The sequence below is a fragment of the Magnolia sinica genome, chromosome 11 (assembly GCF_029962835.1).
Source record: "Magnolia sinica isolate HGM2019 chromosome 11, MsV1, whole genome shotgun sequence".
NCBI lineage: Eukaryota > Viridiplantae > Streptophyta > Magnoliopsida > Magnoliales > Magnoliaceae > Magnolia > Magnolia sinica.
The window spans coordinates 3,029,671-3,173,849 of record NC_080583.1 but is presented as its reverse complement, the minus strand read 5'-3'; the positions used below and the strand labels follow the sequence as shown (position 1 = coordinate 3,173,849).

The window sequence follows — 144,179 nt, the reverse complement described above, 5'->3', positions numbered from 1 at the left end:
ATCCAAGTGGGACACACATAGCTAGATTTGTAAACCACAACTCAATGGGCCCAATAAATGATTATAGATGTTTTAGTGGGAGGGTAACCCCTCTCAAATGTTGTATGTGGTGTGGCCCACCCAAGTCATTTACTGACTTGATTTTTAAGTCCGTGCCCCACCATGGAATGGTGCATCTGACTGATGGGGTAGATATTCGAGACACATCACGGTGGGGCCCACATAGCTCGACCTCATGGAAAGTTCTTGGGAGGACGACCTCATGGTACCATTTCCCATACATATCTATTTCATTTTTGAGCCCATGTCTTTAAAAACATATGGACGGCTGGATATCTCACAATTGTCGCTGTGGGCTTCACCTAAATTTCTATCTCATGAAGTTATTGTGAAAGGCTTTCCGAAGACGTGACATGAAATGACATGGTAACCAATAAAAAGGTACATTGTGGAAAATTGTGAGGCATTTCGATAAAATCACGACTCTTACTATACATGGGCCAAAACCTCGAGCTTGTATTACTTGCCAGACTTTACCATTAACCCCAGAAATCATTAATTCGACAGCGATGTGGAGATTTTTAGCAAGGCATGATTTGACCTGGATCCAACGGCTTCATGTGTGAGATCAACACCATCGATCAGGTCCATCACGCATCTTCATTTGGGAGAAGTTGAGATGGGTCACCACCATTAAAAACGTCCAAATCATGTGAAAGTCGCAGTCATGCATGTATATGTCCCATCCAATTACCTAGTCTTTTGATGTGGCCCATTAGAACGAAAGGACACCATTAAAATTAAGACACTCTAACACCTACGTTTAGCCACACCATGTGAATCAAAATTAAGATTTTCCAGTTAGATAATGGATCCCCAGTGGAAGGATTTCTTGTATGCTCTAATTCTCTCTTCTCACAAATAACTCAGATTGGGTACTTATTATGATGGACAGTTCTGTTAGGGCTGGCTAGAGATGGACAGTTCTGCCAGGGCTAGCTTATTATGTCTGTCCATTTTGGCATATCATTTTAGAAGATGAGCCCCAAAGGAAAGTAGACTGAAGGTTCAAGTGAACCACACCACAAGTAGTAGAGGGGAATGAAAGCTTACCGTTCAAAACTTCTTGATGAGCGCAGGAATTTTAGATCAAGTTGATATTTATCTCTTCCCTTCAAACAGGTCTGACCTTATGAGTAGGTTAGATGGGCAATAAACATTATGATAAGCCTTAGAAAGTTTTCAACGATAGGAATTCAATCCCCACTGCTTCCTGTGGTGTGGTCCATTTAAGCATTAAATTTGCTTCCTTTTTCGTTTTATGACCTAAAATGATCTGTCAAAATGGATGGACTGTGTGGATAAAATGAATATATCACGGTTGGCCCCACAAATCTGCTGATAAACTTTCCATCTCCAGCTAAGTCCTAATGCCGGTAGTATCCAATCAGCACCACTCACAAACCTATCCAACCATCAATTCCAACATCCACATAATTTTATTAGCAAGGTGGCCCACCAAATGACCCATTGGTCATGTGTCGCACATGCAAAAGAAACTCGTACTGATGATTGACTTCAACAAAACTAGTTTCACTTTATCACCTTTTCACACCCTGGACGGCAAGTCAAGAGAGTTCCCAGCTCTTTCTAGAGCAACATTATAAATAGCCTCATTTGAGATAAAGTGTCCATCTACCTATCCTCTATTTCCTAAGAAGTTTCCATCTACCTATCCTCGATGTCCACTCCAATTAGTTGTAATAGTAGGGTTTTGATTTTAGTTTTGTTGGCAATTTCTCTTGTTTATGGAAATGCAAGAAGTCTATCCAAAGAAGAATACATGGAATTGAAGGCACAGCTCAAGGTTCTTAATAAGCCTGCTGTCAAGAGCATTCAGGTGAGTTTTCTAACAATCACTACCATGTGATTCATTGCACCAGTGTTTATTATTATTATTATTATTATTATTATTATTATTATTATTATTTAAATCATCTGAAGCTTAGAGGAGTTTAGTTTTTAGTGATCCAAATCCTTTGTTTGGTGTCCCACTGGTGGAAGGGCTGAAAATTTCATGCATCAAAAGCACTCCCAGTCCTCTGATTCTACAAACAGATAAAAGCTTAAAATCCATCATCATCATCATCATCATCAGCATTGTAATCACAATCAACGGCATCCATGCCATCATTAGGATGTTTTTGAATATTGATGGAGGTTTGATGGTTCTTGTAGACTGAACATGGCGACATCTTCGATTGTGTGGACATGTATAAGCAACCTGCTTTCGATCATCCTTTGTTGAAGAATCACACAATCCAGGTATGTTTCTCTTTTATTATTATTATTATTATTATTATCTCTGCGCTGATTTCCATTTATTAAAAACCATCATCAATGATGAATGGGCCATCCTATCCTAATCATTTAGAAATTAGTACACAAAATCTGTCTATTGATTTTTGCATAACTTCATTTTTTTACTTGGTTGAGTGAAGTTTGACCATTGTGATTTTCAGTCCATGGCCCATTCATGAAAGTTTGACCATTGTGATCACCCATGTGGATTAGATCTCCTTGGATAACATGATGTCACACAAAGTTTGGCCACTATAAAATATGAATGTTTGGTTTAAATGTTCAAAAATTATCATCACCATTAACATTAATATAATAAGAGGCCCATGCTTTAGTGATCCAGACCATTGAACTTATGGCTTCCATCATGGATGGACCATGCTCAAAGAAACTTGCCAATTGACGAATCTAACCTCTCATTTGTTGGCATGCAAATGCATTGTTAAGAACAATGATACTTATGGTCACATAATATTCGGTTATATGGGCTATCTGAAACATTGATCTGGACCATCCATCTGATCGAACCGACTCCCCAGCAGCCACTGCAGGGTAATCACGTTGATAGAATGATCACATACATTCTGATTTACTGTACTACTTCATGTTCAAGTTTTGTGTGGCATACATGCAGTGATATGTCATTGGCATCCAACCTGTCCATTAGATGTGCACCCCCATGTTACGCTTACATGATAGGATCCTGCATGATCCATAACACACATGGGCCACACCAAATGAAACAATGAGGTACTTGGGGAGGAGTGTGAGCATCATCGAAACCTCCAAGTGGAATATAGGGTCCACTGTATTGTGTATACATCATCGAACGAGCAATCAGCCAATAAGCCACACTATGATGAAGGAACATACTAAAACAGATCCCATTCCAAAACTCAAGTGGGCCACAACAAGTGAATGTATAAGCTTTAGGTGTAATTGCACATTGCTGCATGTGGTGTGTCCCACCTGACTTTTTTAATTGTGATTATTCTGGGATGTATGGTGAACAAAAGGTCTAGCGCCAGATGCACGGTTTAGATTCAGCATACGTTTCTTGCCTTGTAATCATCATACGATTTGAACTTATGGGATCGTTTCCCTTTTCAATTTCAATGATGACATGTTAGCCATTGTATTTCCATATGCATTTTTTTAATCCCTTTTCAATATTAATGATTATGTTTATTTACATATGAATTTTTTTTAACGTCTGAGATTGTAACTCACTATGCAGATGAGGCCCACTTCCTATCCAGAAGGGATGGAAAATCAAGACCCTTTAAATGCCAATCTACATATTGGGCTTAAGGATAGTGGATGCCCACTTGGAACTGTACCCATTCGACGGACTAAAATGCAAGATTTAATGAGAACAAAATCTCTCTCTGATTATGGTCGAAAAAATGTAGAAAATGGGTCCCAACTCAACTCCCCATCTGGTCATCACGTAAGTAATTTTTGTCGTTTTGGTATATTTATGCCGAAACGTGCAGGATCTGAGCCATTCATCAGGATCCAAGAGGCAGCATTTTACTTAAATTATATTGCTCTATAGGGACACCTGGACAGCCTAGCCAACCAATCTGTGCCGTACGTTACGTCTAACCATCTAAATAACAGCCCTAAAAAGGATGGTCAAAACCATTTAATAAAAATAAGCCCAATCAACTACTTGTGCCGTGTATTTGTTATGGTCCATCAAGAATTTCCTATGGCTCTACACAATCACTTCCATCAGAAGATCCCCACCATCCGAGCTATGGCTTGGAAAATGGATGGCTAGGACAGCTGTGATTTTCAGATTGAAGAAAATAAAATGTGTGCTCAACCTAGTGGACGGTACCGATTGGTTTGCTGGAGTGTCCAAATGTCACAATGCTAATAGGACAGCTATAAGTTACAGTGATAGCGCTGGCTCGCTGGCCAATTTTTCTGTTGGAGCAAAAAATAATCAAGTTCTCCTCTAATTAAGGTGATGTATTTAACACTAATCTACTTGTTTTCTTTGATCAAGTATGCTATTGCAAACTTGTTGGATCAGGTGCTTGGAACCCAAGTGACTGAATGTGTGGGACCCAATACTTCAAGATCAAAGTCAATTCAGTTTGGCCCAGTTATGGATTGTCAATGGCCAATCAGATCAACTCAATACGATAGAGGCTGGATGGATCGTAAGTTTGCTGTATATGTTATGAAAGAATATTATTATTATTATTATTATTATTATTATTAATGATTTTTACTGGAATCTATATTTTACCAACCATTGATTTTTTAGGGATGAAATTACAAAAATGCCCTCTATTAATTTATTTATTTATTTTTCCTGTAAAAAATAGTGAAACTCAAGACTTATTGGACACATATGGTATGTTTATAATATTTAATCCATTAAATATACGTACCATACCATGGTGAGGAGCAAAACATCCGGTGAATCAGATAAGATGAGCTATACTTGAATTGAATTGGGATCCTTACTCTTGCTCGGGTGGTAGACTCTCACGAGTTTCAACACCCGGTCAAGGGTTCGAGTATCCATAGGTAGTGAAATCCCATGGTGTGGGGGTGTGTGTGCGTGTGTATAAAAAAAAATAATAAAAAAAATTGAGATATCTTGAACAGTCTACATTCGTTTTAGACTTGTCCATGAAGGTAGCAATGTAATTTCTCTTTTTTAAATAGTACGACCCAGCAACCTGTGGAAACGGATTGGCTACTCCCCCAGTGGCTGGTGGTCGGTGCTTTGTGGGCCTCATCTTGATGTATGTGTTTCATCCATGCCGTCCATCTATTTTTTCAGATCATTTTATAGTGTGAGACGAAAAATGAGATATGTTTGAATCTCAAGTGGACCACATTATAGGAAAAAGTGTTGAATGAGTGTCGACCATTAAAAACCTTTTTGGGGCCATAAAAGTTTTCGATCAAGCTGATTTTTGTTTTTTCCCTTCATCTGGGCCTTTATGACCTAATAAACAGATTGGATGTCAAATAAACAGTACAGTGGGCCTTAGGAGAATTTTAATGGTGGATATCCAATCACTACTGTTTTCCTGTGGTGTGGTCCACCTGAGATTTGTATCCCTCTCATTTTTCGCATAAAGCCATAAAATGATCTGTAAAAATGGATGAACAGAATGGATGAAACACATACATCATGTTGGGGCCCACAGTGCACCGACCACCTGCCCCACTTGGCTGGTGGCAGGGAGAGTAGCCAATCCGTTTCTCAACCTGCCGGCATTATTTGGTCAAATGAAGAAATTTTGGGTAAAAGTCTAATTTTATTTATTTATTATTTTTTAATTTGTTAAAAATCCCATCTTATTATTATTATTATTATTCAAAACACATCATGTGAGTTTACTTCTCACCAATAAGGCAATAAGGCCAAGATTCGTGCCGTTAACAGCCCCATTTAATTAGAGTTTGGGGCTGATTTTAAATCCAAACATGTTTCAAACATACTTTTAACAGATGCAATGGGATACCCGATTGGATCGTGGGCCCGTTTATTAATTGGGAATCGGATTGCTCGGGTCCAGACATGGGCAGGCGCGTATGGGATGAAAATCTGACCAATAACATAACGAGTAATATGCAAAATAGTTATCAAGCTCTCCATCTCCATTCATAAGACAGTAACAAAGATGTATAAGATCGAGACCCTTCATCTGCTAGGCCCCTTTATGGATGGGCTGCACCTATAAACTTAGACTGGTAGATGAATTTATCCTCTGATTTGGTGATTTTTGTTGATTAGAAACCGATGGTTAGAAAACAGTCTGACGATTGTAGGTTCAAGTGGACCACACCACAAGCAACAGTGGGGATTGAGAGCTTACCGTTGAAAACTTGTTGAGGGGCACAAAAGTTATAGATGAAGTTGATATTTATGTTATCCCTTCATATAGGTCTATGTGTCTTTATGAGCAGGTTGGATGGCTAATAAACATCCCAATAGGCCCTAGAAAGTTTTCAATGGTAGGAATTCAATCCCCACTGCTTCTAAGGTGTGGTGCCCTTGAGGCTTCAATCTGTCTCCTTTTTCTGTTCATGACCTAAAATGATATGTCAAAATGGATGGACGGCATGGATAAAACAATACATCGCGGTTGGTCTCACGAATCCCCTGATAAAGTGTCCATCTCCAGTTAGGTCCTGGTGCGGGTAGTACTCAAACAGCGCCCCTCACAAACCCATCCAACCCTCAATTCCAACATCCACATGAGCCACACGATGGTGTTATGCATAATTTTATACTATTCCTTATTCCTTATGGTGTGGCCCACCTAATCTTAACGCATTTAGCAGAGCACATGATGGATGGGGTGGATCTGATGCGTGTTCTCCCCACCTATCAATCTGTTTGCGCAAGTCACGCGTAGTCCAATCAGGGTAGAGCAGTCCATGGGAGAAAACGTGTTTTTCACGTAGATGCTTTGATAGATTACATCCTATGAATTGGTACATGTAATGTTTCATTACTTTAGCCTTTAGCCTTTAGATATAGGGTTCTATTTCAATGATCCGAACCAGATATATGATGGGCCTCACCTTGGTTGGATGATAGTGAAATAATGAAAACTTTTAAATTGAAATATCCTGACCTCTTAATCATTTCATCTAATTATGCTTTTCACATGGACGGTCTACTTAATCTTTTAATCATCAGGGGTGGACATAATAAGAGATTTTTCTATTATAGTACCCCATCTAAATTAGTGTCTATTGCGTAAATTAATTGGGGTTAAATTGTCTAAATTGTGGCTGAATCCTTCTCGTGAACTCCAAATCCATGAGTTCCGTCCCCTCGTGGGCCCTAAATTCATGGGTTCTGCCTCACATGGCCCTCAAATTCAAGGGTTTTAAGGGCCACCCACGCTGAATGTGCCCCTGCATCCCACATGCCAGCCCGCTCAGCCCGGTGTGAAAATGCCCTCACATTAATGATACTCATTCGGTGAAATAGAATTTAATATTTGTCATTTCAAGCGTCCGTTAGCAATGTGGCCCTCCAAATGGCATAGTCCGCACGCAAAACAAACTGGGTCAATGGCACGCAAGCAAAAGAAACTCCTAGTGATCATGGACTATTAATAAAACTAATTTCATTTTGTCACCTTTACACATGAATGGTAAGGTAAGAGAGTTCTCATCCTCATAATTAAAGAGCGGCATGCATTATAAATAGCCTCATTTGAGATAGAATGCCCAATAAAGAGGAATCCCAAGGGATAACACGTCTTGCTTTGTAGTGTTCGGAAGTGTCCATCTAGCTACTTTTCATGGCAAGTGAAATTACTTGTAGTAGTAGTAGTAGGATGCTGATATTAGTTTTGGTAGTAATTTCTCTTGTTTTCAGTAATGCAAGAAGTCTGTCTAGAAAAGAATACTTGGAATTGAAAAGACAGCTCAAGTTTCTCAACAAGCCTGCTGTCAAGAGCATTCAGGTAAGGCTTGTAATAGCACTAACATCTGATAAAATGCAATAATGTTTTCTCATTTGAGCCCACATGCCAATAGTTTTCATTGATCCAGATCCTTCATTTGCTGTCTAATTGATGGATGTGCTGAAAATTTCCTGAATCAAATATGTTTGAACTTTGTAAGGATGTGTATCTGGAATAATCCAGACCGCGAGTCCCGATCCAAAACTCAGGTCGAACACACCACAGGGAGCAATGTACAATCATAGCTAAAACTTATATATTTGCATGATGTGGTCCGCAAGAGTTTTGGAAGGGTCTTCGATGTGTTTCTTCTGCGTTGTGGGGGGGCGAACCTGATGACTGAGCTGGATGGCATAAACACAACATCCACAAGAGTTTTGGAAGGGTCTTCAATGTGTTTCTTTGGCGTTGTGGGGGCGAACCTGATGACTGAGCTGGATGGTATAAATACAACATGGTTGATCCCACATTCAATAGAATGGATGGATTGGATGGCACCCACATATAACTTACTGTGGGTCCCTCAAAGCTTGATGATATGGTAATAATCATTCAATCAAACATATATATGTGATAATTGCCCTATGTAAAATTTAGTTTTTTGGCTGATAATCTAAAATAATCTGTCAAAGTGGATGTACAATGTGGATTAAACAATACATCACGGATGGCCCCAAAAATCAAGAAAATCCTAACCTTCTAATATTTGTCATTTTCAACCGTCCATTAAATGTCTACCAATCTTGACTAAATGTCCACCACTTTTAGTAGAAACGTGGCCCACCAAATGACCCATTAGTCGTCTTGTACTGATGATTGACTTTAATAAAAACTAATTTCGCTTTATCACCTTTCCAGACCGTGGACGGTAAGTCACGAGAGTTCCCAGCTGTATCTAGAGCAACATTATGAACAGCCTCTCATTTGATAGTGTCCATCTACCTATCCTCTGTTTCCTAACAAGTGTCCATCTACCTATCCTCTGTTTCCTAACAAGTGTATCCTCGATGTCCACTCCAATTAGTTGTAATAGTAGGATTTTGATTTTAGTTTTGTTAGCAATTTCTCTTGTTTATGGAAATGCAAGAAGTCTATCCAAAGAAGAATACATGGAATTGAAGGCACAGCTCAAGGTTCTTAATAAGCCTGCTGTCAAGAGCATTCAGGTGAGTTTTCTAACAGTCACTACCATGTGATTCATTGCACCTGTAGTTTTGTTTTTGTTTTTGTTTTTTTTTTTTTCCTTTAAATAATAATCTGAGGCTTACGTCTTGAGGGGCTTAGTTTTTAGTGATCCAAATCCTTTGTTTGGTGTCCCACTGATGGATGGGCTGAAAATTTCCTGTATCAAAAGCATTCCCAGTCCTCTGATTGGCGGAAGTTCTTGTGATGATCACATACATTTCAAACAAGTAAACACTATATGTTTGAACTGTGTGCGGCCCACCTGTGATGTGTCTGTGGAATCCAAACTGCAGATCCATTGTGCTGTGATGTTTGGGAGGACGTGAGTTCGAGCAAACTCTTCGAATCCATGAGGAAAAGAGCAAGGAAAATAGAAAATAAATTCTATAAAATTCGAAATTGATTGATGAATGAATTAAATGAATTCACAACCCTTTAAATAGGGATATTAAGTAATGAGAGAGAAATGAGAATCAAACTATTACTAAAACTCATGGAATTCGCAACTTACAACTTACTATGTATAATAAAAATGGAATTAAAATAGGAAAACGACTGTCGATCCGGTGGTATTTCGCAAATCCGGCTTGCACAACCCGGCTTAGTGGGGTTGGGTGGCTAAAGTACCTCGTTCTAAATCATCTATTTTACGCCTGATAACTTGTTCTAGATTGCGAGATATGCCTTATTTAAAGTCTGACGGTCCGGATTACTTCTGATGTCGACCGATCCTTTTCTGATCCATCTTGGCTATGAAACTGTCCATGACCGGCTCTACGTCATGCTGATCCAAAACTCAGGTGGAAGACGCACACAACAACCGAACAATCATGCTTAAAAGTTTATAGATGTATATATATTGCACATCACTTACTATGGAGTGTCCTGGTTCAAACTCTGCAACCAATCCAAGCGGTCTCTACGCTTCTATGTCTACGTGGGCCTGTTTCTTTGATTCAAAAAACAAAAATAAAAAATAAAAAATAAAGCTTAATACACCCCCACCATCATCATCCTAATCAACGGCTACGCTATCATTAGAATGTTTTTGAATATTGATGGAGGTTTGACGGTTATTACAGACTCAACATGGTGATATCGACTGTGTGGACATGTATAAGCAGCCTGCTTTCGATCATCCTTTACTGAAGAATCACACAATCCAGGTCTGTCTTTCTTTATTTACTTTTTTCTTTATTCCTCTTATTTCCATCCATCCGGATCCATCATGAATGGGCCATCCACCAAAGTCACAACAATATCTGTTATGATTTTTGGTCAATGGCTCATTAATTCATGGAAGCTTGTGATAAATGAACGGTTCAGATCACCCCATGTGGACTTGATCTCTTCAGATAACATTGCACACAAAAGTTTGGCTACTAAAAAATATGAATGTTTGGTTTAATTGGTCAGAGGCCCATGTTTTAATGATCCAAACCATTGAACTTGTGGGTCCCATCATGGATGAACCATGCTCAAAGAAACTTGCCAATCTCACAAATTTAATCTTTTATTAATTTGTTGGCATGCAATGCATTGTTAAGAAGAAAGACACTCGTAGTCACATCAAATTCAGTTATGTGGTCTACCTGAGACATTGATCCGGACCATCCATCTGATCAAACTGTTGAAATCACGTTGATAGAATGGTCCTAACAATCTGATCCGACCAGATGCACTAGGATTGCCTTGTAAACTTGGTTGCCACAAGACATGGATCAGCCAAGTTCAGGCCCATCGGATGGAGATTCCAGACTGTCCATTTTGTGGGCCGTGGATCAGATGATCGCCTGATCTGAGTATGAACAGGATTCTGAACATCTATATCATGAAATTAAACATATATACTAATTATACAAACCGTCCATTAGGTGTGCATCCTGATGTTATGATTACATCTTAGAATCCGGCATGATCCATAGCACAGGTGGGGACACCAAATGGAACAATGGGGTAATTGGGGAGGGAGGGCCCCTTTCGTAGAAACTTCCAAATGGAATCTGGGGCCCACAGTTTTGTGCATACATCATCGAATGCATTCATCTGATAGGATGAAGGGACATACCAAAACACAACCCATTCCAAAACTCAGCTGGGCCACAACAAGTGATTATACAATCTTTAGGTGTGATTGAACGTTACTGCATGTGGTGTGTCTCACCTGACGTTTTGAATCGGGATGATTCTTGGGATATAAGGTGACCAAAAGGACTAGCACCAGATGCACGATTTAGATTCAGCATGCATATCTTGCATGGTAATTATCATACATTAGAACTCGTATGTGACTGTTTCCCTTTACAATATCAATGATTAAGTGTTTGGCATTCTATTTCTATATGCATTTTTAACATCTAGACTGTAATTCACTATGCAGATGAGGCCCACTTCCTATCCAGAGGGGATGGGAAATCAAGACCCTTCAAATGCCAATCTAGAGATTGGGCTTAAAGATGGTGGGTGTCCACTTGGGACCGTACCCATTCCACGGACTAAAATACAAGAGTTAATGAGTGCAAAGTCTCTCTCTCATTTTGGCAGAAAAAATCTGGAAAATAGACGACTATACTCCACAGCTGGTCATCATGTAAGTACTTTTTTTTTGGGTGGATTTATGCAGACACGTGCAGGATCCAAAAGGTATCATTTTCATTTAGTGCTCTATTGGGAAACATGCACAGCCCAGCCAAGTCATCTGTGTCGTACATTAGGTCTAACAATCTGAACAATAACCCTACAAAATGTATATTCAAAACCATTTTAGAAAAATAGGCCTAATCTACAAATTCTGCTGCGTACTTTTTGCGGTCCATCATGAATTTTCTATGGCTCTAAGCAATCACTTTTATTGAAAAATCTTAATTATCAGCTATATGGCTTGTAAAATGGATGGCTATAAGAAATAATCCTAATTCATGGATCACTGATGTTCAAACGGAAGCAAATTTGCAAATGTCACAATTTACTTGGATTGCTATAAGTAACAGTAATAGTATCGGCTCATTTTTCTTCTGGAAGAAAAGAAAAAGGAGCATACTCTTATTAGATGATGTATGTAATACTAATCCACTTGTCTTCTTTTTATCAAGCATGCTATTGCAAGTTTGTCTAGTCAGGTGTATGGAACCCAAGTGACTATGAATGTGTGGAGCCCACAACTACAAGATCAAAGGCAATTCAGCCTGGCCCAGTTATGGCTTCTCAATGGCCTAAATGATCAGCTCAATAGCATAGAGGCTGGATGGCATGTAAGTTGCTGCATCTACTAATGAAAAGTAAGAAAGAAGTAATTGATCTTTATATCTTCTTCTTCTTCTTTTTATTATTATTATTTTTTTCAAAACATATTATGGAAGTAAAAGAGGTAAATGGAAAGATTTTGGAGTAAATGAAGGTAAATACTATCTCAGGTGTGTTAAGGGCCTGTTTGATTTTTCAAAGCAGGTGTAAATACCATAATAATTACCCTTTCACCCCGTTTGAAAATTCATTGTAATTTCTACCTTGGAAACCGCTTGGGAAGAGCTAATTTAATTGTTTAGACCCCAAGGTGAGGTATATGATATATCCGTTCCGTCCATCCGTTTTACCGCAATATTTTGGGACATGACTTGAAAAATGAAGCAGATCCAACACTCAAGTGGCCCACACCAAAAGAAACAGTGGCCCTAAGAAGTTTTTAATGATAAGTGTTAGATACCCTTTTTCATATGGCGTGGTCCACTTGAGTTTTGGATATTCCTCTATTTTTGGTTCATGTATAAATTCATCTCGCATAATAGATGAACGGTGTGGATAAGTGAAAAACATCACTGTGGGACCCACAAATATTTTGCAATGTTCTCAATTTTTGTGTCCAAAATGTTGGTAGTCAAATGAAGCACGGGAAAAAATGTCGTAAATGCCTGAATTGAAAAATCATTCAAGCACAGGGGAAAAATGTTGTAAATGCAAGTAAATATATGAAAGAGAAATGAAATGGGAGTAAATAGACATGTAAATGAATTCCTTTCCATCAAAGAGGATTTGGAAGTAAACGGTTGAAATGCCTTTTTGAGCTCCCCTAGAGTGTCACACAAGTAATTGAAGGTGGCATTATGCACATGTCTGCCATACATGGCATGCTATTGATTCTATGAAATAATTCAATTACTGGCTACATCACTAAAATCACACCAATGGAATGATTCAAACCATCCCAAGGTTGGCCATCAAAATGGATTGTTAAAAAAGCATTCACAAGTGCTTGTTTGTGATCTTTACGTTTGTGACCCATGGGCTTAAAGGTTTTCATTTTTTGCTAAAGTATATATATTTCAATGGGCTTATTACAACTATTTTGTAAAATATCATGTATGTACACTTTGTTAAAACTAATTTTGAATATCACAAATTTTCTTAAGAATATATTAAAATTTTCAAATGCAATCTTATTCCTCCCATTTACTCCTATCCTAACAAAATATTTGAATTTCAAATGCATTTTATTTACTCTTATCCAAACGCAACTGAGTAAGTCATTTATTCCTAATCCATTTACCTCTTATTCCATATCCCATTTACCTCCGTTTACAAGCTCCTAATCAAGCTCTAAAATAAGGCCCATGTATGTATTGTTAATGACCCTATTTAGTAGTCTGTAGGTGAATTTAGATCCAAACTCATTCCACCTACACATGTTTCAAACTAACTTTGACCAGATGTAATTAGAGCTGGGCATCGAGTCGAGTCGGACTGAGTTAGGGCTGACCCAACTCGATCTAGTTTTGAAATAGGCTTGACCCGAACTCAACCCGACTAAATACCGTGAATCCATTATGCCTAACCCGATTCGAGTCTGGGTCTAGCCTGGACTAATCTGAACAGAGTCCGACCAGGTCAAAAGTACCATTTCAAGTCGAGTTGACACCGAATCATATCGAGAGATGAGGGAGGGAAGAAGTGTAGACGAGAGAGAGAGAGAGAGAGAGAGGAGGAGGAGGAGGAGGAGGAGCGTGGTGGGTGGATGCCGGCCTTGGAAGAGAGAGAGAGAGAGAGAGAGAGAGAGAGAGAGAGAGAGGGGTAATGGTGGTGGGTGGCTATCGGGCTTTGAAGAGGAGGAGGATGAAGGATGTAGAGTGAGAGTTTGGGATCGAGTTGAGTCGAGTGCGGCAGATAAGGTTAGAGATACTAATAAATTAGGATTTTTTATGCTATATATACTCAAATCCTAATCAGGTAAGGTTTTGAATCGAGTCGAGTTTGACCTGATCGAGTAACCCAGTAACTCAGACTCGACTCTTTTTGAGTTCGGATTGGGCGAATCCTATTCGATTCAGACCGACTCACCCATTCGGTTCAGATCGAGTTGTGTCTGAACGAGTTGGACGAATCGAGTTTGGGGAGTCGAGTCTTCCCATGCCCAGCTCTGATATCGCCGGATTGGATCCCGGGCTTGTTTGTTCAAACCTGATTTAGGAAATGGGATTCCCTTAGTCGGGTCCAGTCACAGGCACGGCAGAATGGGACGAAAGTCTGACCAATAACCAAATGACTAATATGCAAAATAGTTATTGACCCTACATCTCCATTTATATTACAGTGGCAAAAATGAATCGAATCAAGACCGTTCATCTGCTAGGCCCTGTTATGGATGGGCGGCTCCTGTAAACTTAAGCCAGTCAGACGAATTTATTCACTGATTTGATGATTTTTGTTGATTAGAAACATATGGTTATAAAAAAGTTTTACCAATGGTTTACATACAATGGACACAAATTCTCCCATAAAGGGCTACTGTCGTCCCGACTGTTGGCTTGAGGCCCAGCAGATGAGCTGTCACGATCTCACACACGTGTGGCACGGGTGTAAATAGATAGAATTTCTCGATAACTGATTTACATGATTGTTCCCATGTACCTTACCCTCTACCATGTGCATACATACCAACGTGCCCTATATTAGGACATCCAAGCCGTCCAAAAGGTGGTCCTCACGATTTCAATTTACTGTCACAAAAATCAGTTTGATTCATCAAACGGCCCACATTTTACAAAAATGGAAGACTGACGGTGATAACTGTCTCTTGATCATTGTACTTTAATTCATGACGACTCTGACATCGGAGCTTCTAATTTCCTTAGGTATATCCTGGACTGTATGGCGACTCGGTTCCACGGCTGTTTGTATATTGGACAGTAAGCTTCACAACCGTCAATCCCTTCTTACCTAAAAACCGTTCATGGGTTGATCAATACCATCCAATTAATGCGCCACCTCTTCAAGTGGTCACGATCAGAAGTTCTTCGCTAGAATCTCAATTGATACTACCGATTATTTGGTCTGTTAGAATGGTACTCTAATAGAGTAAGGCCATCAATATACACGCAATCAGCTACCAAACCCTGTCACGCATCTACACAACGCAGAACTGTCCAAATCATGGAGGCTGTTTGGATCAGCTCATGACCCGAGAAAGAAGAGGGAAAAAAGAACTATTCCAACCGTTAGATTGGTGTGGCTATCAAATGGAGCGTAAAAAAAGAAACTAAAGGTCAAGATTCAACCAATTAGACTTGAGCTATTGGAGGTTGAAACCGTCCAGTCAATCTGATTTTGACACCATGGTCCATCTACACTATGCCCCATGATTTGGACGGTTTGGATGGTCATTCTCTTGTAGGAGAAAATACTTACGCTAATATGGATGTATATATGAAACATCAGGCAGATGGTTACACAAGCACCGGCTGCTACAATCTGAAGTGCCCTGGTTTTGTACAAGTTAGCGGAGATATAGCCGTTGGCTCTATCATACAACCATCTTCTACCTACAACGGAGATCAAGAGGAAACCACCTTCCAAGTATTCAAGGTACCTCATATCTCTCATTCTCATCAGGGAATGGGCCTTCCTGATCCTTCAGGCTTCTGGCCTAACCCGCCTACCACCCAATGGCCTCTTTCTTTCCAGTTAGCCCAGCTTGGTCAAGGACATTCTCAAAGTGGGCCCACTTGATGAATGGTGCCTGTGTCCAGTCCACCTATTTGAACTCACTTCATCTCATCTGACTGCTACTTTTACAGGATTCAAGTACTGGTAATTGGTGGCTGATATACGGAAACACTCAAGTGGGATACTGGCCTAAGTCACTTTTCACAAGCTTGGCTGACAGTGCCTCTGTAGTTGAATGGGGTGGTGAGGTGTATACTGAAAGCACCCAAAGCCCCCAAATGGGTAGTGGCCATTTTCCTGATGAAGGGTTCAAAAAGGCCTCTTATATGAGAAAGCTGATGTTTGTGGACAACACCAACACTTTAAACGACATCCCCGGTAACAGCCCTCTCTATCAAGATTTGCCTCAGTGCTACCAGGTGATTGATGGTGGCAACTTAGCTGGAGATTGGGGTAGGAATATCTATTTTGGTGGGCCAGGCGGATGCTAGAGTTGTGATGGACGGTGGATTTTCAATGGTTTTATGCACTGTAAGCTTGACTCACATATGGGTTTTCTAACTAAGTGATAAATAAATGGAGGATTTATCAAAAATTCCCTACACTGGTTTTCTTATTTGATTGAGTACCTTCTTCGATTCTTTTGATTATAACATATGATGTCTATCATATTTTTAAGGCACAAGAATCCCACATGACTCATCTGAGTCGACCCGGACTTAGTCGGATGAGGTCTGGTTTAAAAGTGAGTTGTGGCTCGACTCTCCAGACCTGATGAGTCAGCCGTGTCTTAAATGAATGGTCCCACCTCTCATTAGAGGTGACAGTGGGCTGGACCATTCTAAGCCCGGGCTCAGCCCTACAATGTAATGCCCAAGGCTTAGTTCAGGCCTAGATCAGCATGCGCAGGCCCAAATAAAAAATGATTGGGCCAGGCCTGACCCAGCCCTGATCTGGCCTAAAATTCAGGGAATCCTTATTTTGACCGTCCATATAAAAGAATCATGCTGATCCAAAACTCAGGATTTCATATGTTTGAGATCCACACCGTCCATTGGGTGTGCCACCCATTTTGGGTCTTAATCCCCAATACACCGATTCAAAATTCATGTCCCTCACTGTAGGAAAAACTGTAAAATCTGCCTTAAACCCATAAAATCTATGTTTTGTGGTTCATCTAAGTTTCAGAAAACATAATTTTTGGTGAGTACCTTCGTCTTGATGAGAAGCATCATATGGATGCATTGGATGGTATATACAAACCAAGGTGGGTCCCATTGAAAATTAACGGTGGGTGAGCATCCCATCCCAGCTCTTCCTGATGCTGTGGCTTACCTTTAGTTTTCAACCGAACCAGCTTTTTATTACTGGGAGTGTTGTACCTTATTCATGACCATTTGTGGGAAATCAAATTGCAAAAGGACATGTGTCCTGTCATGGTATGGGAAATAAATAGCATGGAGCATGGCTGAAAGAAACAGGGTTGAACGGAAAGCGGTTGAGCCGAAAGAAGCCGAAATCAGTTAAGCGAAAAAGAATGGTTAGAGGAATTGAAGGGACGGAAAGATTTGAAAAGCCTGCATGACAATGATTTAATTATCATAAAAGACAAAATCATACATGTGGTATATGTTAATTAATTCAAATTAAACCTACTAAATACTGTAACCCACTGGTTTTAAATTACACCCGAGAATCAGATTTGCTTGAACAATTCAAGCCTCTGATTTGTGGACACTTAAAGGCCATTGGATGCTTTTCATTTTTAACCATCCAATAAATGTCCACTAATCCAGTAGTAAGCTAACCAAGTAAGCTCGTTATTGTTGTATTTGATGTCTTAAATCAAGTCAGATACAAAGCCTATCGATGCCATTGACAGACTGTTCGATGTCACCATCGATGGCATCGAACAATGTTTGATCCCATTGAGATTTTTTCGATTTTTCTTTAGTTGGTCACTAGACTATCAGGGTGTCTTTTCGTTGACATCAGAATGCGTTCGATGACATCGAAGTAAATGTTTAATCCCATCGAACATAGCACGATGCAATCAAGAATTTTCGAAAAATCATGTTTTGTCTCTGGACAAGTTGAGGTGTTTATTCAATGTCATTGATGTGGCTTCGGTGCCATCAAAAGATTAGTTTTGATGACATCGAAGTATGTTCAATTCCATCGAAGGATTCCGCGCAGATTTGCGATTTTGCGGGATTTGTTTCTGATTTTGTTTAGGATTCTTCCATAGTTTATAAATATGAGTGTAAACGGGATTAGGAGGCATTCCAAGGGTTTTTAATTCGTCCAAAGGGTTTAAAGGGTGTAGCAAGGGTTTGATTCGAGATTGTTCGAATCGGCTAAGTTCTTTTCTCTGGTAATTTTTGCTTTCATAGTGCTATTTGTCGCTTTATGCCGTGGTTTGTGGTTTTTTCCCACAAGGGTTTTTCCATGTTAGAATCAATGTATTCTTTTTGTGCTTGCTTGGTGCGAGTAAGCTAACCAAGTAAGCTCATTATTGTTGTATTTGATGTCTTAAATCAAGTCAGATACAGAGCCTATCGATGCCATTGACAGATTGTTCGATGTCACCTTTGATGGCATCAAACAGTGTTTGATCCCATTGAGATTTTTTCAATTTTTCGCCAGTTGGTCACTAGATTATCAGGGTATCTTTTTGATGACATCAGAATGTGTTCGATGACATCGAAGTAAATGTTCAATGCCATCGAACATAGCACGATGCAATCAAGAATTTTCGAAAAATCATGTTTTGTCTCTGGACAAGTTGAGGTGTTTATTCAATGTCATCGATTTGGCTTCGGTGCCATCGTAAGATTAATTTTGATGACATCGAAGTATGTTCAATTCCATCAAAGGATTCCTCGCAGATTTGCGATTTTGCAGGATTTGTTTTCGATTTTGTTTGGAATTCTTCCAGAGTTTATAATACAAGTGTAAACGGGATTATGAGGTATTCTAAGGGTTTTTAATTCGTCCAAAGGGTTTAAAGGGTGTAGCAAGGGTTTGATTCGAGATTGTTCGAACCGGCTAAGCTCTCTTCTCTGGTAATTTTTGCTTTCATAGTGCTATTTGTCGCTTTGTGCTGTGGTTTGTGGTTTTTTCCCGCAAGGGTTTTTCCATGTTAGAATCGATGTATTCTTTTTGTGCTTGCTTGGTGCAAGTGGATTTTATCACTTGATTCACCTCTATGTGCTTCCGCAGTCCCCCAATATGCCGTGCCACGAACTTGCAACAGTGGGGATGATCATGGCCCCTTAATGGATACCTTATGCCAATTGAATACAAACCATTGGTTGGACTTTTTTGTCCATTTCTAATATATATATATATATAAAAAATATATCAAATCAGTGGCTAAGATCATCTGAACAGCTAAGTTAAAAGGTGTAGCCCATACATGGTGGGGTTCCAACAGATGATTGGTCTTGGAACCATACATATATAGGAGCGGATTAGGTGTAGCCCTTACCTTGGGCCCTACCTTGATGTATGTATTGTATATCTAAGCTGTCCATCAGTTTTTCCAAATCATTATAGTGCATGACCACAAAAACGAAGGTGATTTAAATCTCAGGTGGACCACACGATAGGAAATAGTGGTGACTGACCATTAAAACTTTTTTTGTGAGCCACAAAAGTTGTGGATCAAGCTAATATTTCCTGTGGTCCCTTCATCCACATATTTGTGACCTTATCAATAGTTTGGATGGCAAATAAACATTTCAGTATGTTCTAGAATTTATTTATTTATGGTGGAGAGTTCAACCACCACAGTTTCTTATATTATGGTTCACCTTGGATTTGGATCCACTTCATTTTTGGGCTCATGCACTAAAATGATGCAGAAAAACAGATGGATAGTGTAGATATACAATACGTACATCAAAGTGGACCCCATAATAAGGGCCACACCATTATTTCAAAAGTATGTCCAATCCATTGGACATACTTTTGATATATATATATGGGAAAAGGTTCTATGCTGTCGAGCTCATGGGAACTTCCCATGAGGTCGAGCTATGTGGGCCCCACTGGGATTTTGGTAGACACAGGGAAGAAAATGGGAACCAACTCAACTCCGCATCCATTCATCACGGAAGTAATTTTGTTGTTTTGATATATTTATGCCGAAACGTGCAGGATCTGAGCCATTCATCAGCATCCAAGAGGCAGCATTTTTATTAAATTATAATGCTCTATGGGGACACCTGGACAGCCTAGCCAACCGATCTGTGCCATATGTTACGTCTAACCATCTAAATAACAGCCCAAAAAATGGATGGTCAAAACCATTTAATAAAAATAAGCCCAATCAACAACTTGTGCGTGTATTTGTTATGACCCATCATGAATTTCCTATGGCTCTACACAATCACTTCCATCAGAAGATCCCCATCATCCGAGCTATGGCTTGGAAAATGGATGGCTACGATAGCTGTGATTTTTAGATTGAAGCAAATAAAATGTGTTCTCAACGTAGTGGACGGTACCGATTGGTTTGCTGGAGTGTCCAAATGTCACAATGCTACTAGGACAGTTATAAGCATTCATTCTGATGGAGCAATAAATAAATAAATTCTCCTCTAATTAAGGTGATGTATTTAACATTAATCTACTTGTTTTATTTTATCAAGTATGCAATTGCAAACTTGTCAGCTCAGGTGCATGGAACCCGAGTGACTATGAATGTGTGGGACCCAATACTTCAAGATCAAAGTCAATTCAGTCTGGCCCAGTTATGGATTGTCAATGGCCCATCAGATCAAATCAATATCGATAGAAGCTGGATGGATCGTAAGTTGCAGTTTATGTTATGAAAGAATTTTTTTATTTTATTTTTATTTTTATTTTTATTTTTAATCATTTTTACTGGAATTATATTTTACGAATGGTATTGGTTTTTTAGGGATGAAATTACAAAAATGCACTCTATTGAATTATGTCGTTTTTTCCTCAGGTATATCATGGAATTTTTGGCGACTCCCTTCCACGGCTGTTTGTGTACTGGACAGCTTCACAACCATCAATCTCTGCTTACCTACATACAAACAGTTGATGGGTTGATCGGTACCGTCCAATTAATGGGTCACATCTTGAAGTGGCCAGAACAGAAGTTAATCGCATGTATCTCAATTGGTGATACCGATTATCCAGTCTGTTATCATGGTACTCTATCTGAGTAAGGCCATCAATATGCATGCAGTCAGCCACCTATTCGTGGCATGCATGTACGCTGTGCAAAACTGTCCGAATCATGGGCCTATTTGGATCCGATCATGACCCAAGAAATAAGAGGGTAAAAGGATGATATCAACCGTCAGATTGTCGGCTATCAAGATTCAACAAATTAAACTGTTAGAACTGTCTAGTCAATCTGATTTTGGGGTCCCCACCCATCTACACTATGCCCCATGATTTGGACGGTTTGGATGGTTATACTTTTGTAGAAGAAAATACTTTACTTATATGGATGTATATTTGTAATATCAGGCGGATGCTTATAGGGCTGACAGTCGGGTGCGTTGGGTTGGGTTGGGTCAGGTTGGTGTTCAACCGTAGCCCAACCCAAGTTCCTGTACCTCAACCCTAACGTAACCCAACCCAACATCAGGTTGAAAATTCTCAACCCAAGCCCAACCCATGCCGGCTTGATCGGGTTGGGTGGGTTGGTCCGGCGGATACATGCTAATATTTTCGTTATTACATTAGTTATTTATATGTCAATACACTTCTTATTTTTTATACCTATGATTTTATTCACTATATATGTAGCTATTTATGATAAAGAACTTTATTTTTTCTAAACAAACAAGCTAAAATATAGAACTACTCCTTTAAAGGCCATGTTAGGTAGTATGCAATCTATTTGAGAGAAAAATCTGGCATATCTTGTTAGCTTGAGTTATTGAAAATGGTGTGGACCAATGAGACCTGACGGCACTAGAATTTCCTATGCCTTCAACAGAGATGATCCACACTCAATTATAATTTATAACTTACATATTGATTAGGTTCGGGTTGGGTCAGGCAAACCGAGACCTCAACCCAAGCCCGACCCAACCTTTATCGGGTTGGTGTTTATATAGCCCAAGATCGAGACCAAACCTGGTACATATTGCCTGAACCTAACCCAATGTCGGGTCGGTCACGGGTTGATCGGGTTGAACCCACCCGACTTTCAGCCCTAGATGATTACAAGAGTACAGGCTGCTACAATCTAGTGTGCGCTGGTTTTGTACAAGTTAGTAGAGATATATCCGTTGGCTCTATCATACAACCAACTTCCACCGAGCGATGGATATTAAAAGGGAACCAGCCTCCAAGCATTCAAGGTACCTTACATCTCTCATTCTTATCAAGCCAGGCCCATTGGTCGCATGGCCGGATTCTGTTTGATTACTGTACGTTTGAGACGTATGGGGCCTATGCACGATGCTTATGTGGAATCCAAACCATGAATCTGGTGCAGCTCCCAATGTTCACCATACATACCAGGAACCATCTTGATCCAAACTTGAGTTGGAACACACTGCAGGGAGCAATGTACAACTATGCTTAAAAACTAAGTTATGGCGTGTCCGTTCATCATGGTGGGACACATCTGTTAAATGGGTTAGATGATACATAATCTGGAAGTTTCTATAGTGGACCGACTTGATGAATGGTTCCTGTGTTCAGTCGAACTAGTGGGCCTCAACTGATCTGGTTGCTACTTTTACAGGATCCAAATAGTGGTGATTGGTGGCTGACATTAGGAGACAACAACATACAAGTGGGCTATTGGCCCAAGTCCCTATTCACAAGCTTAGCTGATTCAATGGGGGTGGTGAAGTAGTAACATTTGAAAGCACCCAAAGCGCCCTCAGATGGGCAGTGGCCATTTTCCTGATGAAGGGTTTAGAAAGTCCTGTTATATGAAAAAACTGATGTTTGTGGACAACACCAACACTTTTAAAGAAATCCCCAACAACACTGATGTAGAGCAGGTCGCGGACGGTTTCATGGCCAAGATGGATCAGAAAAGGCCCGGTCGACGACAAAAGTGATCCGGACCGTCGAACCTTAGATCGGGCATATCTCGCAATCCGGAATGAGTTATCTGACGTAAAATATATGATTTTGGGGTAGAACGAGCTACTTTAGCTAACCAACCCCACTATGCCGGGTTGCGCAGCCCGAAATTGCACGAAAAACCCCTAGATTGACGGTCGTTTCCCTGTTTTAATTTCGTTTTTACTATAAATAGTAAGTTTTAGTTTGATTATAACTTTTCATCCGTCGGGCTTTAGGAGTTGTGCCCAATGTGAAAAGAGCTTAGAATAATTAGGAGAACAGTTTGGTGAAGCCAAATAGGACACTTACTATTTTTGGCCAAAAACCTTGCGCACTAGTAGACATCGCGACCGTCTATAAATAGTAAGTTTACTATTTATAGTAAGTCGCGGATTCTAGGAGTTTAAGTTGTAGTTTGATTCTGATTTCTTTCTCATTGCTTGGTACCCCTATTTAAAGGGTTGTGAACTTGTTTTTATTCATCAATTAATCAATTTTGAATTTATTAGAAATTTATTCTATTTTCTGCTTTCTTTCCTTGTGGATTCGAGAAGTCTCTGTGAGGAGTCTAGAGAAGCTCCGTGGATTCGGAGTAGTTATCCTCATCACGTTCATCCCTGCATCAATTGGTATCAGAGCGAGGATTCCCCTTGGGCCGATGATAAACAATGAATGTATGAATCAAAATCCTGTGGACGGTGATCTAGGGATTCATTATCTTTCGGAAAGAACGGAAACTTTTCACCGGGAGAGTCAATTGACCATGCAAGGGCTGTAGGCAACTCTCGACCGTCTTATGGATGCGCTACTTCCGCCCTGAGCCCTAAGCGGTGCTCTACCACCTTTGGTTGCTCCCTCACCCATGGTGGCTCCACCACCTATGGTTGCTGTACGACGCAACCCCGATTTTCGTACAGCACTATCAGTGGCAAACCGTAGGGCTACACCAGATGATTCAAGTTCTAGCGACGAGGACCTTAATGAGGGTTTTGTCCGATGACCAATCCATGGAGGTGATCATTTAGATCGTGCTGAAAGAGACTATCGAGGTAAGGTTGAACTTCCTAGTTTTAACAGTTTATTATGTATAGAAGATTTTCTCGATTGGCTAGCCAAAGTAGAGAGATATTTTGATTACATGGATGTGCCAGATTATAAAAGGGTAAAATTAGTAGCATTTAAATTAAAATCTAGTGCTTCTACATGGTGAGAACAATTACAACTCTCACGAGCCTGCCAGAACAAGGCGCTCATCTCATCATGGCCACGGATGAGACATCTTCTTCGATCACGATTTCTCCTCAGTGATTATGATCAGATATTATTCCAGCAATATCAAAATTGTAGACAAGGAAATCGAACCATCACAGATTACACTGAAGAATTCCAACGGTTGGCTACACGAAACGGTCTGTCAAAATCTGAGTCACAGAAGGTGACATGATTTATAGGTGGGTTGCGACTGACAATTCGGGACCGAGTTCAGATGTACCCAGTCGGGGCCATGGATAAAGCAGTTCAATTAGCGGGTAGGGCAGAAACACAACTTGCAAGAGCTCCTACTCGTCCATATCCTTCAACTCGACCTCCCATGACGGGTCCCACACATGATCTAGTGCTGCCACGAGGAAAAGACCTAGTACCTCAACTTCCTACAATTGCAAACCGTGATACGGGGAGCGGCTCATCCAGACCTCAACGTACAACACCCACAACAATGGGTCCGAATAGGATTCAAAATCCTTATGCTCGGTGAAGGTCGAACAATTGTTACCGCTGTGGCCAACCAGGCCACTTATCAAACACTTGTCCTCAATGTCCCGCAGTACACTTGACTATAAACGAAGGGACACTGAAGATGAGGCCGCAGAAGAAGACCATCGCTTTGATGAACATGAACAAACCACTGAAGAAATATCAGGTGGCGATGAAGTGACGGACGAGGATCGTGGCGAATTTCTAGTTGTGAGGTGATTACTATATGCCCCACGAAAGGAATTACATCCACAACGACACAATATATTTTGTACTCGATGCACCGTCAACGGAAATGTCTGTGATGTGATCATAGACAGTGGTAGTAGCGAGAACATAGTCTCGAGGGTGATGGTAGACAAGTTGCGGCTACCAATGATGAAACATCCTTCCCCGTACTCAATTGGCTGGATAAAAAAGGTGAATGAGACCAAGGTAACTAAACAATGTACTATCTCGTTTTCAATTGACAAAATTTATAAGGATCAAATACTTTGTGACATGGTTGCTATGGAAGCTTATCATATGTTACTCAGTTGACCCTGACAGTCGGACCGTGATGCGACCCATCGGGGACGAGATAATGTCTACGTATTCGTCAAGGATAGTTGAAAAATTATCCTTGCCCTTATAGCACCAGAGAACCACCTTGAAGCCTCTAAAGTAGAGAGGAGTTCCCTCTTGACCATTCGGGATTTCTTGGAGGAATTTAAGGAAACCAGCGAGGTATAAGCTGTAGTGGTGAAGGGCGAGGAAGAGGAACCCTCAAACATTCTTCCAAGTTTAAGACTGTTGCTAAACGAATTCAAAGAAGTCTGGCCTGAGGATTTACCTAATGGATTGCCCCCCATGAGGGACATCCAACATCACATAGACCTCGTCCCTGGGGCTAACCTACCTAATCGCCCTCATTATCGGATGAGTCCGAAAGAGTATGAGATACTTCAGGGGCAAGTGGAGGAATTGATCCGTAAGGGTCTCTTGAGAGAGAGCATGAGCCCATGTGCCGTACCAGCATTATTAACGCCAAAAAAGGTGGAAGCTGATGCATGTGTGTCGACAGCCGGGCAATCAACAAAATTACCATCAAATATCAGTTCTCAATACCACGGTTAGACGACATGCTCGATATGTTAGAAGGGGCTAAGGTGTTCTCTAAACTAGATCTAAGAAGCGGGTACCATCAGATTCGTATTTGACCCGGTGATGAGTGGAAAACAGCATTCATGACCAAGGAAGGATTGTATGAGTGGCTGGTTATGCCCTTCGGCCTATCGAACGCACCAAGTACTTTTATGCGTTTGATGAATCAAGTTATAAAACCTTTCACTGGCCAATTTATGGTACTATATTTTAATGACATATTGATATATAGCTAGGATGAGGTGAAGCATAGGAAATATCTCAGGCAAGTGCTGCAGGTCCTACAAATTAACAAGTTGTACCTCAATTTGAAGAAGTGTAGTTTTTTAACTGATAACCTGTTGTTTTTAGGATTTGTTGTAACGTCTACAGGCATTCGTGTGGATGATGAAAATGTGTGAGTTATTAGGGAATAGCCGATCCCGACAAACATTCATGAGGTGAGGAGTTTTCACCGGTTGACGACTTTCTATCGTCGATTTGTGCGAGATTTTAGCACCATAGTCGCACCTATAACAAATTGCATGAAAAAAGGACCGTTTCAGTGGACCGATAAAGCTGACAAGAGCTTTCATGAGATCAAGCATCATTTGTCTACAACACCAGTCTTGGTGCTTCCTAATTTCAATAAATTATTTGAGGTTAAGTGTGATGCTTCATACGTTAGAATTGGAGGAGTATTATCACAGGAAGGCAGGCCGGTAGCCTTCTACAGCGAGAAGCTTAGTGAAGCCCGAAAGAAGTGGTCGACTTATGAGCTTGAGTTATACGCAGTTGTTTAGGCGCTGCGACATTGACGACATTATCTGATTCAAAGAGAGTTTGTTTTGTACACTGACCATCAAGCATTAAAGTTTATTAATAATCAGACTAACGTTGCATTTTTACAGGAATTCACGTTCGTTCTGAAGCACAAGTCAGGGCAACAGAACAAGGTGGCTAATTCACTTAGCTGTCGTGCATCACTACTTGTTACGATGAGTAACAAGGTGGTCTGTTTCGACTGTCTCAAGGAGCTGTATGCCGAGGATGAGGACTTCAAAGATTCTTGGATGAAGTGCCAAGAAGGTCACCTCAGTGACCTCCATATACAGGACGATTTTCTCTTCCAAAGAAATCGATTGTGCATCCTCCAAAGTTCTTTGAGGGAGTAGATTATTCAGGAGCTACATGGAAGTGGCCTTGCTGGACACCTGGGGCGAGACAAGAAGCGAGCTCTTGTGGAAGAGTGGTATTACTGGCTGCAATCAGTACGTGATGTGGAAAAAGCCGTACAACGTTGTCATGTTTGTCAAACTTCCAAGGGGCAATCTCAGAATACGGGCCTCTACACCTCGTTACCTGTGCCTGACGGTCCTTGGGAGGATTTATCAATGGACTTCGTGCTTGGTCTCCCACAAACACAACGCGACATGGATTAGGTGTTCGTGGTGGTAGATCGTTTCTCCAAGATAGCACACTTTATCCCATGTAAGAAGACTCTCGATGCAACACATATGGCGAATCATTTTTTAGGAAGGTTGTACGGCTACACGGGGTCCCCAAGACCATTACTTTCAATCGTGACACGAAGTTCATTAGCCACTTTTGGCGGACTTTATGGAATTGATTCGATACACGACTTCAAATTAGCAGTGCTTACCACCCACGGATTGATGGGCAGATTGAAGTTATGAATCGCATGTTGGGAAACCTCATTCGCTGTATTTCAGGAGAAAAACTGAAGCAGTGAGATTTGGCCTTGTCTCAAGCAGAGTTTGCATTTAACAACATGGTAAACCGCTCGACAGGGAGATCACCGTTTCAGATTATCTACGGACGAGTGCCTCGCCATACACTTGACTTGGTCCCTCTACCCAAGCACCCAGGCACGAGCATTGCAGCTGAACATATGGCAGATAAGATCGTGGGCATCAATGCAGAAGTGCAGACCAAGCTACATGCCTCGAACGAGAAGTACAAGGAATAAGTGGACAAGCATCGGTGACAAAAATTGTTCAAGGTGGGCGACCGCGTTATGGTTCATCTGTGCAAAGAGAGATTTCTAATCGAGACATACAACAAGTTGAAAAATAAGAAGATTGGACCCGTTCCAATCATTCGAATGATCAATGATAACGCTTAGGTTGTTGATCTTCCAGATGACATGGCAATCTCACGGACTTTCAACTTCGCGGACCTAACCGAGTAATCATGAACCAGAGCAGGATGAGAACTCGAGGACGAGTTCTTTTGAAGTAGAGGGGACTTATGTAAAGCGGGTCGCAGACGGTTTCATCGCCAAGATGGATCAGAAAAGGCCCGGTCGACGACAGAAGTGATCCCGACCGTCGGACCTTAGATCGGGCGTATCTCACAATCCGGAATGAGTTATCTGACGTAAAATATTTGATTTTTGGGTAGAACAAGCTACTTTAGCAAACCAACCCTACTATGCCTGGTTATGCAGCTCGAAATTACACAAAAAACCCCTGGATCAACGGTCGTTTCCTTATTTTAATTTCGTTTTTACTATAAATAGTAAGTTTTAGTTTGATTATAACTCTTCATCCGTCGGGCTTTAGGAGTTGCGCCCAACATGAAAAGAGCTTAGAATAATTAGAAGAATGGTTTGGTGAAGCCAAATAGGACACTTACTATTTTTGGCCGAAAACCTTGCGCACTAGTAGACATCGCGATCGTCTATAAATAGTAAGTTTACTATTTATAGTAAGTCGCGGATTCTAGAAGTTTGAGTTCTAGTTTGATTCTGATTTCTTTCCTATTGCTTGGTACCCCTATTTAAAGGGTTGTGAACTCATTTTTATTCATCAATTAATCAATTTTGAATTTATTAGAAATTTATTCTATTTTCTGCTTTCTTTTCTCGTGGATTCGAGAAGTCTCTGTGAGGAGCCCAGAGAAGCTCCGTGGATTCGGAGTAGTTATCCTCATCACGTTCATCCCTGCGTTAAACACCCCTCTCTATGAAGATTTGACTCAGTGCTACAGAGTGATTGATGGTGGGAACTTAGGTGGCAATTGGGGTAGGCATTTCTATTTTGCTGGGCCAGGTGGATGCTAGACTTCGAGACTAATGGTGGATTTTCAATGTTTTTATGCACCGTGTAAGCTTGAATCACATATGGGTTTGTTTTCTAGATAAGTAATAAATAAAAATAAATCCCTACAATGCTTTTCTTATTTAATCAATTAACTCCTTGCATTATTTTGATCATAAAATATGATGTCTTATGGTAGTTTTAAGGCATAGGAATCTGGCATGACTCGAGTGTGTGTGTCTATATATATACATTGTTAGGTGAAAAATAGTAAAAGTTGCTAGGTCAACTTATGGAATGGACCAACTCTACTAACCAGCACGGTCTCTTCGAGTTCCAAGCTCTAAGGTGCATCTACGTCCAAAAACATGCCAACCTTCCAGGAGGTCGATGCGACTATAAGGACACTCAAAGAAAATGTAACCGTAAGTCCACTTAAATGGCCAATTGCTAACCTAACATATAGGTTGGTCGTAGCTCGACCAGAGCTCAGCTTATAGCTCGGCTATAGGTCGGTCATAGCTCGACTATAAGTCGGTCATATCTCGGTTATAGGTTAACCAATAGCTCGATCGTAGCTCAACCAGAGCTCGGCTATAGTTCAGGGTGACCATTGAGAGAAGGCAAATACTGACTCCACGAAAAACTCGGCATACGACCTATCCTCGGACCAATAGTCCAAAGATCTTTCCAATGGCCCGAAGATCTCTCCCAAGATCTTCGGAGGATCGGATCAGATCCCGAGAATATCGGGTCACGATAAACTCGCAAAGATCCCGGATATAAACGGATTCGGCTCCAACATATCAGGAAAGACTCCTTACGCCATCGTCTTCCTTCCCCTATAAATAGAGGTATCCCTAACCAATGTAAGGTATACACACCCATACCCTAATACTCGACTGGTGACTCTTTTCCAAAGAGATCGTATCCTTTAAAAGACTCTAAGGGGGCATCTGGCGCATGCGTTTAAATGAGATTTGGTGGGAGTGGGCCGGTTTTAAGATCCCATGGATCATTGCAATGTTTGTTTGAGACTCACGTAAGGTATGGGTTATGAAGCCCCTTCTTGGAATAAGCGCCAGGGCAAGGGTTTTTGCAATTCTACTTTGGGTTTCATGTAGCTAGTGGTTAGTGCTGTGGACCCCACCATGATGTATGTGTTTTATCCATGCCGTCTATCCATTTTGAAATATAATTTTAGGGCTTGATCCCAAAAATGAGGTAGATATACATCTCAGGTAGACCACACCATGGGAAAACAGTAGTGATTGAATTACACCATTAAAAACCTCCTGGGGCCAACTGTGCGGTCCACTTGAGATTTGGATCAAACTCATTTTTGGGCTCATACCATACAATGACATGGAAGAATGGGTGGACGACATGGATGAAACACATATATCATAGGGGGGCCCACAGAGCACCGACCGGTAGTGGCAAGATAAGTAGCCAATCAATTTCTCAAACATGAAGTGGGATGGCCTCCAAGCCATGGGATTAGAGGACAATCCCTGACATAGTGCATCATTACATTTTGGTAATTCCATCCCACTTAAACGCATCTAATCCCATGCTCCAAACACCTCCTAAAGTCCTTAGGCATTGGAGGGTTATCAAAGGGTCAATTAGGAAAGGTCTACTAGGAAATTGCATCAACATACATCATGATGGGACATACAGGACTTGTTGACGTCAATACACCAGCCAATCCGCTGCTAGCTTTCCAAAGCAAATCCAGCGTCATGACGTGACATGACATTATATGAAAAACAATGAAAAGCCGTGAGAGGAACATGCGTGGAAAATTGTGACATAGGTGGATAGAATCATGATTTTTATTATACATGGGCTAAAGCGTCCTCAACCTTGTATTACTTGCAACCAATAAACTATTAATTCGATGGTGATGTGGAGATTTTTAGCAAGGCATGACTTGACCTGTATCCATCGGCTTCATGTGGATGAGATCAACACCATTGATCAGGTCTGCCACACATCTTCAAGTGGGAGAAGTTGAGATGGGTCACCACCATTAAAAACTTCTAAATTATGTGCAAGTCTCAATCATGCATGTATCACCTATTCTTTTGATGTGCCCTGTTGGAATGAAAGGGCAGTACCCTTAAAATTAGGACACTTCAACATCCACGCTAGCCACACCATGTGAATCAAAATTAAGATTTTTAAGGGCTTTAAAATTCAGTGGTAAATACCCCATAAATGGGTACTAATTATTTCAGCGGGTATTTATAGCACTATTCTCAGTGCTTGATTTGACTAATTGATATTTAGACACAAAAATTGAGAAGGCCACAAAATATATGTGAGTCCCACCTTGATGTATATTGCTTATCCACACCGTTCATCCATTATATCAGCTGAATTTATGGCATGAGCTCATCCACGTTAAAAGTAGGACACTCCAACATCCACGTCAATCACACACACCATGTGAATCAAAATTAAGATTTTTCAGAAAGTCTAGAAGGCCAGTTATTAGAAGTTAGATAATATTGGATACCGAGTGGAAGGATTTCTCAGTAAAATAATATGTATTCTCTGATTCTCTTCTCACAAATAGCTCAGATTGGATACTACCCACTCCAGACCTAGATAGAGATGGATGATTCTGTCAGGACTCACCGTGATGTATATATTTTATCCATGCGGTCCATCCATTTTGGTATATCATTTTAGGAGATGAGCCCAAAAGGAAAGTACATTGAAGGTTCAAGTGGGTCACATCACAAGCAGCAGTGGGATTGAAATCTTACCGTTCCAAACTTCTTGATGGGTACAGGAGTTTTGGATCAAGTTGATATTTATGTTTTCCATTCATACAAGTCTGAACTTATGAGCAGGTTAGATGGATAATAAACATCACCGTGGGCCTTAGGAAGTTTTCGATGGTAGGAATTCAATCCCCACTGGTTTTGTCCACTTAAGTCTTAAATCTGACTCTTTTTTCAGTTGATGACCTAAAATAATCCCTCAAAATGGATGTACGACGTGGATAAAACGATACATCATGGTTGGCCCCAAAAAATCAAGAAAATCCTAACCTTCTAATATTTGTCATTTTTAACTGTCAATTAAATGTCTACCAATCTTGACTAAATATTCAACATTTTTATTAGCAACGTGGCCAAATGACCCATTGGTCATAAATGTCACCGTAGGCTTCACCTAAATTTCCATCTCATGAAGTTATTATGAAAGGCTTTCCAAAGAAATTAGCGTTGACGTGACATGAAATGACATGGTAACCAATAAAAAGTACACCGTGGAAAATTTTACAGATGGGTATCTCACTTATGGCACATTGGCAGGTGTGGCACATGTACCACACGTGTGCAAAAGTTAGCTACTCTTTGGGGTGGGCTAGGCGTGGGCACGAGTGCGAGTGTACTTGCGTGGGTGTGTGTGTGTATGGGTATCCATGAGATTTTATTTACAAGAGTGTACTCGTACTTACACCTTTCGTTTTAAACCAGAGAGACATGAATATTTGGTTGGTCGCCCCTGTTGACGGACCTAAACCTTTCTAAGCACCCTTTCTGACCCCATTTAGTTGGGTTAAGGCTTATACGATGATGATTTGAATTTATTGGAATTGGTGTCGATGATTGTTGACAAGTGAAGGATATGTGCCACACGATTTTAGGCTTAAGGATGAAAAACCAGCATCATTTGTGATACATGTTTAACACAAGATAGTAATCAGTGTACAGGAGACATCACCTTCAAAATTATTTTCATTGCTGTGGCCCACTAGAATTACGGATAAGGATGATATTTGGGCCTTGGGCTTAACATGAGGGGGACACATTTAGTAGTCAAAGTAGATTTCACATATACATTGCAGTGAGGGCCAACTGAACTTATCAGACCTTTGTACGGTGAGAAAAAGGTGCGTAGACAATAAAGTGCGAGGGAGATATATATATATATATATATATATATATATATATATATAGAGGGAAAAGGTACTATGCGCTCCACCTCACGGGGCCATCCCATGAGGTCGAACTGTGTGGGCCCCACCGTGATGCGTTTCGAACATCTACCCCATCAGTCAGATGCACCATTCCATCGTGGGCCTAGTTCTCAAAAATCAAGTCAATACGTGACTTTCGTGTACAACACCACATACAGAAGTAGGGAGGGGCCGTGCACCATTAAAACATTCATAATCATTTTTTGGGCCCATCGAGATGTGGTTTGCAAATCAAGCCCATCCATTATGTGTGTCCCACTTGGATGAGGGTTCAGACCAAGTTTCAGCAGCATTCAAAACTCAGGTGGGCCCCACCAAGTGCTTTTAGATGTTTTAACGGTGTATTCACATAATTTTAGATGGTATGGCCTACCTGAGTTCCGTATATGGCTGATTTTTGGGATATCCCATAATTTAGAGGGGACCCATCAAATGCACGATGTTGATGGTCGACACACATCACGGTGGGGCCCACACAACTCGACATCACGGGAGCTTATCGTGAGGCCGAGCTACCTTTTCCCATATAATGGACACACATAATGGGACACACATAATAGACGGGCTAGATTTGTAAACCACATCTCGATGGGCCCAATAAATGATTATAGATGTTTTAATGGGAGGGTAACCCCTCTCAAATGTTATATGTGGTGTGGTCCACCCAAGTCATTTATTGACTTGATTTTTAAGCCCATGTCCCACCATGGAATGGTGCATCTGACTGATGGGGTGGATATTTGAGACACATCACGGTGGGGCCCACACAGCTCAACCTCATGGAAAGTTCCCATGAGGACGACCTCATGGTACCATTTCCCATACATACCTACATCATTTTTGAGCCCATGTCTTTAAAAACATATGGACGGCTGGATATCTCACAAATGTCGCTGTGGGCTTCACCTAAATTTCTATCTCATGAAGTTATTGTGAAAGGCTTTCCGAAGACGTGACATGAAATGACACGGTAACCAATAAAAAGGTACATCGTGGAAAATTGTGGGACATTTCGATAAAATCACGACTCTTAATATACATGGGCCAAAACCTCGAGCTTGTATTACTTGCCAAACTTTTCCATTAACCCCAGAAATCATTAATTCCACCGCGATGTGGAGATTTTTAGCAAGGCATGATTTGACCTGGATCCAACCGCTTCATGTGGATGAGATCAACACCATCGATCAGGTCCATCACGCATCTTCATGTGGGAGAAGTTGAGATGGGTCACCACCATTAAAAACGTCCAAATCATGTGCAAGTCTCAGTCATGCATGTATATGTCCCATCCAATTACCTATTCTTTTGATGTGGCCCATTGGAATGAAAGGACACTATTAAAATTAAGACACTCTAACACCTACGTTAGCCACACCATGTGAATCAAAATTAAAATTTTCCAGAAAGTTAGATAATGGATCCCGCAGTGGAAGGATTTCTGGTATGCTCTAATTCTCTCTTCTCACAAATAACTCAGATTGGGTACTTATTATGATGGACAGTTCTGTCAGGGCTAGCTAGAGATGGACGGCTTTGTCAGGGCTAGCTTATTATGGTGTATATGCTGTCCGTCCATTTTGACATATCATTTTAGAACACGAGCCCCAAAGGAAAGTAGCTTGAAGGTTCAAGTGCACCACAGGTAGTAGAGGGGATTGAAAGCTTACCGTTCAAAACTTCTCGCAGAGCGCAGGAATTTTAGATCAAGTTGATATTTATGTCTTCCCTTCAAACAGGTCTGACCTTATGAGTAGGTTAGATGGGTAATAAACATTATGATAAGCCTTAGAAAGTTTTCAACAATATGAATTCAATCCCCACTGCTTCCTGTGGTGTGGTCCATTTAAGCATTAAATTTGCTTCCTTTTTCATCTCATGACCTAAAATGATCTGTCAAAATGGATGGACGGTGTGGATAAAATGAATATATCACGGTTGGCCCCACAAATCCGCTGATAGACTCTCCATCTCCAGATAAGTCCTAATGCCGGTAGTATACAATCAGCACCCCTCACAAACCTATCCAACCATCAATTCCAACGTCCACATAATTTTATTAGCAAGGTGGCCCACCAAATGACCCATTGGTCATGTGTCGCACATGCAAAAGAAACTACTAATGATTGACTTCAATAAAACTAGTTTCACTTTATCACCTTTTCACACCCTGGACGGAAGTCAAGAGAGTTCCCAGATCTATCTAGAGCAACATTATAAATAGCCTCATTTGAGATAAAGTGTCCATCTACCTGTCCTCTATTTCCTAAGAAGTTTTCATCTCCTATCCTCGATGTCCACTCCAATTAGTTGTAATAGTAGGATTTTGATTTTAGTTTTGTTGGCAATTTCTCTTGTTTATGGAAATGCAAGAAGTCTATCCAAAGAAGAATACATGGAATTGAAGGCACAGCTCAAGGTTCTTAATAAGCCTGCTGTCAAAAGCATTCAGGTGAGTTTTCTAACAATCACTACCATGTGATTCATTGCACCAGTGTTTATTATTATTATTATTATTATTTAAATCATCTGAAGCTTACGTCTAGAGGGGTTTAGTTTGTAGTGATCCAAATCCTTTGTTTGGTGTCCCACTGGTGGAAGGGCTGAAAATTTTGTGCATCAAAAGCACTCTCAGTCCTCTGATTCTACAAACAGATAAAAGCTTAAAATCCATCATCATCATCATCATCGTCAACATTGTAATCACAATCAACAGCATCCATGCCATCATTAGGATGTTTTTGAATATTGATGGAGGTTTGATGGTTCTTATAGAATGAACATGGTGACATCTTCGATTGTGTGGACATGTATAAGCAACCAGCTTTCGATCATCCTTTGTTGAAGAATCACACAATCCATGTATGTTTCTCTTTATTATTATTATTATCATCATCATCATCTTCTTATTCTCTCTGATTTCCATTTATCAAAACCCATCATCAATGATGAATGGGCCATCCTATCCTAATCATTTAGAAATTGGTACACAAAATCTGTCTATTGATTTTTGCATAACTTCATTTTTTAAACTGGTTGAGTGAAGTTTGACCATTGTGATTTTCAGTCCATGGCCCATTCATGAAAGTATGTGATAAATGAACCATTCAGATCACCCATGTGGATTAGATCTCCTTGGATAACATTATGTCACACAAAGTTTGGTCACTAAAAAGTATGAATGTTTGGTTTAAATGTTCAAAAATTATCATCACCATTAATATAATAAGAGGCCCATGCTTTAGTGATCCAGACCATTGAACTTATGGCTTCCATCATGCATGGCCATGCTCAAAGAAACTTGCCAATTGACGAATCTAACCTCTCATTTGTTGGCATCCAAATGCATTGTTAAGAACAAAGATACTTATGGTCACATAATATTCGGTTATATGGGCTATCTGAAACATTGATCTGGACCATCCATCTGATCGAACCGACTCCCCAGCAGCCACTACAGGGAAATCACGTTGATAGAATGATCACATACATTCTGATTTACTGTACTGCTTCATGTTCAAGTTTTGTGTGGCATGCAGTGATATGTGATTGGCATCCAACCCGTCCATTAGATGTGCACCTCCATGTTATACGCTTACAATATAGGATCCTGCATGATCCATAACACACGTGGGCCACACCAAATGAAAAAATGAGGTACTTGGGGAGGAGTGTGAGCATCATCGAAACTTCCAAATGGAATATAGGGTCCACTGTATTGTGTATACATCATCGAACGAGCAATCAGCCAATAAGCCACACTATGATGAAGGAACATACCAAAACAGATCCCATTCTAACTCAAGTGGGCCACAACAAGTGAATGTATAAGTTTTAGGTGTAATTGCACATTGCTGCATGTGGTGTGTACCACCTGACTTTTTTAATTGTGATTATTCTGGGATGTATGGTGAATAGAAGGTCCAGCGCCAGATGCACGGTTTAGATTCAGCATACGTATCTTGCCTTGTAATCATCATACGATTTGAACTTATGGGAACGTTTCCCTTTTCAATTTCAATGATGACATGTTAGCCATTGTATTTCCATATGCATTTTTTTTAATCCCTTTCCAATCTTTTAATCCCTTTTTAATATTAATGATTCCATGTTTATTTACATATGCATTTTTTTAACGTCTGAGATTGTAACTCACTATGCAGATGAGGCCCACTTCCTATCCAGAAGGGATGGAAAATCAAGACCCTTTAAATGCCAATCTACATATTGGGCTTAAGGATGGTGGATGCCCCCTTGGGACTGTACCCATTCGACGGACTAAAATGCAAGATTTAATGAGAACAAAATCTCTCTCTGATTATGGTCGAAAAAATGTAGAAAATGGGGCCCAACTCAACTCCCCATCTAGTCATCATGTAAGTAATTTTTGTCGTTTTGGTATATTTAAGCCGAAACGTGCAGGATCTGAGCCATTCATCAGTATCCAAGAGGCAGCATTGTCATTAAATTATATTGCTCTATGGGAACACCTGGACAGCCTAGCCAACCGATCTGTGCCGTACGTTGCGTCTAACCATCTAAATAACAGCCCAAAAAATGGATGGTCAAAACCATTTAATAAAAATAAGCCCAATCAACAACTTGTGCCGTGTATTTGTTATGGCCCATCATGAATTTCCTATGGCTCTATACAATCACTTCCATCAGAAGATTCCCATCATGCGAGCTGTGGCTTGGAAAATAGATGGCTAGGATAGCTGTGATTTTCAGATTGAGGAAATAAAATGTGTGCTCAACCTAGTGGACGGTTCCGATTGGTTTGCTGGAGTGTCCAAATGTCACAATGCTACTAGGACAGCTATAAGTTACAGTGATAGCGCCGGCTCACTGGCGACTTTTTCTGTTGGAGCAAAAAATAAATAAATTCTCGGTGATGTATTTAACACTAATCTACTTGTTTTCTTTGATCAAGTATGCAATTGCAAACTTGTCTGATCAGGTGCTAGGAACCCGAGTGACTATGAATGTGTGGGACCCAATACTTCAAGATGATCAAAGTCAATTCAGTTTGGCCCAGTTATGGATTGTCAATGGCCGGTCATATCAAGTCAATACCATAGAGGCTGGATGGATAGTAAGTTTGCAGTATATGTTGTGAAAGAAAAAACGATTTTTTTACTGGAATCAATATTTTACTAATATTGTTGGATAGAGGTGGGCACCGGAAGACTCGATCCGGCTAACTCAACTCTTGTCCAACTCGTTTAGATCCGACTCGACCCAAACTGAATGGGTGAGTCGTTCCGAACCGAGTAGGCTTTGCCCAATCCGAACTTAAACCGAGTCGAGTTCGAGTTACCTAGTAACTTGAGCTGACTCGACCTGAAACTCGATCCGGTTAGACCCGACTCGATCCGAACCTGACTCTCTAACCCTACTCGCACACCCTACATTGACCCGATCCCAAAATCTCTCTCCCTCCGTCATCCTCCTTATATTCCAAGCCTGACAACCACCCACCACCATTACCCTCCTCCTCTCCACTCTCTCGGTCTCTCCCTTCCTCATCTCTCAATCCAACTTGGTGCCAACTCGACCTAACTTGGTACTTCTTAATGGATCGGACTCAGTATGAATCAGTCCAGGCTAGACCAGACTCAGATCGAGTCAGGCATGCTAGACTCGGTATCGAGTCGGATTGAGTTCGGGTCATGCCTATGTCAAAACCGGATCGAGTCGAGTCAGCCCTAAATTGGTCCGACTGGATTGGATGCCCAACTCTAGTATTGCAAGTGCTTTTTGAGGGATGAAATTGCAAAAATGCCCCCAATTGATTTTCTTTTTTTGTTCTGGGAGGGAGGGTTTGGGGGCACCTGGCCCGTGTATAATATCCAATCCAGTAAGTGTATGTACCACACCATGGTGACAAGAGGAACAAATCATCTGATCTCTCATATCAGATGGGATATATTTGAATTGGGATATTTGAACGGTATACATTAGTTTTATGGATTGGCACACCTTATGATTTGATCCACCGTATTCTAGGTTCATCTTAGAGGGCAGCAATGTAATTTCTCTTTTTTAAAAAGCACTACCAGTCTGGCGGCACTATTTGGTAAAATCAATTGAGGAATTTTATTATTTTTTTTAATTCTGTTAAAAATCCCATCTTATTATTATTATTTTCAAAACACATCATGTGAGTTTACTTCTCACTAATAAGGCCCAGATTCGTGCCGTTGACAGCCCCATTTTGGATTCTTGAGCTGATTTTAGATCCAAACATGTTTCAAACTGACTTTGACGAGATGCAATGGTGTACCCGATTGGATCCTCGGCCTTTTATTCAAACCCGATTTACTGGAATCGGATTCCTCAGGTCCAGGCATCAGTGGGCCTGCATGGGATGAAGATCTGACCATAATGAGTAATATGCAAAATAGTTATGGAGCTCTCCATCTCCATTCATAAGACAGTAGTAAAGATGTATAAGATCGAGACCGTTCATCTGCTAGGCCCCTTTATGGATGGGCTGCACCTATAAACTTAGGCTGGTCAGATGAATTTATCAGTTTGATGATTTTTGTTGATTAGAAACCGATGGTTAGAAAACAGTCTGACTAATGATTTACATACAATGGGCATTAATTCTCCCATAAGGGGCTACGATCATCTCGACTGTTGGCTTATGGCACAGCAGATAAGCTGTCTGGATCTCATACTCGTGTGTCACGTATGTAGATATATAGAGTGCTTGATAACTAATTTAGATGATTCTTCCCATGCACCTTACCCTCTACCTTGCGCAAACACCCCAACGTGCCATCTATTTTGGCATCCAAGCCGTCCAAAAGGTGGTCCTCATGACGCAAATCTGCTGGCTCAATAATTAGTTCGATCCATCAAACAGGGCATATGTTACAAAAACGAAAGATTAACGGTCCGATTTGATGTAAAATGCGTTTTCCACTTGATGAGTGGATTAGATTGATTTTTCACGATAACTAACGGTCCAGTGAGCTTCTAATTTCCTCAGGTATATCCTAAAATTTTTGGTGACTCCCTTCCACGGCTGTTTGTGTACTGGACAGTAAGCTTCACAACCATCAATCTCTGCTTACCTACATACAAACCGTTGATGGGTTGATCGGTACCGTCCAATTAATGGGTCACATCTTGAAGTGGCCAGAACAGAAGTTATTCCCATGTATCTCAATTGGTGATACCGATTATCCGGTCTGTTATCATGGTACTCTATCTGAGTAAGGCCATCAATATGCATGCAGTCAGCCACCTATTCGTGGCATGCATTTACGCCATGCAAAACTGTCCGAATCATGGGGCCTGTTTGGATCAGATCATGACCCAAGAAATAAGAGGGTAAAAGGATGATCTCAACCGTCAGATTGGCAACTATCAAATAGAACGTTAAAAATTGAAAAAGAAAGTAAAGGTCAAGATTCAACAAATTAGACTGTTAGAACCGTATAGTCAATCTGATTTTGGGACCCTCACCCATCTACACTATGCCCCATGATTTGGACGGTTTGGATGGTTATACTTTTGCTTACTTATATGGATGTATATTTGTAATATCAGGCAGATGATTACAAGAGTACAGGCTGCTACAATCTATTGTGCCCTGGTTTTGTACAAGTTAGCAGAGATATACCCGTTGGCTCTACCATACAACCAACTTCTACCTACGATGGATATCAGAAGGAAATCACCCTCCAAGTATTCAAGGTACCTTGCATCTCTCATTCTTATTAGAGAATGGGCCTGGCTGGCCCATTGGGCTTCTGGCCCGTTATGTATGATTAGTGATTACTATACGTTTGAGATGTATGGGGCCATGCACGATGCTTATGTGGAATCCAAACCATGAATCTAGTGCAGCTCCCAATGTTCACCATACATACCAGGAACCATCTTGATCCAAAACTGAGGTGGGACACACTGCAGGGAGCAATGTACAACCATGCTTAAAAACTAAGTTATGGTGTGTCCCTTGATCATGGTGGGACATATCTGTTGAATGGGTTGGATGACACATAATATGGAAGTTTCTATGGTGGCCACTCTCTTCCCCAATGTCCCATATTCCCTTTAGTTCCTCTTCCCTCTGCAGGCAGTCCAGCCTGAATGGTCAAGGCCTTTTTCTTAGTGGACCCACTTTTTTTTTATTTTTTATTTTATTTTAACACTCACACGCACCACCACACACTCACGCCATGGTGGGATTTCACCACCTATGGGTACTTGAACCCTCAGCCAGGTGTTGAAACTCCAGAGAGTCTACCACTGGAATAAGAGTAAGGACCCACTTGGTGAATGGTTCCTGCGTCCAATCCAACTGATGCAAGTAGGATATGTTGAGGTCAAGCACCATCTTTCTCAGGGGGGTAAATACTCCGACCCATGGAGCTTTATTGGACTCTTCACAGAGATACCTCAAATCTACTAGCCAAAGAAAGAAATAGAAAATAATTTTTAGAAATTCCAAAGTAATCGATTCATTCTCAAAAACAAGTTTACAACCTCCTAGTGCCACGAACCCTGGTAAGAAGTTTCAGAATCAAACTATAATGAAAATTTCTGTAAATCGTGACTTATTATAAATAGTAAACTTATTTATACTGTCATGATTTCCACTAGACCTCATGGTTTTCGGCCAAACTTATTAAGTGTCATATTTGGCTCAACCATACTATTCTCCTAATTTTTCTAAGCACTTTTCATGTTGGACACAACTCCTAAAGCCTAACGGATGAAAAGTTACAATCAAACTAAAACCTAGTAAAAATGAAAATAAAATCGATTTTTGACTGAGGATCTGATGGAATCTCACAAATTTGGCTGGTTTGGCTAAAGTAGCTTCTTCTACCCAAAATCAAATATGGTAGGTCGTGTAACTCATTTCAGTTTGCAAGATATGCCAGTTTTAAGGTTCTGACTATCCGGATCACTTCCGCCTCTAATAAAACCTGTTTCTCTGATCCATCTTGGCCATGAAATTGTCCATGACCCGCTCTACATCACCAACTAGTGGGCCTCACCTGATCTGGTTGCTACTTTTACAGGATCCAAATAGTGGTGATTGGTGGCTGACATTCGGAGACAACAACATCGAAGTAGGCTACTGGCCTAAGTCCCTATTCACAACCTTAGCTGACAGTGCCTCTATAGTTCAATGGGGTGGTGAAGTATTCACATTTGAAAGCATCCAAAGTCCTCAAATGGGCAGTGGCCATTTTCCTGATGAAGGGTTTAGAAAGTCCTGTTATATGAAAAAGCTGATGTTTGTGGACAACACCACCACTTTTAAAGACATCCCTGACAACACCCCTCTCTATGAAGATCTGACTCAGTGCTACAGAGTGATTGATGGTGGGAACTTAGGTGGAGATTGGGGTAGGCATATCTATTTTGGTGGGCCAGGAGGATGCTAGAGTTGTGATGGACGGTTGATTTTCAATGTTTTTATGCACTGCAAGCTTGACTCATATACGGGTTTTCTAACTAAGTGATAAATAAATGGGCGATTTATCAAAAATTCCCTACACTGCTTTTCTTATTTGATTAAGTACTTTCTTCGATTATTTTGATCTTAACATATGATGTCTATTAGTTTTAAGGCACAAGAATCCCACATGACTCATCTGAGTCGACCCGGACTCGGTCTTGATGAGAAGCATCATATGGATGCATTGGATGGTATATGCAAACCAAGGTGGGCCCCATCGAAAATTAAGGGTGGGTGGGCATCTCATCCCAGCTCTTCCTTATGTTGTGGCTTACCTTTAGTTTTCAACCAATCCAGTTTTTTACTAGGGAGTGTTGTACTCTGGAGATTCTATGCCACATGATTTTGGACCATCTCGCATTGATGGTTGGGATCTGCCGCTGCGTGTACGGTGGTTGTGCGCATGCGCATGGATGGCCAAATCAAAAGCGCTAATCGTTTAGATATGTAAGAGATCCATACCGTTCACCGTGTTTGGTTCGTTGTTAACATGACCTCTGCCGAAAACCAGGCTTCTCTACTCATCATCTGGGCCACAACATTGAATTAGGTAGTTTGGTTATTTTCTTCAAACTGTCTAATTTTCAAATATAAGCATAACCCACTTATTGAGTGGACCGGCTTGATTTTCAGGACAATGAATGTTCATGGTGGGCCCGCTTGATGAATGACCTGGATCTTTCACACTGACATATGTTGCAACGGCACATGTGGGGAGAGTACGACTATCCTTGCCAGCACCTTCAGCTTGCATGGAAATTCGAGATCAGATCTCGTACACGTCGAGTGCAGCACCATTCCCTGCCATGGACGCGGATTGAGTACTACCCACCGGGACCTCGCTAGAGACGGACGGTCCTGGCAGGGGCTCTTTGGGGCCACTGTGATGTTTATGTTTTATCCACACCGTCCGTCCATTTTGAAAATTTTTTTTAGGGCTTAATCTCGAAAAGGATGCAGATTGAAATCCAAGTGGACCACACAACAGGAAGCAGTGGGATTGAAAGCTCACCGTTGAAAACTTCGTGGGGGTCACAGAAGTTTTAGATCAAGATGATAATTATGTTTTCTGTTCACAAAGGTCGACGTGACCTGATGTACAAGTTGGATGACAAATAAACATCTTGGTGGGCCTTCGGAAGTTTTCAACGGTAGAACTTCAATCCCCATTGCTTCCTGTGGTGTGGTCCACTTGAGATTTCAATCTTCCTGCTTTTTGGTCTAATGCCTGAAATGATCTATCAAAATGGATGAACCGCGTGGATAAGACAAATACCTTATGGTGGACCCCACAAATTCCCCACACAGAACTGTCCTCTCTAGCCACATCCTGGTGAGGGTAGAGCTGTACAGGAACCGAGTTAGCTTGGTTAGCTCGTTCAATTCGACTCGGTTCCAAACTGAGTTCGAGCTGAGTCGAGTTGATATTTTGAGCTCAAAAAATTTTGAAGGAGTTCGAGCTTGCCCGAGCTCAACTTGATTCAAATTGAACTCGGATTGAACCGGTTTGGTTACTGGGTTACTTTCATATCGATGTTGCTCACCGGGTGTTTGATGAAATGACTCAACGAAATGTTCTTGATTTTGATGTTGACTACAAGGTGTTTGATAAAATACTTGTAAACAACTGCTACGATTTTACATGTATTGAGAATTTGAAAGTGCACCTCATGTGTTTGTGAAAATGTCGCATTGGCTTGATCTTGGCTCGAATTGGCCCGAGTTGCTAGTCGAACCAAGCAGAGCTGGCCAGTCAGGCTCAAGGACTGAGCTGAGCCAAGTTCGAGCTGGGTCAGCTAGTGGCCAAGCCAAGTCAAGTTGTGGCAAGCGCGAATCGGTTCGACTTGTGTACACCTCTGGGTGAGGGTAGTACCCAATCCGTACCTCTCTTCATTTTGTAATATAATAGTGAACAGTGGATCAATCCTGACCAACCAATCAATAGGCTATTGAGAGTTGCGGATGCGGATTGCCCATGCCCCCGGGCAAAGAAAGTGTGGTCGAAAGCTATATGGGGCACTACATCTATTAGTTTCTCAACCTCCCGATAGTAAAGCACTCCAAAAATCAAGCAGATCTCAACTTCATTTAGGCCACACGATAGGAAACAGAGTGGATCGAACGCCTAGCATTGGAAACTTCGTGGGGGCCACAGAAAATTTGAATCAGATGATATTTGCGCCTACTATTTATCTCAGTGTCAATGACATTATGAACGGTTTGGATAGCACATAAGCATCATGGTGGCCTCTAGAAAGTTTTCAACGGTTGGCATTTCCATTCTCATTGTTTCCTGTCATGTGTGGCCCACATGAGTTTTAGATCTGCTTGATTTTTCAATTCCTGTCCAATTGTGAGGTTGAGAAACTAATAGACAGAGTATATTTCCCACTGGCATCTGTGTGGACCGCACATAGCTTCCAACCACACAGAAACTTCCTGTGGCCATGACTTGTAGCCTATTCAAAAGATGGCCCACCGATTGAACTGTACAGCTTAAAAAACACACACATATTAACAAGGGTTCCCTGTTAACATTCCTTCATTTCCTCTCCAACTACCTTTGGATCAGTTAGAGAGATGGCTACAAAAATAAAAATTTATTTAAAACCTCATATCTTTGTTATAACTGAAAATTGTTGTAACTACATGTTTCTTAATCCATAAATAACCATGGGTCCATGGGATTCAAATAGGATTGGTTTTTCAATTTTCAATTATCATTTTATAACATCAGAGCCTAAAGAGAAATTTTCTTGGTGGTTGTATAATTCTAAATCTTATAAAGATAAGGATTCTCTTTCCCACATGATCTACAATGCCTTCAGCTATCTTATCGGTCTTGGACAAGCTTGACAGTTTGGACAACCTTTTCTAAATAATCGAATTATATGTTGTTGGAGAGACATCCCTAATCACAATTCCACTCCATCATATGCCACCCAATACTATATGAATTGTATTATACTCAATCATGTTCACATCTTAGAACCAACATCTTAAAGTATTCTTATACACAACTTATTCTGTCAACGTGTATATATGTATTTCTCTATATAAAAAAAAGTTAATAAGAAAAGTTGAATTACTTTTTTACTTATATAAAATCCATGTCCATGATTGAAAATTTGGAAATGAAAATCTATTTCCCAATTGGGTTTTTCAAGCATCCAAACAAGCTTAAAACTTGTGGATTGTAAGAAGAGTTTGTGAAGCTTACCCTTGACACTGGGCGGGACATGATGAGGTCGATCACCTAATTTCTTAGGGAATAACTACGAGAGATAAAAATAAAAATAATTTCTAATAAATTCAAAATAAATTGGTTGATGATAAAAAAATAAAATAAAATGAAATTACAATCTATTAAATAATGAGCTCAAACTTGGGACAGAGTTTTAGATTCAAACTCCAACTCGAGCACCTTAAAAATGTGACTTGCTATTATGGTCACCACTCCTACTAGACTTTGAGGTTTTCGGCCAAAAATAGTAAGTGTTGAATTTGGCCTAACTAGAGCTAGGCATCAGTCTGGATCAGCTTGGATTGGGTCCAACTCGACCCGATCCGAAAACTTAATAGCCTGACCTGAACTTGATCCGATCCGGGACCAAGTCTGGGTCATCTGACTCTGGCCAATCTGATGCATGGTTAGCCTAACCCGAACCAAGTCCAACTCGGTCAGGGAAGCCGAGTTGGATCGGGTTCGGTAGGCTTCGGATCGTAGGAATTTAATCCAACTGTTTCATATAGTGTGGTTCACTTCAGCCTTTAATATACTGCATTTTTATGTTCAAGATGATCTTTGGATATTAATCATTTTTTAGATAATACTCTACAATGATCTCTAAAAATATATGAATGGTGTAGATATTATAAATACATCACTCTGGGGGCCATATAACTTTAATCTCATTTGAACTGTTTGTACAACTTGGAGCTCGAGGAGCGTCAGTCTCGTCTTCGCACGGAAACCGGTTGGCTACTCCCCCTGCCACCAGCCATTGGCTAGTGGTCGGTAGAGGTGGGCATCGAGCCGAGTCGAGTCGAGCTGGGCCAAGCTTGGCTTGGCTTGTCCATGGTGTACTCGAGTTCGAGCTCGAGCTCGAGCTCGGCCTCGAGCTCAACATTGAAGCTTGGCTTGTTTGCCAAAGCCGTCGAGTCGAGTTCGAGTCGAGCTAGTGGTTCGAGTCGAGTCGAGTTTACCTCGAGTCGAGCTCGAGCTTGTTTGTATCATTCATCATAGGTTACGTTATTAAAATTTTGGCTAAAAAATACAAATTAAATGCCACATTACTAAGACATAAATGATAAACCTCTAGATACTATCAATATCATACCACAAAAAAATAATTTGTCCTCAACAATCAACATCAACATCAATTCGAAATAGTTAAAATATATCAAAAATTATAAATCCGTTCATGAAAATTTTTAAAGCTTTTCCTTTAAGCGTCTGGCCCACATTTTCAATTTCATTGTCCTCTTCATACTCTTCAACATCGAAAGTGCTACCGCCCCAAACTGGATGCAACCAATCTTGCGTACATATCAGTGCTTCAACTGTATTCGAGGCGAGTGAACTTCGATACTTGCTAACTACCCTGCTGCCAGTGCTAAAAGCTGATTCTGATGCCACGGTCGAAATTGGAATTGATAAAATGTCTCGTGACATCAACGAAAGTCTAGGATATTCACGAGCTCGAGACTTCCACCATTGCAAAACATCGAAATCATTATCTTTTATCTTTATGACCGGTTCCTTTAGATACTTGTCCACTTCGGATTCAGTTTTCTGCGTCTCTGTTTCTTCTTCGTCTAAAAAAGACATAAAGTCACGAAGTCGCTCGCCCACAGTAGAAGAATTATCTGTAGTTTGAGAAGTACCTATTGCACTTGATGAATCGGCCAAATTATCAACATATGATGCGAACAACTCTTCAATTGCCGCATTAATAACGACGGTCTCCGCTGAAACTCTTTCGAAACTGGAATAAAGTGATCTGAAAATAAATCTAACCATTGCCATCTTGTATCGTGGATATAGGATAACTGCAATGGCCATTAATAAGTGGCATTCAGCCCAATACTTATCAGATTTCATCTGCATTCCTAGAGCCATCGCTTTTAAAAATTCCGGACCATTAGCAGCACATTTTTTAAGCGCGTTCATAATGAAAATAATTTCATGAAGAAATAGATTTGTCGTGGGATACTTATTTCCTGAAAAAATCTTTATGCAGTCGTAAAAAACTTTGAGAAACCAATGAACATCTTCAGCTTTCTTCCAGTCTTCATCACTTGGCACGTATACGTACATTTTATCACGTGCCGCAAGTTCAGGGAATGCAACTTTAAATTGTAAAGCTGTATCCAACATTTCATAAGTGGAATTCCAGCGAGTGCAGACATCTAACTTCAACTGCTGTTTAGATTTCAAATCCAAACGTTGGATTATATCATTCCACGTACTCATTCTTGAAGGTGACCCCCTTATATATTTAACGCTGTCTCGTATGTTTACAATCGTTGAATCAATTGCTTTCAGCCCTTCTTGCACAATCAAGTTGAGTATGTGAGCACAACATCTAACTTGGAATATTTTACCTTCGAAGAATAAATTTTCAGCAGCCTTGAACTGAGTACGTAAGAAAGAAATTAACGTATCGTTGGATGATGCATTATCTAAAGTAATTGAAGAAATTTTCTTTTCAATGCCCCACTCAACAAGACAGTTGTAAATGCAATCGGACAGTACCACACCGGTATGAGGAGGAGGAACATAGCGGAAGTTTAAAATTCTCTTTTGTAGTTTCCAATCCGCATCAACGAAGTGTGCGGTCAATGACATATATCCCTTTCTCTGATTTGAGGCCGTCCACATATCAGATGTCAAACTTATTCTGGATACGGATTCCAATAGAGCTTTCAAGTTAGCTTTCTCAACGGCATACATCTTCATACACTCTCTTTTCACAGTAGATCGAGAGGTCTTCTCACATCTGGGATTTAGAAATTTACAAAATCCCATGAAAACCTTGCTTTCCACCATGCTGAATGGCTTCTCATTTACTATCACTAACCTCGCAAACCACTCATTTAGTTTATCCAGGTCATACTTATATGTTAAGAGTGCAGCTTTAGAGTCGTCATCTTCAGAAATATTAAATGAAAGCAGTTGCTGGACTCCACCCTTCGATATTCTTGGTCTCTTCACACATTTATCTAGATGCCTCTGATAGTGAGTTGTAGAAGAACCAGAATGCTTGCTGTAAAGAGTCTTACAAAACTTGCATCTAATCTTGACAGAATCATCTGGTTGTGTGATCTCATCAAAAGATTCCCATATTGCCGATCTTTTTTTTCCTTTCACAGAACCTGAAGTTATTTCAACTTTGTTCTCTAATTTTTCTTCATCCATGGAAAAAGAAGAATTGATTGACGCACCAGGGTCAGGAGTACTTGGGTTTTCTTCAGTAGTCATCTAAAAATCAAAAGTTAACAAGAGTAGGGTAAGATCAGGAATTTTATAGGTTGAAGGAATCAGTCAATGACATTTATACATACATATATATATATATATATATATATATATATATATATATAAATATATATATATATATATATATATATAAATATACAATACAAACAATATCGGGCCCCTCCATAAACTGGAAGATACAAGTGTCTCAAATAATCCTCTAATAAATAAATCCACCAGGATACATATATATACATAACTATAAATTGTCCATAATTGTTTCAATTTTTTTTACTTATTATTTCTAAATATCTTATTCCTACTTGTCTCTATCTAGAGGTGCTAATTGTCTCTATCCCATTCGGTAACATTCCATGTAATATCACCATACAATTTACTTGTCTCTATCTAGGTGACCTAAATATTAATTAACAACATCAGATCACAAATAATCATAAGTAGCAATATGACAAAATGTAAAGAAAAATTATCAAAATATATTAGAAATAATTTATCCATACACCTACAACTCTACAAGAAGATAATGTTTAAAAATAAATAAGAAGATGATGCATATGATCATTAACATACAATAGTGCATAATGCAACTATATAAGGAGATAATAAAGTAATATGTTATCATTGTTTATTTCCTCTACATGATAGTAAATCAAGTGGACTTTAAAAGAAATTTGTGATCATCATAATTTTATATTGTATTGTATGGAAAAAAAATAATAATTTAGAAGGGTACACATGATTCGGATTGGTTCATGATGCATTTAGAGTGTATGCATGACTTGGAAGGACAACTTTTAAGTATTATCGAACCGCCTGCTTATCATTCATCACGCTTTGCTAGAGTACTGAAGTTTTTTTTTTTTTTGTTATTGTGAATGATATTATGTGGTTTAAAAGCGCACGTACTTTACGTGCAATCACCACAGGAGATTTTTGGTTTTATGGCTGGATTTCTAATCCGTATGATGAAGCAATACATGTAAACTAGCGCAAGACAACAGAGCTAGGATGTCACCTGCTGTGGGACCGCAAGCTGATTGCGTGGTGATCCCTAATACGACGTAACTTCATGGTGACGTGTGTATTATCCAAGCCTTCCATTCATATTTTTAGGCATGAGCTCAAAATTGCAGCATCTCCAAAGCTCAAGTGGACCATGCCACTGGAAACAGTGGGGGTAATGATATTTACTGTTAAAACTTTCTTTAAAATGTATTAATGTTTATTTTCCATCTTTGAATGTAATCCATCGTATCTTAGAAAATTATAACATCTGAGTCATAAACACTTGTTTGTTGAAATCAGACCATATGATAAGATTAATTTCTAACCGTCTAATATTTTTTCATAAATCTAATATTAGATGATCAAGTGGGCATAATTTTTTCCTAAATCTAAACTGATACCCATACTTAAGATGGGTTAATTTGAACTAATTTTATGCCATGTATGTAAGTCTCAAGTGCATGTGTATTGTCTATGATACTTCGCAAGAGTACCAAAGGTGTTTCTCAGGGAGGGATCCAGGCATATATATAATGGTAGGTTGTGGAGCCCAAGCACTGTGGGCCCCACAATGATGTATGTGTTTCATCCGTGCCATCCACCCATTCTTTCATATCATTTTATGATATGAGCCCAAAAATGAGTTTGATCCAAATCTCAATGGACCACATAGTGTTGATTGAACGCCCACCATTAAATACTTTTTGGGAGCCACAAAAGTTTTGGATCAAGCTCATAAATATTTTTTCCCTTCGTCCAAGTCTTTATTACCTAATTAACGGGTTAGATGTCAAATAACCATTACATTTGGCCCTAGGATATTTTTAATGGTGTAATTCAATCACTACTGTTTTCCCATGGTGTGGTCCACCTGAGATTTATATCTACCTCAATTTTATGGTCAAGCCCTAAAATTATATTTCAAACCGAATGGACGGCATAGATAAAACATATACATCATAGTGGGTCCCACATAGCACCAACCACTAAGGCACGTGAAATCCAACGCTGGACTGCAAAAATCCCACTAGCGTAAATTCGAAGGAGGGCCTGTGAAGCCCATGCCTGAAATGACGTTTCAAGCTCCCATTGACTATTCTCTAGAAACGGATTCGCTACTTGTGGTCGGTGCTCTGTGGGCCCCATCATGATGTATGTGTTTCATCCATTCCGTCCATCTATTTTTCTAGATCAATTTATGTGTAATACACAAAAAATGAGATATATCCTGGTCTCAAGTGGACCACATTACAGGAAAGTGTTGAATGAACTTCAACCATTAAAAACTTTTTGGGGGCCATAAAAGTATTGGATCAAGTTGATCTTTGTTTTTTCCCTTCATCTGGGTCTTTATGACCTAATCAATAGATTGGATGTTAAATAAACAGTACAGTGGGCCTTAGGAGGATTTAAATGATGGATATCCAATCACTGTTGTTTTCCTGTGGTGTGGTCCAATTGAGATTTACATCCCTCTAATTTTTGGGGTAAAGAACTAAAATGATATTTAAAAATTGATGAACGGATTGGATGAAACATATACATCATGGTGGGACCCACAGAGCACCGACCACCAGATCGAGGGATGGTGTCAGGGGGAGTAGCCAATCCGTATCCCTATTCTCCGGAAAAAAAAAAAAAAAAAGCAACCCAGATCCATTCCATCCTTTCTACCTCCAACTATAGCTGTTCTTGGACCCACGCTACAGGCAGATACGTGAGAGATCTAATCCATCCACTCATCAGGTGGGGCATCAGCGGGCCATCAGTCACGGAACCTGAATCAAGATCCAAGCCACTCATCAGGTGGACCCCATTCTCCAACAGAATCAAGAAAGAGAAAAAAAGAAGAAGAAGAAGAACTCACCTAATCTCCTTGATGATGTTGGTCGGGTGGGCGTGCGGCGAGCAGGGGCAGCGGACTGGGTGGGGACCGTGGGGTAGAGATAGAGAAGGAGAAGAAAAGGGAGGCAGTCGTGCGGTGGGGAGTGGGGACCGTGGGGTGGGGTAGGGTTTTTATTTTTTATGATATATATATATATATATATATATATATATAAAATATTTTAAAATATCAAAAAACCTATTTCTAACGAGCCGAGTCGAGCTCGAGTTCGAGGCGAGTCGAGTTAAAATGGCAATGGTCGAACTCGGCTCGAACTCAACTCGAGCTACAGAATTTTAGCTTGACTCGGCCCAACTCAGCCATTCAAGCCGAGTCAATCCGAGCTGACTCGAGCCGAGTCGAGCGAGTTATTCGAGCTAGCTCGACTCGTGAACAGCTCTAGTGGTCGGTGCTCTGTGTGCCCCACCATGATGTATGTGTTTCATCCATGCTTTCCATCTATTTTTATAGATCATTTTATGATATGAAAGAAAAAATGAGATATATCTCAATCTCAAGTGAACCACATTACAGGAAACAGTGTTGAATAAACGTTGACCATTAAAAACGTTTTGGGGGCTATAAAAGTTTTGGATCTAGCTGATATTTATTTTTTCCCTTCATCTGGGTCTTTATGACCTAATCAATAGATTGGATGTCAAATAAACAGTACAATGGACCTTGGGAGGATTTTAATGGTGGATATCCAATTATTATTGTTTTCCTGTGGTGTGGTCCACCTAAGATTTAGGTACCTATCAATTTTTTTTTATCAATCCATAAGATGATCTGTAAAAATGTATGAAGGGAATGGATGAAACACATACATCATGGTGGGGCCCACAGAGCACTGACCACCAGCCACGGGGTTGGTGTCAGGGTGAGCAGCCAATCCGTCCCCTCCTAGCCGGCTAGCCTGAGGCTAGGGCAGTAGCTGGCATGTGGTACTGACGGACCACATGGTCCACGCCGACTTCCGAGAGGATGAGTTTCAGCGGGAAACACACCAATCAAGGGAAATGCTACTTGACTCTCGCACATGCCAATCGGGCACATGTATGCAATGAAAGCAGATCATCAGATGGACCCCATGATCAGATGATCTGAGTCAAAGTCAATGTTATAATCTAACATCTTCACTGACACTTTCATATTCGATGGGGACTAATGGTCAATTTCTTTCCATTATTTTCATCCGAGTGTGGCCCACCTAATGCGCAACCTAGCTGGAATTTTGGGCCAACGAACCTGAAGCTTCTTACATGTGTCATATCAGTGACGCCTGAGCATGAAAGAAACGGATTGGCTACTCCCTGTTCAGTGATTTGTGGGCCCCACTATGATGTATGTATTTAATCGATGTCATTCATCCATTTTCACGGATCATTTTAAGGCTTGATACAAAATATTAGAGGGATAAAAATCTCAGGTGGACCACACCACAGGAAAACAATAATGATTGGATATCCTCTATTAAAATCCTCCTCATGCTCCGGGTCGAGTCTGGTCGGTTCAGGCCGGATCCTTTCGGTTCGGTTATCCGGGTCAGATCGGTCCGGATTGGCCTTTATCCGGACCCGACCCAAAATACGATCGGATCTGGGTGGACAGACTCGATCAGGTCGATTTAAGTCGTCGGTTCTATTTAGAATGGTACCAAATCGAGTAGGATCGGGTCCAAAATGCCCACCTCTAGGCGTAACCTTTCTATTCTCCTAATTTTTCTAAGCCCTTTTCATGTAGGGCACATCTCATATAACTTAAAAGATCAAAAGTTATAATCAAACTAAAACTTACTATTTATAATAAAAATGAAATTAAAATGGACTTTTGACTATTAATATGATGGAATCTCGCAAATCTAACTTCGGTAACCCAATGCGGTACGGTTGGTTGGCTAAAGTCACTTCTCCTATCCCATAATCTGTTGGGGAACCACCGAAGGACATGGAGGTGAATCAAGTAGAGTATTCTGGTCACACAAACAAGCCCAATAATAAAGACTACGTGGAAAAATCATTTAAAAAAAATAGTTATGGTACAAAGCAACAGTAATCACTATGAAAGCAGAAATTACAAGATATAGGAAGAATATCCAATTCAAACAATCCTCAAATCTCTCCTTACAAGCCCTTTGAAACCCTACCAACTAATGATTAGGTTAGATTGATAATATACATTACAATGGGCCTTAGGAAGTTTTCAATAGTAGGAATTCAATCCCCACTGCTTCCTATGGTGTGGTCCACTTAAGCCTTAAATTTGCCTCTTTTTTCAGCTCATTTCCTAAAATGATCTGTCAAAATGGATGGACAATGTGGATAAAACAATACATCATGGTTGGCCCCACAAATCGCCTGATAGACTATCACAAACCTATCCAACCCTCAATTCTAACATTCACATGAACCACACGAGGCTGTCACACATAATGTTATACTATTCCTTATTGTTTATGGTGTGACCCACATAGCTAGTCTTAACCCATTTAGCAAAGCACGTGATGGATGGGGTGGATCTGATGCGTGTTCTCCCCGCATAGCAATCGTTTTGTGCAAGTCACACATTCTTCAATTGGGGTAGCGCAATCTATGGGAGAAAACTCGTTTATCATGCAGATGCTTTCATAGAATACATTCCATGTACTGGTATGTAATGTTTCATTACTTTAGCCTTTGTACTATTTCAATGATTCAAACTGGATATATGATGGTCCTCACCAAATTTTACGTGGAAAAACTCTCACAGAGAAAAACCCCGGCACAAAGCTGACCATAATGCATTATAAAAGCAGAAATTACAAGACCTACGCATTATCGATCCAAACAAGCATCGAATTTTCTCTACAAGTCTAAGCTATGCCCTTGAAACTTTTAGTAACGAATTTAAAAAACCTAAAACACATCTTGCTTCCTAAATCCCGATTACACCATATATATTCTATAGTAACACAATCAAATAGAAAACAAATCCTACACTTATGCAATTATTTATTACCTTTTATGGTACTTTAATCACCTTGACAATTTGTTAATCACATCGAACACCTTCAGTGACACTGGGAAAAACACCAAAACATTTCAGCGATAAAATATGGACTTTTTCAATGGCATCGAGCACTCGTCGATGGCATCAAGTGGTTTGTCAATGGCGTTGTTTACATATTTAAGACATCAACAACATTTTCTAGTATACGCCATCCAAATTAGGATTCATCACATATATTAACTTGAGTTCAACTTTAACTAAATTGTGGAAACAAAACATTAAAAAAATCAAGAAAATTCTAACTTCCTACCTATGAAACTCGTTCATTGAAATATAACTAAATATTTGTCATTTGCAACTGTCCATTAAATGTCTACCAATCTTGACTAAATGTCCACCACTTTTATCATTGACGTTACATTCCCTCCCCCAGTTACACTGCGATTACAGAGCAACGTGGCCCACCAAATCACCGATGGTCATGTGGCGCACATGCAAAAGAAACTCATACTGATGATTGAGCAACATTATAAATAGCCTCATTTGAGATAGAGTGTCCATCTACCTATCCTCTATTTCCTAACAAGTGTCCATCAACCAATCCTCGATGTCCACTCCAATTAGTTGTAATTAATAGTAGGATTTTGATTGTAGTTTTGTTGGCAATTTCTATTGTTTATGGAAATGCAAGAAGTCTATCGAAAGAAGAATACATGGAATTGAAGGCACAGCTCAAGCTTCTTAATAAGCCTGCTGTCAAGAGCATTCAGGTGACTCTTCTAACAATATCACTACTATGTGATTCATTGCACCAGTGTTTTATTATTATTATTATTATTATTATTTAAATCTGATGTTTAATTGCGTCTTGAGGGGCTTAGTTTTTAGTTATCGAAATCCTTTGTTTGGTGTCCTACGGATGGATGGGCTGAAAATTTCCTCCATCAAAAGCACTCAGCCCTCTGATTGGTGGATGTTCTTGTGATGAACACATACATTTCAAACAAGTAAATACTATATGTTTGAACTTTGTGGGGCCCACCCGTGATGTGTGTGTGAAATCCAAACTGCGGATCCCGTGTGCTGATCCAAAACTCACATGGGTGTGGCCCACAAAAGTTTTGGAACTGCAATCGAAGTGTCTCTTCAACCTTGTGGGGTCATAACTAATGGTTGATCCCACCGTCCATCTAATGGAAGGGTTGGATGCACCCACACATCACTTACTATGGAGTGTCCTGGTTCAAACTCCGCTGCTAATCCAAACCGTCTCCACGCTTCTATGTCTACATGGGCCTGTTTCTTTGGTTCAAAAATACAAAATAAATAAATAAATAAAGGTTAATACACCACCACCACCATCCTAATCAACGGCTTCGCTATCATTAGAATGTTTTTGAATATTGATGGAGGTTTGATGGTTATTACAGACTCAACATGGTGATATCGACTGTGTGGACATGTATAAGCAACCTGCTTTTGATCATCCGTTACTGAAGAATCACACAATTCAGGTCTGTTTTTCTTCATTTACTTTTTCTTTATCCCGCTTTATGGAAGCTTGTGATAAATGAACGGTTCAGATCAACTTGATCTCCTCAGATAACATTGCACACAAAAGTTTGGCTACTAAAAAATATGAATGTTTGGTTTAATTGGTCAGAGATTATCATCAACATTGGTATAATAAGAGGCCCATATGATTTAGTCATCCAAACCGTAGAACTTGGGGCTCCCAATCATGGATGGACCATGCTCAAAGAAACTTGCCAATCTCACAAATTCAATCTTTTATTAATTTGTTGGCATGCAATGCATTGTTAAGAAGAAAGACACTTGTAGGTAGTCACATCAAATTCAGTCATGTGGCCTACCTGAGACATTGATCCGGGCCATCCATCTGATCGAACGGATTCCCCAGCAGCCACCACATGGAAATCACGTTGATAGAATGGTCCTAACAATCTGATCTCTGTAACAATCCCCGGTCAAGGCAACCAGATGCACTAGGATTGCCTTGTAAACGTGGTTGCCACTAGACATGGACCAACCAAGTTCAGGCCCAGCGGATGGAGATTCCAGACTGTCCATTTTGTGGGCCGTCGATCAGATGATCGCCTGATCTGAGTATGAACTGGATTCTAAACAACTATATCTTGAAATTAAACATACTAACAATCAAAGTTCCTAATAGAGGAATGATCACATGGTGATATGTTCGAGTTATGTGTGGCCCATGGTGATATGTGTTTGTCATCCAACCCGTTCATTAGGTATGCACCCCCATGTTACGCTTACATCTCAGAATCCTACATGATCCATAGCACACGTGGGCGATGCCAAATGAAACAATGGGGTAATTGGGGAGGGAGGGCCCCTTTCATAGAAACTTCCAAATGAAATCTGGGGTCCACCATATTGTGCATACATCATCGAATGCATTCATCTGATGAGCCACGCTAGGATAAAGGGACATACCAAAACACAACCCATTCCAAAACTCAAGTGGGTCACAAAAAGTGATTATATAATTTTTAGGTCTGATTGAACATTACTGCCTGTGGTGTTTCCCACCTGACGTTTTGAATCGGGATGATTCTTGGGATGTGAGGTGAGAAAAAGAACTAGAACTAGATGCACGATTTAGATTCAGCATGCATATCTTGCATGGTAATTATCATACATTAGAACTCGTTTTTGACTGTTCTTTACAATATCAATGATTACGTGTTTGGCATTCTATTTCTATATGCATTTTTAACATCTAGACTGTCATTCATTATGCAGATGAGGCCAACTTCCTATCCAGAGGGGATGGGAAATCAAGACCCTTCAAATGCCAATCTAGAGATTGGGCTTAAAGATGATGGGTGTCCACTTGGGACTGTACCCATTCGACGGACTAAAATACAAGAGTTAATGAGTGCAAAATCTCCCTCTCAATTTGGTAGAAAAAATCTGAAAAATAAACGACTCTCCTCCACAGTTGGTCATCATGTAAGTACTTTTTTTTTCTATAGATTTATGCAGACATGTGAAGGATCCAAGCCGTTCATCATGATCCAAGGGTAGCATTTTCATTTAGTGCTCTATCGGGACACATGCACAGCCCAGCCAATCGATCTGTGTCGTACATTTGATCAAACCATGTGAACAATAGCCCTACAAAATGTCTCTGTGTATTTTTTTTGCAGCCCATCATGAATTTTCTATAGTTCTCAGCAATCACTTTTATCGGAATATCCTAACCATCCGATCTATGGCTTGTAAAATGGATGGCTATAAGAAATAAGCCAACTTATGGATAGATCAAATTATCATCTGATCAATGATTTTAAGAAGGAGGCAAATGAAACATGTGGTCAACCTAGTAGACGGTACCAATTGATTTGGAGTGTGCAAATGTCACAATTTACTAGGAGTGCTATAAGTAACAGTGATAACAATTTATGGAAGAAAAGAAAAAGGAGCATACTTAAGTAAGATGATGTATGTAATATTAATCCACTTGTCTTTTATTTCTTTTTTTTTTTTTATCAAGCATGCTATTGCAATGTTGTTTAGTCAGGTGTATGGAACCCAAGCGACTATGAATGTGTGGAGCCCACAACTTCAAGATCAAGGGCAATTCAGCCTGGCCCAGTTATGGCTTCTCAATGGCCATGATGATCAGCTCAATAGCATAGAGGCCGGATGGCATGTAAGTTGCTGCTTCTACTAATGAAAAATAAGAAAAAAGTAATTTATCTTAGTATCTTCTTATTCTTCATTTCTTTTTTCAGAACATATCGTAAATGAAAATGCATGGAGGCACATGGGAAAATTTTCGAGTAAATGGAGATAAATGGTATTTAATGTGTGTTTAGATAGAATTAAATGCTTGGAAATGAAATGAAATGAAATGGGAGTAAATGGATATGGAAATGAAATATTCCTAAATGACATGTGTTGGGGACAAAACATACAAGTCCGCAGACTCGGACTTAATGCCTCGGGTCACCAAAGGATGTGTCAAATCCGAGGAATTATTCGCTAGACCGAGGCAAAGGTTGAGTCGGCCCTGACGAGTCGTCAGTGTCTCGGGCATGCTTCGGGCGGACCTCTTTATCGGATCGACCGTCACAAGATGAAGCCGCACTCCGGATGTCTTGGGATAAGATTCCCGATCCCGAAGCTCACGGGATCGGATGAAGGCACGAGACGGACACGATCCTGTTTCCGTGATCCCAGGAGAAGATCCCGCGCACAATACCAGGAAGAGAATCCTCGTACGATTAAATGCCCCAGCAGCTATAAAAGAAGGGGGGCCCTCACCTTGAGAGGTACGAAAAAAATTCCTCCTAAAAATCTTTCAATATTTTGAGACCCCGAGTCCAGGCCTGACTTTGGCATCGGAGGGTCCCCTGCTCGAGCCAGGGTCTCCTTTGTTTTCTTTCTGTGCAGGCATACAAGGGTCCAGGAGGACGAACCAGATAATTGCATCAACAGTTTGGCGCCGTCTGTGGGAACGTGCAAAAAGCCATCCCGTACCTCTATACTGAGTCCAATGGTGATGACTAGAAGGACGGTCCCAGAAGAAGATTTGAATGAGAACGCGATTACAGGGCCACCCGGTCCAATCGCCGTTCCCCCAGCCCAGAACGCACCTAACAACCGCCGACGAGGGGCGACCGGAACAAGCAACAATCAGCGGGGTCGCGACGATGGGCGGTTGGACAAGGAGGTTCAAGAAATCCGTTCTGATATGAATACGATGAAGCAGATGCTGGAACGAATGTATCAGCAGCAAATGCAGCCACTCCCGCATCCTCAAGGGGAGACAGCGCACGTACCGACGGCGGCGGTTGATCCCCAATCTTCCGCGCCGCAGTCTTTCCGGCCGAGCCAACCCCAAGGCGGACCAGAACCATCTCCAGCGCAGTCAGCCAACGCCTCCCTCCCCCCGACTGATCTTCGGCACGAAATAGAGCGAAGAAGGCGCAATCGCCCTTCCATGGAAGGCACGGCAGAAAGCAGCGAACCTTGGAAAGCCGACATTCAAAATTTCAAAAAAGAAGTGCGGGAAGAGATGGCAAAAGAGATGGCGGACATAAAGCACGGCCGGAACGTATATTCAACCGGGTCCGAAGCGAAAGCATCCCCCTTTGTGGACTCGGTATTGAAAGCCCGATTGCCCGAGAGGTTTCGATTACCTCAAATCGCTCCTTTCACCGGCAAGACTGACCCGACCGAGCATATTGAGTGCTTCAGAACCTATATGGAACTCCATGATGCCTCGGATGCAGTAATGTGTCGGGCCTTTTCTCTTACATTGACTGATGTAGCTCGACTGTGGTTCAAACAGCTGAAGCCAAAGTCCATCAGTTCATTCGTTGAGCTGAGCGACGCCTTCCTCACCAACTTCATCGGCGGAAAGAAAAAATTAAAGCCCCCTGCACATCTGAATAACCTAGTCCAGAAGCAGGGAGAGCTATTGAAAGATTACATCAAGCGTTTTAATTTCGAATCCCTTCAAGTTCGGAAACATTCGGAAGAAACGGCCCTCAATGCACTCATACAAGGAGTTAGGGATAAGCCATTCCTGGCATCTCTAGACAAAACTCCGCCCGATACTCTGGCAGAGTTTATGGCGCGGTCCGATAAATATGCCAACGCCGAGGAAGCACGAATCCTGCGTGAAACTAAAACCTCGGCCAAAGAGTCGGCCAAAAAAGAAGCCGACTCGGCCGGGGGAAGGAAACGCAAAGAGGATCAAGCACGTGACGAGCGAAGGTCAAGAAAACGGCCGGATCGAAAATTTTCCATATACACTCCCCTGAATAAGACTCGGGAAGAGGTACTGATGGAAATAAAAGACGAAGGCTTTGTTAGCTGGCCCAGTAAGCTCAGGAGTAATCCTAATCGGCGGGATAAGGATAAGTACTGCCATTATCACCGCGATCACGGGCATAACACAAGTGATTGCCGTCACTTAAAAGAAGAAATCGAACGACTCATAAAAGACGGCCGACTCAGAGAACATATGGTCAAAGCTGGGGCATCCGAGGCGCGCCCGACCGAGAGTCAGCCTATGGAAGAAATCCGGACGATTATCGGCGGTCCACAATGTGGGGGCGACTCAAACAACGCGCGAAGGAATCACGCACGAAAACTCAGTCAGCCTCGGTCCGAGCTCATGATTATAGATCGGCCATCAAAGGAAAAGAAAAGAGAAAGGTATTGCATATCGTTCACTGAAGAAGACGCCCGAGGTATCCATCACCCCCACGATGATGCGCTGATCGTCTCCTTGGCGATCGCTAACCGAAAAGTGTTTCGGATACTCGTCGATACAGGGTCATCTGCAGACGTGTTATTTACTCAAGCGTTCGACAAAATGGGGATCGAACGATCCGCGTTACGCCCGGTTCGGACCCCATTGATCGGTTTTTTCGGAGGACAAGTATTGCCCGAGGGGACTGTCTCATTACCACTCACTGCTGGCACTGCCCCGCATCAGACGACGATGATGGTTGACTTCCTGGTCGTCGATCAACCCTCGGTATACAACGCGATACTCGGCCGACCTTCATTGAGTCTCCTCCAGGCCGTGGTATCCACATACCATCTTACAATGAAATTCCCGACCGAGTCAGGAGTCGGAATTGTCAAAGGAGACAAGCAAGACGCGAGGCGATGTTACATGATAGCTGTAAAAGGAGCCGCCGACAAGAATCCGACCAACATATTAACAATCGAATCGTTGGACCCTCGGGGCGAGAATTATGAACGAGGACAGCCGGTCGAAGATCTTGTCTCAATTGCCTTAGTCGAAACAGATGGATCCAAGACAGTGCGAATTGGCTCATCTCTGCAGTCCCCTTTGAGAGAAAAGCTGATCGCCCTGCTCCGAAAGTACGCCGACGTATTCGCTTGGAATCATGAAGATATGCAAGGGATCGACCCCTCCGTGGTGACTCACCGACTTAACGCCGATCCGTCTATCGACCGATCCGACAGAAGCGACGACCGCTCGGCCCTGAACGATACGCCATCATCGAGAAAGAAATCAACAAACTACTCCAAGCTAGTTTCATAGAAGAAATACACTATCCAGAGTGGGTCGCGAATGTCGTGCTTGTAAAGAAGTCCAACGGGAAGTGGCGAGTCTGTATTGATTATACCGACTTGAATAAAGCCTGCCCCAAAGATAGCTTTCCGCTTCCGAGGATAGACCAGCTAGTAGATAGTACAGCCGGACATGAGCTCCTTAGCTTCATGGATGCTTATTCGGGATATAATCAAATTGTAATGCATCAAACAGATAAATCAAAAACTACCTTTGTCACCGACAAAGGCCTTTATTGTTACCGAGTGATGCCATTTGGTCTGAAGAATGCCGGTGCAACTTATCAAAGGTTAGTTAACAAAATCTTTGCTCGACTTATAGGCCGAACCATGGAAGTATACATCGACGACATGCTTGTCAAGAGCATACACGCGGCGGATCATGTGAATGATTTGGAAGAAATGTTTCTAATCCTGCGGAAGTTCCGGATGAAGCTAAATCCAAGTAAATGTGCTTTTGGAGTAGGCTCCGGAAAATTCCTCGGTTTCTTAGTCAGTCAGCGAGGAATAGAGGCAAACCCTGAGAAGATAAAGGCTCTGATTGATATGGAATCCCCCAAAACCATTAAGGACGTCCAAAGATTGACCGGACGAGTCACAGCACTTAATCGATTCCTGTCCAGAGCTACGGATAAATGTCTCCCTTTCTTCAAACAATTGAAGGAAGACAAGCGATGGGTTGGACGGAAGAGTGTGAAGCAGCATTCCAGCAATTAAAATCATATCTCGGTTCTGCACCTCTCTTATCAAAACCCGAACCAGGGGAGTCGTTGCTCCTCTACCTAGCCGTGTCCGAGGCAGCTGTTAGCTCGGCTTTGATACGAGAATCTGAAGGAAAGCAACTGCCGGTTTACTATGTCAGCAAAGCATTACTGCCAGCAGAAACGAGATACCCAAGCTTGGAAAAAGTGGCCTTGGCTTTAATAACTTCTTCTCGGCGGCTTAGGCCGTATTTCCATGCCCACACCATCATTGTAATGACCGACCTTCCGCTTCGCCAGGTACTGCAAAAACCAGAAGCTTCCGGCCGACTCACCAAATGGGCTATCGAGCTGAGTGAGTTTGATATTCAATACCGACCAAAGGCAGCAATCAAAGGGCAAGCCGTAGCTGATTTTATCGCCGAAGGAACACCTTCAACCGAACTCTCAGTGAACGATACGCCGAAGGTCGATGCAGTGCCCACCTCAACCGCTTCCCCTTGCCCTATTCCATGGAATCTGTATGTCGACGGTTCTTCCAACTCGAAGGCCAGTGGGGCTGGGGTGGTGCTGGAAACCCCCGATCACACCTATATACAGTATGCATTACGACTTGGATTTCAAGCGTCGAACAATACGGCGGAATATGAAGCGTTGCTACTCGGCCTCCGACTCGCCGCTAGCATGGAGGTCACGCACCTAAGCGTTTTCAGCGACTCTCAGTTGGTTGTTAACCAAGTTACCGGTGTATACCAGACACGGAAAGACCGGCTAAGGGCTTACATGGAGAAAGCGAAAGAACTTATCAACAGATTTCAATTCTGTCGTGTAACTCGGATACCTCGTACGGAAAACAGCAAAGCCGATTTGCTAGCAAAGCTCGCCTCGGCCGAAGAAGATGATATACCCAGGTCCGTCCCTGTCGAATACGTCGATAAACCAAGTATAGACGAGCCAATTAGCGAGGCCGTCAATACAATCGACTCGGAACCATCCTGGATTGATCCAATCTGCCAATTCCTTGACGAAGGAAAGTTACCAGAGGATCGCACCGAGGCCCGACGAATTAAGATCCGAGCTTCCCGTTACATCATACTCAACGGGACCCTTTATAAGAAAGGATACTACGCCCCATTGCTGCGGTGCCTCAAACCCAGCGAGGCAAACTATGTGTTACGGGAAATTCATGAAGGAATCTGCGGAAACCACTCTGGAGGGCGATCCCTCGCCTACAAGGTCTTACGACAGGGATACTACTGGCCCACTATCCAACACGACGCTCGTGAGCTCGTTCAAAAATGCGACAGATGCCAACGGTTTGCGGCAATTCCGAGGCAAGCACCCGAGGCACTGACGCCGATGACTGGTCCCTGGCCTTTCGCACAATGGGGCATCGACCTCATAGGACCGCTCCCTATGGGAAAAGGGCAGACCAAGTTTGCTGTGGTAGCAGTGGACTATTTTACGAAGTGGGCCGAGGCAGAACCATTAGCCAAAATAACCGAGCAGAAGATCACCGAGTTTGTATGGAAAAACATTATCTGCCGATTCGGAGTACCCCGTACCATTGTCACAGACAATGGAAGGCAATTTGATAATAGGAGCTTTCGTGAGATGTGCGACAACCTCGGAATCAGAAACGTTTATTCTTCACCTCATCATCCTCAAACCAACGGACAAGTCGAGGCAGTTAACAAGATTATCAAGCAACATCTTCGGACCAAGCTTGGCCGGGCCAAAGGAGCATGGGCCGAAGAGCTCCCGAAAATCCTTTGGGCTTACCGAACTACAACCCGAACGGCCACAGGAGAAACTCCGTTTTCACTCGCTTACGGCTCAGAAGCAGTCACTCCCGTCGAAATCGGATTACCTTCGGCTCGAATCACCTTATTCAATGCGGAAGAGAATGAAGAACTCCTTGCACTCTGACTCACCTTCTGGACGAACAAAGGGAAAGGGCGAGGCTGCACACGGAGGCTCGACAACGACAAGTGACTCGGTTCTACAATACCCGAGTTAAGATTAGAAGATTCCGAAGGGGAGATATGGTTCTTCTGAAAGTGTTTTCCAACACTAAGGAGTTTGGGTCGGGCACACTGGGACCCAATTGGGAAGGACCCTATATCGTCTCGGGCACCAATAGACCAGGAACATAACGGCTAGCAGACCTAAAAGGACAGTCATTGCCTCATCCATGGAACGCCGAACACCTCAAGGTCTACTATCCTTAGTTTGCTATTTGATGTTTAAAAACCCTGAGGAAGAGTAAAGCCGAGTCAAATGAATAAAGACATGCTTTTCTTTTTCATTCGTCCGAATATGTGTAAGTACAAAAGCAACCGAATACATCGGAGCAAAAAAATATATACATATAAAAAACCAAAGTCTTCATGCGTCGACCCCGTCCCCGGCAGTTGTGTCTTCAGCGGCGGCGTCCGGATTCTCGGACTCTGAGGCTGCCCCGCCTTCGATTTCTGAAAGGTCAAGGTCAGGAAAAGACTTCTTTATATCCTTGACGCATTCCAGATATCCGCTCTGGAACAGGCGATCCCTCTCGTCCTCAAACTCGGCCGACTCAAGGAAAGCTTGGACAGCTTGGTCCCTGGACTTCTCTGCCTCGTCGGCCCGCTGAATGTGTTCCGCCGCCTCAAGCTTAGCCCGAGCTAAGTCATCCGCGCACGAAGCATGGGCTGCCAGAACTCGCTGATTCTCTTCTTCAGCTTTGGAGAGTAAGGCCAGTGCTTGAGCGACCTCAGCCTTCGCCTCGTCCAGGGCTCTTCTGGAGGAAGCCGCCTCTGCCCTCGCGTCTTCAGCAGCCTTCCGGGCAAGGGCCGCCTCGCCTGTCAGGATGCCGACTCGGATCTCGGCCTCTTCGCGACGACCTTCGGCCTCAGATAGAAGAGCCTGCAGCCGATGAGTTGAGGATAGCTCCTTGCTGGCCTTGATTAAGCAAGGAGCAAGTTCAAAAAGCATCCGAGCAGCGTGGCTGACGGTCTGCGACGACGGGGCGTTGTAGAGTTTCACGAACTCTCTCTCACACCCGTGGGCTAGGGCCCAAGGAACCATCCCCGACACCACTTGCTGCAGGACCGACGGCCCCTCCTGGTTCGTCTCCTCCCCTCGGGAGGGCGCGGTCCTGGCCTCTCCTTCCCCCCTGGAGGACGCGGCCCCGGCCTCCTCCTCCCGACTCGGAATATCCGTCCCAACGCGTGCCGAGTCAGGTGCCGTCTGAGGGTCCGAAGCAGCAATCGCCGTCTCCTCCGCCCTTTCGTCCGGGTCGGGAATCACCACGACGGAAGGGGCAGAAGAGCTCGCTGGCTCTTTCTCCTTCCGCAGCACCCTTTGCCTCTTCGGCGGCCGAGGCTTCGAAAGAAGAACTGACCGCGGAGGAGCCTTCAACTTCGTGACTGGCCTGAGGGCAGGACGAGCTCCAGTCATCTCCGGTTCGAGGATAATCCTGAGGTTGGGACGAGCTTCGGGCAGATCTGTTTTAAAAAAAAAAAAAAAAAAAGAGAATAGGTTATAGCGAATCAGGTCGGGGGAAATTCGGAAGATCCAGAAAACTCATTCTCAATTACCTGTAACTTCCTAGTCCAGACCTGCAAGATGAAGGCGCTCCGGTTGTAGAAGCACCTTCCAAGACCTATCTCTCGGATTCAATGCCCTCAACTCCTTAATCCGAGCCGAGGCACTGGAGCCAAGCTTCGGCCGCTTCTTCGGAATATCTGCCAAACACAAGTCCGTCAGAAAAAAAAAAAAAAAAAAAAAATGAAAAAGGGCGAGGGAGAGAAGACCCAAGTCACCTGATCTCTGAAATGTCCGAGGGACACGAGCCTCGCAAGACCCGGACTCGTCCGTCTCCCATCGACCACATGCCCAGAACCAACGCTCTTTCCAATGTTTGTTGGAAGTGGGAGGGTCGGTTATCAGGGAACCGCCTCCGCCTCGCCAAGCAGCAAAGACGTAGAAGCCAGGGTAGTTCGGATTTACCCGCACTTGGTACAGGTGGAGAAACTCGTCGACTGTGAGCGGTGGCTGTTCCATCTCAGCCCACAACACCGCACATCCGAGTAAGTTCCTCCACCCATTCGGGACTATCTGCCCCGGGGCAATCTGTATGCGAGATAAAACTCCCCGGACGATGGCCTGAAGGGGCAGACGCAAGCCGCACTGCATCGATACTTGGTAAATTGCGACTGCCCCAGCAGGGTGATCCGGCAGGTCATTCGGGCGAGGAAGATACGTGATGACCGACTGGGATATGATACCCGACTGGATTCTGCCCAAGTCCGCTTACCAAGACCGAAGGAACCGACCGCTTAAATCTTCCCGATTCTTCCTTCGACTCGGCCGCGCCGATTCATCGCCAGGAACCGGGTCGGGGTTCCTCCGGCGATTAAAATTTCATCTTCTTCCTCTTCATCTTCCTCCATGTCCCTTGGTAAGTTGGGCCTCCTCGGGCGGGTTAATAAGGATGACCCGCCACGGGAAGGAACGACGGAAGCAGGGCGCTCCGCCGGATCGTCGGTGACTCTCTCAGGCATACAAGCAGCGTTGGCATCCACTGCTATCTCCGTTAGTAAAGAAGGCGATTCCGCAACGTTCCAAAAACGTTGCGCTTCGCCTTCGTCTCCGGAAACTCCCCCCTGGGGGCTTTGAGAACTCCTATCCGCCATTATTATTATCTAATAAAGAGGAAGGAGAAACTCACCGGAGAGAAAGGAACAATGGCGGAAAGAAGCACCGACGGTAAAGAGAGAAGAAAGGAAGGAGATGAAAGGCTACGCAAATCCTAGGGAAAACGCAGAGCGAGAATGGCAAGAGCAGTAAAAGTTCAAAGTGCGGGACCCCTGACGTTTTATAAGGTCGCCCTACGGCGGAGACATTAATGGGGAAATGATTCGACGCCTGCATCGGTTCCCCCACTCGACACGTGGCGCACGCCGACTAGCAACAATAATAGCTTTACTACGTGTCCAATCCTCATTGGCGGGACCTGCGATTTGATGGCTAACGGCGCATACGATGTCAGAAGCTGAACCGTCCCCCATCAAAGGTCTCAATGAATGCGCTTAACGACTACTTCTCGTCTCGGACTAAGTTATGAACCGACTCAGCACTCGCTACTCCTCAGTGTCATAAGACTACTACTTTTGAGTAGTGAGTCTTGTTGGGGACAAAACATACAAGTCCGCAGACTCGGACTTAATGCCTCGGGTCACCAAAGGATGTGTCAAATCCGAGGAATTATTCGCTAGACCGAGGCAAAGGTTGAGTCGGCCCCGACGAGTCGTCAGTGTCTCGGGCATGCTTCGGGCGGACCTCTTTATCGGATCGACCGTCACAAGATGAAGCCGCACTCCGGATGTCTTGGGATAAGATTCCCGATCCCGAAGCTCACGGGATCGGATGAAGGCACGAGACGGACACGATCCTGTTTCCGTGATCCCAGGAGAAGATCCCGCGCACAATACCAGGAAGAGAATCCTCGTACGATTAAATGCCCCAGCAGCTATAAAAGAAGGGGGGGCCCTCACCTTGAGAGGTACGAAAAAAATTCCTCCTAAAAATCTTTCAATATTTTGAGACCCCGAGTCCAGGCCTGACTTTGGCATCGGAGGGTCCCCTGCTCGAGCCAGGGTCTCCTTTGTTTTCTTTCTGTGCAGGCATACAAGGGTCCAGGAGGACGAACCAGATAATTGCATCAACAACATGAATTGACTTTTTGAGCTCCCTTGAAACATCGACATAATTTAATGATTGATGGTGGCAACTTAGGTGGGGATTGGGGTAGGAATATCTATTTTGGTGGGCCAGGCGGATGCTAGAGTTGTGATGGACGGTGGATTTTTAATGTTTTTATGCACTGTAAGCTTGACTCACATATGGGTTTAATTTCTAACTAAGTAATAAATAAATGGAGGATTTATCAAAAATTCCCTACACTGCTTTTCTTATTTGATTAAGAACCTTCTTCGATTCTTTTGATTATAACATATGATGTGTATCATATTTTTAAGGCACAAGAATCCCACATGACTCATCTGAGTCGACCCGGACTTAGTCGGATGAGGTCTGGTTTAAAAGTGAGTTGTTGCTCGACTCTCCAGACCTGATGAGTCAGCCGTGTCTTAAATGAATGGTCCCACCTCTCATTTGAGGTGACAGTGGACTGGACCATTCTAAGCCCCGGCTCAGCCCTACAATGTAATGCCCAAGGCCTAGTTCAGGCCTAGATCAGCATGGGCAGGCCCAAATAAAAAATGATTGGGCCAGGCCTGACCACAGCCCTGATCTGGCCTAAAATTCAGGGAATTCTTATTTTGACCGTCCATATAAAAGAATCATGCTGATCCAAAACTCAGGATTTCATATGTTTGAGATCCATACACCGTCCATTGGGTGTGCCACCCATTTTGGTCTTAATCCCCGATACACCGATTCAAAATTCATGTCCCTCACTGTAGGAAAAACTGTAAAATCAGCCTTAAACCCATAAATCTATGTTTTGTGGTTCATCTAAGTTTCAGAAAACATAATTTTTGGTAAGTACCTTCGTCTTGATGAGAAGCATCATATGGATCATATGGATGCATTGGATGGTATATACAAACCAAGGTGGGTCCCATTGAAAATTAACGGTGGGTGAGCATCCCATCCCAGCTCTTCCTAATGCTGTGGCTTACCTTTAGTTTTCAACCGAACCAGCTTTTTATTACTGGGAGTGTTGTACCCTATTTATGACCATTTGTAGGAAATCAAATTGAAAAAGGACGTGTCCTGTCATGGAGCACGGCTGAAAGAAACAGGGTTGAACGAAAAGCGGTTGAACTGAAAGAAGCCGAAATCAGTCAAGCAAAAAAGAATGGTTAGAGGGAATCGAAGAGACGGAAAGATTTGAAAAGCCAGCATGACAATGATTTAGTTATCATAAAAGACAAAATCATACATGTGATATATGTTAATTCAAATTAAACCTACTAAATACTGTAACCCACTAGTGTTAAATTACACCCGAGAATCAGATTTGCTTGAACAATTCAAGCCTCTGATTTGTGGACACTTAAAGACCATTGGATGCTTTTCATTTTTAACCATCCAATAAACGTCCACCAATCCAACAGTAAGCTAACCAAGTAAGCTCGTTATTGTTGTATTTGATGTCTTAAATCAAGTCAGATACCGAGCCTATCGATGCCATTGATAGACTGTTCGATGTCACCTTCGATGGCATCGAACAATGTTTGATCCCATTGAGATTTTTTCAATTTTTCTCTAGTTGGTCACTAGACTATCAGGGTGTCTTTATGATGACATCAGAATGTGTTCGATGACATCGAAATAAATGTTCAATGCCATCGAACATAGCACAATGCAATCAAGATTTTTCAGAAAATCATGTTTTGTTTCTGGACAAGTTGAGGTGTTTATTCGATGTCATCGATGTGGCTTCGGTGCCATCGAAAGATTAGTTTTGATGACATCGAAGTATGTTCAATTCCATCGAAGGATTCTACATAGATTTGAGATTTTGTGGGATTTATTTCCGATTTCGTTTGGGATTCTTCCATAGTTTATAAATACGAGTGTAAACGAGATTAGGAAGTATTCTAAGGGTTTTTAATTCGTCCAAAGGGTTTCAAGGGTGTAGCAAGGGTTTGATTCGAGATTGTTCGAATTGGCTAAGCTCTCTTCTCTTGTAAATTTTGCTTTCATAGTGCTATTTGTCGCTTTGTGCCGTGGTTTGTGGTTTTTTCCCGCAAGGGTTTTTCCATGTTAGAATCGATGTATTCTTTTTGTGCTTGCTTTGTGTGAATAAGCTAACCAAGTAAGCTTGTTATTGTTATATTTGATGTCTTAAATCAAGTTAGATACAGAGCTTATCGATGCCATTGACAAACTATTCGATGTCACCTTCGATGGCATCGAACAGTGTTTGATCCCATTGAGATTTTTTCAATTTTTCTCCAGTTGGTCACTAGACTATTAGGGTGTCTTTTCGATGACATTAGAATGTGTTTGATAACATCAAAGTAAATGTTCAATGCCATCGAATATAGCACGATGCAATTAAGAATTTTTAGAAAATCATGTTTTGTTTTTGGACAAGTTGAGGTGTTTATTCGAAGTCATTGATGTGGCTTCGGTGCCATCGTAAGATTAGTTTTAATGACATCGAAGTATGTTCAATTCCATCGAAGGATTCCATGTAGATTTGCGATTTTGCGGGATTTGTTTCCGATTTCGGTTGGGATTCTTCCATAGCTTATAAATACAAGTGTAAATAGGATTAGGAGGTATTCCAAGGGTTTTTAATTCGTCCAAAGGGTTTAAAGGGTGTAGCAAGGGTTTGATTTAAGATTGTTCGAATCAGCTAAGCTCTCTTCTCTTGTAATTTCTGCTTTCATAGTGCTATCTGTCACCTTGTGCCGTGGTTTGTGGTTTTTTCCCACAAGAGTTTCCCACGTTAGAATCGATGTATTCTTTTTGTGCTTGCTTGGTGCAAGTGAATTATATCACTTGATTCACCTCTGTGTGCTTTCGCAGTCCCCCAACATGCCGTGCCACGAACTTGCAACAGTGGGGATGATCATGGCCCCTTAATAGATACCTTATGCCAATTGAATACAAACCATTGGTTGGACTTTGTTGTCCATTTCTAATATAAAAAATTAAAATTAAAAAAAAAATCATCAAATCAGTGGCTAAGATCATCTAAATAGCTAAGTTAAAAGGTGTAGCCCATACATGGTGGGGTTCCAGCAGATGATTGGTCTTGGAACCATACATATATAGGAGCGGATTAGGTGTAGCCCTTACCTTGGGCCCCACCTTGATGTATGTATTGCATATCTAAGCTGTCCATCAGTTTTTCCAAATCATTATAGTGCATGACCACAAAAACGAAGGTGATTTAAATCTCAGGTGGACCACACGATAGGAAATAGTGGTGACTGACCATTAAAACTTTTTTTGTGAGCCACAAAAGTTGTGGATCAAGCTAATATTTGTTGTGGTCCCTTCATCTACGTATTTGTGACCTTATCAACAGGTTAGATGGCAAATAAACATTTCGGCATATCCTAGAATTTATTTATTTATTTATGGTGGAGAGTTCAACCACCACAATTTCTTATATTATGGTTCACCTTGGATTTGGATCCACTTCATTTTTGGGTTCATGCACTAAAATGATGCAGAAAAACAGATGGATAGTGTAGGTATACGATACATACATCAAAGTGGACCATATAATAAGGGCCACACCATTATTTCAAAAGTATGTCCAACCATAGGACATTCTTTTGATATATATATATATATATATATATATATATATATATATATATATATATATATATATATATATATATATGGGAAAAGGTTCTATGCGGTCGAGCTCATGGGAACTTCCCATGAGGTCGAGCTGTGTGGGCCCCACCGGGATTTTGGTAGACATAGGGTAGAAAATGGGAACCAACTCAAGTCCCCATCTATTCATCACGTAAGTAATTTTGTCGTTTTGATATATTTATGCCGAAACGTGCAGGATCTGAGCCATTCATCAGCATCCAAGAGGCAGCATTTTTATTAAATTATAATTCTCCATGGGGACACCTGGACAGCCTGGCCAACCGATCTGTGCCGTATGTTACGTCTAACCATCTAAATAACAGCCCTAAAAATGGATGGTCAAAACCATTTAATAAAAATAAGCCCAATCAACAACTTGTGCCATGTATTTGTTATGACCCATCATGAATTTCCTATGGCTCTACACAATCACTTCCATCAGAAGATCCCCATCATCCGAGCCATGGCTTGGAAAATGGATGGCTACGATAGCTGTGATTTTCAGATTGAAGCAAATAAAATGTGTTCTCAAAGTAGTGGACGGTACCGATTGGTTTGCTGGAGTGTCCAAATGTCACGATGCTACTAGGACAGTTATCAGTTACAGTTATAAGCATTCATTCTGTTGGAGCAATAAATAAATAAATTCTCCTCTAATTAAGGTGATGTATTTAACATTAATCTACTTGTTTTATTTTATCAAGTATGCAATTGCAAACTTGTCAGATCACCGCCATCTATGGTGGTGTTAAGCCTATGTGAGGCTCACATAAATGTACGTGTTTTATTCACACAGTCCATCTATTTATCCATATCATTTTAAGATATGAGCCCAAAATTAAAGCATATGCAAAGCCCAAGTGGACCCCACCACAAAAATCAATGGTGAAAATGATATCCACCGTTGAAACCATCCTAGGTCTCATAGTGATATTCATTTGTCGTTCGAATTGTTTACTTTGATGGATGGAAAACATAAATATCAACTTGAATCAAAACTTTTATCACCCAAAGAAGCTTTCAACGGTAGGCATTTAATTCCCACCATTTTCTGTAGTATGGTCCACTTGAACTTTGGATATGCCTCATCTTTGAGTTCATACCTAACATGAGCTAAAGAAACTAATGGATAGTGTGGATAAAACACATACATCACAGTGGGCCTCATAGAGTCTCACACCACGGTACAGGGTGGTGACGGCTTCATTGCAATAAAAGTCTTTTACTTGAACGTGAGGTAAATGGTGATGTTGTTTGGATGGGCCCCACCATCATGCGTTTTTAAAATCCACTTTACCGACCAAGTTAGTCACCCAATTTTAGGCTTAAGGATGAAAAACCAACATCATTTTTTATACAGGTTTAACACACGATTGAAATCAGTGTACCAGTGACATTACCTTTAAAATTATTTTCTTTGGTGTGGCCCACTTGAATTACCGATAAGGATGATATTTGGGTCTTGGGCTTAACATGAGGGGTCACATTTAATTAGTGGTTAAAGTAGATTTCGCATATACATTGGTGTGGGGGCCACTTGAACTTATCAGACCTTTGGACCTTAAATTGGTTGCTCAGAAGACCATTATATATACATTGAATTGTTTCCCTTTCTGTGGCCCACCTAACTCACAAATCTGCAAAAAATGCCGTGACTTGTGGCTTAATTTCTATATAAAACTTAATGGACGACGTGGATTTTATTTACATATCATGGTAATGCCCACCTCAAATACATTTTGACAAATTGCATGATCAGTGGTAAAAACGGTACTCAAAAAGGTCCCTCCAAATAAATAAATTATATATATATATATATACACTCACACACGCACACAGAAGACCAAGTCTATGAGGTCCGACCAAGAACGGGCCTCATCTGCTGGGTCTTTATATATATATATATATATATATATATATATATATTAGCGAGGAGACCTATTCGACCTCATATAAACTTCCCATCAGGTTGAGCTTTGTGGGCCCCATTGTGGTGTGTATCGACCATCAACACCATGCATTTAATGGGTCTGCTTTATGTTATGGGATACCCTAAAATTCAATATGGAGCTCGGGTGGGCCATACCATCTAAAATCATGTGAAGACATAAATAAAACATATAAAATCACTTTGTGGGGCCCACTTGAGTTTTGGATGCGGTTGAAACTTAGTCTGACCCCTCATCCAAGTGGGACACACATAATGGACGGGCTAGATTTGTGAACCACATCTCAAGGGGCCCAATAAATGATTATAAATGTTTTAATGGGAGGGTAACCCCTCTCAACTGTTGTATGTCGTGTGGTCCACCCAAGTCATGGATTGACCTGATTTTTAAGCTCGTGGCCCTCCATGGAATGGTGCATCTGACTGATGGGGTAGATATTCGAGACACATCACGGTGGGGCCCACACAGCTCTACCTCATGGTTCCCATGAGGACGACCTCATAGTACCATTCCCCATATATATCTATATCATTTTTGAGCCCATCTCTTTAAAAACAGATGGTCGGTTGGATATATCAGAAATGTCACTGGGGTTCACCTAAAATTCTATCTCCTGAAGTTACTGTGACAGGCTTTTCGAAGAAATCTGCATTGGCGTGACATGAAATGACATGGTAACCAATAAAAAGGTACACCGTGGAAAATTGTGAGACATTTGGACAAAATCATGATTCTTATTCCACGTGGGCCAAAGCCTCGAGCTTCTATTACTCGCCAGACTTTACCATTGACCCCTAGAAATCGTTAATTCGATGGCGATGTGGGCTTGACTTGACCAGCTAGCTGGATCCAACGGCTTCATGTGGATGAGATCAGCACCATCGATCAGGTCCACCACACATCTGCAAGTGGGAGGAGTTGTCCAAATCATGTGCAAGTCTCAGTCATGCATGTAGCTCATCCAACGTATTCTTTTGATATGGCCCATTAGAATGAAAGGACACCATTAAAAATAAAAATAGGACACTCTAACACCCACGTTAGCCACACCATGTGAATCAAAATTAAGATTTTCAGAAAGTTACATGATGGATCCCAGTGGAAGGATTTCTCATATGCTCTGATCACCTCACAAATAGCTCAGATTGGGTACTACCCACCCCCTAACTAGCTAGAGATGGACAGTTCTATCAGGGCTAGCTTATTATATATATTTTATCAATGCTGTCTGTCCATTTTAACATCATTTTAGGAGATGAGCCCAAAAGGAAAGTAGATTGAAGGTTCAAGTGGACGACACCATAAGCAGCAGAGGGGATTGAAAGCTTACAACGGGAAGCTAGGTGGGGTCTACTATGATGTTTGTGAGATAGCCACCTATTCATCGGTTTTACTAGATCATGTTAAGTCATGGCCTTAAAAATGAGGCAGATCCAAAACAGAAGTGGTCCACATGACAGGATAAAAAAAAAGTAGATGCCCACGGTTGAAGCCATTCCGGAGTTCACTATCATGTTTAGATGCCATCCATACCCTTCCTTCATAAGGCAGGCTGACCCAAAACTTTTGTGGCACCATGAATGCTTCAATCGGTGGACACTTAAATCTTAACTGTTTTCTTGTGCAGCCACTTGAATTTTGGACCTGCCTCATTTTTTTTGGGTTCATGTCCTCACATGTTGGATATCTCGTAAACATCACTGTCTGACTCAGCGGATTTCGATACATGTCCTAACATGTTGGATATCTGACAAACTCACTTGAATTCCTATCTCATAAGGGGTTGTTTGGCACCATGGATAAGGGGTTGTTTGGCACCATGGATTGGAGGGGATTTAAGGGGGGTTTCAAATCCTCTGGTTCTTTGGCGGCATAAAGTAACTAAGGGTTTCAAATCTAAGGGGTTTCAAATTCTTGAGGGGGTTTGCAATTCATGGTGAGAGTTTGGATTACACCTAAAATCATTTCAATAGTTGCAGGTGAAACATGTGTCACTATACCTTATTGTTCTATTGGGCACATGGCCCACTAATGATGATCAGCACCGTCCAAACATTGTCCATGTAAATTAATGATTAAAAATTGTTGGTTAGTCACTCATGATCTTGTGCTTGTGGCCCATCCAAGACTTGGAATTTCATCATTTTCGGGCAAACCATATATTTCAGCGAGCTTATCGCAATCATTGTGTCAAAAATTACATATCTCACTATTTAGAGATATTAAAGTTGATTTAGTATTTATATTCAAATCCTTATAAATATAGCATACATAGGTACTTCTAGATTAAAGTTGATTCACAATTGAGAGTGCCAAACACATTGGGAGGATTTCAAATCCAGGGGCTTTCCAATCTTGGGGGTTCCAAATCCAGGGGTTCCAAATCCACGCTCCCAAACAGGCCCTAAAGGTATGGGGAGAGTCTTTCCTGAAGGAGTTGATGGTGTACCAGACATCAGCTACATGGTAAGCTTTCCGTAAGTGGGTTGCTGGTGTACCACACACCAGTTATATAGCTGTTGTAGGTATGTGCCCCGTTAAGACGAGCGCTGATCCTCCTCGAGCTCTGAGCCGTGCCAACAGTTTAAATGAGATCAAAGTTACATGACCCCATAATGATGTATTTATGATATCCACACTTCAAAGTTACATAACCCCAAAATGATGTACTTATAATATCTACACTGTTCATCTATTTTTTGAGATCATTTTAGGGAATGAGCTAAAAATGAATCATATACAAAGCACAAATGGATCACACTACAAATAGTAGCGGATAATGATTTTTGCCATTAAAACATTCACAGGGCACACAATGACATTTATTTTCCATCCAATTTATTCGTAAGGTCACAAATACATAGATGAATTGGAAAAAAATATCATATTGATCTGAAACTTATGTGACCTCAAAAGGATTTCAACGGTAGATGTTCAATATCCCACTGGTTTTTGCACTGTTGTCCACTTGATCTTTAGATCTTTATTATTTTTTATCTCAAGTCTTACTACGAGCTTTCCAAATGGATGATGGATGGACAGTTTGGATATAATACATACCTCATTATGGCACCCGCAAAACTGGTTGACTCCAATACAGCATCCAATCCGCTTCCGACTTTTCCAAGCAAATCCGGCGTCACGACATGACGTGACATTATATGAAAAACAATGAAAGTGGTGAGAGGAACAGGCGTAGAAAATTGCGAGACATGTGGATAGACTCATGACTCTTATTATACATGGCCCAAAGCATCCTCGACCTTGTATTACTTGCAAGACTTTACAATTGACCCAATAAACCATTAATTCGATGGTGATGGATGAGATCAACACCATTGATCAGGTCCGCCACGCATCTGCAAGGGGGAGAAGTTGAGATGGGGTCACCACCATTAAAAATGTCCAAATTATATGCAAGTCTCAGTCATGCATGTATCCCATCCAACCTATTCTTTTGATGGAAACGGGTTGGCTACTCCTGCCCCCAGCCAAGGGCTGATGGTCACCACCACTATAATGTATGTGTTTCATCCATGTCGTCCTTCTATTTTTCGAAATCACTTTATAGTATGAGACCAAAATTGAGATATTTCCCAATCTCAAGTGGACCACATTACAGAAAAAGTGTTGAATGAGTCGACCATTAAAAACCTTTTGGGGGCCATAAAAGTTTTGGATCAATCTGATCTTTGGTTTTTCCCTTCAATTGGGGATTTATGATCTAATCAATAGAATGGATGTCAAATAAACAGTACAGTGGGCCTTAAGAGGATTTAAATGGTGGATATCCAATCACTATTTTTTTCCTGTGCTGTGGTCCACCTAAGATTTATATCCCTATCGTTTTTAGGATAAATGATATGTAAAAATGGATGAAGGGGATGGATGAAACACATACATCATGGTGGGCCCACAGAGCACCAACCAACAGCCACGAGCTGGTGGCGGGGGGAGTAGCCAATCCGTTTCCTCTTTTGATGTGACCCGTGGGAATGAAAGGATAGTACCCTTCAAATTAGGGCATTCCAACATCCACGTTGGAGATTTTCCATAAAGTCTAAGGGCTTTTCAATTCAGCTGTAAATATTCTGTAAATGAGTAATTATTTCATTTGTTATTTACTTACGGCACTATTCCCTGTGCTTGATTCGAGCAATTGATCTTCGCACTGGAAAATGGAGAAGGTCACAAAGTATTTGTGGGTCCCATCTTGATGCATATTGCTTATCCACACCGTTCATCCATTATGCCACCTAATTTTATGACATGAGACAAAAAATGAGGCATATCCAAACCTCAAGTGGACCACACCATGGGAAAAAGTAAATTGAACACTTACCGTAAAAAACCTCTTGAAGCCACTGTTTCTTTTGATGTGGGCCACTTGAGTGTTGGATCTGTATCATTTTTTGGATCATGCTTCAAAATATTGTGGTAAAATAGATGGATGGAATGAATATACAATACACATCACATCGGGGTCTATAAATTTAAACTAACTCTTTTGAACTTATTTCGAAGGCAGAAAGATCAGCTACCGAACCTAAAGTAGCGAGTCTGGCTACTGGAGTGACGTCATCACATTCTTTGGGCCCACCATGATGTGTGTGTTATCATCACACTATCCATCCACTTGGAGAGATCATTTTATGGCATGAGCCAAAGATTATTAAGACGGATGCAAAGCTCAAGTGGACCCCACCATAGAAAACAGTGGGGATTGACTACATACCATTAAAAACTTGTTGGGCACCTAAGCTTTTGATCAAACTGATATATATATATATATATATATATATTCTCTCACTCCATGTCTTAGTTAACTTATAAACGGGCTGGATTTCAAATAAACATCATGGTGGCCTTAAAATGGTTTTAAGGGTGGGAATCACTGCCCCACTGTTTTCTGTGGTGGGATCGACTTGAACTTCAGATCTGCCTCAGTCTTTGGATAATTTCATAGAATGATCTCTCCAAGTGGATGGATGGTGTGAATACAATACATACATCATGATGGGCCCCAAAGAATGTGGTGACGTCACTCCAGTAGCCAGACTCGCTACTGTTGGGTTCGGTAGCTAGTCTGCGTCCATTTTCAATTGGGATGAAATGGTAATAGTTACCCATTTACAGGGGTAATTACATAGGCTTTCAAAAATCAAACAGGCCCTAGAAGGCCACTTATTAGAAGATAGATAATGGATCCCCAGTGGAAGGGTTTCTCTTTAAAATAATGTATATTCTCCGGTTCTCTTCTCACAAATGGCTCAGATTACCCATTGTGGACCTAGCTAGAGGTGGATAATTCTGTCACGGCTTATCACGATGTATGTATTTTATCCATGTAGTCCATCCATTTTGGTATATCATTTTAGGAGATGAGCTGAAAAGGAAAGTAGATTGAAGATTCAAGTGGGTCACAGTACAACCAGCAGGGGGATTGAAGTCTTACCATTCAAAACTTCTTGATGAGCATAGGAGTTTTGGATGAAGTTGATATTTATGTTTTCCCTTCATACAAGTCTGACCTTATGAGCAGCTTCGATGGATAATAAACATCAAGATGGGCCTTAAAATAGCGGGGAGAGTGATTCCCACCATTAAAACTATCCTAAGGCCCACCATAATGTTTATTTGAAATCCAATTTGTTCAAAAGTTTAAAAAAGACATGAAATAAGAGAAAACACAAATATCAGCTTGATCTAAAACTTTTGTGGCTTTTAGAAGTTTTTAATGGTGGACGCCACTGTCCCACTTTTTTCTGTGCTGGGATCCACTGGAGCTTTGGATTTAACTCGTTTTTTTGGATATTGCCCTAAAATCATCTCTCTAGATGTATAAAAGGATATACAAAACATACATCATGGTGGGGTCCATGGAGCTTAGTGACGTCACTTCGGTAGCTAGTCTCGCTACTCAACCTATCAGTAGCTAATCCGTGCCCCGCGGAAGGGAGTAGATTAGGTGCGGCCTCCGCCTAACCTAGGACAGTGCATCCCTCATCATGGGGCCCAACTTGATCTACATATTGTGTACCCACATGGCCCATCTGTTTTGGAAGAAAATTTTAGGTCCTGATTCCAAAAATAAAGAAGATTCAATTCTAAGGTGAATCATACTATCGGAAACAGTGGTGATTAAATAATCACCTTGCAGACAGTCTATCCTCTGGATTGTGTGGGAATGAATTTTTATCTACACAGATAGGTGGGCCCATTATAATGTTTATGACAAATCCACCATGTTCATTCATTTTTTCAATGTAGGAAAAATAATGAAGTATATCTATAATTCAACCAGGCCACATAACAAGAAAATGTGAGTAGTTAAATGCCTACTGTTGAAACCTTCCTAAGGTCTTCCATTATTCTTATATGCCATTTATACTGTTCACAGGGTCCTTCTTACTATGATGAACTGAAAATACAAAAATATTAGCTCAATCCAAAACTTATGTAACCCACCAATGTTTGCCAGCAGACATCCATTCCTCACTATTACTTGTCGTGAAGCTTACGTGATTTTCGGATCTACCCCACTTTTTTTCTCATGCCCTAATGTGAAATAAAAAACAGATGGACGATGTGGATTTCTCACAACATGATGGTGGGCCCTAACTAACTTCCTATCACATTAAGCTTCTCCAAGAGGTTGTCGCATCTTTCCGTGCATTTTGAATGTTTATCATCCAACGGTTCACATTAAGACACGACTCAACTGTATGTTATGGTTATATGCGCTAGGCCTTATGGTACATTTTTCCTATACACACACACACACACATGGAGTGGTTGGGGCTGGGATTACTTAGAATGGGTGGCCCCAATGTAATGCATTTGTGAAATCAACTCCAACCATTAGGTTCACAATGGAAATTTAGCCGTATGTCTCACAAAGCAATCAGATTCATGATTCAGTTGGGCCACAAGCCAAGGGAAATAACAGGAGAGGGGAGCCTGCCATTGAATTTTTGAAGGGACTAACCTAATGTTTATGTGAAATCCACTTCATCCATTAGGTGCCACACTAAAATTTAAGTATATATGGGTCTAAAAACCTATGAATATTCGTGATTCAGGTGGGCCATATTAAGGGAAACAATTTGGATGGGGAATAAATCCTCATACATGTTCCATTCGTAGGTACGCTTTTCATATCCAGACCTAAGATTTGCTCACTCAACTAATGGGTCAATTGTATTTTAAAAATACATTATGGTGGGCTCACTCAACTAATGGGTCAATTGGACTTTACATTTACATAAAGCGTGGAGGCTGATTTGAAGTGAAGAGCTCACCACCATTTATGGTGGTGTACTTAAGACTATGTGAGGCTCACATAAATGTATGTGTTTTATCCACACCGTCTATCTATTTCTCTGTATCATTTTAAGATATGAGCCCAAAATTAAAGCACATGCAAAGCCCAAGTGTACCCCACCACAGAAATCAATGGTGAAAATGATATCCTGGGTTGAAACTATCCTAGGTCCCATAGTGATGTTTATTTATCATTCCAATTGTTCATAAGTTCAGAGAGACCGGGATGAATGTAAAACATGAATATGAGCTTGAATCAAAACTTTTATGGCCCAAAGAAGCTTTCAACGATAGGCCGTTCAATTCCCACAATTTTTTGTGGTATGGTCCACTTGAACTTTGGATATGATTCATCATTGGGCTCATACCTAACATGAGCTGAAGAAACTAACTGACAGTATGGATAAAACACATACATCACAGTGGGCCTCATAGAGGCTCACACCAGGGTACATGGTGGTGACCGGGTCATTGCAATAAAAGTCTTTTACTTGAACCTGAGGTAAATGGTGATGTTGTTTGAATGGGCCCCACCATCATGCATTTTTTAAATCCACTTTATCCACGAGGTGACTAACCCAATTTTAGGCTTAAGGATGAAAAACAGTATCATTTGTGATACAAGTTTAACACACGATTGGAATCAGTGTATGGGTGACATTACCCTCAAAACTATTTTCCTTGGTGTGGCCCACTTGAATTACAGATAAGGATGATATTTCGGCCTTGGGCTTAAAATGAGGGGACACATTTAGCAGTCAAAGTAGATTTCACGTATACATTGCAGTGGGGGCCACCTAAACTTATCGGACCTTCGGACCTTAAATTGGTTGCTCGGAAGACCATTATATATACATTTCACTGTTTCCCTTTTTGTGGCCCACCCAACTCACAAATCTGTAAAAATTTTGTGACTTGTGGGTTAATTTCTATCTAAAACTTCATGGATGATGTGGATTTTATATACGTGTCACGGTAATATCCACCTCAAACACACTTAGATAAGTTGCATTCCCAGTTGAAAAAAGGTAAGTAAAAGGTCTCTCTCAAAAAATATATATATATATATATATATATATATATATATATATATATATATATATATATATATATATATATATATATATATATATATATATATATATATATATATATCCCACTTAGCGATGCATTGTTTTCTGCTATGTTTCAGCCACATCCAAAACTCAGGTGGGCCCCACAAAGTGATTTTATATGTTTTATTTTAATCATGTCTTCACATGATTTTAGATGGTATGGCTCACCCGAGTTCCATATACGGTTGAATTTTAGGGTATCCCATAACCTAAAGGAGACCCATTAAATGCACAGTGTTGATGTTTGATACACATCATGGTGGGGCCCACACAGCTCAACCTCATGGGAAATTTCAGTGAGGTCGACTAAGTCTTCTCATCTAGCTAGTTAGGATGTTGAAACACAGCTCAAACCCCTAACTAGCTAGAGATGGACAGTTCTGTTCAAGGCTAGCTTATTATGATGTATATATTTTATCAATGCTGTTCGTCCATTTTAACCTATCATTTTAGGAGATGAGCCCAAAAGGAAAGTAGATTGAAGGTTCAAGTGGACCACACCACAAGCAGTAGTGGGGATTGAAAGCTTCCTTCCTAAGGCAGCCTGACCCAAAACTTCCTTCCTAAGTATCACCGTCTGACTCCGATACATGTCCTAACATGTTGGATATCTGACAAACTCACCTGGATTCCTATCTCAGAAGGGGTCGTTTGGCACAGTGGATTGGAGGGGGATGGAAGTAACCGAAGGTTTCAAATCTAGGGGGTTTCAAATCCCTTCTTTAAGGGGGTTTGCAATCCATAGTGGGAGCTTGGATTACACCTAAAATCATTTCAATAGTTGCACGTGTAACATGTGTCACTATACCCTATCGTTCTATTGGGCACATGGCCCACTAATGATGATCAGTACCGTCCAAATATTGTCCATGTGAATCAACGATTAAAAATTGTTGGTTAGTCACTTAGGCATGATCTTGTGCTTGTGGCCCATCCGAGACTTGGAATTTCATCATTTTCAGGGAAACCATATATTTCAGCGGGCTTATCACAATCATTGTGCCAAAAATTACATATCTCACTAATTAGAGATATTAAAGTTGATCTAGTAATTAAATTCAAACTCATATAAATATACCATGCACAGGTACTTTTGGATTAAAGTTGATTCACACTCCAGGGTGCCAAATACATTGGGAGGATTTCAAATCGAGGGGGTTTCCAATCCCGGGGGGTTCCCAATCCTGGGGGTTCCAAATCCACGCTCCCAAACAGGCCCAAAAGATCGATATTGGGATAGTCTTTACCGGAAGCGGGCTGCTGGTGTACCACACATCAGCTATATAGTGAGCTGTCGGGAAGCGGGTTGCTAGTGTACCGAGCTGTGTCATACCAACAGTTTAAATGAGATCAAAGTTACATAGCCCCAAAACGATGTATTTATGATATCCACACCATTTATCTATTTATCGAGATCATTTTAGAACATGAGCCTAAAAATGAATTATATACAAAGCTCAAATGGATCACACCACAAATAGCAGCGGGATAATGATTTTTACCATTAAAACATTCGTAGGGCCCACAATAATGTTTATTTTCCATCCAATTTATTCATAAGATCACAAATACACAGATGAATAGGAAAAAAAATATCATATTGATCTAAAACTTCTGACCTCAAAAGGGTTTCAATGGTAGACGTTCAATATCGCACTGGTTTTTGCAGTGTTGTCCAACATTTGATCTTTAGATCTTTATTATTTTTCATCTCAAGCCTTATGATGAGCTGTCCAAGTGGATGGATGGTTTGGATATAATACATACCTCATGATGGGACCCACAAAACTGGTTGACGTCAATACACCACAATCCGCTTCTAGCTTTTCCAAGCAAATCCGGCGTCATGACATTACATGACATCATATGAAAAACAATGATAACAAGTACTGATGATTGAGAAACATTATAAATAGCCTCGTTTGAGATAGAGTGTCCATCTACCTATCCTTGATTTCCTAACAAGTTTCCATCTACCTATCCTCGATGTCCACTCCAATTAGTTGTAATAGTAGGATTTCGATTTTAGTTTTGTTGGCAATTTCTCTTGTTTATGGAAATGCAAGAAGTCTATCCAAAGAAGAACACAAGGAATTGAAGGCACACCTCAAGCTTCTTAATAAGCCTGCTGTCAAGAGCATTCAGGTGAGTCTTCTAACAATCACTACCATGTGATTCATTGCACCTGTGGTTTTGTTCTTGTTTTTATTGTTTAAAAAAAATAATCTGAGGCTTACGGTACATCTTAAGGGACTTAGTTTTTAGTGATCCAAATCCTTTGTTTGGTGTCCCACTGATGGATGGGCTGAAAATATCCTGCATCAAAAGCATTCCCAGTACTCTATTGGCGGAAGTTCTTGTGATGATCACATACATTTCAAACAAGTAAATACTATATGTTTGAACTTTGTGGGGCCTACCTGTGATGTGTGTGTGGTGACTCCTCAAATCCACAAGGAAAATAAAAAATAAATTCTATAAAATTTGAAATTAATTGATCAATGAATTAAACGAGTTCACAACCCTTTAAATAGGATATTAAGGAGATAAATCAAAATCAAACTATAACTAAAACTCCTAGAATTTGCAACTTACTAGACCATCATGATGGCTACTAGTATACAAGGTTTTCAGCCAAAAATAGTAAGTGCCCTATTCGGCTTCACCAAGCTCCCTTCTCAGCTTTGGGCATAACTTCTAGAAGAGTTATAATCAAACTAAAACTTACTATTTAGAGTTAAAATGGATTTAAAGTAGAGAAACGATCGTTGATCTACTGGTATTTCGCAAATCCAGCTTGTGCAACCTGACTTGGCAGGGTGGAGTGGCTAAAGTAGCTCCTTCTACCCCAAAATCATATATTTTATGCTCGATAATTCGTTCCAAATTGCCAAATACGCCTAATGTAAAGTCTGACGGTCCGGATCACTTCTGATGTCGACTGAGCCTTTTCTGATCCATCTTGGCCATGAAACTGTCCCCAACCCACTCTACATCATGCTGATCCAAAACTCAGGTGAAGACGTAGGCAGCAACGTACAATCATGCTTAAAAGTTATATATATTCACATGGTGTGGCCCACAAAAGTTTTGGAACGGCCATCAAAATGTCCCTTCAACGTTGTGGGGGCATAATTAATGGTTGAGCTGGATGTCATACACACTACATGGTTGATCCCACGTTCCATCTAATGGAAGGGTTGGATTGCACCTACACATCACTTACTATGGAGTGTCCTGGTTCAAACTCCGCAGCCAATCCAAGCCGTCTCCACGCTTCTATGTCTACATGCATGGGCCTGTTTCTTCGATTCAAAAATATATAAAAAATAAATAAAGCTTAAAACACCATCATCATCATCATCCTAATCAACGGCTATGCTATCATTAGAATGTTTTTGAATATTGATGGAGGTTTGACGGTTATTACAGACTCAATATGGTGATATCGACTGTGTGGACATGTATAAGCAACCCGCTTTCGATCATCCTTTACTGAAGAATCATACAATCCAGGTCTGTCTTTCTTTATTTACTTTTTTCTTTATTCCTCTTATTTCCATCCATCATGAATTGGCCATCTACCAATGTCACAACAATATCTGTTATGATTTTTGGTCCATATATGGCTTATTAATTCATGGAAGCTTGTGATAAATGAACGGTTTAGATCACCCCATGTGGACTAGATCTACTCAGATAACATTGCACACAAAAGTTTGGCTACTAAAAAAAATATGAATGTTTGGTTGGTGAGAGATTATCATCACCATTAATATCATAAGAGGCCCATGCCTTAGTGATCCAAACCGTTGAACATTTTCTTTTTCTTTTTCTTTTTTTTCTTTTTTTTACACACGCAGACACACCACCACACACTCACACCGTAGTGGAATTTCACCACCTATGGGTACTCAAACCCTCAACCAGGTGTTGAAACTCCTTAGAGTCTACCACCTGAGTAAGAGTTACTACCCTTGTTGCCAACGTGGTTGCCACAGGACATGGACCAGCCAAGTTCAGGCCCATCAGATGGAGATTCTAGACCGTCCATTTTGTGGGCCGTGGATCAGATGATGGCCTGATCTGAGTATGAACAGGATTCTGAACATCTATATCTTGAAATTAAACATACTAACAATCAAAGTTCTTAATAGAGGAATGATCACATGGTGATATGTTCGAGTTATGTGTGGCCCATGGTGATATGTGATTGTCATCCAACCCGTCCATTAGGTATGCGCCCACATGTTACGCTTACATCTCAGAATCCTGCATGATCCATAGCACACGTGGGCGACACCAAATGAAAAAATAGGGTAATTGGGGAGGGAGGGCCCCTTTCATAGAAACTTCCAAATGGAATCTGGGGCCCACCATATTGTGCATACATCATCGAATGCATTCATCTGATGAGCCACACTCGGATAAAGGGACATACCAAAACACAACCCATTCCAAAACTCAGGTGGGCCACAACAGGTGTGAAATAACATTAATACTGCCTGTGGTGTGTCCCACCTAACGTTTCGAATCATGATGATTCTTGGGATGTAAGGTGAGAAAAAGGACTAGCACTGGATGCACGATTTAGATTCAGCATGCATATCTTGCATGGCAATTATCATACATCAGAACTAGTATTTGACTGTTTCCCTTTACAATATCAATGATTACGTGTTTGTCATTCTATTTCTATATGCATTTTTAACATCTAGACTGAAATTTATTATACAGATGAGGCCCACTTCCTATCCAGAGTGGATGGGAAATCAAGACCCTTCAAATGCCAATCTAGAGATTGGCCTTAAAGATGGTGGGTGTCCACTTGGAACCGTACCCATTCCACGGACTAAAATACAAGAGTTAATGAGCGCAAAATCTCTCTCTCATTTTGGTAGAAAAAATCTGGAAAATAGACAACTATACTCCACAACTGGTCATCATGTAAGTACTTTTTTTTTGAAAGATTTATGAAAACACATACAGGATCCGAACCGTTCATCAGGATCCAAAAGGTAGCATTTTCATTTAGTGCTCTATTGGGATACATGCACAGCCCAGCCAACTGATCGATCTGTGTCGTACATTAGGTCTAACCATCTGAACAATTGCCCTTCAAAATGGATAGTCAAAACCATTTAAGAAAAATAGGCCTAATCTACAAATTGTGCAGTATATTTTTTGCGCTCCATCAAGAATTTTCTTTGGGTCTAGCTAAGCAATCACTTTTATTGGAAGATCCTAATTATCCGATATATGGCTCGTAAAATGGATGGCTATAAGAAATAATCCCAACTTATGGATCACTGATTTTCAAACAGAAGCAAATGTCCAAATTTCACAATTTACTTGGAGCGGTGTAAGTAACACTGATGGCATCGGCTCATTTTTCTTATGGAAGAAAACAAAAAGGATCATCCTTTAATTAAGATGATGTATGTAATACTAATACACTTGTATTGTTTTTATCAAGTATGCTTTTGCAAGTTTGTATAGTCAGGTGTATGGAACCCAAGTGACTATGAATGTGTGGAGCCCACAACTTCAAGATCAAAAGCAATTCAGCCTGGCCCAGTTATGGCTTCTCAGTGGCCCAAAAGATGAGCTCAATAGCATAGAGGCTGGATGGCATGTAAGTTTGGTGCATTTACTAATGAAAAATAAGAAAAAAAAAGTAATTGATCGTCCTATCTTCTTCTTATAAAATAAGAGTAAATGGGTATGTAAATGAAATTCTCTTCATGAGAAATAATTTGAAAGTAAATGTAATGAAATACGTTTTTTGAGCTCCCTTTAATCCTCGCACAAGTAAAGAAAGCCTGCACTATGCACATGTCCACCATACACATCGCATGTTTATGATACCCTTAAACAATTCAATTACTAGCTATATCACTAAAATCATACTAATAGAATTTTCCAAACCATTCCAAGGTTGGCCATCAAAATGGATAGTTAAAAAGTGTTCACAAGTGCTTGTTTGTGATTCTTACATTTTTGGCTCATCTAAGGCTTTAAAATTTTCTCATTTTTTATATTAACGTATATATTTTAATGAGTTTGTTACAATTATTTTGTTAAATATCACTTATCTAAACTAATTTGAGATATTAAAGCTAATTTAGAATATCTTATAAATATATTGAAAATTTCAATGCATTCCAATTTGGCCCTTTTACGCTGATCTACGTCAAATACTTGGATTTCAAATTTATTTCATTTACTCGTATTCAGGCACAATTGAATAAGATTATCTCCAATTTCATTTTCCCATTTACCTTTAAAAAAATTTAAAAATAAAAAATAAAAAAAATATCCTTTTTGAGTCTTCAGGTGATTTTAGATCCAAACCCATTTCACACATGTTTCAAACTGACCTTTGACCAGATGCAATGGGATAGCCGATTGGATCCCGGGCCCGTTTGTTCAAACCCAATTTACAAGATCGGATTCCCTTTAATCGGGTCCAATCACAGGCACGGTATGATGGGACGAAAGTCTTGACCAATAACCAAATGACTAATATGCAAAATAGTTATTAACCCTAACATCTCCATTCATATGACAGTGGCAAAGATGCATCGAATCAAGACCGTTCATCTGCTAGGCCCTGTTGTAGATGGGCTGCACCTATAAACTTAGGCCAGTCAGGTGAATTTATTCACTGATTTGATGATTTTCGTTGATTAGAAACAGACGGTTATCAAAAAGTCTGACCCAGGGTTTACATACAATGGACGCAAACTCTCCCATAAAGGACTACTGTCGTACCGACTGTTGGCTTAAGGCCCAGCAGATGAGCTGTCACGATCTCACACACGTGTGGCACGCGTGTAAATAGATAGAATTACTCGATAACTGATTTACATGATTGTTCCCATGCACCTTACCCTCTACCTTGCGCATACACACCAACGTGCCATGTATGAGGACATCCAAGCCGTCCAAAAGGTGGTCCTCACACGATTTCAATCCTCTGCCATGAAAATAAGTTTGATTCATCAAACGGCCCACATTTTACAAAAATAACAGTCCCTTGATCATTGTACTCTTCAATTCATGACGACTCTGACATCTGAGCTTCTAATTTCCTTAGGTATTTCCTGGACTGTATGGCGACTCGGTTCCACGGCTGTTTGTATATTGGACAGTAAGCTTCACAACCATCAATCTCTTCTTAACTAAAAACCGTTCATGGGTTGATCAATACCGTCCATTTAATGGGCCACCTCTTGAAGTGGTCACGATCAAAAGTTGTTCCCATGAATCTCAATTGGTGCTACCGATTGTCTGGTCTGTTAGAATGGTACTCTAACAGAGTAAGACCATCCATATGCACGCAATCAGCTACCTAATCGTGCCACGCATGTAAACAACGCAGAACTGTCCAAATCATGGAGCCTGTTTGGATCAGCTCATGACCAGAGAAAAAGAGGGAAAAAAGGACGATTCCAACCATTAGATTGGTGGCTATCATTTGAAGCGTCAAAAAAGAAACTACAGGTCAAGATTCAACCAATTAGACTTGATCTATTGGAGGTTGGAACTAACGGTCCAGTCAATCTGATTTTGACACGATGGCCCATCTACACTATACTCTATGATTTGGACGGTTTGGATGGTCATTCTCTTGTAGGAGAAAATACTTACACTAATATGGATGTATATTTGTAATATCAGGCAGATGGTTACACAAACACGGGCTGCTACAATCTAAAGTGCCCTGGTTTTGTACAAGTTAGCAGAGATATAGTCGTTGGCTCTATCATACAACCATCTTCTACCTACAACGGAGATCAAATAGAAACAACCTTCCTAGTATTCAAGGTACCCCATATCTCTCATTCTTATCAGGTAATGGGCCTGCCTGGCCTATCGGGCCTCTGGCCTGCCCCGCAATATGGGCCTAGGCCTAAAATTTGAGCCTCTTTATAGCCAACCTGGCCCGTTTGTGGTACCATGGTCAATTTTGCTATGACCACACATTCCATCTAGAAGTTTCTATGGTGGCCAAACTCCTACCCAATGGCTTCTTCTCTTTCTAGGTGGCCCAGCTTGAATTTATTGTTTTTTATATCTTAAATCTAGTCACAAACATGGCCCTGTCGGACAGTGCTCGATCCCATCGAGAATTTTCAGATTTTCTTTAGCTGGTCGCTGTCCCCCACAGAATCTTGATCCAGGACATTCTTAAAGTGGACCCACTTGATGAATAGTGCCTGTGTCCAGTCCAACTAGTTGAACTCTCCTCATCTGACTGCTACTTTTGCAGGATTCAAGTACTGGTAATTGGTGGCTGATATACGGAAACACTCAAGTGGGATACTGGCCTAAGTCACTCTTCACAAGCTTAGCTGACAGTGCCTCTCTAGTTGAATGGGGTGGTGAGGTGTATACTCAAAGCACCCAAAACCCACAGATGGGTAGTGGCCATTTTCCTGACGAAGGGTTCAAAAAGGCCTCTTATATGAAAAAGCTGATGTTTGTGGACAACACCAACACTTTAAGAGACATCCCCAGTAACAGCTCCCTCTATCAAGATTTGCCTCAGTGCTACAGGGTGATTGATGGTGGTAACTTAGGTGGGGATTGGGGTAGGAATATCTATTTTGGTGGGCCAGGTGAATGCTAGAGTTGTGATGGACGGTTGATTTTCAATGTTTTTATGCACTGTAAGCTTGACTCATATATGGGTTTTCTAAATAAGTAATAAATAAATGGGGGGATTTATAAAAATTCCCTACACTGCTTTCTTATTTGATTATTTTGTTTATAACATATGATGTCTGTCGTAGTTTTAAGGCACAAGAATCCCACATGACTCATCTGAGTCGACCCGGACTCGGTCTCGATGAGAAGCATCATATGGATGCATTGGATGGTATATACAAACCAAGGTGGGCCCCATCAAAAATTAAGGGTGGGTGGGCATCTCATCCCAGATCTTCCTTATGTCGTGGCTTACCTGTAGTTTTCAACCAATCCAGTTTTTTACTAGGGAGTGTTGTACTCTGGAGATTCTACGCCACATGATTTTGGACCATCTCGCATTGATGGTTGGGATCTGTCGCTGCGTGTACGGTGGTTGTGCGCATGCGCATGGATGGCCAAACCAAAAGCACTAATCTGTTAGACATGTAAGAGATCAGTTAAAACTAAGGAAATAGAGTTTGTAGAGGAGGAAGAGAGAGAGAGAAAGGAAGAAAGAAAGTTGGGAGAAAGCTTGGAGATTGTTTTTTTTTTTTTTTTTTTTAATCCCTACGTATACACTTATATAAAATATTACACAAATAGATAAAATTAAGGAGAGAGATCAGTTATATGAAAGGGCTATTACCCCAAGATAGAAACAAGTGGCTTATTGATTGGAAAATCCTTGATTGTAGTAGTCATAGCTGCAAAGCTGGACCATTATACTTCTAGAAGATACACTTTAATACTCCCCCTCAAGCCGGTTGGAAGATATCGAACATACCGAGCTTGGATAGCGCAAACTGAAACTAAATGGTGCCAACTGCTTTGGTGAGAATATCCGCATATTGTTCGGTAATAGGAACAAACACCATACAAATCTGCCCAGAAAGTAGCTTCTCACGAATAAAATGACGATCAACTTCAATATGTTTTGTGCAGTCATGGTGTATTAGATTATGAGCAATGTTAATCGCTGCTTTATTATCACAGTACAGAGTTGTTGGAGTTGGAACATCAACTTCTAATTCCTGCAACAGTCTCTGTAGCCAAATCATCTCGCAAATACCATGTGTCATTGCACGGAACTCGGCCTCGGCACTAGAGCGAGCAACCACAGTCTGCTTTTTTGCTTCTCCAAGAAATAAGATTACCACCCAATATAGTGCAATATCCCGATGTAGAACGTCTATCGGTAACTGATCCGGCCCAGTTAGCATCCGTCCAATATTCAATCCGATTGTGACCATGTTTATGAAAGATGAGACCCTTTCTAGGACAACTCTTCAAATATCGAAGAATACGAAAGGCCGCCTCAAGATGAATTGAGCGAGGAGCATGCATAAATCGGCTAACAACTCCTATAGCATAAGTAATATCAGGTCTAGTAAAGGAGAGATAAATTAGTTTCCCAACTAGACGTTGATACTGTGAGACATCTACAAGGGGCTCTCTTTCCACATCACTCAACTTATGATTTTTCTCAATAGGTGTATCAGTTGTACGACATCCTAATTTTTCACACTCTTGTAAAAGATCCAAGACATATTTACATTGTGAGATAAAAATACCTGACTTTGATCTTGCAACTTCAATGCTAAGAAAATACTTCAGAGGGACAAGGTGCTTAATCTCGAAGCTGTTGAGATGTGGAGCCACATATGGGCGCCGCTCGACTAGTCGAGTGCCCTGCTCGACCGGTCGAGTGTCCCACTCGACCATTCGTGGAATGGCTCGACTCAAAGTCCAACGAGCATTAGTTTTTGGGTTCTGAGGTGCTCGACCAGTCGAGGTTACGCAGATTCGTTTCCGGATTTGATGCGAACTGTAAATTTTTGAGCCGATTTTTGTAAGGGTGAGAAAGGGAAGTTGCCTAAACTATAAATATGTGTTCCTAGGGCTTTTTTAGGGTATGAGAAATAATTCTAAGGTGTTGGCAAAGAGTTTTCTCTATACTTCCAAGGAAGAGGTTAGTATATTGCCTACTAATCTTTATTTTTCTTCATAGTGGAAGTTTACATCCATAGTTTTTTACCCTTGTTGAGGTTTTTTCACATATATCTTGTCTTGTGGTTTGTTTTAAATGCTTTGATTCTGTTTGTAGTTTATATTTCTTCTTGTTTATCGTTTTTGGGTGAGACTGGAGATTGGATCTTGGTTCACTACGTTGTTGGTGTGCTGCGCAACAACTAATATCAGAGATTATTGGTTTAATTATATTGGGAGCGATGACGGAAGAAGGGAAAACTAGAATTGAGAAGTTTAATAGTTCAAACTTTGCCTTCTGGAAGATACAGATGGAAGATTATCTGTATTAGAAGGACCTCTATATTCCTCTAGGAGGAAAAGAGAAGAAATCAGAAAAGATGGCAGATGATGAATGATTTTTACTAGATAGGAACGCTTTAGGAATGATCCGACTCTCTTTGTCTAAGAGCGTCGCCTTCAATATATCCAAAGTGAAAATTACAAAAGAATTAATAAAAGCCCTAGCCACCATATATATATATATAAAAAAAAACCCTCAGTGTCCAACAAGGTTCATCTTATGAAATAGCTATTCAACATGAAGATGTCAGATGGTGGGAGCGTGGCTGAACATCTAAATGAGTTCAATACAGTCACGAGCCAGTTGAAATCCGTTAACATTGTTTTTGAGGATGAGGTCAGGGCGTTATTAATCTTGTCCAGTTTTCCAGACAGTTGGGATGGTTTGGTAATTGCTGTGAACAATTCTTCAGGGTCGATAAAGCTGAAATTTGATGATGTGGCCGGTCTAATTCTCAGCGAAGAATTTAGAAGAAAGGCATCAGGAGTTTCAAGGGACTCAAGGAATGCTTTAGATATTGAAGGAAGAGGAAGATAGTTGAATAGAGGAGGTAATAAACACCAACGTTCTAAGTCGAGGAAGAAGTCCAATGGACCAAAAGACAAAGACGGGTGTTGGCATTACGAGAAAAAGGAGCACATGAAATGTGATTGTAGGGCGCTCAAGAAATAAGAAGGAAGCTCTCAAGCTGGGAAGGATTCAGTGAATCTATCTGAGGAGAGTGACACAGAAGTATTAATCTTGTCTCTTGATGCAAGGAATGAGTCTTGGGTTATAGACTTGGGTACTTCATTTCATGTCACTCCATGTAAGGAAGTTCTGCGGATTATTTGTCAGGTGACTTCGGGAGAGTCTACCTGAGTGATGATGAACAGTGCAGTATCGTTGGAAAGGAAGACGTTCATATAAGTTAGAAAGACGGAATGGCTTTGAAACTGAAGGATGTCAGACATGTAACGAATTTGAAACGGAACTTGATCTCAGTAGGGCAGTTGGCCGATAACGGTTATGTGACGACATTCACCAGTGATTCCTGAAAGATCACAAAAGGTGTCTTGGTGATATCTCGAGGCAAGAAGAAAGGTACTTTATACGTAACTTCAGAATCGTATAGTTCACTCTCAGTCACATAATTGGAGTGAATGGGTGGTTATGACATTAGAGGTTGGGACATTTGAGTGAGAAGGGGATGAAAGTGCTATTGTCAAAAGGGAAGCTACCAGGGCTGAAGTCTATTGACTTGGAATTATACGAGGATTGCGTGTATGACAAGCAGAAGAGGGTAAGTTTCAAGAAGACAGGATGCTCTCCAAAGACACATCTGTTGGAGCTTGTACACATTGATATGTGAGGACCGATACAGGTATCATCTCTTGGTGGCTCACGTTATTTTGTTTCTTTTATTGATCATGCTAGTAGAAAACTGCGGGTTTATTTCTTAAAGCACAAATCTAATGTATTTGATGTATTTAAGAAGTAGAAAGTTATGATAGAAAATGAGACAGGTAAAACAGTAAAATGTCTCAGATCTGATAATGGGGGAGAGTATTGTGTAGCAAATGGAATCAAACATCAGAAAATAATTCTAATGATTCTAGGGACACCGCAACAGAATGGTGTGGCTGAGTGCATTAACAGGATCATCCTTAAGCGCACCAGGAGCATGAAGTTACATGCAAGGTTGCCCAAGACGTTTTGGGCAGATGTTGTGAATACTGCCGCATATCTCATCAATAGAAGTCCCTCAGCACCATTGGATGGTGGACTACTAGAAGAAATGTGGACTGGGAAAGAAGTGATCCTTTCACATCTCAGAGTATTCAGTTGCACTTCATATGTTCACATTGATGTAGAGCACAGAAATAGGCTGGATGCGAAGTCTAGGAGGTGCACGTTTATAGGCTATAGGCAACATGATTTTGGCTACAAGTTTTGGGATGCAGAAAACATGAAAATCATCAGAAGCAATGACGTAATCTTCAATGAAAAAGTGATGCATAAGGACAATGTGTAGGAAAATAAGGCAAGGAGAAAGAATTCGTAGAGTTGGAAGAGTTACTGGACATGGGTGTTACAGCGCCACAGGATGATCATGCACAGAAGCAATATGAGGCAAAGCCACAGACACTGGTTGTGAGGAGGTCTACTTGGGAGAGAAGACTCACGGTCCGATACTCACCCTCCTTACATTATCTGTTGCTGACAAATAATGGTGAACCAGAGTGTTTTGAAGAGGCGTTACAGTCAGATACACGGGTTAAGTGGGAGCAGGCCATGGATGATGAGATAGACTCTCTTAAGTCTAATCATACATGGGAGCTAGTTACTCTACCTAAGGATAAGAAAGCTCTTCATAACAAGTGGGTTTATAGACTGAAGGAGGAGCACGATAGTTTGAAACGGTACAAGGCCAGATTGGTTGTGAAAGGGTTTCAACAAAAGACAGGTATCAATTTTACTGAAATATTTTCACCTATGGTGAAAATGTCTACGATTCGCATGGTCTTGAGTATAGTGGCTACAGTTACATCTAAAGCAGATAGATATTAAGACAGCCTTTCTTCATGGAGACCTTGAAAAAGAGATATATATATATATGCATCAGTCGACAGGATACGTGGCACCAGGAAAGGAGAACAAAGTGTGCAGACTGAAGAAGAGTTTATATGGCTTGAAGTAAGCCTCGAGACAGTGGTACAAGAAATTCAACAGTTTCATGTCGAGAAACGGTTTTAGGAGATGTCATGTAGGCTACTGTTGTTACTTGAAGAAGTTTGATATGTCATACATCATCCTTCTTCTGTATGTTGATGATATGTTTATGGCCGGTTCAAGCATAAAGGACATCTCAGTTCTCAAAAGACAATTGTCTAGAGAATTTGTCATGAATGATTTAGGAGCTGCAAAACAAATCCTAGGCATGACGATAAAGAATGAGAGGAAAAATAAGAAATTAGTTTTGTTACAGGCAGAGTACATAGCCAAAGTACTTGATCGATTCAATATGGGAGGTGTTAAGCCAGTTAGCACTCCATTAGCCAACCACTTCAAGCTATCTAAAGAGTAAGGTGCAAATATGCAGGAGGAACGGGACTACATGGTTAAAGTCTCATACGTGTCAGCTATTGGGAGTCTCATGTATGTTATGCTGAGCACGAGGTAAAACATTACTCAAGCAGTGGGAGTTGTTAGCAGGTTCATGAACAACCCCAGGAGGAAACATTAAGAAGCTGTGAAGTGGATTCTTAGATACCTGGTAGGTACTAAGGATATAGGGTTGTGCTATGGTGGATCAAAAATCAAGCTACAACGCTACATGAATTCAGATTTGACAGGAGACATCGACAACAGAAGAAGCACTACAGGTTATGTTTTTACTCTGGGTAGTGCTGCAGTCAGTTGGGTTTCTCAGTTACAGAAGATAGTATCTATCAGTACAACAGAAACAGAATATGTTGCGGCTACAGAAGCGTGCAAGGAGATGGTGTGGATGCAAGGTTTCCTGGAAGAGTTGGGTAAGAAGCAAGCAGATTGCAAGCTGTACAGTGACAGTCAGAGTGCAATACACTTGACTAAAAATCCAGTCTTTCATTCAAGGACCAAGCATATTGTCATCAGATATCACTTCATACGTTCGTTACTAGAAGATGGATCGATTTCCCTGGAGAAGATTCATACAAGTGAGAATCCTGCGGATATGCTGACCAAGGCGATCACATGGGACAAGTTGAAGCTCTGTTCAGCTTTGATTGGTCTTCAGGCTTAAAGACAGGGACAAGTTGTACTCCGGATATAAAAGACGAAGGTTTATGGTGATATGTCTCCAAGTGGGAGATTGTTGAGATGTGAAGCCATATTTGGGGGCCGCTCGACCAGTCGAGTACCCTGCTTGACCAATCGAGTGGCCCACTTAACCAGTCATGGACTGGCTCGACTCAAAGTCTAGTGAGCATCAGTTTTTGGGTTCCAAGGTGCTCGACCGGTTGTGGCCCATGCTCGACCAGTCGAGGTTACGCAAATTCGTTTTCAGATTTGATGTGGACTGGGGATTTTTTTAATCGATTTTCACAAGGGTGCAAAAGGAAAGTTGCCTAAACTATAAATAAGTGTCCCTAGGGCTTTTCTAGGGTATAAGAAATAATTCTAAGTTGTTGGCAAAGGGTTTTCTCTGTACTTCCAAGGGAGAGGTTAGTATATTACCTTGTAATCTTCATTTTTCTTCATAGTGGAAGTTTGCATCCGTGGTTTTTTACCCTTGTTGGGGTTTTCTATGTATATCTTGTCTTGTGGTTTGTTTTAAATGCTTTGATTCTTTTTCTAGTTTATATTTCTTCTTGTTTGTCATTTATGAGTGAGACTGGAGATTGAATCTTGGTTCACTGCGTTGTTGGTGTGCTGCACAACAGAAGTGATGTTGAAGATGAGATTTTAACTCTTAAATGGCGATTGGATCATTTCTGATGATAACTATATTATCGACATAGATAATAAGAGCAGTAAAACTATCACCAATACGTCTAATAAAAAGAGTATAATCTACTGCACTTTATCAATATCCAAAACCAATAACCACCCCATTGAATCGATCAAACCAAGCCCGAGGAGATTGGCGGACACCATATAAGGATTTCTTTAAGAAACAGACTTGCCCTTCATGGCCAGGAAACAAGATACCAATTGGAGGAGTCATATACGCCTCTTCTTGAAGATTCCCGTAAAGGAATGCATTTTTAACATCCAATTGATAAAGTTCCCAATCACTATTTGCAGCTAAGGACAGTAAGACACGAATGGAATTCATCTTTGCAACAATAGCAAAGGTCTCATAATAATCAATCACATAAGTTTGTACGTACCCATTTGCAACCAGCCGTGCTTTGTACCGATCCACGGTACCATCTGAATTATGTTTAACTGTAAACACCTAACGGCATCCAACTACCTTCTTTCCTCTGGGTAATGGCACTAGTTCCCAAGTATCATTGTGATTCAAAGTTCTCATTTCTTCCTCCATTACCGCTTTTCACTTAGGATCAAACATTGCTTCACGGACAGTAGAGGGAATCGTGATAGAAGAGACAGAAGCTAAGAATGTACAATAAGATAGTGCCATAGCATCATATGTGACATAATCAAATAAATGATATTTAGTAGAAATTTGTCTTTTACCATTTCGTAAAGCAATGAGAATATTAAGATCTGAAGCAAGAGGAGGAACATCAGAAGATTCTTGCTCACAAGGTGGGAAAGGCATGGACTGATCTGATATAGGAGAAACGTTGCAGTGTTGTGAAGCAGGACTTCCTTCCAAAAACTGCAAGTCCTTATGTGTTCCTGCATGTACAACTGAGTCACCAGTAGTATGTTCATGATGTATAACCGACATAGGTGACATGGAAAACTCTTGAGAGGATACAGGTGGATCTGGGATGACAATAGGAAGAGGGACATGTGATGGTTGGACATCACGGTCACGACAAGTGGCAAACCACTCCCCCTGCAAAAAAACTGGACTTGAATAGTATGGCTGATTTTCAAAAAAAGAAATATCTTTGGAAACAAACCTCTGTCAACTGGGTAGATGATAGCATTTATATCGTTTTTGTGTGTTAGAGTAACCTAAAAACACACATTTTAAAGATTTTAGGTCAATTTTGGAACGTTCTTGACCCAAATCTTGCACAAAACACACAACCAAAAATCTTGGGTAGAAGAATAAATTCTGTGTCACGAGGATGAAGAACAGAATAAGGATATTGAAAATTCAGCACACTAGAAGGTGTGTGGTTAATAATGTAGCAAGCTGTCAAGATAGCTTCAGACCAAAAGAATTTAAGAATGTTCATCGCAATGCCGATAGAACGAGCCAAATCAAGGATATGCTTATTCTTCCATTCTGAACGACCATTTTGTTGTGGAGTTCTAACACAAGATGTTTGATACTCAATACCATGCTCTTCACATAACTTTTGGATTCCAGAATTCGCGTATTCAATCCAATTATCAGAACGAAACACACGAATCTTTGTATCGAATTGAATCTGAACCATAGTAATAAATTTTTTTAAGATGTAATAAACTTCATCTTTACGTTTCATAAGAAAGAGTCAGGTACAACGACTGAAATCATCAATAAATAACACAAAGTATTTAAAACCCAAAAGAGACGGTACAGGAGCGGGTCCCCAAATATCAGAATGAACAAGTGAAAAAGGAGAAATATTAACTTTATTAGAACTGAAGGGATAAGTAATTCTATAATGTTTGGACAATTGACAAATTTCACACTGAAAGTCAGAAACTGATTGACCAGAAAATAAATCTGGAAGCAAATGTTTCATAAATGAAAAGGAAATGTGACCTTGCCGGTTATGCCATAACATAATCTGATGTTTATTTGCTACTACGAGCTGACTCTGCAATGCACATGGTTGAAGCACACTTGGAGTTTGCGGATCTTCGAGGATGTACAAACCATTAGCTTCACTTCCACTACCAATCGTTTTCTTCGTTACCAAATCCTGAAAAAGACAATAAGATGGAAAAAATGTAATACTACAATTCAACGACCGTGTAATGCTACTGATAGATAAAAGATTGGTAGTGAGTTGAGGAACATACAACACATCAGAGAGTGGTAGAGAGGGGGTGGCATTTATGAGTCCTTTCCCTGCAACAGAAGAAAGAGATTCATCTACTAACCGAACTTTATCTCTACTGGAACAAAGAGAATATGCACGGAAAAGAGAAGGTATACCGTTCATATTATCAGATGCTCCTGAATCGATGATCCAGGATGGGCCGGGAAGGAACAATGGAGACAATATTTGCTGAAGTAAATGTACCCGACTGTGCAAAAGTGGAGGTAGCTGTCTTTTCGTCAAACTGTGCCATTAGGACATGGAATCAATCCAAATCTTCTCGAGATACAGTAACACGATCAGATGGTGCAGCAGGAGGGGCATGATTCTGAACCGGAATCTCAGCAGCGATGCAGTCTTAGTGGATGGTGAGGATGCACTCCGATTCGCTTGTGGCAAGGTAGGCCCTTTTTGTAGAAACCCATTAAGAAAATAGCAGAACTGTTTGGTATGTCCATATTTCTTGCAATGGTCACAAAAACGCTAGGAGTTCTTCTGATTCTTGCTTGGGCGAGAAAGAAACACAGGTGGCGATGATACTATAGGTGTCACCAGTGCTCTCCAACCATGTCTGTTTACATCCATTGTCGCTTTATCTCCAGGCTGGATCATTTCTTAGCCCATAAAGTTATGCCTATTTTCTTTAGAATAAATATAAGCATATACATCTCCTAAAAGTGGAAAATCATCTTTTCTGTTCAAAATCTGCACACGAGCAGTCTCATATTCCGAGTTCAATCCTGCAAGGAACTGATATACGCGCTTCTCTTCAATAAACTTTGAAAAAATCTCTCCATCTTTGGGGCTTTCCCAATTGAAGGTCTGATATTGATCAAGTTCTTCCCATTTTTGTCAAAGAGTATTATAATACTCCAATAGGGTCTTCTCCCCCTGCTATAGTTGGGAGGTCTCCACATCCAACTGATAGATGCGGGAAGCATTCTTCTTATGAGAATATGTCCGCTGCACAAGATCCCAGATCTATTTTGCAGTCTACAGAAATATATATGTATTCCCAATCTCCAGCGTCATAGAATGAAGTAACCAGGACATAACAATTGAATTCTCTGATTCCCATCGTTCAACAGCTGCCAAGTCTGATGTGTCTGGTGCCTTAACTGCCCTTGTAATATATGTTATCTTCCCACGTCCAGAAATATAGAACTTCGCAGATCTTGCCCATGTCAAGTAATTGGTTCCATCGAATTTAACGGTGGTAATCTGGAGAGTCGGACTCTCTTTCTCAATTACGAGGGGCTGTGTAGAAGATATGGGTGCAACAACAGTTTTTCCAATGGATGATCCGTCTTCCTCCATTAAAAAAAATCACCAAAAATAAACAAACAATAACTAGATCTTGAAACCAAAGAAAAAAATATCAAATCATATCACCAGGCGTTGATTCAATCCAGATTATCAACCCTGGGAAAGAGAAAAAAATACTAACCTGGTTTTGATACCAAGTTAAAACTAAGGAAATAGAGTTTGTAGAGGAGAGAGAGAGAGAGAGAGAGAGAGAGAGAGAGAGAGAGAGAGTTGGGAGAAAGCGTGGAGATTGTTATTTTTTTTAAATCCGTACGTATACACTTATATAAAAGATTACACAAACAGATAAAATTAAAGAGAGATCAGCTACATGAAAGGGCTATCACCCCAAGATAGAAACAAGTGGTTGTATTGATTGGAGAATCCTTGATTGTAGTAGTCATAGCTGGATAGCTAGACCGTTATGCTTCTGGAAGATGCACTTTAATAAGATCCATACCGTTCATCGTGTTTGGTTCATCGTTAACATGACCTTTACCAAAAACCAGGCCTCTCTACTCATCATCTGGGCCACAACGTTGAATTAGGTAGTTTAGTTATTTTCTTCAAACCGTCTATTTTTCAAATATAAGCATGACCCACTTATTGAGTGGACCGGCTTGATTTTCAGGACAATAAATGTTCATGGTGGGCCCGCTCGATGAATGAGCTGGATCTTTCACACTGACATATGCTACAACGGCACATGTGGAGAGAGTACGACTATCCTTGCCAGCACCTTCAGCTTGCATGGGAATTCGAGATCAGATCTCGTACACGTCGAGTACAGCACCTTTCCCTGCAATGGACGCGGATTGAGTACTACCCACCAGCCGGACCGCGCTAGAGACGGACGATCCTGGTAGGGGCTCTTTGGGGCCACCATGATGTTTATGTTTTATCCACGCCGTCCATCCATTTTGAAAATTTATTTTAGGGCTTAATCTCAAAAAGGATGCAAATTGAAATCCAAGTGGACCACACAACAGGAAGTAGTGGAATTGAAAGCTCACCGTTGAAAACTTCTTGGGGGTCACAGAAGTTTTAGATCAAGATGATATTTATGTTTTCCGTTCACAAAGGTCTATGTGACCTGATGAACAAGTTGGATGGAAAATAAACATCTTGGTAGGCCCTCGGAAGTTTTCAACGGTAGAACTTCAATCCCCACTGCTTCCTGTGGTGTGGTCCACTTGAGAGTTCAATCTTCCACTTTTTTGGTCTAATGCCCTAAAACGATCTATCAAAATGGATGAACTGCATGGATAAGACATATACCTTACAGTGGGCCCCACAAATTCCCCACACAGCACCATCCGTCTCTAGCTACATCCTGTGAGTAGAGCTGGGCATTTCATACCCGAACAGGTGGATCCGGCTCGATCAGACCCGATCCGACCCGATTCGAACAGAACCGATGGTTAGGATCGATCAAGACCGGGTAGCATAATCCAGATCTGAATTATTTTCGGGTTGAATCCGAATAGGCCCTGTTCTGAACCAACCCGATCCGATTGGATCCGATTCGGACCAACCCGATCCGGACCGCATATATTAGTGAGTGTGTGTGTGTGTGTGTGTGTGTGTGTGTGTGTGTGTGTGTGTATCTTTTTACTTTTATCGCCTAGGCTTTATGATTCGGTGCTAAAAAATCCCGCCCAATGTACACTTAAGCCCATCCCTATCTCTCTATCTCTCTCCATCTTTCTATATCTGTGATTCTCTCTCCATATCTACGTCTCTATTTCTGTTGAAGAAGAAGGCGAGAAGAAGGTTTTGGAGCTTAGATTTATCTGCTGGAGAGAGATATACTGAGAAATGATTTATTCTTATGTTCAGAAGAGAGAAAGAGGGAAAGAGAAAGAGAGTCGCAGGTGTAAGAAGCGGATGGACTCAGGTAATGTTAGAAAGTTTTGTGGGTCTGATCATGAGGTATGTGTTATATCCAAACCATCCATCCAGTTGGCGAGCTCATTTTAAGGCTTTAGATACAAAATAAGACATATCTAACCATCAACTGGACCACACTACAAAAACTAGAGGGAGATTGAACGTCTACCATTGAAACCCTTTTTAGGGTCACAGAAGTTTTCGATCAATATGAAATTTGTTTTTCCTCTTCAATCATGTACTTGTGACCTTAAGAAATATGTTTTTTCAGGTACTTGTGACCTTATGAACAGACTGGATGTAAAAAAAACGTTATGGTGGGCCTTATAAATTTTTTAACGATGAAAATCATTATCTCCGCTGCTATTTATGGTGGAGTCCAGATGATCTTTGGATATGATTCATTTTTTGGATAATGCTCTAAAATGATCTCTAAAAATAGATGAATGGTGTAGATATAGTAAATATGTCACTGTGGGGCCATGTAATGTGGATCTCCTTTGAACCATTTGTACAACTCGAAGCTCGAGGAGGGTTAGTGCTCGTCTTCGCACGACATGTACCTAGATCAGCTATATAGCTGGTGCTAGTTGTACTTGGAGGGAGACGGATCGGCTACTCCCCCTGATGGTCGGTGCTCTGTGGGCCCCACCATGATGTACGTGTTTCATCCAGTCCGTTCATCCATTTTTACAGATCATTTTAGGGCTTGATAAAAAAAAGTATAAGGATAGAACTCTTAGGTGGGCCACACCACAGCAAAACAATAATGAATGGATATTCACCATTAAAATCCTTCGAAGGCCCACTGTACTGTTTATTTGAAATCCAATCGGTTAATTTGGTCAAAAAGACCCAGATGAAGGGAAACAATAAATATAAGCTTGATCCAAAACTTTTCTTGCCCCCAAAACGTTTTTAATGGTCAAAATTCATTCAACACTATTTCCTGTAATGTGGTCCACTTAAGATTGAGATATACTTCATTTTTTTTCATATCATAAAATGATATATAAAAATAAATGGACGGCATGGATGACACACATACATCATGGTGGGCCCCACAGAACACCGACCACTATCCACTTGGGAGTTACAAAGCTTGTTCAAGAAGCTATCTATCTGTGGTGTAAAGCTTCTTCAAGAAGCTATCTGTCTATGTGGTGTAAAGCTTCTTCAAGAAGCTAACTGTCCATTTTTTTCATACTGAGTAAATTATGTGGGGCCCATCTTGAACTTTTTTTGGTTTATCCACACCATCCATCAGTTTTTTATCCGAACCTTACTCAATCCGATCCAACTCGGTTTTCCTGACCGAGTCAGACTCGAATCGATTCAGGCCACCAGGAGTTCGGATCTGTTCGAATTAAATGACCCAGATCCGGTCCCGAATCGGATCGAGTTCAGGTCGGGACCTACAAATTTCGAACCTGGTTGAGTTGGACCAAATCCGATCCGACTCGGTCTGATGCCCAGCTCTGCCTGTGACGGTAGAGCTATATAGGAACCGAGTTAGCTCAGTGGATTCGACTTGGTTTGAAACTGAGTTCGAGCCAAGTCGAGTTGATTTTTTTAGCTTGAAAAAATTTCAAACCAAGTTCGAGCTTGCTGGAGCTCAACTCGATTCGAATCGAACTTGGATTGAACCGGTTCAGTTACTCGGTTACTTTCATATCAATGTTGCTCATCAAGTGTTTGATGAAATGACTCAACAAAATGTGGGCGGGTGGGAAGGAAGATATTTCTATGAAACAAATATCAATTTTTTCTTGATTTTGATGTTGACTACAAGGTGTTTGATGAAATACCTGTAAACAATTGCTACTAATTTACATATATTGAGAAATTGAAAGTACACTTCATGTGTTTGTGAAAATGCCGCATTGGCTTGATCTTGGCTCAAACTGGCCTGAGTTGCTGGCCTAAACGAGCAGAGCTGGCCAGTCAGGCTCGAGGACCGAGCGAGCCGAGTTTGAGCTCGGTCAGCTAGTGGCCAAGCCAAGTCGAGTTGTACCAAGCTTGAATCAGTTCAACTCGTGTACACCTCTTGGTGAGGGTAGTACCCAATGGCACCCCCTCTTCATCTTGTAATATAATAGTGAACACGTGGATCAATCCTGACCAACTAATCAGTAGGCTATTGAGCGGATGCGGATTGCCCATGACCCCGGACACAGGAAGTGTGGTCGAAAGCTATATGGGGCACTCCATCTATTAGTTTCTCAACCTCACGATAGTAAAGCACTCCAAAAATCAAGCAGATCTCAACCTCATTTAGGCCACACGATAGGAAACAGAGTGGATTGAACGCCTAGCATTGGAAACTTCGTGGGGGCCACAGAAAATTTGAATCAGATGATATTTGCGCCTACTATTTATCTTAGTATCAATGACATTATGAACGGTTTGGATAGCATATAAGCATCATTGTGGCCTCTAGAAAGTTTTCAACGGTTGGCATTTCCATTCTCATTGTTTCCTATCATGTGTGGCCCACATGAGTTTTAGATCCGCTTGATTTTTCGATTCCTGTCCAACTGTGAGGTTGAGAAACTAATAGACAGAGTGGATTCCCACTGGCATCTCCGTGGACCACACATAGCAAGATGGCCCACCGATTGAATGGAACAGCTAAGAAAACACACACACATTAACAAGGGTTCCCTGTTAAAATTCCTTCATCTCCTTTCCACCCACCTTTGGATCAGTTAGAGAGATAGCTGCAAAATTAAAAATTTATCACATCTTTGTTATAACTGAAAATTGTTGTAACTACATGTTTCTTTATCCATAAATAACAATGGTCCATGGGATTCAAATAAGATTGGTTTTTCATTTTTCAATTACCCTTTTATAACATCAGAGCCCATAAAGAGAAATTTTCTTGGTGGTTGTACACTTCTAAATCTTATAAAGATGAGGATTCTCTTTCCCAAATGACCTAAAATGCCTTCAGCTATCGTTTTAGTCTTGGACGAGCTTGACAGCTTGGACAACCTTTTCCAAATAATCGAATAATATGTTGTTGGAGCGACATCCCTAATCACAATTCCACTCCATCATATGCCACCCAAATACTATATGAATTGTATTCTACTCAATCATGTTCACATCTTAGAACCAACATCTTTAAGTATTCTTATACAAAACTTATTCTGTCAACGTGTATATATGTATTTCTCTATATAAAAAAAGTTAATAAGAAAAATCGAATTATTTTTTTACTTATATAAAATCCATGTCCATAAGATTGAAAATTTGGAAATGAAAATCTATTTCCCAAGTGGGGCTTTCAAGCATCCAAACAAGTTTAAAACTTGTGGCTGGTAAGAAGAGTTTGTGAAGCTTACCATTGAGTGCAGGGAGGGAAATGATGAGGTCCATCACTGTCTTTCTCAGGGAATAACTACTCTGAATTCACGGAGCTCTCTGAACTCCTTTGAGAGCTTCCTTAAATTAATTTCTAATAAAAATTCAAAATAAATTGGTTGATGATAAAAAATAAAAATAAAAATAAAAAATAAAATTACAATCCTTTAAATAATGAGTTCAAACTTAGGACAGAGTTTTAGACTCAAACACCCTAAAAATGTGACTTATTATAAATAGTAAACTTATTATTTATATATGGTCACCATTCCTACTAGACTTTGAGGTTTTTAGTCAAAAATGGTAAGTGTTCATTTTAAGCATAACCATGTTATTCGCGTAATTTTGCTAAGCCCTTTTCATGTTGGACAAAGCTAATACAACTCAAAGGATTAAAAGTAATACTAAAACTAAAACTTACTATTTATGGTAAAAATGAAAATAGAAGGGACTTCTTGACTGTAATTCTGATGGAATCTTGCAAATTTGGCGTCGATAACCCAACATGGTAGGGTTGGTTGGCTAAAGTAGCTTCTCCTACCCCATAATCTGTTGGGCAACTGCGGGAGCACACATAGACGAATCAAGTAGAGTATTCTAATCACACAAATAAGCCCGATAACAAAAACTCTAAATTTAACTTGGAAAAATTATTTTGGAAAAAAATAATGGCACAAAGCGACAATAATCATTATAAAAGCAGAAATTACAAGAGAGAGAGTACTTGATTCAAGACTCTCCCCTTTCAAGCCCTTTGAAACCCTACAAACTAATGATCAGGTTAGCTGGGCCTAAGGAAGTTTTCAACAGTAGGAATTCAATCCCCATTGCTTCTTATAGTATGGTCCACTTAACCCTTAAATTTACCTTCTTCTTTTTTTCAGCTCATGTCCTAAAATGATCTGTCAAAATGGATGGATGGTGTGGATAAAACAATACATCAGTATTGTTGGCCCCACAAATCCGCTGATAGCACAAACCTATCCAACCCTCAATTCCAACGTCCACATAAGCCACACAATGCTGTCACACATAATTTTATACTATTCCTTATTTCTTCTGGTGTAGCCCACCTAGTCTTAACCCATTTAGCAGAGCACACGATGGATGGGGTGGATCTGATGTGTGTTCTCCCCACATAGCAATTGATTTGCGCAAGTCACGTTCTTCAGTCCATGGGAGAAAATGTATTTATCATGTAGGTGCTTTCATAGAATACATCCTATGTATTGGTAGGTAATGTTTCATTACTTTAGCCTTTGGATATAAGGTTATATTTCAATGATTCAGATCGGATATATGATGCTCCTCACCTTGGATGGGGGATAGAGAAGTAATGAAAACTTTTTAATTGAAATATTCTCAATCATTTCATCTAATGCTTTGCACATATATGGTCTACTTAATCTTTTAATAATCAATAATTAATATGAGGTTTTTCTGCTAGGGAATTGCAGTAGCACACACAGATGATTCAAGTACTTCAATCACACAACCAAGTTTAAATACAAACAAACCAAATTTTACGTGAAGAAACTCTTGGGGGAAAGAACCACGGCACAAAGCGACAATAATGCATTATAAAAGCAGAAATTACAAGAGGTAAGGATTACCGATCCAAACCAACCTCGAATCTTCTCCACAAGCCCAAGTTATGCCTTTGGCACCAAGGGATGATAATGCATTATAAAAGCAAAAATTACAAAAGAGAGATTACCGATCCAAACTAGCCTCGAATATTCTCTACAAGCCCAAGCTATGCCCTTGAAACTCATAGTAACAAATAAAGAAAATCTAAAACACATCTCTTGCTTCCTAAATCCTTATTACACAGTATCCTATAGTATCACAATCGGAATAGAAAATAAATCCCACACTTCCGTAAGTCTGTATCACCTTTTATGATAATTTAATGGCATCGACAATTTGTCAACAGCATCGAACACCTTCAATGGCATAAAAAAATACCAAAACATTTCAACAATAAAATATGAATTTTCTCGATGGCACCAGGTATCTATCAATAGCATCAACCGTTACATGATGACATCTACACACCCAGTTATAGTTATTTATGGATTTAAGACATCAACAGCATTTTCTAGCATACCCCATCCAAAGTAGGATCTATGGCATATATTAACTTGAGTTCAACTGTGACTAAATTGTGGAAACAAAACATTAAAAAAAATTAAGAAAATCCTAACTTCCTACTTATGAAACTCGTTCATTGAAATATAACTTACTATTTGTCATTTTCAAGTGTCCATTAAATGTCTGCCAATCTTGACTAAATGTCCACCACTTTTATCATTGACGTTACATTCCCTCCCCCAGTTACACTGCGATTACATAGCAACGTGGCCCACCTAATGACCTAGTGGTCATGTGGCGCACATGCAAAAGAAACTCGTACCGACGATTGAGCAACATTATAAATAGCCTCATTTGAGAGTGTCCATCTACCTATCCTCGATTTTTCTATCTACCTATCCTCGATGTCCACTCCAATTAGTAGGATTTTGATTTTAGTTTTGTTGGCAATTTCTATTGTTTATGGAAATGCAAGAAGTCTATCCAAAGAAGAACACAAGGAATTGAAGGCACAGCTCAAGCTTCTTAATAAGCCTGTTGTCAAGAGCATTCGGGTGAGTCTTCTAACAATCACTACCATGTGATTCATTGCACCTGTGGTTTTGTTTTTTCTTTTTCTTTTTCTTTAAATCATCTGAGGCTTACGTCTAGAGGAGCCTAGTTTTTAGTGATCCAAATCCTTCGTTTGGTGTCCCACTGATGGATGGGCTGAAAATTTCCTGCATCAAAAGCACTCTTAGCCCTTTGATTGGTAGAAGTTTTTGTCGGGTGACCACAGAAGCATACAGATGAATCAAGCAAAGTACTTAAATCGCACAACCAAGTCTAATCATAAACACTCCGAATTTAATGTAAAACAAACCCTTGCAGGAAATATATATATATATATATATATATATTAGGGCACAAAGCGATATTAATGCATTATGAAAGCAGAAACCTATAAAAGATGGAGGTTACCTAAATCAAACAAGCCTCAACTGTCCCTTAAAAACCCTTGATACCTTTAGAAACGAATTAGAAAGTTCTGAGATACACTTTTCTTCTTCTCTTCCCCTCTGCAAATGCGTATCTCTTTCTATCTCTTCTTCGGCTCCAACAGTTCTTGTGATGATCACATACATTTCAAAAAAGTAAATACTATTTGTTGGAACATCGTGAGGCCCACCCGTGATGTGTATGTGGAATCCAAACTGCGGATCCCATGTGCTGATCCAAAACTCAGGTGGAACACATACGCCACAAGGAGAAATGTACAATCATGCTTGAAAGTGATATATATTCACATGGTGTGGCGTTCGAAAGTTTTGGAACGGCCATCGAAGTGTCTCTTCAACCTTGTGGGGGCATAACTAATGGCTGAACTGGATGGCATACACACTACATGGTTGATCCCACCTTCCATCTAATGGAAGGTTTGGATTGCACCCACGCATCACTTGGTATGGAGTGTCCTGGTTCAAACACCTCAGCCAATCCAAGCCGTCTACGAGCTTCTATGTCTACATGGGCCTGTTTCTTTGATTAAAAATACTAAAATTTTAAAAAAAAAAAGAAGAAGAAGAAGAAGAAGAAGAAGAAGAGGCTTAATACACCATCATCATCATCATCATCATCACCATCATCATCCTAACCATCAACGGCTACGCTATCATTAGAATATTTTTGAATATTGATGGAGGTTTGACGATTCTTACAGACTCAACATGGCAATTTCGACTGTGTGGACATGTATAAGCAACCCGCTTTCGATCATCCGTTACTGAAGAATCACACAATTCAGGTCTGATTTTCTTTATTTACTTTTCTTTATCCATCATGAATGGGCCATCCACCAAAGTCGAATCCTAATCATTTGAGAAGCATAAATGAATGGTTCAGATCACCCCATGTGGACTAGATCTACTCAGATAACATTGCACACAAAAGTTTGCCTACTAAAAATATGAATGTTTGGTTTAATTGCTCAGAGATTATCATCACCATTAATATAATAAGAGGCCCATGCTTTAGTGATCTAAACCGTTGAACTTGTGGGTCCCATCATGGATGGACCATGCTCAAAGAAACTTGCCAATCTCATAAATTTAATCTTTCATTTGTTGGCATGCAACGCATTGTTAAGAAGAAAGACATTTGTAGTCACATCAAATTCAGCCATGTGGCCTACCTAAGACATTGATCCCGACCATCCATCTGATCAAACTGTCGAAATCACGTTGATAGAATGGTCCTAACAATCTGATCCGACCAGATGCACTAGGATTGCCTTGTAAAAGTGGTTGCCACAAGACATGGACCAGCCAAGTTCAGGCCCATCAGATGGAGATTCCAGACTGTCCATATTGTGGCCGTGGATCAGATGATGGCCTGATCTGAGTATGAACAGGATTCTGAACATCTATATCTGGAAATTAAACATACTAACAATCAATGTTCTTAATAGAGGAATGATCACACAGTGATATGTTCAAGTTATGGGTGGCCCATTGTGATATGTGATTGTCATCCAACCCGTCCATTAGGTGTGCATCCGCATGTTACTCTTACATTTCAGAATCCTGCATGATCCATAGCACACATGAGCGACACCAAATGAAAAAATGGAGTAATTGGGGGAGGGAGTGTCCCTTTCATAGAAACTCTTCCAAATGGAATCTGGGGTTCACCATATTGTGCATACTTCATCGAATGCATTCATCTGATGAGCCACACTAGGATACAGGGACATACCAAAATACAACCCATTCTAAAACTCAAGTGGGCCACAACAAGTGATTATATAATTTTTAGGTGTGATAAAACATGACTGCCGGTGGTGTATCGCACCTACATTCTATTTCCATAAGCATTTTTTAACATCTAGACTGTAATTCATCATGCAGATGAGGCCCACTTCCTATCCAGAGGGGATGGGCAATCAAGACCCTTCAAATGCCAATCTAGAGATTGGGCTTAAGGATGGTGGGTGTCCACTTGGGACCGTACCCATTCGACGGACTAAAATGCAAGAGTTAATGAGTGCAAAATCTCTCTCTCATTTTGGTAGAAAAAATCTGAAAAATAGACGACTCTCCTCCACAGTTGGTCATCATGTAAGTACTTTTTTTCTATAGATTTATGCAGACAAGTGAAGGATCCGAGCCGTTCATCATGATCCAAGAGTAGCATTTTCATTTAGTGCTCTATCGGGACACATGCACTGCCCAGCCAATCGATCTGTGCCGTACATTAGGTCTAACCATTTGACCAATAGCTCTACAAAATGTCTACTCAAAACCATTTAAGAAAAATAAGTTATGTATTTTTTGTAGCCCATCATGAATTTCCAATGGTTCTCAGCAATCGAATTTGATTGTTAATCAGTTGGGCCCACCTTGAATGTCCGTAGTCTATCCACGCCCTCAATCTGTTTTTACATCTAATTTAAGGGGTTGAGCCCAAAATTGAAGCATATCCAAAGATCAATTGGATCATAACACATGAAACAGTGGGGATAATGATTTCAACCGTTGAAAGCTTGCTAGGCCTCACAGTGATATTTATTTGTCATTCAACCTGTTCATAGGATCATACAGACATGATGAAGGAAAACCACAAATATAAGATTTATCCAAAACTTCCGTGGCCCCCAAGAAAATTTTCAATGATAGACATTCAATTCAACTGTTCCTATGGTGTGGTCCATTTGAACATCGTATATGCTTCATTTTTGGGCTCAATACCTACCCAATCTGCTTCTTCAGCAATCACTTTTATCAGAAAATCCTAACCATCCGATATATGGCTTGTAAAATGGATGGCTATAAGAAATAAGCCAAATTATGGATAGGTCAAATCATCTGATCAATGATTTTAAGATGGAAGCAAACGAAACATGTGGTCAACCTAGTAGACAGTACCGATTGATTTGATGGAGTGTGCAAATGTCACAATTTACTTGGATTGCTATAAGTAACAGTGATAGCATCGGCTCATTTTTCTTCTGGAAGAAAAGAAAAAGGAGCATACTCTAATTAAGATGATGTATGTAATACTAATCCACTTGTCTTCTTTTCATCAAGCATGCTATTGCAATGTTGTTTAGTCAGGTGTATGGAACCCAAGCGACTATGAATGTGTGGAGCCCAGAACTTCAAGATCAATGGCAATTCAGCCTGGCCCAGCTATGGCTTCTCAACGGCCATGATGGTCAGCTCAATAGCATAGAGGCTGGATGGCACGTAAGTTGCTGCATCTACTAATGAAAAATAAGAAAAAAGTAATTGATCTTAATTAGTATCTTTCTTATTCTTCTTATTCTTCATTTCGTTTTCCAAAACATATCATAAATGAAAATACATGGAGGTACATGGGAAAATTTTGCAGTAAATAGAGATAAATGATATTTAAGGAGTGTTTAGATAGATTTAAATGCATGAAAATGAAATAAAATGGGAGTAAATGAATATGGAAATGAAATATTCCTAAATGAGATGAAATGACTATTTGAGCAGCCTCGGAACATCGCATAAGTAAATAAAGGTTACACTCCGTACATGTTTGCATTACATGCATAGCATGCTAATAATACCTCCAAATAATTTAATTACCAGCTATATCACTAAAATCAAACTAATAGAATGATAAAAAATAATCTCAAGGTTGGCCATCAAAATGGATGGTTAAAAAGTGTTTATAAGTGCTTGTTTTGTGATCCTTACATTTGTGGGTCATCTGAGGCTTTAAAATTTTCTAATTTTTTGCTAAAGTATATATTTCAATGGATTTATTATAACCATTTTATTAAATATCATGTATGTACACTAATTTGAGATATTAAACCTAATTAAAAATATCATATAATTTTTTGATAAATATATTTATAAATTTAAATGCATTTCAACTCCTATCATTTACTCCCATCTACGTGGAATGTTTGAATTTCAAATACACTTCATTTACTCTTGTTCCAACACAATTCTGTAAGTTATTTACTCCTAATTCATTTACCTCCAGTTTCATTTCCTATTTACCTTCATTTACTCCCACACGTTTCAAAGTGACTTTGACGAGATGCAATGGGATAGCCGCTTGGATCCCAGGCCCGTTTATTCAAACCCGATTTACCGAAATCGGATTCCCTTAGTCGGGTCCAGTCATAGGCACGGCATAATGGGACAAAAGTCTGACAAATAACCAAATGACTCATATGCAAAATAGTTATAAAGCCCTACATCTCCATTCATATGACAGTGTCAAAGATGCATCGAATCAAGACCGTTCATCTGGTAGGCCTTGTTATGGATGAGCTGCATCTGTAAACTTAGGCTGGTCAGATGAAATTTATTCACTGATTTGATGATCTTTGTTGATTAGAAATAGATGGTTATAAAAAAGTCTCACCAATGGTTTACATACCATGGACACAAATTCTCCCATAAAGGGCGGGCTACTGTCATCCCGACTGTTGGCTTATGGCCCAGTAGAAGAGCTGTCAGGATCTCTCACAAGTGTGGCACGCGTGTGAATAGATAGAATTGCATTTACTTGATTGTTCCCATGCACCTTACCCTCTACCTTGCGCATACACACCAACGTGCCATCTATGAGGACATCCAAACCGTCCAAAAGGTGGTCCTCTTGATTTCAATCTGCTGTCACAAAAATCAGTTTGATTCATCAAACGGCCTACATTTTACATAAATGGAAGACCGACGGTGATAACTGTCCCTTGATATTGTACTCTTTACTTCACGACAACTCTAATATCTGAGCTTCTAATTTCCTTAGGTAAATCCTGATTTGTATGGCGACTTGGTTCCACGGCTGTTTGTGTATTGGACAGTAAGATTCACAACCATCAATTTCTTCTTACCTAAAAAACCGTTCATGGGTTGATCAATACCGTCCAATTAATGGGCCACCTCTTGGAACCGTCGGGTCAATCTGATTTTGACACCATGGTCCATCTACACCATGCCCCATGATATGGACGGTTTAGATGGTCATTCTCTCTGATAGGTGAAAATACTTACGCTAATATGGATGTATATTTGTAATATCAGGCAGATGGTTACACAAGCACCGGTTGCTACAATCTATACTGCCCTGGTTTTGTACAAGTTAGCAGCGATATAGCCGTTGGCTCTATCATACAACCATCCTCTACCTACAACGGAGATCAAATAGAAACAACCATCCTAGTATTCAAGGTACACCGTATCTCTCATTCTTATCAGGTTATGGGCCTGCCTGGCGCATCAGGCTTCTGGCGTGGCCCGATTTTTTGGGAGCTTGGACCAAAATATATTAGTTATGTAAGACAATTAATCACTTACTCTAAAAGCTTCAACTGATAGAGTATGGTGAGTCGGTCCCTTTATCTCACAATTCAGCCCCCACATCTCATGGGTTAAGACCTCGGCTGAATTCTCCTCGTGGGCTCCACTTCACATGGGTTCCACCTCACACATGCACAAGCCAATTACTTCACACGGGTGGATCCCGCCTCACACGAGCTGCCCACCCAAAGTGTGCCCTTGCATTCCACCTTACACACAAGCCACAGACAACCCCACTCAAGCCCAATGCGAAAAAAACCCTTGTATTAATTAGGCTCACAATTTAAACTAAGGCCTAACACTTAAACCCTGTTTGTTTTTTTTTTTTTTTAATAAGGAGGCTCAAAGATTCCATTGGCCGGTGCCTAGCCCGTTTGTGGTACCATGGTCATTATTGCTATGTATCATGCATGGTTGGTCTCCAACGGTCAGGATCTTGCACAAAAGTGGGTAAATGGGCTAAGGCTCATGCCATTTTAATCATATGGGCTAAGCTAGTCTGAGGTTTTACTTTATGGCTTGGGATTGAACAGTTCTCAATGCAGCTTGATCTCACCCATTGATCGCCTTACCAATCAGACATGTGTACCTTGATCATAGTGGGACACACATATTGAGTGGGTTAGATGACACATAAAGAATATGCTGGACCACACATTCCATCTAGAAGTTTCTGTGGTGGCCACCCTCCCACCACCCAATGGCTTCTTCTCTTTCCAGGTGGCCCAGCTTGGTCAAGGACATTCTCAAAGTGGGCCCACTTGATGAATGGTGCCTGTGTCCAGTCCACCTATTTGAACTCACCTCATCTCATCTGACTGCTACTTTTACAGGATCCAAGTACTGGTAATTGGTGGCTGATATATGGAGACATTCAAGTGGGCTACTGGCCTAAGTCACTCTTCACAAGCTTAGCTGACAGTTCTACTCTAGTTGAATGGGGTGGTGAGGTGTATACTGATAGCACCCAAAACCCCCAGATGGGTAGTGGTCATTTTCCTGATGAAGGGTTCAAAAAGGCCTCTTATATGAAAAAGCTGATGTTTGTGGACAACACCAACACTTTAAGAGATATCCCCAGTGACTCCCCCCTCTATCAAGATTTGCCTCAGTGCTACAAGGTGATTGATGGTGGTAACTCAGGTGCGGATTGGGGTAGGTACATCTATTTTGGTGGGCCAGGTGGATGCTAGAGTTGTGATGGACGGTTTTTTATAAAGTACTACAAGCTTGACTCATATATGGGTTTTCTAACAAAGTAATAAATAAATGGGGGATTTATCAAAAATTCCCTACACTGCTTTTCTTATTTGATCAAGTACCTTCTTTGATTATTTTGATTATAACATATGATGTATATCATAGTTTTAAGTACCTTCAGTCCCCACTGCTTCATCTGGTGTTGTCCACTTGGCCTTCAATATGCCTTCTTTTTGGGCTCATTCTCTAAAACTATCCATCAAAATGGACCCCACTGCTTCCTATTGTGTGGTCTATTTGAGCTAATTAATATGCTTTTGTTGTGGGTTCATGCCTTAAAACAATCTTTCAAAGTGGATGAACGGCATGGATAAAACACATCTCGTGATAGTAAGGTTAGGATGATTTTTTTATATTCTGTCTTTCCTGATTTGGGTTGGGAGAGGATCTTGAGCTAATCAGCCCTGGCCATTCAAAGTTTTGATTTTGATCGGCCCAGACCTGTCCCACGTGCCACTTCCGACATGATGCGGTCCAAAATTTGGTGAAGTTGTATCATTCAACCAGATGTTGAAAATAAAGCCATTAGAAGTGAGATGTCCACTCATGAACTTCAGCTATGATTCATTAAGGATAATGCCTACAAGATGGACCGTTCAAATCACACAAACATGCAGCCATATTTCCTCTAACCGTCTCATGGCCATTTTTTTTTTTTTAATTTCATCATTACTTTTATCAGGCAAAATTACCATGGTAAAATGTGCATGATCACACCGATTTTTTTATCTTCCCAAAATGCCCATATCCTCATTCTTAAATTACACCATATATCACAACAAGGAGGATCAATGAGGGGGTGACACGTGGCACTAAGACTTTCTTTATCAATCAAAACTCACCCCTTGCCATGTTTGCCCCCCACCTACCCCACTTACCTTTAAATTCTAACTTTGCCAAAGAGCCCTCACTGGCCTTTTACTTAGTCTAACGTATCAACCACGCTTAGTTTAAGCCTCTTAACCTTAGACCTAAGCTAGCCATCACTGGGAATGTATGTGGTCTATCCATGCCATCCATCCGTTTTTCCAGCTCATTTAGTGATTGAATCCAAAATTATAGTATATACAAAGTTCAAGTGTACCACACCATAGTAAACAGTGGGAATAATTATTTCCACCGTTTAAACCTTGGTAAGTCTCACAGTGATGTTTATTAATCATCCAAATGTTTATAAGATCCATGTATGAAGGGAAAACACAGATCACCAGCATCATCCAGAATTTTTGTGGCTCCAAGAATTTTTCAATGGTATACATTCAATGCACACTCTTTCCAGTGCTGTGGTCTATTTGGGATTTGGATATGCTTCATTTTTCTACAAAGTCCTCAAATTATATGTTAAAAGGAATGGACAAAGTAGATAAAATACGTAATTTGCAGTTGAGTACATAGAGTTTACTCACTCTGTGCTGTAGCAATCTGCATCCGCTGCTAGTTCCTTTGTGGACGCATAATAATGAATGGTTTCTTTTTTTTTTTTTGCTATTTCAACTATCTTTTTTTACATCTCATTTTATAGTATAAAATTAAAAATGAGGCATATCCAAATATCAAGTCTACCAAATTATAAAAAAGAGTAGTGGTAATTGAATGACCACCATTAGAAACTTCTTATAGCTACAAAAGTTTTGAGTCAAGCTGATATTAATCAACAGGTTGGATGTAAAATAAACACTACAATGGGTCCTTTGATGTTTCAAATGTTAGCTCTCTCTCTCTCTCTCTCTCTCTCTCTCTCTCTCTCTCTCTCTCTCTCTCTATATATATATATAAATATATATATATATATTATTCATGGATTCGTTCGGTCAGCCTGTATAAACACAGATGGATCAAATAGAGGAGTCGCTACCAAATTTCCGTGTCTGCTGGATTTTGCCAGTCCATTATAAGTTATAAGATACAACTAGCATATAACTTCAAACCTGTCGTACGTAAATGAAATCAAAATTGTCCAATAGGTGGTCATCATGAGCATTACCTTTTTAAAACTCTTCGACATCCTGTCATTGAGTGGGCCAGTCATTTGAATGCTATTTTATATACTGTTTTAACTTCCAACATTTTAAAGGCATGTTTGGATATTATAAATAGCTTTTATAACTAATGTAAGTAAATAATTTACTTTTTTCAAAATTTAAGTTAGTTTTATAATCACTATTGTAAAAGTAACTTATATAAAAGACATTAATTCTTATAAGATTTTTTAATTGATTATGTTTCTATTGCTTTTTCGTTTCATCTCTCCATGTGATAGATGATATATACCAAAGGAGTCCCTACATGATGGATGATCAACATGAAAAGCATGCCCCACATGATGGATGTTCCATATTAACATGGGCCCACATAATAGATGGTCCACATCAAAGGTTGGCCCCAAAAGATGAATGGCCCCACCTCCAAGGTAAGCTCCACATACACCCAGATCCATAGCTCAACTGGCAGACTGAGTGTAGATACCTTGTTTCAACACTTAGAGGTTTTGGTATGGATCCCTAGTGGGGGGTGTCTAACATGGAGTGTGTACAGACATGGGTGTGTACTAACAAGCTAACCCAAAACAAAAAAAGGTAAGCCCCGCGTGATGGATGACCCATATTGAAGGTGGGGCCCATATAATGGATAGTCCACATCAAAGTTGGGCTCCATAAGATGGGCAGTAGACATTGAAGGTGGGTCCCACATGATGGATGACCCATATCAAGCCTGGACACATAGAATGGATGGTCCACATCAAAGGTTGGCCCCTAACGACAAATTATCCACATCTAGCACGCCTTTTCATGATAGACGACCCACATTCAAGGGAGGCCCACACAATGGAATGTCCATATCAAAGGTGGGCTCCACATGATACACAATTGATATTTGAAGGTGGACCCCACATGGTGGATGGTCCATATCAAGGTGGGTCCCATGTGAGGATAGTTCACATGGAAGGTCGGGCTTATAATGCCCCCACATGATGAATGACCTACTTTGAAGTTGGGCCATAGACGAGCTATAATTCACATTGAAGACAGGGCAAAGATGGGCCCAACATAATGAATGGTCCACATCAAATACTAGCCTCTTATAATGGATGGATGGTGGATATTAAGGGTGGACAAAAGGAAGTTAGGATTTATACTTATGTGATGGTGGAAACTTAGGTTGGAATTGAGGTAGACATATCTATTTTGGTAGGCTAGACAGATGTTTATAGTTGTGATGAATGGTGGGTTTTCAGTCCAAAAAATATGATTGGGTCCAGGCCTGACCCAGCACTAGGCTGGCCTAAAATTCATCAAATCCCCACTTTCACATTGCATGTTAAAAAATCAGTCCAGTCCAAAAACATAGTTGGACCATTCAATATAAATCACGCTTAAAACATATGTATAATCTCCGTGGCCCATCAGGATTTTAAATTAGGTTGATCTTCTAGTATCTGTTCATCCTGATAGGCTCATCTGATTATCCGAGGCCCACATGCTAACCCACGTGTCAGCATTTTTCCTTTGGACATGACTATTCCTTCGGCGTGGATGGGATCAGCCCCGTCCGTCAGGTGGGCCACCCATTTTAAGCCTTGATACCGAACTTCAAATTGATTCAAAACTGATCAGCTGGGCCTCACCGTAGGAAAAAGGGTAAGATCTTCCTGAAAACTATAAATCCATCTTGTGTGGTCTACCTGAGTTTCAGAGAGAGTACCTTAATGAAAAGCATAATATTAATGGATTGGATGTTATATACAAACCACTGCAGCTCCATGCGAAACTAATGGTAGGCATCCTATCCCAACTCATCCTGATGGTGTGGCCTACCTGAGTTTTCAATCAATCCAATTTTGTTTTGGAGGGTGAACATGATGCAGAGAAACTGATGGACGGCTTCGATCTCACTTATGTTCTCATCGGGATGGTGTTTGGGTAGATGAAGGCACACTCCATGTGAGTGGGGCGGAGATTGAGTACTACGTCCACCGGGACCTACCTAGAGACGGACAGTCCTGTCAGGGGCTATGCGGGGTCCACTGTGATGTTAGTGTTTAATCCACGCCATCCATTCATTTTGAAAAATCATTTTAAATTATGAGGGAAAAAAAGACAGATCGAATTCTGAAGTAGACCATACCAAAGGCAACAGTATGGATTGAATGTCTCCTGTTGAAAACTTCCCGGGGGATACGGAAGTTTTGGATCAGGCTGATATTTATGTTTTTCCTTCATTCATCCAGGTATATGTGACCTTAAGAACATATTAGATGTAAAATAAAAATTATGATGAGTCCTAAGAAAGTTTCAATGATAGGGGTCATTGTCACCGTTGCTTCTTGTTATGTGGTACACTAAATCCTTTGATCTAACTCATTTACAGCGTTCTGCCCTAAAATAATCTTTCAAAATGGATGGACGGCTTGGATAAAGTATATTTATCATGGGGGATCGCACAAAGCCCCTGACAAGACCGTTTGTATCTAGCAAGGTCCTGGTGAGGGCAGTACCTAGGGCTGTATAGGAACTGGGCTAGCCCGGTTAACTCGCTAGACTCAGCCCGAATCGGAACTGAGTTCGGTCCAGGACGGGCCATTTTCTTCAGCTCGAAACTGAGTTCGGGCCGACTTCAAATAAGTCCCGATTTGGCCTGACTCGGTCTGAAACCAGACTCGGCCGTTATATATATATATATATATATATATATATATATATATATATATATATATATATATATATATATATATATATATATATATATATATATATCCTAAATCCTTACCTTAACCATTTAAGACGGAGAAGTGAGAATGCCGCCTAACCCATGAACTTGTTGTAAGGTCTGAAATTGGCTCGAACTTGGCCCGAACTAGCCCGATTGCTAACCGGGCTGAGTTCGGGCTGGACATGTTAGCCCGGTGACCGGGCCGGGCCAGGTTCGGGCTAAGTTTGGCTAGTGACCGGGCCGAGCCGGGTTGAGCCCAGTTCAACTCGGTTCGGCCCCATGTACACCCCTAACAGTACACAATCCACGCCCGTGTGTGTGAGTGTAGGTACTCGGAACGGATTGGCTACTCCCCTGCCACCAGCCAATGGCTAGTGGTCGGTGCTCTGTGGGCCCCATCATGATGCATGTATTTCATCCATTCCGTCCATCTATGTTTTTAGATCATTTTAGGGTATGATACAAAAATTGAAATATATCCCAATCTCAGGTGGACCACATTACAGGAAAAAGTTTTGAATGAACATCCACCATTAAAAAAATTTTAGGGGGCCATAAAAGTTTTGTATCAAAGTTGATCTCTGTTTTTTACCTTCATATGGGTCTGTATGACCTAATCAACGTATTGGATTTCAAATAAAACGTACAGTGGGCCTTAGGAAGATTTAAATGGTGGATATCAATTCACTATTGTTTTCCTATGGTGTGGTCTACATAAGATTTATATACCTCTCATATTTTGTATCAAGCCATAAAATGATATTTAAAAATGGATTAACAGAATGGATGAAATACATACATCATGGTAGGGGCCAGAGAGCACCGGCCATCAGCCACCGGGCTAGTGGCAGGGGAGTAGCCAATCCGTTTCCCGCGTAGTCAGGCTACGCTAGCGAATAGCGAGGTTTTAGTCCTTTTCTACACCGCGGTTCATTAGAAGAGTGTACAATCCAATAACTTTGTATTGTTAACTATGTTGTATGTAACAAATCCACTCCATCCATCAACGGATACTTATAATATTAACCGTATATATTAAAAAATTAGCCACATATAAAATCTTATATGTGTAACTTTACAATAAAGATGTAAATCACGTCTAGAAAATTTAAATTCATATTGTGCGGTCTGCATGAGTTTTGGATCAGGACTATATTCTGAAATTATGTTTAAAATGGTGGGGCTCATATGATGAGAAGGTAAGATAGAATATAAACATCATTGTATGCCCCATACAAAAACCTATGGTTAGCGTTCTCCCTCCGTTGTTCTCTGTTCAGTGGTCCACTTCAAATGCAGAACGTACGTATTTTTATCCTGAGGAACTAAAATTGAGGGCCACAACTGATGAAAGGAGTAGATCTCATATATAAACCATGGTAGACCGCACATATCTCCAATATTTTTGTTTTATTTATTTATATTTATTTCTTGCCCGATACCCCCTCTCGTACCATCGAAGATATAACTTGAAAATATGACCAATTCAACGATCCTAATGTTCAGAACTTTAGCCGGAGAATCTGTTTAGAAGACTAATAAAGGCCAGAAAATCTTTTCCTTTTGAATGATCCTGGCCGTTGGTTGTGGCTATAAATGGGAGATAAGATCCCTCCATAACTCTACAATTCAAAGCTTGCCTAATTCTCTCTCTCTCTCAAAGATTAATAAGAGTGCATTCGCAAGCGAGTAAGAAATCCATCCACAATTTCATTTATTTTCATATAATTATTATTTTCTTATGATTAAAATTAAATACTTTGTGTTGGTTCTTTGTTGTGTTTTGCAACAAAGTTTATAAATTATCATGAAAACTTTGTTACTATCACTATTAATTTTTATAAATACACATGCCACTTGTTGTACATCAAATTAGTTGGCATGTGGGGCCCATGCTATTTCGCCCATCCAGCAAAGTTGTCCACCGGTGAAAATGGAACATTCAAAAGGTCATGTGCATCTAACGGTTGGATGCTCTCCACATGAATTTGAAATTCTTTTATGTGATTGCTCATTGTTTTCCACCGTGAATAGCTTGTTAGTGTCGGGGGAATTACGGAAGCACATTGAGATAAATCAAGCAAAGTATTTCAATCGCACAATCAAATCTAATCACAAACACTCTGAAATTATAGTACAAAGTGACAATAATATGCTACGAAAGTATTAGTTGGATTTCACCCACTTGATAGTTTGATTCACTTAACATTTGGGGTGTCCCGTTTTCATGGTAGAACAACCTTGTTGGATGGATGAGATGTCATTAGATATATCACCATGTTGAGCCCACACACCAAGTTGTTAAGACGGACAACTATTTGTGTATTAGCATTTTTCATTAGTTTTTATCTTCTCTTTTTAGGATAATATTAAGAAAAAGTGAAATGATTGTAAATTTAAATGTAAACAACAACATTTAATTAAAACCATTCAGGATAATGTTAAGAAAAATTTATAATCATTACACTTTTTTTTCATTACTTTCATTACACTTTTTCTTAACATTATCTTAAAATTTTAATATCCAAACAATGACATTATTATATTGTCATGATGATTTGACATCAATACATATATATATATATATATATATATATATATATATATATATATATATATATATATATATATATATATATATATGATTTTACTTTTGGCTTTTCTGTGAAATGATCTGGAAAGAAGTAGAAATTCCTATTTATATGAAAGAAACGAAATAGATCTTAATAAAACTATAATACAAATTATATTTTATGGGGTTAGAAACCTAATAACATCTTAAAAATTCAAAATCTATATAGAAAAAGTCCTAAACATCCCATTTTTCGATCAATAATTCTGTTCTTTTCATTTTGTTTGGAGGATTTTATCTATTTTATCTATCCACGTATCACATATAGTAGAGTATAAAATATATGTGTATAGTTGTATACAACATGGATAGTTATATGAATGGATGCATATGTATTTGTTAAGATTTCTACTAATTTCAATACATCCCTCTCTCATCTAACCTCCATGTCTAATTATTTCAGTGGCTGGTGAAATTTCTCATAGAAGTTTTTCTTGTTCGAAGGAAATCATATTAGTTTTGGTAGCCATCTGGATCGTTTCGTGCAATGCAAGGACTCTATCTAAAGAAGAGTTTTTGAAAGCTACAAGGCCTAAGATCAAAGAGGTCTTGGAGCCTACTAAAGAAGAGTATTTGAAAATGAGGACTGAGAAAAATGATTTGGAACCTGCTAAAGAAGAGTATTTTGAACCTATGGATAGCTCTCTCAATGGGGCAGTGGTCAAGAGCATCGAGGTCAGGCTTCTATGAACAAACTACACATGCAATGTGAGGGGCCATTTTCAGTGGTCCACTATATCTTTCATTGGGACCTATATTTTCTCCATTTTTTGGCTATCCAGACCATTGTAATGGTGGGTCCCACAGTTGATGGGTAATGGACAGGAAATTCCTAAGTTGAGCCAATCAAGTTCTGTTTATTTATTAGTTTGTGGGTTAGACATGGGAAGCTCTCAATTGAGCCATGATGGCTCATTTGCATTCCCATGTCTAAATGGTCCATTAAAGAACATGGATAAATCTTTCACTGTTCATCATCATCATCTTCATTGTCATAAAAATTGATTAATACCATTTTATTTTTGTTTTTATTTTTCCTTAGAATTCTTTTATGATGGTGGTGATTCCATGATCGTTTGATTGTTTTTACAGACTGACGAGGGCTACATCATGGATTGCGTTGATATATACAATCTATTGGGACTTACTAATCCTATGCTACAAAACCACAAGATCCAGGTTTGTTATTATTATTTGATGTAGAGTGGGTTGCGGACGCTTTTATGGCCAAGATGGACCAAAGAAGGTCCGTCATAGGCAAAAGTTATTAGGATCATCGGAACCCTAAAGAAGTCGTATCTTGCAAACCAAAATGGGTCATTCAATGTACCATATATGATTTTAGGGTAGGACAATCTACTTTAACCAACCAACCTGCCATGCTGAGTTACCCATGCCAGATTTGCGAGATTTCATCAGATTGATCGGTCGTAAGTTCATTTTGATTTCGTTTTTAGTATTTATAATAAGTTTTAGTTCGATCATAACTCTTGATCCTTTGAGTTTTATGAGCCATGCCCAACATGAAAAGGACTTAGAAAAATTATGAGAATAACATTGCTATGCCAAATTGGGCACTCATTATTTTTGGCCAAAAGTCATGAAGTCTATTAAAAATCATGACCGTCTATAAGTAGTAAGGAGTTTGATTATGAAACTTTTTTCTAAGTTTGATATCACTATTTAAAGGATTATAAATATGTTTTTTTTTATTATCAATCACTTTATTTTTAAATTTATTAGAATTTATTTTTATTTTTTATTTTTCCCATAGATTCAAGAAATCTCTACGAGGAATCCACCGGGAGTCCAGAGAAGATTCATAGATTCGGAGTAATCATCCCCTAAGGAAGATGGTGATCAACATGATGTATTATTATTATTATTATTATTTAATCTCCCTATAGTAAAGTAGTGTGGCCCATCTGATGGAGAAGTGGGATGTTGCATGTGTTTTTGTAAAAGATACTAAATACACAGATGAAATCAAATCATGTTCAATGGTTTAGATAATTACATTTGCCTATCATTTTTACAGAGGTTACTATTTCATGGTCCATCCAGGGTGGGGCCCACATCCGCCAAGTGGGCCTAACATTGATTAATTGATCTAAACCGTCATTATATCTATTCCCCTCGTTAATTGGCCACCAACCAGAATCACACCAATCGGACTATTCTAAATGTTTCCACCAATAGCCGTCAATGGTAAGGAAAATGAGTCCAATCAACAATCTGAGCCAACTATTTTGTGTGGGCTATCTTGAATATTGTATGATTCCAAAGAATCACTTTGTCCCAATCCTGACCATCACATCCATCCCTTGGAAAACAGATGGCTAGAAAGAAAGACGGCCAATTTTTGATGCACAGGATCACCTGATCAGTTTCTTTTTTTCTTTTTTCTTTTTTTTTCTATGGTGGCACAGGAAGTGGACCTAATGAACTATTTAGATTGAATGATTGAACTGTCCACGTATCCATATGTCTTTAAAATGTGGAATTTAAAAAAATAATAAAATAAAATAAAATAAAAATAGAATTCTTAGATTAAACTATGTACATACGGTTGGCCTGGACAAGTGGACGGTCCAAAGAACCATCTGGACCATCTGTTCCAATCCAGTCCTACCAACAAACCAAAATCACGTGGATCCTAGCAAGCGAATATTGAACCATCCATTTTGAAGATTAATGATCAGATGAATATTAATTCCCCAATGAATATAGTTTTGGAGGGACAGACAAATCAAGGTGAGCCCTATTGGATGAATGGCCCAGATTGATGATTGGACTCACAGACAAGTAAGAAAATCCATTTAGTATGCCATTGATCAGACAGATAGGATAATGATGTACCATACTAACATACCCACTTGTGTGTATATATAGAGAGAGGAATTATCACCTGCGCACCGGTTCGCAGCCAGCTTCATGCCCACACCTCAACATCAGTCGTCAGAATTTATCGCTCTCCCTCTCTGACTTTCCCTCCCCAACTCCACTACAAAATGGAAGTTGATTGCGGTGAAGTCGGTGGTGTGGAAGCGGATTTACTACACATGGCTTTTGCAGGAAGATGGGAAGCTAGTGGGGCCCATCGTGTTGTTTGTGATAAATCCACTCCTTCCATCCAATTTTCCATATCATATTAGGACATGGGCTCAAAACTAAAGTAAATCCAAAACTCGAATGAGCCACACAACAGAGGATTGAACATGCACCGTTAAAAGATGCATGGGCCACAGAAATTTTGAATCAGGATAATTTTTATGATTGCAGTTCATCCTGGAAGAAATGACCTTATGAAGGGTATGGATGGTATATAAACATTACAGTTGACCTCAGGAAAGTTTCAACGGTAAAAATTTACGGATACATTTTCCTGGCCTACGACATACTTAAGTTTTGAATTTAGATAATTTTTTTGATCTATCCCATAAAATAATCTTTAGAAAATTGATGAATCGTGGTGGATTTTCCATAAACATCGTAGTAGGCCCCATGTAGCGGGAATCCCCGTCCGTGGACCACGCAATCCGGGTGCCGATTGCTTCCTGAGAGGACACGGATTGCCTCCAACCCCGCCTGTTTCCAGCTAGAACGGGCAGGAGCTTTGAGTGGCTACCATGATGTATGGGTTTTATTCACACCATCCATCCATTTTTCCACATCATTTCATGGCATTATCCCAAAACTGAGGCAGATCTAAAGCTCAAGAGGAACACACCACTGGAAGCAGCCGTGATAATGATTCTTACTGTTGAAAATTTTTAGGGCCCACCATCATGTTTATTTGCTACATGGACTTGGATTAAGAGAGAGCACAAATATCAGCTCAAACTAAAACTTGGGTGGCCCCCAAGAAATTTTCAACAGTAAAAGTTGAATATCCAATGCGTGGTCCACCTGTGTCTTTTATTTCCTTAATTGGATTATATCCTGAAATGATACAGAAAAATATATGGACGGTGTGGATATAACCCATACATCACGATGGCTACTCAAAGCTCTTGTATGTTCGCAACTAGAGACACCGGTAAGAGGCAATCTGGTTCGTCTGGATAATCCACGGGCTGATCGCGTATCGACAGTGCATGTAGCGAGGGTATGATATCTGGACACCGATTGCGTACTACCACCGCCCGTTTCTAGCTCCGAACGGACAGTTCTGTGGGTGGGCCCACCATGATGTATCTGTACATCCAAATTGTCAGTCGCTTTCCTCAGATTATTTTAAAGCACAAAAACAAAATTGAGTAGATCCAACGGTCAACTGGACCACACCACAGATGACTCTTGCAGTTAATGCAACTGTCATTTAATGCTTTGTGCATTTTAATGCAACCAAGCTTATTATTTGGTGTGCTCCACTTCAGCGTTGGATATGCCTCATTTTTGTGTTCATGCCTTAAAACAATACGTGAAAAAAGACTGACGGTTTGGATGTACAGATACATCACGGTGGGCCCACCCACAGAACTGCCTGTTCGCACCTAGGGACGGGTGGGCGTAGTACGCAATCCCCGTACATGATATCTGGGTACACCGTAATTTTTATGAGAAATACACCCCATCAATCTGTTTTGATATCATTTTAGGACACACGACCAAAATCGGAGTGGATTCAAAACTCGAGTGAGCCATTCAAGCTAAAAAATTGGGAAATGACTTTCATACCATTAAAACCTTCATGGGCTCCACCTTGATGTTTATATGTCATCCAAATCATTCATAAGGTCATTTGTAATGGGATGAAGTAAGATCATAAAAAATTTAGCTTGATAAGAAGGTTTCATGGCTAAATAAATGCTTCAATGGTAGTCATTATTTACTCTCATTTAGCACACTCGAGTTTTAGATCCACTTCAGTTTTGGTCTAATGTACTAAAATGATATCGCAAATCAGATGAATAGGGTGAATATAATACATCACCATGCAATCATTGTTCATATCACCTAATCTATTTCTATTTTAAAGTAGAGGCACGGGAGTGAAAGCCAGAAAAATACAGTTAAATCCGGCAATGGAATTGGGGAAGGGTGTGAGGCAGGAATGGGAGGGTGAAACTTTTTTAATCTCAACCGTCAGTCAGATCCAATGCCTGATGTTGAGGTGCACATGAAACTAGCTGCGAACGGGATGCTCACTTGGCACCAGTTCTCACAACAATTCGTGAGAACTTTTTCATAACTCATCACATATGATGTGGGCCCAAAATCTGAACCGTCCATGTGTTGCAGCGCCCAATGAAACCTCTAGGGTGCTACATCACATGGACCTTTCAAATATTGGGCCCACATCACATGTGATGAGTTCCAAAAAAGTTCTCATGAGTTCTTGTGATAACTGGTGCGCAAGTGGGCTGAAAGTTTGGGCTAGTGAAGTTTCAAGGGGTGCTGCATCATGTGGACCGTTCAGATTCCATGTCCATGACAGGTGTGCAAAGGTGCTCGCGTGAGAAGGTGCGCAGGTGAGCTCTCTCTCTCTCTCTCTCTCTCTCTCTCTCTCTCTCTCTCTCTCTCTCTATATATATATATATATATATATATATATATAAAATGTGTGAGTGCCATCCAACATGTCCACTATCAGATGCACCCCATGTTAGGCCCAGCTCCCAAAACCCAGCTTGATCTATGACTCATGTGGGCCACACTCAAGGAAACAATAAGAGACATTTGGGAGGGAACGGCCAACCATAGAAACTGCGTATATGTCATCTAATCCATTTACCAGATGAGCCCAACCAAGATGAAGGAAAAAACTAAAACTCAGTCGATTCAAAAAATCAGGTGGGCCACAACAAGTGAATATACAGACTAATAGCCTGATTGTCACACCACATGCATGGTTTGGATTCCACATTCACATCACTGGTGCAACCCACACATCTCGACCACATGTAACCATTCTCCTATAATAAATTAATAATAACATATTTCATGATATTTTCTTATAAATTTCTTTTTTTTTTAAATGCAGAATTTTGCAACCAAAGAAATGATTATCCAGTTGAGGCCCACATCCTATCCAAAAGGAATGAAAAAATCAAGATCATCCACATACTATACGGAAGTATCAGTGCCCACCTGGGACCGTACTCATCAGACGGACCACATTACAAAATATATTGAGAGAAGAAACTGGATCTAATTTTGGTGGGAAATATGAAGAAAAAGGGTACCACCCTTCATTTCTCACTGATCATGTGAGTCCTATTTTTTTCTTTTCTTAAATTCTTGCTTCTTCTTCTTCTTCTTTTTTTAGATTATTACATAATAATATTTCGTCAACATAATATTTACATCCCAGTACCTATTTAAATTAACTTTTCATCAAGCTACCTCACTAATCAAGTTAATTATCATAACGATATCTTCCCTTAGTTTTTTTTTTTTTTTTTCTAAATTCTGTAAGATTAAGTTTGCATTTTATGACCAAAATGCCTACAAATTAACTTGACCCAAGAAAGTTGCATAGCCAAAATAGTGTACAAATTTGAATTGAATCAATGGTTTGGATTCACTCAGCGAAAGTCCCTCAAACTCAATCAATATCAACAACATGCCGTGACGCTTTAGTTACATTTGATTGATTGTGTCTCAATTGGAAACTTCTCACCAGTGATGGACTAAAACAAATGTTCCGTCTTTTGTCTTCATCAAATAGACAAAACTAATGAGAGGTACCTTATGACAATTAACTTAATTAATGATGTAACTTACCTTTTCTTTTTAAGTTACGTCATTAATCAATTTAATTGTCACAACGATATTTTTCATTAGTTTTCTTTAAATTCTTTTAGACTAAGTTTGCCTTTTCATAAATGATTGTCCCTTAAATAATTTAACCTAAGAAAGTTATAAAACAAAATCAATCTACAATTTTGAATTAAATCATTTGTTTATACCCCAAACACTCTTCACCATTTGATCGTCCCCATTTCAAATCACCGTTTAAACCAAAACCCGAAGTGATCATCTCTCTCTTTATAAGCATTCTTCATTTCATTTCATCTTTATCTAATCCTACTTTTAGTTGCACTTCCTCTTTAAATTACACAATCTCTACAACTCTAGGGTTTCTCTTCTTCTAAAATGATGCCATCTTTCGGTTAGCCAGTGAGCGATTTCCAAAGCAGATTACGCTTTCAAGAGCTGTCCAATTACACTATAACTTCTCATACTCCATTCGAACCAGCCTCGAAGTATAACCTCATGCAGTCTTCCGTATCGGCAACAACAATGATTGGGAGTCATGGAAGGCGTATTGATTTTGAGGTTTTAGGCAAGCTGTCAGATCGAAGTTTTGAGTTGCAAGTAGAACATTCTAGAAAGATCATAATGTACAGGCAATTAGAGTCGAGACCTTTTTTTACATCAAAGTACCTAATTAAATTAACTATTCGTTAAAATACCTCCTTAATCAAGTTATTTGGTGGAAGTTTTTATCATTTATGAAAAAAAAAAAAAGTACACAACAAAATTTGGAGAAAATTAATGACAAAACTTAAGCTACATCATTAATCAAGTTAATTGTCACAGTGGTGCCTTCCATTAGTTTTCTCTAAATTCCATTAGATTAAGTTTATTTTTCATAAATGATTTTAAAAAAATTCCCACTAATTAATTTAATCCAAGAAAGTTGCAGAGGCAAAATAATTTACAAATTATAATTGAATCAATGATTTATCCCCAAAAAATCTCCACCATCTGATTATTCCTATTTCAAATCCTCTTTGAAAGCAAAATCCCAAAGTGCTCTCTCTCTCTCTCTCTCTCTCTCTCTCTCTCTCTCTCTCTCTCTCTCTCTCTCTCTCTCCATATGTGTTTCATTTCATCTTCATCTAACCCTAATTTTAGCTGCATTTGTCTCTCAAATTTACATAATCTCTATGTCACTAGGGTTCCTCTTCTTCTAAAAAGAAACTGACTTTCAGTAAGCCAGAAAGTTTTCTTAGAAGATTTCACTTTCAAATACCGCCGTTAACGACGATTTCTCATGCTCCATTCAAACAAACATCAGAATTTAACCCGGTGCAGTCTTCCGCTATGCGAATGACAACGATTGGGAGTCATGGAAAGAGCAATGATGTTGAGGTTTCAGGTGGGCCATCATATCAGGGCATCAAGTTGCAGGATCCTTCATTTTGGAAAGATCATAATACCAAGGTAATTTTGGCAAAAAACTTTTTTTACACCTTGATACCCATTTAGATTAAATTTTAATTAAGCTACCTCATTAATCAAGTTAATTGATGGGCATTTTTGTCAATTATGAAAAAGCTCACTTAACAAAATTTAGAGAAAACTAATGGAAGGTACAGCTATGACCAAGGTATTCAAAATCAGTTATGTAACGGCCGTAACAGACTGTAACAGCCCCATAACAGTATTGTAACAATTTTTCTAATAAATAAAAATTAAAATTAAAAAAAAAGGGCCGTAACAGCCGATGCCAGGGCTGTGACGGCTGTTACAGCCCGTATCATAACAGTAACAGTGGTGGCCGTTACAGCCACCATTTCTGTTATGGAACACCTTGGCTATGACAATTAACTTGATTACTGATCTGGCTTAACTTTTCAATATGTTACCTTATTAATCAAGTTAATTGGTATAGCAGTATATTCCTTTAGTTTTACTTGAATTTTGTTAGATTAAGTTTATTTTTTCATAAATCATAAAAATGCTTATTAATTAAATTGTGGCCAAAATAGTCTACAAATTTGAATTGAATCAACGGTTCATTCCTAAACACTCTCCACCATCTGATCATTCCTATCTCAAATTATCTTCAAAACCAAAACCCAAAAGTGACACCCCCCCCCCCCCCCCCCCTCTCTCTCTCTCTCTCTCTCTCTCAATACATATTTCATTACATTTTCATCTAACTATAATTTTAGCTGCACTTCCCTCTCTGCATACATATTTCATTTTATTTTCATCTAATTATAATTTTATCTGCATTTTGCTCTTCAATTTAAATATTCTCTGCAACTCTAAGGTCTCTCTTTTTTTTTAAAGACATCGACTTTCAGTAAGCCAGCAAACAGTTTTTGGAGCAGATTCCACTTTCAAGAACCACCGGATCCTTCATTCGATTTTAAATATCTCTGTTGCAAGACTATCAGAAATCAAGGAAAGAGTCATGAAGTTGCGGTTTTGGGTGAGCCGTCAGACTTCAAGTTGCAAGAAGATCCTTTGGTATGGAAAGATTACAAGAACCAGTTAATTTCAACGAAGGCCTTTCTTTAAATTTGGGTACTTATTAAAATGCCCTCGTCATTTTATGGTCAAGGAAATAGGAGAAGCAAAAGAAGTAGACACCGAAGAGGAGTGGGCGAATACCAAAGAGGAAGCAAAAGAAGTAGACATCAAAGAGGAGTGGACGAATACTAAAGATGTCAACGAGGTGAGGATTGCATAAGATGGTCTTTCTTTGATAAAGAAAGAGGTAATCATAGGTTATATAATTGTGTGGATCAACCATCGTTTGTGAGGTAATCATAGGTTATATAATTGTGTGCATAAGACTGAGTGAAAGATACCTCGTTTCAGCGCTGAGATCTTGGTATTGATCCCTAGTGGGGGTGACTAACAGTGAAGTGTCAACTGACAGTGGTTTGTACTAACAAGCTAACAAAAAAAAAAAGTCCCTATCCCTAGAAGCTGGAGTCCTTAGAGGATGGCATATCAATGTAAATTGAGGGACAACTTTAACACTCCCCCACACATGAACATAGTAGGAGAATATATTATAGAGGCATATTTGTTGCTCCTGGATTCGAACACAAGACCTCCCACTCTTATACCATGTCTAACAACCACTTGCTCTAAAAGCTCAAGCAGTTAGAGGAAGGCCTACAAATGTGTATTGAGAGACTTTACCAGACTACAATGGAGTTGTGTATTCCCCGATTAGAGGAGAAGACAGAGTGGCCTAGCAAAGGACCTAATCAACCAAAGACCAAGGAAGAGTCGGTCGATCAAAGGGCCAAATAAGCACCACGGCCTTTGCAGAATGACTTTCTATCTTTACATTCAAGTATTAATCTAAATTAGTTGAGCTACCTCATTAATCAAGTTAAAATGGTGGGCATTTTTTGTCATTGATGAGAAAGTACAGTTAATATAACAGAATTTAGTGATAACTACCAGAAGGTACTGTTATAACAATTAACCTGATTAATGATGTAGCTTAATGAAAAGTTAATTTATAGGCATTAGAATATAAATAGGAATCAGAATTTTAATTTAGACATTTAAATCCAGTGAGTCGTCTGGGACTCGGCATCAACTAGTTTGACATTGAGTTTTCCCCTAACTCGACAGGTCGGGTCATGTCTCACATGTAACTCACATGTGTGTAAACTTGTGTGAAAACAACGGGTCTTTTTTGTGTATAATCTTGCGCGAGCATGTCAAGCAATCATTTACTGTACTTCATGTCAACCAGGATCATGATCCCAACTGGCATTCTGACTCTGGTGCAACTAGCTATATGGCATTAGATGCGATCTCCTTCATCATTCCAATGATTATCATGGTTTGGATTGGGTAATGGTTAGGAATGGTAATGTGCTTTCTATCTCGCAGATTGGTAATACTCTTTAACTTAATCTAGCTACTTTGTTGGTAGAAAATGTCTTGCTTTTTTCTGTCATTAAGAAGAATTTTTCTTTCTATTGCACATCTAACTGGTAACATTAATTATTTGTTTACTTTTTAATCTTTGAGGTTTTATTATGAAATATTTTTGAATGGTAACACATCTTGTCGACGGAATAAAGGAGATCTATATTTGATTTTGGTGACTTTTCGGATGGTTGCAATAGCTTTTTTAGGATGTGAAGTTTTTGCAGATGTAGTTAGGGTATCTGGCTCCTCGGACTTTTTCCATTTTAAGTACGAATAAGTGTCTTGATTCTTGAGACAAAAGTTTGCTTGTTCTGAATGCCTACTTAGTAAAAGTATTAAATTGGTGTTTCATTAAATTTGGGATGGTTGGATGGGAGTAAATGAAGGTAAATGGAGAGATTTGGGAGTAAATTGAGGTAACATTCAAGGTGCCGTTGGATGGGAGTAAATGCATGTAAATGAAATAAAATAGGAGTAAATGGGCTTGTAAATGAAATCCTCTATTTGAGAGGGGATTTGAAAGTAAATGGGAGGGGGAGCAGCTCCCTTGAAAAGGAGCAAGTCGCACAAGCAAACAAAGGTGCCGCTAGGCACATGTCCACCATACACATGATATACTGATGATACTCCAAAACAATCCAATCATCGGCTACATCACTAAAATCACCCATTTAAAATGATTCAAACCATCCAAAGGTTGGTCGTCTAAATGAACGATTAAAAAACATTGGTGAGTTACTTGTTTTTGATCCTTACATCCGTAGCCCAACTGAGGCTTGAAATTTCCACATTTTGGGCAAAAGTATATATTTCAATGGGCTTATTGCAATCATCTTGTTAAATTTCATGTGTATAAACTAATTTAGAATATTAAGGTGATTTGAGATATGACATGTTCCCGTGAATATATTTAAAATTTCCAATGCGTTCCAACTCCACCCATTTACTCCCATCCCAACAGAATATTGGGATTTCAAATGCATTTCATTTTCTCCCATCCCAAGAGTCCCCAAATGTTACCTACGGTGTGGCCTGACCTTCCCTTTGCGAGGTGGCCCATCCTGACTTTTGGGTTAGGAAATTTTCATAGTTGACCCCATCTGATAAATGGATCACATATCCAGTCCTCCTAGTGAGCCCCACCTGATCTAGCTACTACTTTTCCAGGATTAAAAAAAAAAACTGGTCATTGGTGGCTAACGTTTGGAGACAACAACTACCCAGTGAGCTACTGGCCCAAGCCCCTCTTCACAAGTTTAGCTGAAAGCACATCTACACTTGCATGAGGTGGTGAGGTACATACACCTGCAGGCACCAAGAGTCCCCAAATGGGTAGTAGCCATTTTCCTTCAGAAGGGCTCAGCAAGCCTGTTAAATGAGGTTTTTGAGGTTTGTGGACAACACCAACAAGCCAGGTGGTCAATGCTAGAGTTGTGATGTATAGTCAATTTCAATGTTTTTATGCACTACAATGCATAAGCTTCAATTTTCATTTGAGCTCAATTAGAAAGTCCAAATGAAAATTCAAGCTTATCAGAATGCCCTCAAGCTTACACTGCATTGTAGTGTATAAAAACATTGAAATTCACGGCACATCACAACTCTCGCATTGGCCACCTACTCCACAAAAAAAAAAAAAAAAGGAAGTGCATATACTCCAATGCCGCACCCAAGTTACCACCATCGACCACCTTGTAGCATTGAGGCACTTGCATGGGTGGTGAGGGGCTGTGGCCATTTTCTTTGTTAAGGGTTCAGAAATGCCTGTTATATGATGTCTGTGGACAACACCAATAGGGCTTAGAGACATCCAAAAATGGGACCATATATGAAGATGTGCTCGTTGATCATAGCAATATAGGTGGTAATTGGGGTAGGCAATCTTTTTTGGTGGGCCAGGTGCCTAATGTTAGAGCTTTGATGTGTGGTGAATTTCAATATTTTTATGCACTTAAGATGCACTGTAAGCTTGAAATTTCATTTGGGCTCTCTCATTAAGTAATAATAAATACAATGCATTGTAGTGCATGAAAACATTGAAGTCCACCACATATCACAGCTCTAGCATTGGCCACTCGGCTCCAGAGGAAACTGATTTGGTGAGGCCTATGAAACACCTAGTTTGGTGAGGCCCTAACATGGCGAGATTTGATTGGACCACATGCCACTGTTAAAAATGGCCTCACAGAGCATGTTTGAAAGTGGATTGGTCTACTCGACCAACATTGCATGGGGCTGGACCAATCAAATCTCTCCGCATCAGGCCTCAGTCACCGGGTGTTTCAGCCATTCCACCCCCACCCACCCCCCACCCTGCAAAAAAAAATAAAATAAAATAAAGGGTGCATACTCGTCGGGTAGACCACATTTCAGGCCATAAACTGTCCATCATCATTTTTCCTTTTTATTCTTTTAACCCTGGACAACTATGATTGTGTGCGAAGATTGAACCAATGTCATGGTCCCACGTGAAGAAGTCCTCGAGCGACTCCTAACTAAAACTAGTTTGTTTTGGAGAGTTTGTCTTGGTTTTCAGTTCTCTAGATAAAGTCTCCCTTAGTATTTCCATCACTCATCTTGGGGTCTACTTCTAGGGTTTCAAATGATGTTGAAATGATATCCTAGGGTCTACTTCTACGGTTTCAAATGATGTTGAAATTATATGAAATTGGTCCATTTGAAATTCTTTTTTATTTAATTTTCAAAAGAGCCTAAGATCATGCAATTCTGAAACCTTTATCTCACTTGTTAATCTGGCAAGTGCACTCAAGGGATGCAGTTTGGTACTTTGAGTTGCATGTGGACCTTTTACATGTTCGTGATTGCATCTAGAACCTCGGCAAGTTGCTCAGGAACAAGTACGAGAAAAATCTTCTTTATCACATTCAATAAATAATAACATCAATTATTCTCCCTTAGACAGGAAAAATATAATATTTAAGGAAAAAAAAAAAAAGAAGATGGCCTATTTTACTTATGAACATGGAAGAGGAACAAACAATAAAGTTGCCACGAAATGGATCAAGAGAACATGAGCCTTAGAAAGATCTATTACTAGACACTGCCACGGCATGGGATTAGCCCATTTACCTATTCAGGTGTTGGTGCAATTTCAATCTTCCATTCCAATATCCCAAATTCTGGTACCATCTCATATCTTTGTTCCCTTCACCTCGCCATAGAGCTCATCGACGCGATCCTGCAATTGATACCCCCAAGAATATCATAAATGATATGAAATGAACAAGATCTTCTGCTTCGAAAAATGAAGATGGAAGAAAACAGAATCTCTTTAGTACCAGAATCTTAGTACTAAAGAGATTTACCACCAACCCCCCAGAGGGAATTCAGCAAAAACCTCATTTCATCTCATCAAAATGAAAGGAACTTTGAGAGACCCATGTAAAAAGTTATGATTTAATTAAGCAAAATAGGGAGTTCATGACCTTGCCATATCCATGATGGGGCACAATGGATGAGAGGTCCAGATCATAGTTCCAAAACCCGGTGACTCAACTAAAAACTTGGTGACTCGGTGATATTTCAAGCTGAGTCACTTGGAAACTTGAATCACAGAGTGACTCGTGTAACTCTCTGAGTCAAATTGCCAACTCAGTCGACACGATGCGACCTGCTGCAATTTGGGCTGAATCAGTCGCCTTGTCGACGTCCCTTTAATACAAAGAGTTAAAGAAAAAAAAGAGGCAGTAGTTAAACTCACAGCCTCCTTCAGATGAGCATCTTGCTAGTTGCTTGCCTATTTTCTCATTTCATGATACTAATCCAAAGACAACTAATCTCCTACTATTTTTAATTTACTATTATTAACTACAGAGTCGAGTAGGGTCAAGTCTTTTGAGCCCATCCACCCCGAATGAACATCTAGTTGAGTCGAATTTTCAAACTATGGTCCAGATCATGTGTCACATTTTTCTGCCGGGTGAAAATGATATTTTGGCGTGATACTAGCATTGCTATCCTTAACAGATATATACAGTGTAGACTAGCATCGATTTTATGCATATGAGAATGCTCACAGAAAGCGAAATAAGTAAAAGCATGTAGCAATAGAGAGTCTCAATAGACATACTTTGTAGTATTTGAGTAATTGTGGCCTTTTCAATTTGAAAGTTGGAGTAATCAAGTCCCTCTCAATGTCGAAAGGAGTCGGTTCCAAATGAACTGATTTTAACAGCTCAAACCCTCTAAGCTGTGACAATGCCTTTCGGGTCAGTCAAGAACATAACATGCATAGAATTAATTGACAAGAGAACAACAAAAGCAATGACATACTTTGTGTTTACGACCGGCATTATTGAGCTCATCAAGAATGTACTTCCTCGCCCTTGGATTTCTGCACAATGATTCGAAATCTCCCACCTCGTTATAGGTCACTGCCCAATCCTCGAGCACTTTCCTGTCAGGGATGACCACGGCCACAAGAAAAGATTCGAAGCTGTTCCCATATACCCAAATCTGCAATGAAGGCCAAAGTTGATCAAACAAATAAGGTTGATGGAATAGCCAGACCAAGAAATTTCATCAGAAAGATGGAATTATTAACTATGTTTGAACATAACTTGGACAGAAATAATGCAAGAGGAATGCTATGTGCAGGCAAGCTACCATGTGGCCATAAAGAAGACGTGTACAAGGTCTGGAACCCACATCTGGAGGACCACACCGTACAAATTAAATATCATGTGGCAAAAGAACAGCTCATTGGATGATCTTAGCCACTTGCTCAAGATGGGACCCAAAATGAGCATGAAACATAGCGAAGTACGCAGGCATCAATAAACATCCCACATGCATTTTCTTGGATTTATTACCAAAATTCTTTTGTGCAATAACTGATGTCAGTTGAATGTCATACCGAGGTGATAAGAGGGCAACGGCTATATGTGTTTTCAATGTTTTCAACAGCAACATACTCCCCTTGAGACAACTTGAAAATGTTCTTTTTCCTGTCTACGATTTTCATTGCACCATTGGGCTGCCATTCTCCAATATCGCCTGTCATATCAAAAGTTACACTTCTTATATGTCACTCAAATCGGCATAGATACAGTTAATCAACAGAAGTGCACACGATGACACAATACACATGTGAATGCATGTATGATTTTAAATGGAACATAAAAAAGGGCATAAGATTTTGTGAGATGTGCATTGTATTCCATTATTAAAATGCAAAGTAGTGAGACTGACCCCACCAAAAGTTAGATTAATTGCGGGGAAAAAAAAAACTACCAACTTTGAATCAATAGTCTCCTGAGTGAAAGAAAAATTGAAGAGACTTCAATGCTATTTCTTGAAGTGCTGCTTAGAAGGCCTGTTTGGATTGGTGGAATCCAGAAAGTAGGTTTCAAAAAGAATATGCCACATACGAGGAAAACCCCAGATAACATTATCGGTGGAAAAGAATCCGTAAAAAGGTTGTTTGTTTTAGTTTTGGTGATTTCTAGGGAAGAGTACAATGGTAAATAGTTGTGAAATCTATTTCTTAAAATGTGTGGAAACGGGGATTAACAAGTTTTAAAATGGATAAGGAAATTGCCCTTTTCTAAGCAAAATAATTGAAATAAAACAGTTTTCCACATGTTACTAATTATCCCAATCAGCAAAAAGCATCATATCAGTGGAAAACATTTTCTCCTCTCCACAGTAACTTTTTGGCTCCCACCAATATAAACAGGTCCTAATTTGATTTGGAGGACAGTCAAATGACTAGAAGGGTACTTTGGCTAAATCAATTTCCGATCAAATTCAAGATACCGAAAATGATTAGCAGTCCACGACAACATGTCTCGCCTTTCCTTGGTGTATGGGATGGGACCCACCCGAAGAAAATGATAGGACCCTTTGTATTATATGTGGGCCCCTTTTTAAACAGCCCATTAGAAGCAATAAAAGGTGGGACTATTGAGAAGAGTCACCAATGAAATTTACCTGTATGAAACCAACCATCGATGAAGACTTCTTCTGTAAGGTCCGGACGTTTGTAATAACCTGAAAATAAGGTTTTACCACGCAAGCAAATCTCCCCACGTGGCACTGCTGCGAGTGCGTCGTATCCCATGTCAGGTACCGACTCAAGTCTTGCTTCGATGGTTGTGACAGGTACACCCACCGTCCCCATCATTGAGAACACATTGGCTACGGATGTAAAACAACCTGCACAACTTTCAGTGAGACCTGCCAATCAAGCGGGAGGCGACAGTTTAGCCAACATTCATAATGCTTGGAATTCATCTACTTAGGGTGCATTTGAATGCACTATCCAATTGAATTGCAATAATTAGTCTAATAAAGTGGAAATAACCAAATGGAAATTAGTCTTGTAATCATACAAATCAAGGGACTAGTTTCCAAATTGCAATAACATTGCTTCCAAATCAACTTGAAAAGAACACAGCTGCAAGTTGAGGCACTTCCTCATTGTGAACGCTACGAAAAGAACACAACAGGAGTGTTTAGCACATCCCAGCATCTGCATTTTGCAGGAATTCACCAAATAGACTTGATCTACCAAAATGTAGGTGGTGGGAAGTGCTTTTCATCCGTTCGCATTTTGGGGTTACATCCAAATGGGCTGTAAATAGCAACACGAACTGGAAACCAGTGTTTTAGGTTAAGTTTACTATACTGCCATACCATATCCTTGTAACAAAATGCTGCCGCTTGTGACTCTCAAAAACTCCTCAATATGCCTAGACAATGGTGCTGCTCCAGATAACATGATGCGTACCCGTCCTCCTAACCCTTGTTTGATCTATGCACAAAATTCACATAAAAGGCATTATAAGATTAAAGAAAATAAACAGAAGATATGCCTCCTTAAAAGGAGGATGCTAATGTTTCCAAATTCATGTGGATGTTAGCAACATCTTCAAAGACGTGTGCCATGTCCAATCATCGATTCAAACCGTCCATCCATTCATAGCATCAGGGGGCGGCCATGGTTAGAAAAAACCATGCCAATCAAGTGATCCTAACCATCCAATCAATAGCATGAAAAATAGAAAGTCAAAATCTAGCAGAGAAACAAAATAGGTGTAAGCATCATCTTAAAACAGTTGTATACTAGGTCCCATTGTGGATTGTTCATATTCAAAAGAAGCATTTTGGTTTGATGATGTTAACCATCCAATCTACGGCTCACAAAAAATAATGGTTGTAAAAAAACATTTGGCCCAATAAAATGGGTTACGACTATACAATCAACATGATTTTTCCACCATCTCTTCCCTCCAACGGTATGAATGGATGGTCTTGATTGGTGATTGGATGTGGCATGCATCACACTAAAATATACTGGGGGAATTGCTAAAGACGACCCTTAGAGAAATAGTTACACTGACTTTGTTGAAGATGACCCTATCACAGAAAGGTGCTGCTTTGTCCTGTTTCAAGCCCTCATTCAAACTCTTCAACTTGCTGATATCACCAAAATGATGTCAATATAATATATTACATATCAAATTTAGATAGGCTATAAGGGTGTGTTTGGTTGCATCAAATTTTAATGAAATATCATGAGATTTTTCTTATAATTAGACTGATTAATCTTGAAAATACCATGAAATTTCATGATATTTGGTGCAACCAGAAGCACCCTAAAGCAAAACTAAAGGTCAAGATTTATCACTTCAAGATATAAGCTACATACCAGTTATAAGCACATTGAAATAGTATCCTTTTGAATGCTCCTCCAGATGAAATTTTATCATTTATACCTACAACCAACACAAATTGTAATGTAAATGAGCCAAAGAAAACATAAGAACATCAATGCAGAAACTCAAGTAAATCAGTCACAGGAATATATCCTGGTTTAAAATGTAAAACCTGTGTATATGCGATCGTAAACTCGAGGAACACCACAAAAGATTGTTGGCTTCAATTCTTGAATGTCCTCAACCAAATACCGAACATCCTACAAGTAAAATGATAGCACCAGCTACAATAAGATTTTGTTTTAAATGAGCGGTAAGAAAGATCCAATAAAAAGCAACTCACAACAAGAAATAAATCATCATACCCCTCGCCAAAATCCAATAGATGCACCCTTGTAGATGCAATAGGTCTCGATTATCTGATCAAATACATGGGCCAATGGAAGGAATGAAAAATATGTGTCTTCTTCTGTCACCTGTGAGTGAAACAATTTGCAAAACTCGGGCATTATGAATGAGAATTCGGGAACAACAAAATTGGAGCTTAGGCACTACCGTCTTCTATTTAAGCGAATTATGTAAGGCGAAGATAATGAATCTGAAGAAAGGTTCTTGTAAAGGCTGAGTTAGCTTATCACCGCTTTATCTGTTTCTACGAGTAGATGATCTATTGTCATGACCTCCGCCATGATAGCACCATTAGTTAGTAGAACGCCCTTTGGATCCCCAGTTGTTCCACTTGTATACATGATTGTGCAGATATCACTCTTCTCTTTTGGAGGCAGTTTACAAGTTTCACTTCCCTAAAAGAAACAGTAAATTGTCAGATCCCTGTATGCATTCAGTTCATAACAACAATGAAAATACTTTTTACTATGCTCCCATTCAGACTGTTGGTTTCAATAATTTCTCTGCTGAATTCCACCAAAGAGTGGCCCATATATCAGTTATGACTATTTAGGGTGTGTTTGAATGCATTAGCAAATTAAAATTGCAATGATTGGTTTAGGGAGCATTTGGCTGCGTCTCTCATGATATTTGGTACAACCAAATGCACCCTTATATTAAGTTTAAATAACCAAACTCGAATTGCCTTTTTGCATTATTCATACCTAGTGGCGGTGCTCATAATTACAATCATGTTACTTTCAAGTAACACTTGAAACAAACATAACTGCAATTTTACAGATCTTTCTTATGACTACTATGATATATTAGTTTTTTTCTTCTCTTAATTAAACTGACTGTTGACAGTTTTAATTCACTTTTGCATGCAAATGCAACCTTTGTTTCATATTTTGTTATGGTACAGAAATATTAGCCTAATAAAGAAAGCGCAAAAAGGTTGAAACTTCAGTATAAAAGAATTATTTAAAGATCAAGTCCTCACCAATAGAGAAAATTCATCCCAAGAAAAGCAAGAAACCCCAGCTACTTCAGCTTCTTTCTTTTGGGCGCTTGAAATCTTTCCGAAGCTGACAATCGCTGAAATTAGTAACGAAATACTGAAACATTACCAGCCTAAACAATCATTTTTCTTTTTGGAGTAATAAAAAGTCAGGGTTACATATCTACATACTCTTTAGATTTGCAGCACACCTCGGAAGACACGTTATCATCTGCCCAACACAAAGAATTACAACTTAAGACGGGCATTGCTTTAAATAGCTTTAATGAAGTCCATTGAACTCAGAGACAATGGGTATTACAAGAATTTCTCTTGTAAAAATATTGTGAGACATAATAAATTGAGGTAACAATCTGTGATCCTAAACAGCACTTGTAAAGATAGAAGAAGAATTGGCATACAGCTTCAATCTTATTCTCTTGAATGAAAGCTATTGAGACCTCAGCATGGTTGATAATGAATTCTACTGCATTAGCACCTGCAACATGTATACAGCCACGTAATCTGATCATTTTCTTATCTTATATGAATTAGCTAACTCGTATTAGGGCATAGTTGAAAAACTCAAAACTCAGACTTGACTCAATGTCCAGCAAGGTCAAGTCGACTTGAAGATCAGACAAGCTTTCACTTAATTTATTATTCAGTAAATAAATTAATAGAAAATGTTTAAATTAGTTATATGTACAGGCTAGAAGCAACATGACATCTTCTCTCACAAAACATTTTTGCCAAAAAAGTTTCTTCTAACTGAGCGACTTGGTTTGAGTCAACTGAATCAAGACCACCAAGTTGAGGGCCAAGTCTTGTACATTCCGGGTCTATATT

General features: G+C 40.2%; 5 protein-coding genes across 5 annotated transcripts in view; 4 read left to right on the top strand and 1 right to left on the bottom strand.

Moving 5' to 3' along the window:
• Window positions 1-1,631: 1,631 nt before the first annotated feature.
• On the top strand, window positions 1,632-16,545 carry LOC131219071 (protein neprosin-like). Its single transcript, XM_058214054.1, has 11 exons — window positions 1,632-1,900; window positions 2,239-2,325; window positions 3,599-3,811; window positions 4,379-4,539; window positions 8,737-8,986; window positions 10,088-10,171; window positions 11,386-11,595; window positions 12,098-12,256; window positions 15,131-15,184; window positions 15,714-15,860; window positions 16,073-16,545. The coding sequence occupies exons 1-11, from the start codon at window positions 1,742-1,744 to the stop codon at window positions 16,430-16,432; spliced, it is 1,884 nt and encodes a 627-aa protein (XP_058070037.1). The 5' UTR covers window positions 1,632-1,741; the 3' UTR covers window positions 16,433-16,545.
• Window positions 16,546-35,349: 18,804 nt separating this feature from the next.
• LOC131219070 (protein neprosin-like) lies at window positions 35,350-42,453 on the top strand. The gene is made up of 7 exons (XM_058214053.1): window positions 35,350-35,406; window positions 35,730-35,816; window positions 37,118-37,330; window positions 37,888-38,069; window positions 38,964-38,985; window positions 40,518-40,664; window positions 42,002-42,453. Exons 1-7 carry the CDS (start codon window positions 35,350-35,352, stop codon window positions 42,368-42,370), a joined length of 1,077 nt encoding a protein of 358 aa, XP_058070036.1. The 3' UTR covers window positions 42,371-42,453.
• A 12,996-nt stretch (window positions 42,454-55,449) lies between these two features.
• LOC131219069 (protein neprosin-like) lies at window positions 55,450-91,106 on the top strand. Its single transcript, XM_058214052.1, has 11 exons — window positions 55,450-55,594; window positions 56,255-56,338; window positions 57,612-57,821; window positions 58,366-58,528; window positions 84,340-84,518; window positions 85,806-85,889; window positions 87,111-87,320; window positions 87,850-88,008; window positions 89,473-89,526; window positions 90,057-90,203; window positions 90,649-91,106. Exons 1-11 carry the CDS (start codon window positions 55,538-55,540, stop codon window positions 91,006-91,008), a joined length of 1,707 nt encoding a protein of 568 aa, XP_058070035.1. The 5' UTR covers window positions 55,450-55,537; the 3' UTR covers window positions 91,009-91,106.
• A 19,282-nt stretch (window positions 91,107-110,388) lies between these two features.
• Window positions 110,389-112,963, top strand: LOC131218577 (protein neprosin-like). Its single transcript, XM_058213188.1, has 3 exons — window positions 110,389-110,478; window positions 111,581-111,790; window positions 112,760-112,963. Exons 1-3 carry the CDS (start codon window positions 110,425-110,427, stop codon window positions 112,937-112,939), a joined length of 444 nt encoding a protein of 147 aa, XP_058069171.1. The 5' UTR covers window positions 110,389-110,424; the 3' UTR covers window positions 112,940-112,963.
• A 24,160-nt stretch (window positions 112,964-137,123) lies between these two features.
• LOC131218575 (probable CoA ligase CCL6) overlaps window positions 137,124-144,179 on the bottom strand; it is a 14,341-nt gene continuing 7,285 nt past the window's right edge. Inside the window, exons 6-19 of the mRNA XM_058213186.1 lie at window positions 143,753-143,829; window positions 143,523-143,562; window positions 143,334-143,428; window positions 142,582-142,746; window positions 142,309-142,419; window positions 142,116-142,203; window positions 141,937-142,003; window positions 141,629-141,704; window positions 140,922-141,039; window positions 140,217-140,462; window positions 139,141-139,280; window positions 138,558-138,740; window positions 138,355-138,474; window positions 137,124-137,463 (exon numbers count right to left, since the gene is read on the bottom strand). Of these exons, the coding sequence (XP_058069169.1) occupies window positions 137,416-137,463; window positions 138,355-138,474; window positions 138,558-138,740; window positions 139,141-139,280; window positions 140,217-140,462; window positions 140,922-141,039; window positions 141,629-141,704; window positions 141,937-142,003; window positions 142,116-142,203; window positions 142,309-142,419; window positions 142,582-142,746; window positions 143,334-143,428; window positions 143,523-143,562; window positions 143,753-143,829 (1,574 nt within the window). The 3' untranslated portion in view covers window positions 137,124-137,415. The remainder of the gene's footprint in view (window positions 137,464-138,354; window positions 138,475-138,557; window positions 138,741-139,140; window positions 139,281-140,216; window positions 140,463-140,921; window positions 141,040-141,628; window positions 141,705-141,936; window positions 142,004-142,115; window positions 142,204-142,308; window positions 142,420-142,581; window positions 142,747-143,333; window positions 143,429-143,522; window positions 143,563-143,752; window positions 143,830-144,179) is intronic.

What these genes read in the sequence shown, in the direction of transcription:
- LOC131219069 (XM_058214052.1), top strand. Translation starts at nt 55,538, where the DNA reads ATGGAATTGAAGGCACAGCTCAAGCTTCTTAATAAGCCTGCTGTCAAG. An exon ending in CCTCCACAGTTGGTCATCAT is followed by an intron (nt 57,822 to 58,365) that starts GTAAGTACTTTT and finishes TTTTTTATCAAG; the next exon opens with CATGCTATTGCAATGTTGTT. An exon ending in AGAGGCCGGATGGCATGTAA is followed by an intron (nt 58,529 to 84,339) that starts GTTGCTGCTTCT and finishes TTTCCTAACAAG; the next exon opens with TTTCCATCTACCTATCCTCG.
- LOC131218577 (XM_058213188.1), top strand. Translation starts at nt 110,425, where the DNA reads ATGTATAAGCAACCCGCTTTCGATCATCCGTTACTGAAGAATCACACA. An exon ending in TGAAGAATCACACAATTCAG is followed by an intron (nt 110,479 to 111,580) that starts GTCTGATTTTCT and finishes TTCATCATGCAG; the next exon opens with ATGAGGCCCACTTCCTATCC. An exon ending in CCTCCACAGTTGGTCATCAT is followed by an intron (nt 111,791 to 112,759) that starts GTAAGTACTTTT and finishes CTTTTCATCAAG; the next exon opens with CATGCTATTGCAATGTTGTT.
- LOC131219070 (XM_058214053.1), top strand. Translation starts at nt 35,350, where the DNA reads ATGGAATTGAAGGCACAGCTCAAGGTTCTTAATAAGCCTGCTGTCAAA. An exon ending in GTAAGTTTGCAGTATATGTT is followed by an intron (nt 38,070 to 38,963) that starts GTGAAAGAAAAA and finishes ACCGTATTCTAG; the next exon opens with GTTCATCTTAGAGGGCAGCA. An exon ending in TCATCTTAGAGGGCAGCAAT is followed by an intron (nt 38,986 to 40,517) that starts GTAATTTCTCTT and finishes TTGTAATATCAG; the next exon opens with GCAGATGATTACAAGAGTAC.
- LOC131219071 (XM_058214054.1), top strand. Translation starts at nt 1,742, where the DNA reads ATGTCCACTCCAATTAGTTGTAATAGTAGGGTTTTGATTTTAGTTTTG. An exon ending in CTGCTGTCAAGAGCATTCAG is followed by an intron (nt 8,987 to 10,087) that starts GTGAGTTTTCTA and finishes CGGTTATTACAG; the next exon opens with ACTCAACATGGTGATATCGA. An exon ending in GGCTGTTTGTATATTGGACA is followed by an intron (nt 15,185 to 15,713) that starts GTAAGCTTCACA and finishes ATGAAACATCAG; the next exon opens with GCAGATGGTTACACAAGCAC.